This window comes from Dama dama, chromosome 15, assembly GCF_033118175.1.
Source record: "Dama dama isolate Ldn47 chromosome 15, ASM3311817v1, whole genome shotgun sequence".
Lineage (NCBI taxonomy): Eukaryota > Metazoa > Chordata > Mammalia > Artiodactyla > Cervidae > Dama > Dama dama.
This window is the reverse complement of record NC_083695.1, coordinates 88044479-88188657: the sequence shown is the minus strand read 5'-3', so window position 1 is coordinate 88188657 and position 144179 is coordinate 88044479. Positions and strand designations below refer to the sequence as shown.

The 144179-nt window shown below is 45.2% G+C and overlaps 3 protein-coding genes across 5 annotated transcripts in view; 1 reads left to right on the top strand and 2 right to left on the bottom strand.

Moving 5' to 3' along the window:
* C15H10orf88 (chromosome 15 C10orf88 homolog) overlaps positions 1-17770 on the bottom strand; it is a 20277-nt gene extending 2507 nt beyond the window's left edge. Inside the window, exons 1-5 of one of the 3 annotated variants that reach the window (XM_061162835.1) lie at positions 17453-17770; positions 16430-16633; positions 15563-15635; positions 13278-13484; positions 3717-4171 (exon numbers count right to left, since the gene is read on the bottom strand). In XM_061162835.1, the coding sequence (XP_061018818.1) occupies positions 3717-4171; positions 13278-13484; positions 15563-15635; positions 16430-16633; positions 17453-17616 (1103 nt within the window). In that variant the 5' untranslated portion in view covers positions 17617-17770. Of the gene's footprint in view, positions 1-3716; positions 4172-13277; positions 13485-15562; positions 15636-16429; positions 16634-17452 lie in introns of those variants that run through there. The other 2 variants (XM_061162837.1, XM_061162836.1) reach the window with 2 other exon arrangements.
* A 9282-nt stretch (positions 17771-27052) lies between these two features.
* FAM24B (family with sequence similarity 24 member B) lies at positions 27053-28466 on the top strand. Its single transcript, XM_061161352.1, has 2 exons — positions 27053-27144; positions 28382-28466. The coding sequence occupies exons 1-2, from the start codon at positions 27053-27055 to the stop codon at positions 28464-28466; spliced, it is 177 nt and encodes a 58-aa protein (XP_061017335.1).
* A 3893-nt stretch (positions 28467-32359) lies between these two features.
* On the bottom strand, positions 32360-106817 carry LOC133069908 (deleted in malignant brain tumors 1 protein-like). Its single transcript, XM_061161351.1, has 24 exons — positions 106748-106817; positions 105680-105997; positions 102694-102765; positions 101843-102157; positions 100115-100153; positions 97311-97458; positions 94314-94504; positions 93453-93482; positions 92629-92670; positions 91150-91552; positions 82746-82844; positions 79642-79859; positions 77490-77840; positions 70396-70755; positions 69592-69603; positions 64459-64770; positions 59969-60280; positions 56781-56922; positions 56622-56659; positions 41776-42081; positions 39540-39682; positions 36604-36971; positions 33115-33349; positions 32360-32386 (listed from the first exon to the last, which is right to left on the bottom strand). Exons 1-24 carry the CDS (start codon positions 106815-106817, stop codon positions 32360-32362), a joined length of 4551 nt encoding a protein of 1516 aa, XP_061017334.1.
* Positions 106818-144179: the final 37362 nt, after the last annotated feature.

The window sequence follows — 144179 nt, the reverse complement described above, 5'->3', positions numbered from 1 at the left end:
CCTCTCTGGTAAAATGTCTATGTCTTTTGCCCATGTGCTAGCTGGATTTTTTAACGTTGAGTTTTAAGAGTCCTTTCTATATTTTAGATGTAAGTCATTTATTGGACTTGTGATTTGCAACTTTTTTTTCCCAGTTAGGAATTTGTATTTTATTCCACTTCAGAGTCTTTTTTTTTTTAATTTTTTTAAAAAAGAATTTTATTTATTTTTGGTTGTGCTAGGTCTCTGTTGCTGCATGGGCTCTTCTCTCCAGTTGTGCCGAGTGGGAGCTACTCTCCAGTTGTGGTGCACAGGCCTCTCAGTGGGCCCCAGGGCACACGGGCTTCAGGAGTCGTGGCTCCCGAGCTCCAGGGCACAGACTCGATAGCTGTGGGGCACAGGCTCCGCTGCCCCACAGCCCGTGGGATCTTATCAGATCAGGGGCCAAAGCCTGTCTCCTGTACTGGCAGGTGGAGTTTTTACTACTGAGCCACTGGGAAGCCCCCAGAGTCTTTCACAGACACAATTTTGCATTTTCATGTGGTCCAATATATTTTCAATTATCCTGCTTTTTGTGTCATATCTAAGAAATCTTGTCTAGGTTCCCAAAGACAGTCTCCTATGGATTATTAGAAAACTTCCATGGCTTCATGTTTTACACTTACATCCCTGATCCATTTTGAGTGAAGTTTTATACAAGGTACAAGGTTTGGGTCATAGTTCACTTCTTGCTCCTTGGCTATCCATCTGCTCCAGCACCCCGAGTTATAAAGACTCTTCTTCCTTTATTGCACTGCTGTTGCGCCTCTGTCAAAACTCAGTGGAGCACACCTGTGTGGGTCTACCTCTGAACCCTCTACCGGCCTCCACTGAGCCCCGGTCTGCCCCTCCACCATCACTGCCCGGTCTTGACGCTCTCGCTGTAGAAGACTCAACACTGGAAGAGGGACTCCTCCCAGCTCATTCTTCTTTCTCAAGCTTGTCTTAGCTATTCTGCCTCTTGCTTTTCATATAATTTTTAAAATAATCCTGTCTATGTCTACAAAATATTGTGATGAAATTTTAATACGTATTGCATTAAACCTTCATATCAACGGGGAGAATTGACAACTTTACTATGTTAAAAACTGAATTTGTAATTTAACAGTCTCTGAGAAAGAAATATCCAGGCCCAGCTGGTTGCACTGAGGACTCCTATCAATACCAAACATCTTAAGAAGAGATAATGCCAGTTGTACACAATCTCTTTTAAGATGTGGAGCTCATTTTATGAGGCCAGTATTATCTTCATAGGAAAAACCAAAGACAGGACAAAAAAAATACAGACCAGTACCTCTAATAAATTAGATGCAAGAATACTCAACAAAATATTAGCAAATCAGATCCAATATTGTATAAAAATTACAGCCCACACTAAGTGGGATTTACTCTAGGTATAAAAGGTGGGTTCAGGTTTTGAAATTAATGTAATTAACGATCAGAACAGACTACAGAAGAAAATTCATGATCATATAAATGGCCATAGGAAGAATATCTGACAGACAACTATGCATGATGAAAGAAATTCTCTGATAATTAGGAAGTAAGGAAGTCAAAGTATTAAAGTAATTTAATACTTTTAAAGTATTAGGTTGGTGCACAAGTAATTGCAGTTTTGTGTTGTTGAAACCTGCTGTTTGATAATGGAATACATTCTTAAATGTGGTTGTTATACATCATTTTATGTGCATTCTTGCTTTATGATTTTTTTGCTAATGACATTACTTGTTGTGTATTTTATATTTATATTAGGTTGGGGAAATGATGTTAGACAAAAAGCAAATTCAAGCCATTTTCTTTACCATCTGAGCCACCAAGGAAGTCCTTTGAGTGATTTTTTTATTCGAGTTCAAAATGGGAAATAAAGCAGTAGAGACAACTCCCAACATCAACGACACAGTTGGTCCAGGAACTCCTAAGGAATATATGGTGCACTGGGGATTCAAGAAGTTTTGCAAGGGAAACAAGAGCCTTGAAGATGAAGAGCACAGTGGCCGGCCACGGAAGTTGACAATGACCAACTGAGAGCAATCATTGAAGCTGATCCTCATACAACTACACAAGAGAGTTGCCTAAGAACTCAACGTTGACCATTCTATGGTCATTTGAAGCAAACTGGAAAGGTGAGAAAGCTGAATAAGTGCTTGCCTTCTGAGCTGACCAAAAACAAAAAAAAATATCATTTTGAAGTATCATCTTCTCTTATTGTATGCAATGATAACATACCATTTCTCGATTGGATTGTGAAGCGTGATGAAAAGTGGATTTGATAAGACAACCAGTGATGATCAGCTCAGTGGCTGGATTGAGAAGAAGCACCAAATCACTTCCCAATGCCAAACTTGCACCAAAAAAAGGTCATGGTCATTCTTTGATGGTCTGCTGCCCATCTGATCCACTACAGCTTTCTGAATCCTAGCAAAACCATTACATCTGAGAAGTATGCTCAGCAAATCAATGAGATGCTCTGAAAACTGCAATGCCTGCAGCCAGTATGGGTCAACAGAAAGGGCCCAATTTTCCTCAACAATATCTGACTGCACGTCACACAACGAATGCTTCAAAAGCTGAATGAATTGGGCTACAAAGTTTTGCCTCATCTGCCATATTCACTTGACCTCTCGCCAACCAACTACCACTTCAAGCATCTCAATGGCTTTCCGCAGGGAAAATGTTTCCACAACCAGCAAGAGGCAGAAAATGCTTTCCAAGAGTTTGTCGGATCCAGAGGCACAGATTTTTACACTACAGGAATAAACAAACTTATTTCTCATTGGTAAAAATGTGTTGATTGTAAAGGTTCCTACTCTGACTAATAAAGATGTGCTTGAGCTTAGTTATAATTTAAAATTCACGGTCCAAAAACCACAACTAAGTTTGCACCAACCTAATATTAAAGTAATTTAAAGTATTAAAGACTAATGTTATCTTTCCTTGTCCTTCTCAAGTAAGAACCACTTTTTTGTTTCAATAACTTATTAAACTCCTCAAACTGAATGCTATTGGAACATTAAAAAAATTTCAACCAACAGAACTACCTCATTTTATATGTAATAAAATTATAAATCCAAAGATTGAAATAGTTAAGTCAAATAGTTAAGCCAGGACTATGATTAGAATCCTGAATTCCAGTGCAATATTTGGACACATTCCATTTATATAAAGGATGGGGAACATACTAAAAATAAATAGCTACCACTTAATCAAAGCAGGACTGGAAAAAATCGGAATTATGAAATCAGAGGATAAGAGGCTGTATACTATAAATAATTAAGAGCTGAAAACTGTTTGGATGACTCCAAAATTAGCCCAGGTCACACAGGATCTACAAGGAAAATCCATTGCAACGGCTCACTTCATACAATCGGGCAAACAGTGTACACATCATGGCTACCACAGCTCCTCCCCTTTCATACAGGTATCTCTCCACTCCGACCCTTGTCTGACGCTTATGCTCTTCCCACCAAACGCCTGAGAAGTGCTCGGCACCTCCAGTTTACACACTTCTTTCAAAGCAACACGTTCTACTCCGTAGACTATTTCTTTCCTCTACATGTGTCAGTGGTGAAATGTCAAAGCTCCTACGGTTCTCTCCAGAAACAATTTCAGGCAGAAGTTACTGAAACAAACCCCTCTCCTCCACCTGCCTCCTCATCCTCCCCCACACCCCACCCGACCACACGGGTCTAAACACTTACGTGACACCCCCAGTGCCTCCGCCGGGCTTCGGGATGCTGTCCTGCCACTTGATGCCGGGTCCCACCCGGAGATGGCTCACCTGACCACACAAATTCTGGAGAAGAGGCAGCAACTCCGAGTTAGGTATGTGTGAGCTGTCACTTGCTTTCTTTGATAATAAAGAAGATACTGCATTCTTCAGGTCATTCTCAAGAAGAGAACGGCTTTGTGGCACAATTTTACACTCTTGGAGGCTGCTCAGGCTTCCTCCACCAGCTGGCTGCAGACTTTTCTCAGTGTTAGCTTCTGAGTCTTCAGTCACGTTTCCAGATGTCAGCCCAGTTCTGAAAGGAAAAGGTGTGGAGGATGACTTGTCGAAGGCTCCCGGAGCAGATGAGGACTGCAGTCCCTGCACGTGCCTGTGTCCTGCGTTTCCCAGGATCGACTGGAGCTGCTCTCCGAGGGCAACACAATTCTAAGGAAGGCAGGCAAGGAAACAGCAGGAACATTAATGATAATGACAGCTAACTCTGGAGGCAAGGTGCCTTCTTCCCTCTGAGCCTCAGAACATTCACATGGAGTAGACTACAGCCACGGTCCCAGTACTGAGTTGAGGAGAAAAGACTAAAGCTAACCCGGCCAAGGTAACACAGCTGTCTGTGGCAGAACTAGGACTGGAGCCCCGGACACCCAACTCCAGTCAGGACTTTTAGTCATTCCAAATTCCAGTGTAGTTCTGCTAAGGAAAATCTGCAAATAAATATAAGCATACTTAGTAAAACTGCACAGGCATATTTTAGTGTTTCCACTACAAAGGCCTCCTTAATTTATGGTATTTTTGAGTGAGTCACAGTGATTGATAAATTTTCCTAGAATTAAAAATCATCTGCCCACTGTCAGAAATGTAGGCCACCCTAAAGAAATATAATTTGTTTTTACTGGAAGATAAGACTAGATAGTTACTTGCTTAAAGTTTGATGCTCTCCTTATATGCTTAAAGTTTGAATATTTTTGTGATATTTTCAATGATTAAAATTAGCTAGCTACCTTTGGGCCTTGTCTGCCATAATAATTTATAGGGTAATGTTTATGTTTTGTGGCCTCAACTCGACCAGCTAGGCTATATTCCTTCCTGAGAAGACTGGCTCACATCTGATAGGCGGTTACTCTGTCATCTATAGAGAGGTATGCTCTTGCTATGTTCTTCAATTTTTCCACAAGAGAAAAGCCAAACTACCTCCAGCCTAGCTAACTGTTACATTATATGGTGCCATCTTAAATTCTAAACCCAGATTTCTACTAGAGATACATAGGGAATATCATATCCCAATGATATTATTGTTCAATACCTTGTAAGAGAGACTGAGAAAAGTATTATCCAAGTTCAGGTGAAGGCAGTCCAGAATGATTCTTGGATTAAGTGAGCCCCAAACTTATTCATTCAACAAATATTTTCCAGAAATCTACTCTGTGTCAGGTCCTGTTTCAGGCTCCATAAATAAGCCAGTGAACAAGAAACTGTGGACAATACAATCTAGGGAGCAGGGAGAGATACACAACAAAGAAATCCTGTGGATGGAGACGGTGATAAACACTTTAGGGAAAATACAACAGGACATATGAATCATGAGAGCCAGGGAAGTTGGTGAGTGGGAGCAACAGAGCCCCCATGGGACTTCTACTGAACTGCCCACTGGAGAAACTCCCTTTATAACGAAATCTTACCTTCTTCTATTGAATGCAAGTTTTAAGTAAATATTAAATTATTCCTAAAAAATGATGATTGTATACAATTATATTTTTAAAATTTAAAAATTAGACCACTCTCCTTTGGTGAAAAGCAGCTTTACTCAAGGCAAAACTTGAGTAAAGGCAAAACTCAATTATTTTTGGTGGTTACATAATTTTGATACTGCAAGAAAACTTTATGACAGAAAATTGAAAATTCAAAATTCTACAAAATCGCAATTACATAAACGGTGGAATCAATATCAAAATTGTTCGTGACAATTAATTTGCCATAAGTTTTAATTAGAAAAATCTAAATGCAATTAAGGCATTTGCTATATGAGTTTTTCTTTTCTGATATGTCATAATTATAAGAAATTTACTCTTTACAAAAATTAGTCATATTCTTCTAGAGAAAAGCTCTTAAGATGATTATTTTTTACTTTGTATGAAATGTTGAGAAATTTCACAGGTTAGGTCTATATGACTGCAGTAAACGAACCAACTTCAGATGCTGGTGGCTATTCTACTTCTTTAGTTTGCCTTTATTCAATCCTTCATTTTCTTGAGCTGTCATACGTTGCCTTGCAAGGGACATCAAACCTTTTTTAAAGGAGGCAGAAAAATATGTATAAAATGATTCTTTAGGGCACATTACATATGTTATTAATATGTGGGAAAAAAACAGAGCAGGCTAAAAAACATGAAAGCATTTATGTAGAATTGTGTTCATATACTTGTATATGTATATTTAATTTCATATGTGTATATATACTCCAAGATGTCTGAAAAACTGTTTATCTCTGAACATCTTGTGGTGAAGCTTGTCCTTAATTTTTTTAATTATAAAGAATGTGTATAAGTATCACCTTGAAAAAGCAAGAAAAAAGATCTTTTTTAGTTTTTTAAGATGAAAAAGGTAAACAATAAAATCCTGAATAATTGAATATATTTTCTTTGAGAAAATATATTTTCTTACAGCTTTCACTCAGATAACTTTCTTTTTTTTTTTTTTTTTTTCAGATAACTTTAAATGACAACCATATACCAGGAATTTAGAGACAGAATTCCTACTCAATTATTCTAAACTGCTGAAGCAAAAGCAACGTCAGCACATTTGAACTTCAAACACAAGAAAATAAGAGATCACTTTAATAAAACTTTCGGCAAGGCACAGGTCAAACAGAGAGTCCAGTAAGCTGTTCCCAGGTCCTCCCTTTCCCCTCCAGCACAGGTCCTGCCCAATTCACACATGAAGGTTCTAAAGAGTGTGTGTCATTACACTCAATCCATCGGTTCTGATCATGAAACATTCCTACTTTATATTCAACAGATAGTTACAGAGCTCACGTGACCCTTTACATCTTATCTCCTAACCTGGTAGCTCACCCAGAAAAGAATCTGCACACAATGTGGGAGACCTGGGTTTGATCCCTAGGTGGGGAAGATCCCCAGAGAAGGGAATGGCAACCCACTCCAGTTTTCTTGCCTGGAGAATTCCATGGAGAGAGGAGCCTGGTGGGCTATAGTCCATGAGATCGCAAAGAGGTGGACGTGACTGAGCGACTAAACACTTTCAGCTTATCACTATTCAAACCAACTCCCTGAAGATCTCCAAGGAGTACCTGTTGATAATCTGAAGGGCATATATATTATGTACTTACCTGGAACCATAAACAAGACAGCCAGGTCCTATTTGCACAAAGTTTATGTATTAGTGAGATAAACAGAACACATGAACAAAAACAAAAATAGTCAAGAAAGCTCTGATGAAAATATGATAGAGATTAGGAGGAAGAGGCTAATTATTTTAAACAGGGTGGTTAGGGACGGTTTCACTCAAGATGGAACATTTAAGATAAGGCTGAAAGAACAAGAAAAGAGCAGACTTGCTAACATCAAGAAGAGGGGATTCTGGCCAAAGACAACAGTTAAGAGTGCAGAGGTCCTGAGGTGGGAGCACAGGTGGATATTTGGGGAACACACACCTCAGAATGTCTAGAGACGAGCAACTGAGGAAATGCGACAGGAGATGGTGTTGAGGTGGGAATGATGGCCCAGATCTGAGATGACAGGGTGAGGAATATGGATTGACTCTGGTGTGACGGGAAGCAGTTTGGGACATTACATAGGGGAAGTCGAGTCTGATGGACCCTCTGAGATCATTCTGGTTGCTCTGTAGAGAGGGAGCACTTGGACCAGGAGCACCCATTAGGAACCGCCTGAGCTATGCGGGCGAGATCACTGTACCAGAGTACGAAGAGGACGGACTCTGTGCTTTTGGGAAGCTCTCCTTTCTGAGGCTTCCAAGATCATCACCAGCTCTCCTGTTCTCCTATGTCTGCCCGTCCCTCCAATGATACTCCTACTAAATTAATGATGGCAAATCTCACAGAAGTTATATGACTTTTTAATTTGTATTTCTTGTTTTAAAGTTTCACAGCTAAAATTCAATACTTCCAAATTAAACTTCTTTTTCCCCAAGTCACTCCCTCCGTTGTGTTCCATGTGTATTATTAGTATCAGCATCTACAAATAGTTTCTCATTGGATTGTTTTTCTCCCATGAAACTCAGACTAAGTTATAGTCAAGTGCCACTAGTACCACTGTTGTAGCATCTCACAGCCCAGCACCAGGTTCCTCCTTCAAGTTTAGGTCCTCTTTAACCCTCATCTGGATGAGAAATAACATGTTTTCCATCTTGCAGCCTCACTTCCTGCTGACCCATCTTTACACATAATCAGTTCAGTTCAGTTCAGTCGTTCAGTCATGTCTGACTCTTTGTGACCCCATGGACCACAGCACGCCAGGCCTCCCTGTCCATCACCAACTCCTGGAGTTTACCCAAACTCATGTCCATCAAGTTGGTGATGCCATCCAACCATCTCCTCCTCTGTTGTCCCTTTCTCCTCCTGCCTTCAATCTTTCAAATGAGTCAGCTCTTTGCATCAGGTGGCCAAATATTGGAGTTACAGCTTTAAAATCAGTCCTTTCAATGGACACTCAGGACTGATCTCCTTTAGGATGGACTGGTTGGATCTCCTTGCAGCCCAAGGGATTCTCAAAAGTCTTCTCCAACACTACAGTTCAAAAGCATCAATTCTTCAGTGCTAAGCTTTCTTTATAATCCAACTTTCCAACCATACATGACTACTGGAAAAACCATAGCCTTAACTAGATGGACCTTTGTTGACAAAGTAATGTCTCTGCTTTTAATATGCTGTCTAAGTTGGTCATAACTTAGGAGTAAGCGTCTTTTAATTTCATGGCTGCAATCACTATCTGCAGTGATTTTGGATCCCCCCAAAATAAAGTCGGCCACTGTTTCCCCATTTATTTGCCATGAAGTGATGGGACCGGATGCCATGATCTTAGTTTTCTGAATGTTGAGCTTTATGCCAACTTTTTCATTCTCCTCTTTCACTTTCATATAGGCTCTTTAGTTCTTCACTTTCTGCCATAATGGTGCAGACCTGCATATCTGAGGTTATTGATATTTCTCCCAGCAATCTGGATTCCAGCTTGTGCTTCCTCCAGCCCAGTGATTCTCATGATGTACTCTGCATATAAGTTAAATAAGCAGGGTGACAATATACAGCCTTGACATACTCCTTGTCCTATTTGGAACCAGTCTGTTGGTCCATGTCCAGTTCTAACTGTTGCTTCCTGACCTGCATACAGGTTTCTCAAGAGGCAGGTCAGGTGGTCTGGTATTCCCATCTCTTTCAGAATTTTCCACAGTTTATTGTGATCCTCACAGACAAAGGCTTTGTGGCATAGTTAATAAAGCAGAAATAGATGTTTTTCTGGAACTCTCTTGCTTTTCTGATGATTCAGCGGATGTTGGCAATTTGATCTCTGGTTCCTCTGCCTTTTCTAAAACTAGCTTGAACATCTGGAAGTTCATGGTTCATGTATTGCTGAAGTCTGGCTTGGAGAATTTTGAGCATTACTTTACTAGCGTGTGAGATAAGTGCAATTGTGTGGTAATTTGAGCATTCTTTGGCATTGCCTTTCTTTGGGATTGGAATGAAAACTGACCTTTTCCAGTCCTGTGGCCACTGCTGAGTTTTCCAAATTTGCTGGCATATTGAGTGCAGCACTTTCATGGTATCTTTTAGGATTTGAAATAGCTCAGCTGGAATTCCATCACCTCCACCAGCTTTGTTCATAGTGACGCTTCCTAATGCCCACCTGACTTCACATTCCAGGATGTCTGGCTCTAGGTGAGTGACCACCGCATTGTGATTATCTGGGTCATGAAGATCTTTTTTGTACAGTTCTTCTGTGTATTCTTGCTTCCTCTTCTTAATATCTTCTGCTTCTGTTAGGTCCATACCATTTCTGTCCTTTATTGAGCCCAACTTTGCATGAAATGTTCCCTTGGTATCACTAGTTTTCTTGAAGAGATCTCTAGTCTTTCCCATTCTATTGTTTACCTCTATTTCTTTGCACTGATCACTGAGGAAGGCTTTCTTACCTCTCCTTGCTATTCACTGGAACTCTGCATTCAAATGGGTATATCTTTCCTTTTCTCCTTTGCCTTTTGTTTCTCTTTCTTTCCACAGCTATTTGTAAGGCCTCCTCAGACAGCCATTTTGGTTTTTGCATTTCTTTTTCTTAGAGATGGTCTTGATCCCTGTCTCCTGTACAATGTCACGAACTTCCGTCCATAGTTCATCAGGCACTCTATCAGCTCTAGTCCCTTAAATCTATTTCCCACTTCCACTGGATAATCTTAAGGGATTTGATTTAGGTCATACCTGAATAGTCTAGTGGTTTTCCCTACTTCCTTCAATTTAAGTCTGAATTTGGCAATAAGGAGTTTATCTGAGCCATAGTCAACTCCTGGTCTTGTTTTTGCTGACTGTATAGAGCTTCTCCATCTTTGGCTGCAAAAAATATAATCAATCTGATTTCAGTGTTGGCCATCTGGTGATGTCCATGTGTACAGCCTTCCCTGGTGTTGTTGGAAGAGGGTGTTTGCTACGACCAGTGCGTTCTCTTGGCAAAACCTGATTAGCCTTTGCCCCGTTTCATCCTGTACTCCAAGGCCAAATGTGCCTGTTACTCCAGGTGTTTCTTGAGTTCCTACCTTTGCATTCCAGTCCCCTATAATGAAAAGGACATCTTTTTTTGGGTGACAGTTCCAAAAGGACTTGTAGGTCTTCGTAGAACTGTTCAACTTCAGCTTCTTCAGTGTTACTGGTCAGGGCAGACTTGGATTTCTATGATATTTAATGCTTTGCCTTAGAAATGAACAGAGATCATTCTGTTGTTTTTGAGACTGCATCCAAGTACTGCATTTTGGAATCTCTTGTTGACTATGAGGGCTACTCCATTCCTTCTAAGGGATTCTTGCCCACAGTAGTAGATATAATGGTCATCTGAGTTAAGTTCACCTTAAGTTCGAGTCCATTTTAGTTTGCTAACTACTAAAATGTCGACGTTCACTCTTGCCATCTCCTGTTTGACCACTTCCAGTTTGCCTTGATTCATGGACCTAACATTCCAGGTTCCTATGCAGTATTGCTCTTTACAGCATCAGACCTTGCTTCTATCACCAGTCACATCCACAAGTGGGTGTAGTTTTTGCTTTGGCTCCATCTCTTCATTCTTTCTGGAGTTATTTCTCCACTGATATCCAGTAGTATATTGGGCACCTACCGACATGGGGAGTTCATCTTTCAGTGTCCTATCTTTTTACCTTTCTATACTGTTCATGGGGTTCTCAAGGCAAGAATACTGAAGTGGTTTGCCATTATCTTCTCCAATGGACCACATTTTGTCACATAAAGCTAAAAGACACCCACAAACTTTATAACAGCATTCAAAATCCTGTATGATCCAGCCCCAGTCCATCTGAAGTTTCTCCTATCACATCTTCACTCCACAGAAATGAACTTTTATTCCATTCTTAGCTACATCCTACTCCTTCCAACACTAAGATTTAATCTGAACTATTCTCTACCTCTTAAGCTCAGTTCAGTTCAGTCACTCAGTCATGTCTGACTCTTTGCAACCCCAGGAACCGCAGCACACCACGCTTCCCTGTCCATCACCAACTGCAGGAGTCCACCCAAACCCATGTCCATCGAGTGGGTGATGCCATCCAACCATCTCATCCTCTGTCATACCCTTCTCCTGCCCTCAATCTTTCCCAGCATCAGGGTCTTTTCCAATGAGTGAGCTCTTTGCATCAGGTGGCCAAAGTATTGGAGTTTCAGCTTCAACATCAGACCTTCCAATGAACACCCAGGACTAATCTCCTTTAGGATGGACTGGTTGGATCTCCTTGTAGTCCAAGGGTCTCTCAAGAGCCTTCTCCAACACCACAGTTCAAAAGCATCAATTCTTCTGCGCTCAGCTTTCTTTATAGTCCAACACTCACATCCATACACGACCACTGGAAAAACCATAGCCATGACTAGATGGACCTTTGCTGGCAAGTAATGTCTCTGCTTTTTAATATGCTGTCTAGGCTGGTCATGACTTTCCTTCCAAGGAGTAAGCGTCTTTTAATTTCATGGCTGCAATCACCATCCACAGTGATTTTGGAGCCCAGAAAAATAAAGTCTGACACTGTTTCCACTGTTTCCCCATCTATTTCCCATGAAGTGATGGGACCGGATGCCATGACCTTAGTTTTCTGAATGCTGAGCTTTATGCCAACTTTTTCATCTTTCACTTTCATCAAGAGACTCTTTAGTTCTTCTTCACTTTCTGCCATAAGGGTGCTCTCATCTGCATATCTGAGGTTATTGATATTTCTCCCAGCAATCTGGATTCCAGCTTGTGCTTCTTCCAGCCCAGCGTTTCTCATGATGTACTCTGCATATAAGTTAAATAAGCAGGGTGACAATATACAGCCTTGATGTACTCCTTTTCTTATTTGGAACCAGTCTGTTTTATCATGTCCAGTTCTAACTGTTGCTTCCTGACCTGCATACAGGTTTCTCAAGAGGCAGGTCAGGTGGTCTGGTATTCCCATCTGTTTCAGAATTTTCCACAGTTTATTGTGATCCACACAGTCAAAGGCTTTCGCATAGTCAATAAAGCAGAAATAGATGTTTTTCTGGAGCTCTCTTGCTTTTTTGATGATCCAGCAGATGTTGGCAATTTGATCTCTGGTTCCTCTGCCTTTTCTAAAACTAGCTTGAACATCTGGAAGTTCACGGTTCACATATTGCTGAAGTCTGGCTTGGAGAATCTTAAGCATTACTTTACTAGTGTGTGAGATGAGTGCAATTGTGCGGTAGTTTGAGCATTCTTTGGCATTGCCTTTCTTTGGGATTGGAATGAAAACTGACCTTTTCCAGTCCTGTGGCCACTGCTGAGTTTTCCAAATTTGCTGGCATATTGAGTGCAGGAGTTTCACAGCGTCATTTCTTAAGTTGTGTCCCTCCAAATTCACTTCCTTAATCCCACCCTTTCTCTTTAAAGGCCCAGATAAAATGCCACTTCCTTTATTAAGCCTTTCCTAGTCTTTCTCAACATTCCCCACTTACATGCCCTGAGTTCCCTACTAAGTCTATAGAAATTCTTAAAGACAGGCTGTAGGCTAATTCACCTTAGAACTTTCTAAAGTTATCAAAACAATGCATTATTCATCAATAAGGGTCTAAGTAAATGCTTGCTGAATGATTGAGCTAGAGAATTCACAGACAATTTTGAAGGCTGTAAAAACCATTTTTTTAACAAGATGCAATTTTTACATAAGTCAGCAAAGATAACAGGGAAATCAGTAATAATAAAAGCTAAAAGGAAAAAATTTATGTTACCACATGTTGCAATAAAGTGCTATCATTTAAAGAATTGTAACGGTTTCTGCAAAGAAATCCATTCCTACTCACCTGCTGCTGTAATCTCACCATATTCATCAACTGCTGAGCTCCAGGTGATAACTTTGACCCCATGGACTCCATGATAGTTTGGACCCTCTCCAGGTCTATCCTTGATCCTAGAGCAGGAGAGCCTGCTGAAGAATGTGTCGAGACTGGCCTCATGTGTACCACAACTTTACTGATGAACACACAGTTCTTTTCACCAAAGGAGAGCAGCTATTATAACACAAAAGTCCAGCAAAATTAATAGTAACAAAAACAACCATTATTTAAGGTCATTTCTTGTCAATATTGAAGTAAGACTGAAGCATTCAAAAGTCTAAAAATTAACCTCAAGTACATTTTAAAGTTTCTCTAGTCACAGAAAAAAGCTAAAAAGAACTACATCAACTTTAAAAAGTCTTTTTGCAACTAAAAGAATTAAGTGTAAATAATGTTTTACTTAGTAGTTTAAGGAATTAAAGATAAACTATTCCAATCTGAGTACTTAACATACTGAAACTTGCCATAATATTAGGTGATATTAAATAAGACTCACTAGAAGCCCATGCAAAGTGTTGGCTGATAGTTAATACAGTTCAGTATTTTAGAATTTAGAATAATTTCTAAAGGAATTCTAAGAGAATGTCCAGATGACTTAAGAGAGCTCAATGGTTTGCACATAGAAAAGATGAGTTCACAATGATTTTCTTATTTGTCAAGAGAGTAAATAAAGGTCAATCTTTGAGCCTAATTCTTCTAACTTCTCTCCCAGGAGCTTTTCCAATGCTTTATGCTGCCTCATTTTGTTCATGCTTCTAAATCAAGATGTTTCCTGTGTGCTGTAGGACTGCAAAGTAGCAGAGTGAAAAGCAAACAGGATTTAGAATCAGACAGACCTGATTTCAGTGAGGGCTGTGCCTAGGTGACCCTGGGTGGATGCCAAACTTGAGTTAGGGGTAAAATCAGTTCACATGGTTGTTATAAGGATTGTGCGTTAAAATGTCCAGTATATATCACTGAGTGAGTGCTCAAAGATACGCATCAGTAACTACCACTTAACTTTCATAAACTATTGAAGGTATTACTGGCCCAGAAGAGGCCTTCATACAAACCCAAAGATGTTCCTAAATGAAACTCTCTGCACTCCCTGGTACTTCCAAAGCACAGTTACAAACCCCATTCATCTTCAGAGACAAAAACCCATACATCACATAAAGACACAGGTGAATAGAGGTCCATGATCTAAAAACAGTGTGTCACCAAAGATGTGACTGTTATCAGCGAGTAAATACCTCATGAAATGTATACACTCACATTTCAACTTCCATATTACTCCTGCTCTGCTTTTTAATCCCCAAACTTTTCTCAGGAGTGAATGTGGTGCCTATTTTCCACACTGAATCAACCTATTATCTGTCTTGCCCACTATAATATTAGCAATGTGATGGCTTCATTCTAATTTATTTCATAATTGCTAATTCCTAAATGTCAAGCACCATAGCTGTTATTAATAGGCATTCCAATATATGTGGATGAATGAATCACCTTATTTAAACAACCTTAGAAGCTATTAGTATATACACCTAAACGTCTTTGCTCTTCTGTAATAATCAGCACAGAATTTTAGAGTTAAAAATAATCAATTCAATAATTCATTTTCTTCAGTTCTCTAATATTACCCATAAAGTAGGTCCAAACAAAATGAAGAAACTGGCTCAAGGTTACTCTGCTAGTCAGCAAAAGAGCCTACTTAATAGCCAGGGCTTATGGTTTCCAGCTCTATACCCTTTCCCTACACCCAATGACATCAGTAAACTTCACCTTAACAATACTGTTCATTCTGAAGACACCAGTCCAATTTTCTTTAACTTTGTGTTACCCTTGTCTGAAAGCTCTCTAACTGTATTTTATCTTTCTAAATATTTAGGGGCCCAAACTGCATGTGCTTTTTTTTTACACCTAAGTTTCATAAAAAGATAACAAACCTTTTAAACTTACATATTCAAGTAAATAAACTATAATTAGCTAAAATTTTTCTTTTTTTAATCATAGTTTTTGGAGGCTTAAAAGTAAAATACCACTGTATTATCAACAGTATATGTCATGACATTGCAATGTAATAAATGTTCAAATTTTAAAAGAAAAATGCATACTTTTTTAGAAAAGAATTTTTTTTTACAGTTTACTAAGTATTTCTGAACTAGAACTAGAGACCAAGTTGGACTAATTATTTTACCAAATCAACAGAAAGTAAGTGTATATATAATAGAAAAACAACTATAGTTTTCAAATTAAATTTAGAAATGACTTACCTTTATTTTACAAGCATGTGTGGGAGACTCCAATTTTAGATATTTTTTGTACAAAGTAATCTTTTCATGTTCACTAAAAATTTAAAAAAATTACAAAAAGTTTCATACATTATCATTTATAATAGTTACATTTAAAAATAAAGGTTTCCAGGACAATATTTAAATCCTGAAATTCAGTATTCCTGGTGGGACATAAACAGTTGCAATTTCCTGTGGAGTTGCACTGGATATAAAAACACTATCTGCCACTTGCTAGCTACATGAGAAAATTAAAATTATACCAACTGTATAATTATGTAGCACAGAGCACACCATAAAACTCAAGAATATATCCATTATATACAACATGCACAGTTCACATTTTGATTCATATTAAGGAATGATTAAGACAGAATCTTCATAAGAAATTGGGGGGGGGGCGAAGTATAATAAATGGGTTAAGTATGCTGGTATGGCAGTCTTGTTTATGCCCTATTTGTAAAGGGTTTCCTACAGAAAAATGTTCAAAGTTCCAGACTGACAAGACAAATTAATTTTTGGAAAACAGAGCCTTGTAAGTTAAAGAAAACAAATGTGAAACACTTAGCAGAGTTTCATTCTAATAAAACTCTTCCACTAACTAGCTATGATATTTTACCAACTTCTCTCTCTTCCATTCGCTCTCCAATTCCACATTTATAAAAACAACTAGGCTGCTCTAGACTGTCTTTAAGATCCCTAAAGGTCTAAACTTCTACCTCTGCTGGTATGTTTTTATCTTCTCTCTTCTAGTGTTTAGCATCAATGTCAGAGAATCAACAAATACTGCAAAAGCTCAAAAAAATAAAACACTTCAGAAGAACACTTCCACATGCAGAAGTCACACACCTGTTATCCAGACCATTACAAACATTCTTGCCCCTACTGGTTCCACAGTACTCCTCTCCTAAGTATACTTCCATATTTCTTGCTGAACTTAAAATGCCAATAGAAACGATTTCTTCACCTCCATGAGGGTCACATCTCAGGTAAAGGAAGCAGGGGTTTTCATCTTGGCCTTTCAGGTTCCTTTTCAAAATCACCAGATCCTGGCTGAAAAGAAAATGAAGAATATACCTATAGTTCTCTGAACATTGTCATTAACCAGTTAATGGGCCACAGGGTTGACATATTATCCAGTTCACTTACGTCTGCATTTGGAGTCCAAGTGCACTCCAAAACACTGACCAAATAAATGCTCAATACAGAAATTATGAGGAAATTATGCTTTAGACGCGAGGGTCTCCAGTATTTTCCCTTGACTTCTATCAACATTGTATGCGACTTCCTGTAATTGCCTGCCCAGTTAATGAAATAGCATGGGCGGCTAGCATGAAATTTAAAATAAGGGGGTGGGGGGGTGGGGGGGTGGCTAGAAGTGTGTGTGTGTGTGTGTGAGTGGGGGTGCAGAATGGAATAAAGGACCAAAGTGTGCCACTTTCGAAATCAAGTTTATGAAGATTTTCGACATTTGGATTTTTTTAAATGACTATTTTGGTAAGACAGGAGGTTTTTGTTTCAGAATAAGAGGCCGGTTCTGATCCCGACAAGGGGCCTCAGGAGCCAACGAGATGGACTCAAGGAAGGTGTGTGTGAAACGCTCTCTCCAGCTCACCTGCCCCCCCCCCCCCCCCCCCCGGTCCCAACATTCATAACCGAGTCCCCTCAGCTTTCCCGCGGACGACCCTCTGTCCTCCCGACACCCGGGCCCGGCCGTCTCGCCTTCGCCGCCCGCACAGCCCCGTCACCCGCTCGGCTCCCGCATTTCGGGGGCAAACCCTCTCTCCTCAGGGTCCCCGCCTCCCCTCGCGGCTCCTCAAGGAGCGCGGCTGTGTCCCCGAGCACAACCCAGTCCCCGCCGGCCCAGCGCACCCCGCGGCGGACGGCGCCAGCAGCTCCTCCCAGTCGGCGTCTCCGGCGCCGAGACCAGCCCGGGTGAGGCGGAGAGTCTGGGCCAAGGCTCCGCACGCGGCATCCCAGGAAGAGGCCAGGGTCGGGGGCCAGGTCAATGGCGCGTGTACAGTCTCGGTCTCCATTCGGCCACCTACGGACCAGGTCGGCTCCGGAACCTCTCTTTATAGCTCTTTAATTTTCGCCAGACCAAGGACGGTTAAGAGCAACTTCCGGCTCAGCCGGCGGCAAACCTGAGAGCCGTGGTTTCCCGGCGGCGTCGGGAAGAGACCAACTACTGTAAACACGCATGCGCGTGCCGGCCGGTTTAGTCGGCGGGGCTCCTAAGGCGCTGGGGAAAGAGCTGGAGAGCGGCGCATGCGCACTGGCAGCCTGGTACGACCCTGGGATTTGCGCAGGCGCGGTGCACAGCGCGCGGGAACGCAACGGTTTTTCAACGTTACTTCTAGAGCTGAAGCAGGTGGTGATGCTCCCGTTTTGCTGGGCTGACCGTGTTTGGTTGGCCCAATGAGGAGAGTCCATCGCAAGTTCGGTGTGGGGTCCGTTGCTCTCGAGATCTGAAGGACCTCTTCGACCCTGTGTGTTTCTAGAGTGGACGCCGATAGTTTTTGCTGATGGCGGTTGTGGTGCGGGGAGGGGGGCTGGGAACTGCGCGGGCGGGCCGTGGAGTCGCCTTCTCACTCCTCACCCAGCTCCCACACGCATTCTCCTCCGAGTGTATCAGGTGGGTGCCCGCAGTTCGGCTTTCGCCGAGGAGGTTTGGACGGCGTACCCCGCAGCTGTGGGGCCGGGCGAATTTCTAGGGAAGGTTTGGGGCCCTGGGACGTCATCCTTTCAGCTGATCCGGACCCCTCTCGTGTCCCCTGGGGCCCAAGACCGGGCCCCACGGGGTCGGATGGAAAGTGGAGAAAGACAAGGGCCCGAAGGGGCTTGCCCCACTGGTCTGCATTCCAGGCCCGGGAGGAGCGATTAGGAAGGCGGCCTTGGGTCTGTTGTGGAGCTGTAGAATCTGAGCTGGACCTGAAGGGCCTTTAAACTTTGGTCCGGAAAAATGGTATTGGATGGAACTTTCCAGATGCCTGGGGGATAGCTAAACCTATGATGCCTTTCTGCCTCTTTCTGTCAGCCCTACCTTGTGAAAGAAGTGGACCGTAGAGGTGACTCAGTGGTAAAGAATCCACCTACCAAGCGAGAGACTCAGGTTCATTCCTCGGTTGGGAAGATCCCCTGGAGAAGGAAATGGCAACCCATTCCTATATTCTTACCTGGAGGATCCCATGGACAGAGGATCCGGGCAGGCTATAGTCCATGTGGTCACATAGACTCGGATGGGACTTAGGGTCTAAATAGCAGTAGCAGCATGGTCTTAAAATAAACTCCACAAATCTAATTGTAAAAAATATATCGCAAGGGTGTTGAAGCAAAACATTGAAAGCTATGACATTGACACAAGAAGCATGTAACAGAGTTTGGAAGAAGAATGTCCTGAAAAATCTAGTATTTCCTACCTCTTTAGTTGTTAGATAATTTATGGAGCCTTAGAGAATAATATTGTGGCATTTCACCAATTACAGGTGAGCTCTTTTTTGCCACCCCTGCCACAGTTCGTTTGTGTGAAGAAATCTAACCTGGAAATGCTGGGAACAAATATCTTTATGGTTTTTATTTATTTCGCCTAGGAGGTTTTTTATTTTTTTTAGCATTTCAGTTGAAGTATATTTTTTTATTTCTTCACTTGCTTTAGAAAGTCATATTTACATTATTCTGATGTATTTTTCAGTAAATATGCAATTATGAAAAAAATTTCTTTGACTTGTATCCTTTTCTTGTGATGTACCTTTTATTTTTTTATTTTAAAAGTTTTTATATTATTCACCTTGAGACTTGGGACAGAAGTTAAGGGAGATGTAACAGTCTGATGAGAGGATACATCTGATGTTCCATCAGAGATTGACAAGCTTTCTGTAAAGAGCCACATGATAAATTTTTTTTGAACTGTGGTATAAGAGAAGAGTCTTGAGAGTCCCTTGAACTGCAAGGAGATCCAACCAGTCCATCCTAAAGGATATCAGTCCTGCATATTCATTGGAAGGACTGATGCTGAAGCTGAAACTCCAGTACTTTGGCAACCTAATGTGAAGAACTGACTCATTGGAAAAGACCCTGATGCTGGGAAAGATTGAAGGCAGGAGGAGAAGGGGACAACAGAGGATGAGATGCTTGGATGGCATCACCGACACTATGGGCATGAGTTTGAGTATGTTTTAGGAGTTGGTGATGGACAGGGAGGCCTGGTGTGCTGCAGTCCATGGGGTCGCAAAGAGTCAGACATGATTGAGCAATTGAACTGAACCAAACTGAATAAATTTTTAAACTTTTGTATGCTATTTTCTATTGACACTACTCGAGGCTGCTGTTTTACCTTGACAGCAAAAGTAGACAAGTTCTCAACAAATGAGTGTCACTGTGTTTCAGAATCTTTATGGAAACTCATTTTGAACTTTGTGCAGTTTTCCTGGGGTAAATGGGTATGTCTTGATTTATTTCTATGTCTGAATTTAGAGGCTCAGGTGGGGTAAATTGTTACTCGATTGATAAAATTCATGTTTGAGTCATTGTGACACGTGCTAGCACCTGATGGGTTCTAGACTCTTTCTGATACTTGGGGGATCCAGAGTTTGTTCCTCGTAAAATTCGCACCTTGAAAAAAAACACTTTTCAATGTACAGAGTCATCAAGTAACTCAGCAATCAAGTAACCACAGGAATAGAAGGAAACCAAGAGATAAAGCGGTCAGCTCTGTAAGGAAAGTCAACATAGCCTGTGTCCTTAGTCATGACTTAGCTCATTCAAGACTGTTCACCTCAGAATCATTGCTGCTTCAACAGGAAGGAGTAGGGAAAAAATCCTTGGAAAAAATAAAACATTTTTGAGTGAGAAGAAAGGAAACCCACAGTTAATTTAATTCAAAGTATTGGGTTCAGTGAGGGTGAGCATAATAGTTTCCTTTACTTAAATAAATGTTTAAAGTTAAAGCAGGAGCTAGAAAACCTTCAGTTCAGTTCTGTTCACTCAGTCTTGTCCGACTCGTTGCAACCCCATGAATTGCAGCTCGCCAGGCCTCCCTGTCCACCACCAACTCCCGGAGCTTACTCAAACTCGTGTCCATTGAGTCAGTGATGCCATCCAGCCATCTCATCCTCTGTCGTCCCCTTCTCCTCCTGCCCCCAATCCCTCCCAGCATCAGGGACTTTTCCAATGAGTCAACTCTTCCCATGAGGTGGCCAAAGTATTGGAGTTCCTTCAAATGAACAACAAGGACTAATCTCCTTTAGGATGGACTGGTTGGATCTCCTTGCAGTCCAAGGGACTCTTAAGGTAAATGAAATTCACATTTTCAGAGAGGTACAAGCAAAGGTCATGGAGGCAGAGGAAAAGGAGCAACCAACATGGGAGGCGGGGCGGATGGGAATCAGTGAAGATTTTACAGAGGAAATGGTGTTTTTGTGAAGCTTTGCAGAATTAGTATTTCACCAGATAGAGGAGAGACTAGTGAGCCATCTAGCCAAGGCTCAGGCATGAAGATACATTGGGTGTGGGGAAATACAGCGGGAAATGAGGCTGGAAAGATAAGTAGAGATGTGGACAGGCCCCATTTAGGGGCTTGACACACAGGAAGTGCCTGGGGTGCAGAATTTAAGACGTTCACTCAGGGTCAGACAAATGAAGGGTTGACATGGTGGCTTTCATCATTAAGTAGAGGGTGGATTTCAAAATCTCCCATGTTCTGGTAGGATGGAGTAGATGTACCTTTCCTTCAGTCAGTTCAGTCAGTCATGTCCGACTGCAACCCCATGGACTGCAGCACGCCAGGCTTCCCTGTCCATCACCAACTCCCAAAGCTTGCTCAAATTTATGCCCATCGAGTTGGTGATGCCATCCAACCATCTCATCCTCTGTTGTTCCCTTCTCCTGCCTTCAATCTTTCCCAGCATCAGGGTCTTTTCCAGTGAGTCAGCTCTTCACATCAGGTGACCAAAGTTTTGGAATTTCAGCTTCAACATCCGTCCTGCCAATGAATTTTCAGGACTGATTTCCTTTAGGATGGACTGGTTGGATCTCCTTGCAGTCCAAGGGACTCTCAAGAGTATTCTCCAACAGCTCAGTTCAAAAGCATCAATTCTTCTGTGCTCAGCTTTCTTTATAGTCCAACTCTCACATCCACACATGACTACTGGAAAAACTATAGCATTGACTAGATGGACCTTTGTTGGCAAACTAATGTCTCTGCTTTTTAATATGCTGTCTAGGTACCTTATGTTTTGTATTAACTGTGCAACTAAACCCTGAATGTGTAAAGCAAGACTCTGAAAGATGGAGAGAAGAAAACAGACTAGCTAGTAACATTTGAGATTCAAGGAAACCTGGTGGTACATCCCCTGGATTTTGTTTTTTCCTCACATTTCTAGACTTGGAGCTGAAGAAGCTGGCAACCTTCAAACACCACTGGGGGCAGACAAAAAAGCCCAACAAAAGCCTATGTTTCTATCCAAAGGAGTAGGAAACAAGCAGCCTAAAAAGACAGTATTCCAGCCAAATACCACAGAAAAAACTACGGCTCTACCCCTCCCCGTCTTCCCACAACTCCTCTCTCCCAGCAGAGACTGTGTGGAGAAACTGGACTTCCATTCCACCAGGCTGTAAAGAGATTTCCCAAGCCCCTCTCTCCACGTTAGTGCCAGAGAAGGCTGAGTAGAGCTGAGACTTTCATCCCTAGGTAGTCAGTAACACCTCTTCCTATTGTCTGTGGTATCAGTGGAGACCTTGGGAACTCTGGACTCTCACACTCACCTGGTGGATATGAAACACTATTCCACCTAACTGCTCAGGTGGTATCAGAGGTATCGGGTGGTATCAGAGGTAGAATCCTAGAGGAAATTCAGGATTTTTACTATCTCCCAGCAGTAACAGAGATACCTCCACAATGGTGTCATTGGAGACCAAAAACATGGGGGATTTTTTTTCAGTGTTCACCAAAAAAACCTAATTGATCTCCTAGAGGTAAAACTCATGAAAGAGTGCCCGCCTTCACTAAAACCAAAACTGAGACCCCAGGGGGAATTTTTTTTTTCCTTAAGCTAGTCCTTATTGACTCTCCAGCAATTCCTCAATTACTATTTAAGTGTTACTACCCGTTGCTGGTTCCAGCAGTGGCTTCTGCTCCTGGTATGCTGAATGCTATGATTCTCTGTATTCACCAGCCTCTTAGCTTTTTCTGGGAGTGAAGTGAGTGAATGTCGCTCAGTTGTGTCTGATTCTTTGTGACCCCATGGACTGAATTCTCCAAGCCAGAATACTGGAGTGGGTAGTCTTTCCCTTCTCCAGGGGATCTTCCCAACCCAGGGGTCAAACCCAGGTCTCCTGCATTGCAGGTGGATTCTTTACCAGCTGAACCACAAGGGAAGCCCTTGGGGAGGAGGGGTGGCTATTTTCCCTGTGACTTCAATTCTCTTGTTTACTTAAGAAGACTTGTTGGTTTTCAGTTTGTTCTGATTTTTTTCTTGTTTTGAGGATGACAATTCCAAAACTCTTTACATTTTGAGTGGAAATTGGAAGGTTCATTTTAGTTTATATTTTTTTTCTGCTCCTCAGGCTGAATAATCTCAATTGACCTATCTTCAAGTCTTTTAGTTCTTTCTTCTGCCTGCTCAAATCATTTGTTGAACCCCTCCAATGAATTTTCTTTTTTCCCCCTATTCTCATACTTTGCTTTAGTTCTTTAGAAGTGGTTTATTTTAGACATGTTTAAAATAGCTGATTTAAAGTCTTTGTCAATCAGAGCCAACACCTGGGCTTCTTCAGGGAAAGTTTTTATTGATTTCTTGCCTCCTCATTTTATGGGCCATACTTTCCTGTTTATTGGCATGTCTTACCTTTTATTGAAAATTGCACATTTAAAATAATATAGAGTTCCCTGATAGCCTAGTGTTTAGGATTGCAGGCTTTTACCACATGGCCTGGGTTCAGTCCCTGGTTAGGGAACTGAGATTCAACATGCCACATGCTGTGTCCCCCCTTCTCCCCCAAAAGCGAGATAAAATACTGTAATGCAACATGGCAACTCTGGGGATCAGGTTCTCCCCATTCTCCAAGTTTTGTTATTGTTGCCACTTATTATGCTTGTTTGCTTAGTGATTTTTCTAAACTAATTCTGTGTAAAGTCTGAATTCTTTGTTGTGTGTGGACACTGAAGTCTCTATTGATTAGCTTAATAGCTGACAGACAACAATCATTTGCCCCAAATATTATTCACTGCTCAGAGAGTGAGAACTTTTTGCCAGAAGTTCTGTGAGAAAACTTCTTGCACTGAATGGACTCCAAGTTGGGTCAGATACAGATAGCTTTGTAAGCGAGGTCTTTGAGAAAACCAGCAGATGAGTCAGGTAATGACCTCTTGGGAATGAGGCTTTGAAAGAGCTCTAGTTCTATTCTCCTCCATCTGGTTGGTGGCGTTGAATCTGGGCTATTGAAAATAAGGCTTCTAGACTTTTGGATAGCAGCCATCCTGACTGGCGTGTAATGGTACCTCAATGTGGTTTTGATTTGCATTTCTCTGATAATGAGTGATGTTGAGCATCTTTTCATGTGTTTGTTAGCCATCTGTATATCTTCTTTGGAGACATGCCTGTTTAGTTCTTTGGCCCATTTTTTGATTGGGTCATTTATTTTTCTGGAATTGAGCTGCAGGAGTTGCTTGTATATTTTTGAGATTAATCCTTTGTTGCTTCACTTGCTATTATTTTCTCCCATTCTGAGGGCTGTCTTTTCACCTTGCTTATAGTTTCCTTTGTTATGCAAAAGCTTTTAAGTTTAATTAGGTCCCATTTGTTTATTTTTGCTTTTATTTCCAATATTCTGGGAGGTGGGTCATAGAGGATCCTGCTGTGATTTATCTACAAGCAATAAATGCTGGTGAGGGTGTGGAGAAAAGGGAACCCTCTTAAACTGCTGGTGGGAATGCAAACTAGTACAGCCACTATGGAGAACAGTGTGGAGATTCCTTAAAAAACTGGAAATAGAACTGCCATATGACCCAGCAATCCCACTCCTGGGCATACACACCGAGGAAATCAGATCTGAAAGAGACACGTGCACCTCAATGTTCATCACAGCACTGTTTATAATTGCCAGGACACAGAAGCAACCTAGATGTCCATCAGCAGACGAATGGATAAGGAAGCTATGGTACATATACACAATGGAATATTACTTAGCCATTAAAAAGAATTCACTTGAATCAGTTCTAATGAGATGGATGAAACTGGAGCCCATTATACAGAGTGAAGTAAGCCAGAAAGATAAAGACCAATACAATATACTAATGCATATATATGGAATTTTAAAAGATGGTAATGATAACCCTATATGCAAAACAGAAAAAGAGACACAGATGTACAGAACAGACTTTGGGACTCTGTGGGAGAAGGCAAGGGTGGGATGTTCTGAGAGAATAGCATTGAAACAAGTATACTATCAAGGATGAAACAGACCACCAGCCCAGGTGGGATGCATGAGACAAGTGCTCAGGGCTGGTGCACTGGGAAGACCCAGAGGGATCGGGTAGAGAGGGAGGTGGGAGGGGGGGATTGGGATGGGGAACACATGTAAATCCATGGCTGATTCATGTCAATGTATGGCAAAAACCACTACAGTATTGTAAAGTAATTAGCCTTCAACTAATAAAAATAAATTAAAAAAAAAGAAGTCTTCATGGAGCTGGAGAATAAATGGTGAAACAGCCACAAGGCATGCTAGCATGCTGTTCATACTGAAATTCAGTTGTTCTTAAATATTCCCTGGGCTGCTGAAAGCTTATAGTTAGTATTCAGAGTCAGAAAAACCTGATTCTGACAGTTTTTGTTTTGTTTTGTTTGCCAGATTTTCATTGCTTTTATAGAGGAGAGAATTTTCAGAGATCTTATGCCACCATTTTTGGCAGGGTGATAACTCGCTGCTATTTGTAACCTCACCCAGGGATTGGCCAGAGCAGCAAGGACTAACCCTTTGTAGTTAAATTAATTCTTTCATTTAATGGAATCAGCTTTGCTGGTGTGAGTACGTTGAAATCATAGAACCCCGATTTAAAAGATATCCTGATATTCAAATTGCTTTTTGAAATCTTTTTGTCTTAACCATAAAGTATGATAATATTCTGAAGCCATTCAGTGAACTTACATCTGAATCCTATTAAGTGGCTACAAGTATACACTATTTCCTTGTGTTGCTAAAACAGAGTCTAAGCAGCCTTCTATAATTGTACCTTTACAAATATTGAGCATTTTTAGATATTAGCCTCCCCACATCACTGTCTTTTTATTATATTGAACCCCCAGATTTGCTTTTGATTAGCAGTCAAACCTTTAAAAAGTCCTCTGAGAGAAACAAAACCAGAAAATGTGAGATTGAAATGAAATGATTTAAAGTAGTATTTGGGCATTTACATGTCCACTGGTGCCACAATATATCTGAACATGGAATGGAATTCAGAACTCCATGAAAGAGAGCTGATGTCCAAAGAGTTGATGTCACACAGCATATGGCCTGATTGGCACAGAAGTTGGAGCTGGACAGTTGATTCTCCATTCTGCTCTGGTGGAGGCTGCACTTCTAAAAGCGAGCTCTTCAAACTTACATCTCAATTACTCCTAACAGGGACAGTTAGAATTTTCTTTCTCAAAGGTTTGAGAAATCCCTGATAAGATGTACTGTTCCCTCAAGTTTATTTTAATTGTAATTTTTTTTTACTGCCAGCCTTCATCCAGCTTTGACGACTTAGATTCTCGTAAGTGTGCTTTGGTGGTTGGGTGGTTTTGTTCTCTCTTCTGAGTCACTTTACCCCAGTTTAAGGGTATTAGATTAAATAAACTGCTTATTCCACATAACTTGGACTTCCTGGAAAGATTTAGGGTTTAGGAGAAAATTGGCAGTTGTCAGAGGGAGAATGGAAAAACTTCCTTTTCCTGAAACACATATCTCTTACAAAAGAGTTGAGTATATTCTTAGGACTATGAACATAACATTTTAACAAAGTTGTTCCCTTAATAATTGCTGTTGGAGATTTTTAAGCCTAATACAGCAGTGGTTTAATTCTGACTCTGAAAGTGAACAGAGGTGACTCTGAAAGTGAACCTGGAGGCCCAGATGTTTGGAAGTAAAACCATTTGCTCCAGTGTAGGCAGGTTTGTTATTTACAGCTGCACTTTACTGCATGTGAAAGAGAGAAAAAGATTCTTCCCACTGTCTTTCCTTCTTTCTCTCTGGACTTTGCGTTTGAGTCCCATCTCACTTAGAAATGAACATTTCCCCCATCTTTGGGCCCACTTATGGTCCTGGGCACCCCCCTAGGAAGACTCATTTGTGCTTTACAAGCATTGGATTCTTTCTTCTTCCACTGAAGGAAGCATATTGTGGTTGCTAAGTGACTGTGAGGAGGGAAGCCACGTTCACTGCTTGCCTGTACTTCTCTGCCTAGATAAAAACTCCAAAGTTAACGCGATAATTATGTTCTGCATTGGTGGCGCTATCCTGTTGGCCATGCTCGTTCTGATGGCCGTCGTCATCTGTCTTTACTACAAAGTAGCCAACGCACTGAAGTGAGTGATGTGGGTAAGAGGGGCTAACACCCCCTCGCATGGGATCCTGGGGCTCTGTGCTTGAGCAGGGTCATCCCCGGCCCTGTGGCCACACCCTGGGTGAGGTCAGGAACAGCCGGAGGGTTTGAGAGGGCCGAGGTGGGGAGGGTAGGATCTGGCTTTCTGCCCCTTCCGGTATGGGGCTGTGAGCTCACAAGGAGAATGTTCTCAGCCGCTGGGTCTGCGCTACTTTGCCGTCCCTTGGCCTCGCCAGGTTTACCCTCAGCGGGTGATCCCACAGGACTGCAGACTGAAGACAGTGTGACTGAGTCTGCCTGTGCTCGCTCGGAGGATGGGCTGAGCTGATGTTCCCCCCTCCTGAGTCGGGGCACTCTCAGCGGGTCCTTAGCTCAGGGCACAGTGGGATGGGCCTGTAGGACCCTGGGGAAGCTGAGCTGTGTGAAGATCCTGGGCTTTGCCTCACCAGGGAGTGTAAATCAGAAAAGGGAGTGTTAAATTTGGGGGAAAGGAGGCCTCAGATATGGGCGAGACTGGTTGTCAGAAGCAGTGGTGTTCCCACGCATTAACGTTCCAAGGAGACAGCATGTTTGTCGAACAGAGTCCTGCATCAAGCTTTGAATGACCTGGTTTTTATTTCCAGCTCCTCCTCTACTTGTATGTGTTTGATCAAGGCAGTGTGCTTCTCCATGTCTCAGATTCTTTATGTGATAAGTGGGGAGAATACCAAAAAAAAAAAAAAAAGCCAAAAAACAGCAGCAGTCGTGGTCCCATTCTAGGGAAGTTCAGTCTGTGAGCAGGAAGGTAACTCCAAGCACCCGAGGGTCCAGGGGTGGCTGACTTGGCACCCTCCCGGCTTGTGCTCTGCACTTGGCAGACTTGCAGTGATCACCTGGGTGACCCGTGCTTGCAACTCACTCTCCCTCATTTGCTGGAACCTGATCTTACATTTCTGGCACTCTTAGGAGAGGAAGGGATTGGACAGGAACTTGAGACGAGGGCAGAGTTGCTTTCATCTTGGGCTGGTGTCATGGGTTTGATTGGTTCCAGCCCCAAATTCTCCAGATCCCCCTGACAGTTGCAACAGGTGGACCAAGAAGAAAAATTCTAATCCTATACTCTGTGTATGTCTTTTCTAAAGCATGCCAAAGGTACCTGTTTGTTTGGCCTTAAAAAATAATCCAGCTGTGATCACCCCGGACAAGGTCAGTGCAGCCCTCACCACTGGGTCTTACCCCAGCCTCCAGTGCTGTGACGAATGTAACTTGTATCCCGGCTTCGATGCCCTGCCTCCGTGCTGCTGTAATGTAAACGAGGGTCTCTGACTTGGGTGGGTACAAATATCTTCATGAACAATATGTCTTTCTTAGTAGAGTCTTTTATTATTCAAGTCAAGTTTTATACTGTTTCCATTATATCATGTACTATATACCATATTTATGTGCTTTTGAATAAATGCAATATTGAAAATAACCCTCTCTGCCTCCAGTATTGTTGTTGTTGTTAGTTGTAAAAGTACTTAAATTTGTGTCTTACCTACTTTGGGACTTGGGGCAACTAGCTTATCATATTATATTGCAATATAAGGAGAGTTAAGAGTAATCTATATATACAACCCCAGGAAAAAAAAATAGACGTTAGAGTGTTTCCAGTGTCAGACTCTGCTATAAACTTCCCGTGCCCGAGCCCTTCTCCTTCTACTGGCTTCCTTCACTCTCACCCAGCTTGCTCTGCCATGGACATTGTTACATGGCCAGGAGGGAACCTCCATTCATCCCAGAGGGTATCAGCCAGGAGGGTTTTCTCTGGGTGGAGGGCACCTGATTTGTGTAACAATGGGGTTGAGCTCTGTGGTGTCAAAAGGACATTTAAAAAACCTGAGATGCCTCCTCCTGCTATCCTCCAAATCTTCAGAAGCCAATTTTCCTTCTTTTTGCATCACTGTTAACATTGATTTTTGCTGACTCGGCTGTTTCAGTATCTTTAACTGCAGACAGTATCTTTAACCTGCTGAGGGGTGAAGCCCAGATCCTTCTGGTCTCAGTAACACGCAGGAGGATGCACCCCTTTCATTCCTGCTTGGGCTGCTCCTTTCTGTCCTTGCTCTTTCCTCTGAAACCCCGTTCCAACCCCAGACTCTCCATTTGTAGCCAGAGTTTGTACTTTCCCTCATTAGCACAGTCTTTGCTTAGTTAGCATCCCGTGTTTTACTCAAGATAAGGAATTAACTAGTAACAAGTGGTTGGTTACCTACTAAAAAGGATGAAAGGATAACAGGAAATAATGAGAAACAACTACTACCTCTAGGCTCACAGGGAGAAAACGATGGTAGAACTAAGCATTTGGAAGAGGTCGCCTCCTGGCAGAGAGGCAGTCCTCTAGGCTGAGGGCTTGGCCGAGGAAGGTATATTCAGCACTTCAGAGGCAGCAGGGTGAGCTGCTCTCACACAGTAGCCCTTGGAGTGGCCGAGAAGCTCCCTGGAGGGTGACATGAGTGCCCCCAGCCTCAGTAAGGGTTTCGAGAGGCAAATTCAAGGCTGCACCTTCCTTGGAGCCTGCCCCAAACCTTCCCGCTGGAAATGATGAGCCCTTCTTGGGTGTCCCTGGAGCACTTCCTCTCCTGGCATCTACTACTTCCTGCCTCATCTTAGGAGTTCAAGTGCACTTGGATTTTCTCTTGTCACCAGCAGGCCCCTGAGCATCAGTGCAATTTTCCCCTGAGCTCCACTCAGTGGTCAGCACAGCGCCCAGCACCCAGGAGGCCCTGTGCAAGTGTGTTCCAAACGTGGGGAGTACACCCTACGTCCAGACATTGCAGGGTCCTTGAGGGAGGCAGGATGGAGTAAAGGGTTCTTTGAGATACCCCTCTGGTGGGCAGTAGGAACAGAATGTAACACAGAGGCTTTAGAACCAAGCAGACTTGGTTCAAAACCAACTGTGCCTTTCACAAGCTTGTGCCACTGGAGAAGTTGCTTCACCTCTCTGAGCCTCAGTTTCCTTAATGTAAAGTGGGAGGGAGGGCTGCCCAACTAGCAACCACTTTCCTGATGCCCAAAGCCTTCCTCTTTACTCCTATGTATGCGTATACATACTCATGTGCCAGGGGATACACCATGGAGATAAAGGCAAACAAGTCCTTAGGTGCCTGATTGGATTCCATGTCCAAATCAAAACAGATTCCCCCCATTTTCTTGTTAATAGTTTCATGTAGGTCTTCGAAATATTTCCCCCAGTGGCCATGTGGGTCAGTCTCCTCTGCATTCCTTCATAAATTTAAACTCAGCTACTGCCAAGATCTTTTCTAATGTGAAAAGAACTTAACTAGATTGGGAAAATCAAATGAAGTATTTACAAGCAGCACTTGAAAACTGGTTACTGGCCCATCAACCATTCTTCTATCAGGAACTGACTTAACACCTGCTGATGGCCATGCAAGAGGGGTATTCAGAGGTGTATCAGGTGGAATAGCGTAATACTATGAAACCTGTCAAATATTGTGACCCACTAGAGAGTGTAAAATCCCATCACCAGGAATTATTAAAAAAAAAAAAACTCCTTTGTAGTGGAGCGATTGAGCTATACAATGCACAATTAGCATATAATATATAATATCAATGTTATTTTTCTATAGTTTTAGCAGCCTCAAAGGAGTGTCTCAGACCTGCTGGGTGGAGCTGAAAGTCCAGGCTCCACCTGACTTGAGGGTGCAGGGGGATCCTCATTGCCCAGCTCTTTACTCTGCCTTCTCTGATAACACCCTGGGGAGGGGAGGGGAGGAGAGGGGAGAGGATAGGTAAGGGGCACTGAGAGCAGGTGGAAGTCCAGGCGCCCTGCTTCACCTTTGCTGGCTAGGCTAGGGGTGGGGCCACAGTTTTACCTGTGGAGCAAGTAAGTTATTGCCTCAGAGTTTTCTAGAATTGCCTGGCTGCCTCTTTGTTGGTCCTCTGGCTAGAGAGAGCAGGCTTCTCTCAGGCCATGTTGTGTGTACTAATTGGAGCTTCCAGTTTGTACCTTTCTTCTTGTTAAGTGCATTTTGATCCGTATGACATGAGATGCTGAACAGTAGTCATGGTTTTCAAACTTCATCATTCCTAAGAATCATCTGAGTGCTTTTGGAAAGAGCAGCTTCCTGGGTCCCATTCCCTGAACTATACCCAGAGTACCTGAACTGGAAGTTCATAGGACCCTTATTTATTTTTCTTTAAAAAATTTTTATTTCTGTATTTATTTGGCTGTGCCAGGTCTTAGCTGAGTATGCAAGAACTTTAGTTGCAGCATATGAACTCTTAGTTGTGGCATGTGGGATCTAGTTCCCTGATCAAGGATTGAACCCAGGGCCCCTGCCTTGGGAGTATGGAGTGTTAGCCACTGGACCACGAGGGAAGTCCTTTATTTATTTATTCTTGAAAATTCAGTGCATTAATTGTCAACACTGTTCACATTAGGGATTTGCTAATAAAAGCCATAAGATGCTAATTTTGGAAGCTCTTAGCCTTCTGCTTTCTCTGCAAGATTTAGACAGGTACCATTAATGGGCAGGCGAACTTTTAAAAGTGGAAACTCTAGCAGCTCTTGGTAACCTGGAAAAACTCTTTTTTTTTTTAAATTTGAAGCACTTGCACAAAATAGATGCCAGATGCTAAAATCATTGTTTCATGTGACTGAGGATGAAGTTACTTGTGAGAGATAATCAACTTTGGATATAAAAATGCTATCTTCATCAAACTGACAATTAATTACATATCAACTTCTACTATGTATCTGCACAGAATTTATTTTTACCAAGATGGTTTTCAGTGAAGGCCATGTTTGCAGTGAAACTGACATGTCTTGCTTTAGAGGCAATGTCCCTCCTCAGGTCACTTATCAGATTTTTATCTCTCAAGAATTTGGGGTTCACTTTCGGGCCCCATCAAACCCTGCCCTCCTCCCTGAGAGATTTGACAATAGTGTATTATCATCTTGTACATGCTATTTATTGATAAAGATGGGAACAATATCCCCTGGACTTGACAGCTGATGTGTTAAATACTGTTACTAAATATTTCTTGAAAAACAAAAGAAAAAAAAAGTCTGTTTCCTTAAAGACAACTTTGAGGGCACTGAACCTAGTGAAGAATTCTTTCAGTTCAGATATAATGAGAAATTAGATTATGTGGGTGCTGCCCTTCTTTTCAGGGAGGACATGGGACTATGCTAATCTTTCTTTGTCTGCCTTTCAGGTTTCCCGTGAGGCTTTGAAGATCTGGGAAACAGACGAAGCACGTGGTAGCTCACAGAGCAGTCCTGAGGGGTTCCTGTGATTGTTGCTCAGGCTCTCATTTGCAAGCTTAACCCAAACTCAACAAAGCCAAGGCCCAATTTGTTTTCTTTGAAACAGACAAATAAAGCTCATTTTGCGTAAACAACAATGAGTAAATGACATTCGATTCAACTGACCAATGACTATAGTTTAAAAAAAAAAAAAAGAGCAGTGATTTTCTGATAGACACTTAGTTTATTCTTCACAGGGCCCTTGGCAAGATCTGAAAATAAATTCTCACACCACCAGAGGGACAGAAACAAAAAGATCCACCTACTAGCATCTAAACATTAAGGAGCCAAAAATACCTTTGAAGTGCAGTGTGGCATCAAGAGATAACTTTTCTTTTGACATGTTGTACAGTTTAAGACAATGATCAAATTCTTGATAGTGAAGACTTATAGAATGCAAGATTCCTAGCTGCAAAGAGAGCAATTGCCTTAGAAATTTGGTAATCAGACAAGATTTACTTAGCAATCAGCCTCAAAGAGAACCTCTTTAGTTCTTTTACCTGTCTCTACGAGGACAACCTCAGATTTATCCAACATTACTTCACTGAGCAGAAATAGAATTTGCTTCCAATTTCTAGCATGTTGATGTGAAACTCGGAGAAATTACCCATGAGCCTTTCTCTGATCAGTTCCTTTGTGGATTTCCAGTGGTCCCACTACTTGGAAATGCTCAGTCTGCTCTCCTGTGGGCTTCCTGAGGCCTGTGCCCCTCTTACTCCGCCCTGCACAGCCCTGGGGGCAGCGGGAGGAATGGTCCCCCACTTCGCAGATGGTGATCTTACACTGCAGATAGATCACGTCATAGCTGGTGAGAATGCTGAAGATGTTGAACTTGAATCGGGCGACATTCTTTTGCCAGGAGTGCAGGTTGATATAAGTATTGTCTTTGATGCACCTGATGGGAAGAGAAACCTCAGGTCAAGAGGATTAACTTAAAGCATGCTGTTGTTTGTTGTTTGGTCGCTCAGTCATGTTGGACTCTTTTTGACCCCATGGACGGCAACCTGCCAGGCTCCTCTATCCATGCAATTTTTCAGGTGGGAATACTAGAGCAGGTTGCCATTTCCTACTCCAGGGGATCTTCCTGACCCAAAGATCAAACCTGCATCTCTTGTGTCTCCTGCATTAGCAGGTGGATTCTTTACCACTGTGCCACCTGGGAAGCCCCAATTTAAAGCATGGTGTGGATTAATTCTGGCTCAAATAATTGGGCTTGGACACAATCCTCTGAATTTCAACCAGAGTTCCTCCCACTACCCACTCTTTCTTTCTTTTATGAAAAAAATGAGATGGTTGGATGATGTCACTGACTCGATGGACATGAGTTTGAGCAAGCTCTGGGAGGTGGTGATGCACAGGGAAGCCTGGCGTGCTACACTCCATGGGGTGACAAAGAGTTGGACACGACTGAATGACTGAACTGAACTGAACTGATGAGAGGAAAAAAACCACCATTCCTAGCCAGAAAGAGAAAGGCACTGTAAAACATAATAAAAAAACAAAACAAAGTAAATGCTAGCCAGAACTATTACCTACTCTATTTTTTCAAAAGGGTAGATTAAAAGTGGTAGCTGTATTATTTGAGGGGCTTCCTTGGTAGCTCAGCTGGTAAAGAGTCCACCTGCAATGCAGGAGAGCCCAGTTAGATTCCTGGGTTGGGAAGATCCCCTGGAGAAGGGATAGGCTACCCACTCCAGTATTCTTGGGCTTCCCCGGTGGCTCAGATGGTAAAGAATCCTCCTGCAATGAGGGAGATCTTGGTTTGATCCCTGGGTTGGAAAGATCCTCTGAAGGAGGGCATGGTAACCCTCTCCAGTATTCCTGCCTGGAGAATCCCCATGGACAGGGGAGCCTGGCGGGCTATGGTCCATGGGTCACAAAGAGTCAGACACAACTGATCGACTAAGCACAGCACAGCACGTATTATTTGAAGGTGAACTTAATTTATTTTAAAATGTATTTTGTGTAAGTACTGAAAAACTAAAGAAAGAAGTAAATGATATATCAACAGAGGAGATAAAATGGAATAAAATTAAATGCTCAATTAAAACCTGCATATAAAATGCATTAAACCTGCATTAAAACCAGAGAAGGCAGCAAAAGGAGAATTGGGGGCAGAAACAAAGAACAAATGCAACAAATAGAAAACAGTTACTAGGATGGCAGATTTTAATCCAACTATGTCAACTATCACTTTAAATGTGACTGATTTAAATATACCAATTTGAAGACACAGACTGCCAGAGTAGATTAGAAAAACCAAGATCCAACTATATGCTGTCTATAAGAAACCCATTTTAAATATAAAGACAAAGATTAATTAAAAGTAAAGGGATAGAGAAAGATTTACCAAGCAAATACCAATCAAAAGAAAGCTGGATTAGCTATATTAATTTCAGCCAGAACAGACTTCAGAGCCAGCATTAGAGATGAAAAGGGGCGTTACACAATGATGAAGGGACCAAAAGAGGATGAGATGGTTGGATGGCATCACCGACACAATGGACATGAGTTTGAGCAAACTCAGGGAGAGGGTGAAGGACAGGGAAGCCTGGCGTGCCGTAGTCCATGGGGTCACAACGACTTGGACATGGCTTAGGAACTGAATGACAACAACAAGCTCCCACCTTAAGAAACTAGAGAAAGAAGAGCAAATTAAACCTGTTAATAAAATAAGCGGAAGTATGTCAGTTGTTAAATTCTGGCCTCTCTGATATATCACAGCCACTTGGCTTACAGGATCTTGGTTCCCTGACTAGGGATTGAACCTGGGCCATGGCTGTGAAAGCACTGAGTCGTAACCACTGGACCACTAGGGACCTCCCTCTCCTTGACAAATTTTGGAACAGGAGACCCGAAAAGGGATGAGCTTTCTCCTTCTGACCCAGTGCGGCTGAGGGCCACATCCACGCACCTCCCACACACGGCTCACTCTGCCTGTGGAAAGTGCTGCCTCTTGCCCTCCCCAATTTTTGGAAACAGGCATCATGATACCTCTCAGGGGCTTTAGGAAGCTCTCACCACTTTAGTGGCTCTCACCACTCCGGAGCTGCCATCAGAAAGTGAGTTTTGATGTCTTCACACGGGTTGCCAATTACCCATCTGTAAGCATTTTGCGCTGGTTGGGGGATAAGAGAGCTATAAAGGCAAACTTCTTGCCTGAGTTCCAATTTGACAAATGTTCTGTCTAACCAAGGGTGCCAAAATAAACCTCATCACTGTAAGAGGTTGGCCTGGGATAACCCAGCAGCCCATCAGTGCTAGCCAAATACCCTGAGGAATGGGGAAGACAATAGTTATAAAACTTGGAGAGAAGAGAGGCATGAGTCAGTAGAGCCTGAGACAGCATGGCCTCTGCCTAGGACTCTTTGGGGATTCAAGGGACGTTGTCTAGACTTCCTATAATTATCTTCCCTCAGCTGGGATCAGAGGGATGGTTAGGGTCTGGGCTCTGCCTCTGGGCAGGATGAAGACTCTGGGCGCAACTTTCTGATTTAGGACTGCCAGTTAAGAAGACAATGGTCAGACGTCCCTGGTTGTCCAGTGGTTAAGAATCTGCCTGCTAATGCAGGGGACATGGATTTGATCCCTGGTCCCAGAAGATTCCACGTGCCACAGGGCAACTAAGCCTGTGCATCACAACCACTGAAGCCCCCATGTGTTCGTGGGTCCACGCTCTGCAACAGAGAAGCCACCGCAGTGAGATGCCGCCCCCCCCCCCCCCCCCCCACCGCAATGACGAGCAGGCCCTGCTCACCATAACCAGAGCAAGCCCAGTGAGCAGCAGGGAAGACCCAGCACAGAAATAAACATCAATGAATACATTGTTGTTGTCTTGTCTCTAAGTTGTGTCCAACTCTTTGTGACCCCATGGACTGCAGCCTCACAGGTGCCTCTGTCCATGGAATTCTCCAGGCAAGAAGAATGGAGTGGGTTGCCATTTCCTTCTCCAGGGGATCTTCCCAACCCAGGGATCAAACCTGCATCTCCTGCATTGGCAGGCGGATTCTTTTACCACTGAGCCACCTGGGAAGCCCAGACAAATACACAAAATTATTACAAATAAAACAAAACAAAACAGATCCCCCAAAGGAATAACAGGTAAATAGTCAACCACATCAACCAGAGAGGGCCTTCAATTTTCCTTACCCTTGCTGGATCAAATCATACTTGACAGTTGTAAAATCACTGGGGTCTGGAGAAGCCACACAGGTATCCACAAAGACCCGCAGGCTGGGGTTGGGGCTGTGGAGCGTGGCCTGGAGGAAGACCTCTCTCCTCTGGCTGGCGACGTGTGGCCCCATGTTTTCTCCAGGCTGGGACAGGGGCCACTCGAGGAACGATATGGACACATCGTAGCCAGCATTCTCCCCAGGGACGACTTCCACTGCTGACGGGCCGTCCACCCTGCAGGTGAACTTGAGCCGAGGCACCCTGTGCCGCACGACGACTCGGCCGGGGTGGCCCCTGGTTCGGCCTCTGATGGAGTTGGAGTAGCTGAGGGAGCCGCGGCTTTCCTGGGAGGAGAGGGGACAGCTGGTGGCCTGTGCTCCCGGCTCCCTGGCCAGCGCTTTCTTCACGAATGGAGACTTCTGCTCTGTGCCTGCCACTCACAGAAGCCGGAGGGCATGAGGCCTCAGGCAGGACCTCTCTGGTACCCGAGGTCATGAGGGGTTGACCTTATGTCCCTGCTTCTGGGAGTTTAGGGTGCATGCAGGGAACCCCTAGTGTGTGAGTCTGGACTCCCTTCTGCCCTCTTGTGGGGGCGAGGCTTGGGGAATAGGAGACAGGGTGGGAGGTCCACACTAGCTGCTGAATTCCTCCACTGCTCCGCCCAACTCTTGACCCCAGACCAACCCTGGCTCCTTGTGAGCTGCGTGTCTGGCCCTACAGACCCTCGCTCTCAGCCTTGCTCCTTCATATCCAACACGACTTCGAGGGGCCAAGAAGGTGCTGGGGGCTGACAAGTAGGGGCCTCAGCAGCCTCCTTCCCATAGCCTGGTGCATCATGGAGACTCATCGTGGCCAGGGATGTTTGTTCAAGGGAGCCTCGGCCTGTGCGACTCAGATCCAGTAGCAGTCTGCCTTGAAACCCTCCAAGGAAAGCCCTGACAGCTTACAGCAGTGTTTCTCACTGGTCTGCCTTGTTTTCCTTTCTTTTTTTTTGCCCCTAAGAATCCTTATCTCTCTTCCCCTTTGAGGGGGATTTCACCCTTGTTGAGAACACACAGCTTAGAAGAAAAGCTGAACTCCAGGAATGCGTGGCCCCACCCAATTCCAACCAGACTTTGGGCTTCCTGTGGTTCATGGCCCTGAGTCTCTCCCTTGACCTCTTCAAGCTGGCTGCTGCCTCGGGGCCTCTGCACCTGTCTGCTGATCCCCGACGTGGAGCCCTCCTCCTATTCCTCTGTACCTGCTTTATGTCCTTTTTCAGGCCTCGGCTCTTTGACCACCCTGTTCAAACGTGGTCTTCCACCCAAAGCATTTTCTATCCTTTTCCTTGTTTGTTCAGTCAGTTCAGTCACTAAGTCGGGTCCGACTCTTTGCGACCCTATGAACCGCAGCACGCCAGGCCTCCCTGTCCATCACCAACTCCTGCAGTCCACCCAAACCCATGTCCATTGAGTCGGTGATGCCATCCAACCATCTCATCCTCTGTCATCCCCTTCTGCTCCTGCCCTCAATGTTTCCCAGCATCAGGGTCTTTTCAAATGAGTCAGTTCTTTGCATCAGGTGGCCAAAGTATTGGATTTTCAGCTTCAAAATCAGTCCTACCAGTGAACACCCAGGACTGATCTCCTTTAGGATGGACTGGTTGGACCTCCTTGCAGTCCAAGGGACTCTCAAGAGTCTTCTCCAACACGACGGTCTCCTTAATCCTTTTCATGACAAAGGACTCTCATCTGTGTGTTCATTCAGGACCTGTGTCTCCCTTCTCTCAAATGTAAGAGCCTTGGAGCTGTGGTTCTGTCAATCATATTGGCTGTTGGGTCCTCAGCACCTAGAAGGATGCTCATTCCCTGACTCTGAAATCTGACATGGGACCTTTTTATAGTGCTGCCTTTCCCCATAGGTGCTTGGGGACTTGCCACCACTGCAGGTGGTCCCTGATTTGCTATCTCCTCTGGCCCCAGAACTGTGGTCAGCACAGGAGGCTTGCAGGGGGAGCTGGGCCAGCCAGGGCCAGAGAGGATGGCTCAGGGTTCTCCCCAATGGACTGGAAATGTCCAGCGCCTGCTTTCCTCCCAGACACTGGGGAGCTTCCAGTAGACTGCTGGGGAAGAAAACCTCTGAGGTAAAAAATAGAATTTTTAGAACAAAGAGGATAAGAATGATCACAGTCTGCACAAATAGATGCAATGTGAAGTATGGAGTTAAAGGGGTTATTTAGCACCATGCAGACTGAATGCATTCAACCTCCAACAATGTCAAGTGTTTGGAGTGCTCTTTTTTTGGGGGCATGTGTCTATACAGGGATGTGAAAGAATACATGAATAGCATAGGGATCTTTCTCTGTAACTTGTTACATTATTAAATGTGCCTATGAACATGATTTTCTGGTTATACACTCTTCCTGTATCTTTGGTATACTTATTTCCTTGATTTCAATGATACTGGTTTGTGAAATAAGTAGGTGGTTAAGCAAAATGAAATAAACATATTCATTTGATTATACATAAATATCTTAATATTTGTTTCCTACATTAGGAAACCTGGTTAGAAACATGGCACTCAGCCTGCCTTCCCCAAGCCCAACACTATAGCTTGCACATGGTGGGTGGGTACTATTGTGAATAAAAAAGCATGTGGTAACAAAATGCTTTGGCTTTGCAGCTTAGAGAATAGCATCCATCTATCCATCCATCTGTCCATCCATCCATCCACCCATCAGCCCATCAGCACTCTATACTTATTACTATGTATTCCAAATTCCCAAAAGGAAGGGCAGTTTTAGACAAATTAATGAATTGCTCCAGGTCTTTCCTCTGTCCCTATTCAGGTTTTTAACAGGTGGTTGATTCTCTCAAGCCTCTCTTTTTGGCCTCCATCCACAGAAGGGTACCACCACCTTGTCAGTTTCATACCTGTCTGATGGTTCCACAGTGGCCATAGGGAATGTTGAAGATCAGGTAGCGCCCTGTGACTCGGGGGTGACACAGCTCATCATTTAAATGGATGTCCCAGGACGAGTAGCCCAGCCTCCGGAGGTAGCCTCGGTCAATGACAACTTGGAAAAGGTGAGGCCAGCAGGAGAGCTGGGCTGCAGAAGGGGAGGATGGGGAGAAAGTTACAAAGAGAACCTGGAGCACTGGACACAGAGTGCACTCAGGGGTGTGAGTTACGTTTACTTTATAAAAGTACCATGGACAGTGCCCTAGGTTGTGGCTGGTTTGGCTCTCATCACCCCCTACACTCAACTTGACTTTCACTGACTTTTTATTTCCTCTTCTTTCCAAAGGGGGTCCTACCCACAGAATGTGTCCCAGAGTCAGAGTCTCTTCTGAGGATTTAAAGGACAGTTCTTCTCATATGGTAAGGACATCCAAGCCTGAATGTGCATCTGGGCCTTTGTATGAGGGGTAAGTTAGAAAAGGGGAGTGGAAGCCAAGGTGGGGGGGGGGGGATGCAAAGGGCCTTCCTCCCCAGCCTTCTAAAGTCCAACAAGAGGATGGAGATACAAGAGATCTCAGGAGAGACACAGAAGCTGGTCCCTACACACAGCCTGTTCATTTTCCCCCAATGTCTCCCCTTTCCAGAGCCTCACACCCTAGGAGGGAAGAAGACTTTACCATTATCCTTGGGTACCACAGAGTCAGCTGCACCTGGTCGGGGGGTGGGGGGGAGGACAAAGAAAAGCAAATGTCAGCTGTGCAGAAGCACTGGGCGGGGACAACATAGCCAGCAGTAGACATGGGCCATAGGGAAGGGTGCTCACTGCATTCACCTATTAAAGCTGAAGCAATGGCCTGAAAGTACTCCAGGGCGATGCAAAGTAAAGGAGGGCCCAGGGCCTCCTGATGGAGCTGGAGGGAGGGGTTCTGACATGGATAAAGTAGTGTTGAGAATGGTGTCATCAACACCAAGATTTGTTGGAGAGAGAGACTAGTAAACACAGGGCTTTGCAGGTTTTAAACCTCATCGCGTGGCTGAACCCTGGCTGGCGTCCCTTCCCATGCACATGGCGTGCTTGGTAGTCCAGGCTGGGAAATGCATACTTCATGGCTTTCAAGCCCTCCCTTCCCAGAAGCAAGGCAAGACAGAAACCCAGGGCCAGGGCCCAAAAGGAAGGCTGGCCAGATTCCCTCAGCCCTTCAAACGCTCTCAGCCCCAGACAACTGGTCCTTTGGCTGCCAAACCTGATGAAAAAGAAACCCCTTGGTGTATAACCCAATAGGAGATAAATTACCATTTACAGGGGGCCCCCCAACAGCATGAGGAACGGCTGGAACTGTGAACAGACAGTAAAAGTGAGGATCTGGAGAAAAAGGACCCCACAGCCCTAGGGTGGCTCACACTACATGGCTTCCTGTGGGATTGACTCTCTCAAGGGGGCTCTGATAGCCTTTCTATCTGGGCTCCATTGCTATGCAGAATACGAGGAATTGCCACATAAAGGCAAAAGGGACAGCAAGGATGCCTTTGATTCACCTGCAAAAAAGTAGAATGGAAGAGCCAAAGTGAGCTAACCTTGTTCACCAAACCTTAGAGTTCCATCACACAAGTGAGATTTAGTGGATAAATTAAGGACAAATATAGGGGAGTATGACCCCAAACAGAAGGAGTTCCGCCCATGGAAGTCAAATGCCAAGACAGATGGCCGGTGACAAGAACTATTTGCCAAATCTTGGATGAAAGGGACCAAGGGGAACCCAGGACAGTGCGGGGTTCTGACTTCCAAGGGCTAGGTCAAAGTGGAGATGGGACTCCACCTAGGACTGTGCCCTTATCAGAGGTTGAAAAGGGGACAACAGACAAATTGTAGTCTGACTGAGAGCAGCAAGTTCTTTATTTTTAATCACTTTTTAAAGCTGTCACTTGTTTGGCTTCATAAAGTTTTAGCTATATTTCAGGACAAATATTGTGCTGAACTGGAATTAGAAAAACCTGGTTAACAAAGTGCCACCTCTGTCTGATTAAAAGATTTACCACCATGGCTATGTAATAAATACGCTCTTGTTATCCTAGAATCTGGGGCCCTGGCCGACCTGACATACCTCGGGCTGGTGAATTCTGACCTTAGGGATGTCTGGGGAGGAAAGAAAGGGTGAAGCCTTAGGAAGACCCCGGGGAAGGCCCGGCGTGGCAGGGGAGCCCGGGTACCTGCGCAGACCACGCTCGCGTCCTCCCGGTGTTGGCAGTCGTGGCGTGCCCAGCCCGCGTGGGCGCAGCGCCCCAGCGCATCCTCGGTGCCCGCACAGCGCACGTCGTCCAGCAGGATGGGCCCCGAGCCCGGGCCGAAGCGGCTGCGCCCCAGGGCGCCCAGCGCGCGCCCGCAGCCCAGGACGCGGCACACCACGCGGGCGTCCCTGATGTTCCAGTGGTCGTCGCACACCGTGCCCCACACACCCTCATGCCGGACCTCCACCCGGCCCTCGCAGCGGCTGCGCCCGCCCACCAGGCGGAGGTCTGCGGGGGGCAAGAGGCACTGCCCTAACTCATCACATCTGTCCAGTGGAGCTTCTTTGAATGAATAAAAGTCAACACTGTAAGAACTGTAAGAACTATTATGGATACAGAGTTTCAGTTATAAAATAATTCCTGGGGATGTGATGTACAGCATGGTGACTATAATAGTTAATAACACTGTATTATGTATCTGAAAGTTGCTAGGAAGGAACTTGCAAATTTTCATCTCGAGAAAAAAATTTTTGTCGCTATGTTTGGAGATGGATGCTAACTCAAATTACTGTGGTGATCATTCGCGGTACATACAAATATTAAATCATTATGTTGTACACCTGAAACTAATATGTTTATTGTTTATGTTAATATGTAAATTATGTTAATATGTTTATTGAGGTATCTATTATACCTCAATAAAAACCTCTATACTATGTAATGTAGTTATCCCATTCCTAGATATTTACTCAAGATAAAGAAAACACATGATCACAGAAAGATGTATAAATAGCAAACTCAGCAATATGCAAAACCTGGAAACAATCCAAATGTCCATCCACAGAGGAATGGACAAATAAATTGTGGTATGTATGTCCATAATAAATTGTGGTATGTCCCACACAATGCAACAATACTAAGCAGAAACAATACAAATGAAAAAAAGAACAAATCACCAACATATGGAATCACCTGGGGCAAATCTTAAAAACAATTTGTTGGGACCTCCCTGGTGGTCCAGTGGCTAAGACTCCGAGCTCCCAATGTAGGGAGCCTGGGTTTGATATCTGGTCAGGGAACTAGATACCGAACACCACAACGAAGACCCGTTGCAACCAAATAAATATTTCTTTAAAATTTGTTAAGCAAAGTTTAGAAGACACAAAAGCATATACGCTTTGATTTCACGTATATGAGATTCTAGAAAACCAAATCTAATTTACAGTGACAGAAAACAGATCAGTTGGTCTGGGGGAAGTGGAAAGAATTTACTGTATAGGGGCATCAGGGAACTTTCCGGGGGGATGGAAATACTCTAGATCTCTTTAATTTAATTAAAAAAATTTTTTTTGCCTCGTCCTGAGGCATGTGGGATCTTAGTTCCCTGATCAGGGATCGAAAGCACAGACTCTTAACCACCGGACCATCACTGAACACAACTGAGGGACACGACTGAGTGACTAAGTGCACATACACCCCACTGAAGTCCCAGAATGCTCTAGATCTTGATTGTGGTGGTGCTTACACGGCTGTATACATTAGACAAAACTCACAGATGTGTGCAATTTACTGTACATAATTATACCTCAAAAAAGGTGATGTAAAAAGTAAAACTAATTTAAAAAGAAAACCTATATTATGTTGGTGGTGCTACACCCACTAACGTGTATAAAATGATTTACCTTCATATAAATTAGTTGCTAGGGACTATTTTTCAATTTCCTGCTCTGCCCAGCACATAGAAGATGCTCAGTCAATGTTAATAAACACCTCTGGCATCTGCTTCTCTGTGACTGAAATACCCTGGTCCAGGATGGTTGCTCTCCTAATCTGATATGTTACTAAGGTACTGGAAGCAAGATAACAACTCTTCTTTGAACTATGAATAAAGGCAAACATCTGAGTGAGGCTGTGAGTGGTGAATCGGGGCTTCTAACCTACAAAATGTATGTGTGTGCACACATCTGTACCTGCACATACACACCTAAAAGCTATAAAGTTTTCTGTAAAGGGTAAGAAATTTCAATGAAAAAGAAATAACAGTATTAATAATGATATGATAGTTTTAGTGCTTAGAAATAAATAAAAATTACCAGGTAATGGGGTCATTTCCTCACCTACTGAAACTGTAAAAAAAGGAAAAAACAAGCTTAAAAATATGCATATCTTTGAAGTCACATATATATATTCAAAGATGAAAATGAGCCAAATGTTTTTTCTACGTTTAGACACTAATGCTTTTTTAAAAAGTTTTTAGTTTGGGAGCCAAAATACTGTTTATTAGGTTTTATTTATTTATTTATTTGTCCATTAAGTTGCGTCAAAATGTAACAAGTAGTGTTGTGTGGCTTTTTATTTTCCAAAAATCAAATTACTGATTTATTTTTAAAATTTTTTGGCCGTGCCGTGCAGCATGTGGGATCTTATTTCCCAAACCAGGAACTGAACCTGTGCTCCCTGCTTTGGAAGCATGGAGTCTTAACCGATAGTTATCAAATAATCTATTCAATGGTCAGAATAATTTTGTAAATGCACTGAAGTTTTGAAAGGAAGAATTCAAAAGCATTAGATTTTTACAAGGGCTGAAAATGAAGAAAATCAAGTGAGATTTCAGAAATATTTTTAGATAAGAGAAAGACCATATCTAAGAGATGCAATCCCATATGAAAATATTCAGAAGGAGGCAAGGTAGGAAGAGTAACAATGGGCTTTATGACAGCGTTTGGTTGTATAAACTGCTATAAAACTAAGGATTAATCTAGCAACAGGCATATGATCGTTACCAGGTGATGATGTCACTTCTGTTGAAATCAGATCTGTGGCTGCCAAAAAATTTTTTTCTAGTGAAAAGAAAGCATTAGCATTTGAATTCATTGAAATTTTATGCTGTAGACCACAAGGTTTTGAAAACAAGACTGTTTTAAGCTGTATATAATAGAATCCACTCTGCTTATTTATCTTGTGGACTTGTGCATGCAGGGGGTAAAACAGTGTATGTGAAGTTGGTCTTTAACAAGGTAGGTTAACAACCATTCCCATTATGAGCATCTACAATGTGTCTTATAATTTACGACTCTAATCCTTACCACAAACATGCCAGCTAAGTATTATCACTATTTTAGAGGTGAGGACATGGAGACTCAGCTTACACACGTCTGTGAGTGCGTGTGCATGATAAGTCACTTCAGTCATGTCCAACTCTTTGCAGCCCTATGGACTGTAGCCCGCCAGGCTCCTCTGTCCATAGAATTCTCCAGGCAAGAATACTGGAGTGGGTTGCCATGCCTTTCCTCCAGGGGGGGGTCTTCCCGACCCAGGGATCAAATTCACATCTCTTACATCTCCTGCATCGGCAGGCAGGTTCTTTACCACTAGCGCCACCTGGGAGGCCCTGTACATGTGCCTGGATCATCCACAATTCAAACCCATGAGACCCCAAAGCACACTCTTCTGACACCCCTTTGCCTCTCAGGGCATAAGATGTGGGAGTCGCATCCGCTCTGGCTCCACGAGGTGACTCAGGAATGGGGGTTGGGAGTGGCTTGGAGCCCCCCTAGCCTCTCCTGTCCCCTCTCCCCTCCTCTGTTAGGGAAACAGGAAGCCTCTCTTCTTGGCTGGATTCTTTCAGAAAGCCACTCACAGAGCTACTACAAAGAGCAGAGAGATACCTGGTGAAGAAGGGGCTTCGCTTGAAGTGGGAGTCATATCTGCAAATAAAGAAGGATCAAACTTGAGTATTAGTGAAAAGGAGATGGAATGATGTTTTCAAAAACAGTGTGGTTGAAAACAGAAGAAAGTGAAAGTGAAGTTGCTCAGTCATGTCCAACTCTGCGACCCCATGGACTATAGCCTCCCAGGTTCTTCCGTCCATGGGATTTTCCAGGCAAGAGTACTGAAGGGTGTTGCCATTTCCTTCTCCAGGAGGTCTTCCTGACCCAGGGATTGAACTCGGGTCTTCCACATTGTAGGCAGACACTTTACCGTCTGAGCCACCAGGGACGTGGTGAATGGGTAAAAGCGACACAATCACAGTCGTCCCCTAGTGGGTGCATCTGGGTGGAGGGGTCAAAGCATCACTTGAATCATAACATGACGACCCAGCAGGTGGAGGCGTGGACCCCCAGCCCTCAAGTCTCTTGGGCACATCCGATCAAGACCAGTGTGACAAGCAGAAGGTGTTCCCTTCTGTGGGGACCACTTCTGTGTCTGTGCGTGAACGAGAACATGAAGCTTAATTTCTGTGAAAAGGAGGCTAGGACTTCTGTTTACATTGGGGCTTATTCTGTAGACAAAATATTCTATGTATATGTTCACTTGTTAAACAGAAACAGGAGAGTTTGAACTTAGGAAATGTGACAGGTAGAAAACATTACCAGAGGGGGTGTCCACTTCTGCTGAGGCTGAGAACACATCTGTGCCTGAACAAAGGAAACAGGATACTTAGAAAGGAGACAAAAAGACACTTCATGTGTCTTTTCATTGGGGTTTACTTTGTGGTCATTAAGTGGGCTTGTTTTCTAAATAGGACCCGAGAAGTAAGAAGCTAGTCTGGTTCATTTAAACATCACAGTGAGAGAGCATTTACCAGATGGAGAGGTCATATCTGCTGAGGCTGAAGAGAGATCTGCAGAAAAAGAGATGAAGAAGCTTACATACCAGTGGAGAAGATTCCTGGGTTTCTGTTTTTACTGAGGCAGTGTTGGGTGCAAAATATCCATGCGACAGCCTAGTTTGATAAATGGAACTCCAAGAAGAGACACTTATGGGACACCAGACGGTGTTTTACCTGGTGTGGAGGTCACACTGGCTGACAACGAAGCTGCAGATGAACAAAGAGAAGGCAGCAATAAGACAGACTTACCAGCCATACGTGTTTCTATAAGATACAGAAGACGTAAAAATGGCCAACAAAGACCAGCATGACTGACTTGGCTTGTCTGCCTACTGTCTAGACAGGAGCTATAGCAGGGCATCTCCAAATGCTTTACTGCCCCCAGGCCACCCCTCTACTCCTTGGGCCTCCTCTTGGCCACCCTTCCCTTCCTCTCTTGAAGGCTACCTGTTCAGAGGGCAACAACCATTGGTCCAAGTTTCTCCATTGTACAGTGTTCATCTAACAAAATTCCATAAGTGATAGTGAACTCGCTCAGTCGTGTCCAACTCTTTGTGACCCCGTGGACTGTAGCCCACCAGGCTCCTCCGTCCATGGGACTCTCCAGGCAAGAATACTGGAGTGGGTTGCCATTTCCTTCTCCAGGGGATCTTCCTGACCCAGGGATTGAACCCAGGTCTCCTGCATTGCAGGCAGACGCTTTAACCTCTGAGCCACCAGGGAAGCCCTGCTTTTCCCTGCCTCCCCTTAAATGAGTGGGAGGCAGTGACCCAGGAAAGGGTGATCTCTGCAGACTGGAACTTTCCCTAGGTAGGCTGTCTCAAGATATAGACTGAGGGTGAGGAAGAGTATGAAAAGTCCATTTGTCTCATACTAAGAGATGCCCTGCATCTCTTAGGTATATCAGTAATAAAGGCCATATTTTGGTTCAGACTCTGATGCTTTATTTTATAATTGCTTTATTTCAACACCTGGAGTAGAGTAGAGCATCTTCTTTATTGTCCTCCACCCAAATAAATCTCTAACACTAATTGTCAAATTAAGTCCAAAGTCAGACAGGTGAAAACATGTGGGTTATTTTCAAATATCGTTTGATACTGATTTCTAACATAATTCCATAGTGATAAGAGAACAGACTCCGTATGAGTTCAATACCTTTAGACCATGACATTTTTGCACCTTGTTTCATGTTCCTGGATATGTTCTATATTTCCAAGCTCACAGTCTGTGGCAACTTGAATAGAATTTGTATTCTATTTGTGTGAAAATTGTACAAATTTAAATTATGCTGAACTGCTTCACCATGCTTTTCAGGTCTGCTATATCCTTCTAGTTTTCTGTATATTCATTCTATTAATTTGTGAGAGTTTGATATTCAAACTCCAACTAAAACTCTTAATTTATATACTTAAAAATAATTGTAATACATAGTAGAACTATATGTAACTTTGTCCTGGACTTTCCAAGTCTCCTGTAAATGTGTTATCATACTTTCGTAATTTAAAAAATAAGAAAGAGGAAAAAAAACAAAGTCACACAGTAACTCCTCAGATAACAGCATCACTCAAAGTCTAACATCCAAGAGGAGAGCTCTTTGTTACCCTGGTCAGCTCTGCATCCCTCACTACCTTGGCTCGTGGCCATCTTCACTGAATGCTGGTTGAACATTCAGAAGGATCAGTTAAAGCCATGGTCTGGCTCTCCACCAGTCTGACAACACCTACATGATGGCTGGTGTTCAGGAGAAGCTCCCTTCATGGACAGTTGACATTCGACCACCAGTCAGTCCAGCAAATGACTCATTGCTTGTGTTTGGCTGAATTGGCTGGACTAATTTTCCCCTTGGCCCATGCAGTTAGTATGGTCTTTTTTGAGTCAGGTCAGTATAAACATATTTTAAAACTTTCAAAGAATTTATCATGACATAAACAGTTATTTAACGAGCTCACTGGAAAATCAAATAATTTATAAGTGTGTAATTTATAAGACAATTTATAAGCAAATAATTTATAAGATGGACGAAGCCCAAAATAACATCAAAATTACCTGTCGAGGTGGTTACAGCAATACTCAGAGATGCTGGAGATAAGAAAAGACAATTGATCAAAACTTGCCAAATGGCAAGAAATAGTTGTACTGTTAACTTATTTTCTTCTCTCTGTCCCTGGAGCATAGAAACCATGCGTGCATGCATGTGTGCTCAGTCGTGTAACCTGCCAGGTCCTCAGTCCATGGAATTTTCCAGGCAAGAATACTGGAGTGGGTTGCCATTTCTTACTCCAGGGGATCTTCCCAACCCAGGGATCAAACCTGAGTTTCCTGCATTGCAGGTCAATTTTTTTTTTACCCACTGAGCCTTTGGGGAAGCCTACAGAAACCACAGACTTCATTTATTTAGTCAATAAGTCTTGATTCATTTATCTATTCTGGTAGGCACTGTGCTAAATGCTGGAGTGGGGCAATCAGCAAAATTAAGTATGGCTGCTGCTCCTGCTCTACAAAACTGCTCTTGTGACAAGTGCTATGAAGGAGAGCTGCGTGATGCTATGAGAACCTATGACAGGTGAGCTGACCTGGCCAGGGAGATACCCTCTCTGCCTTCCTGACCCCTCAAGTCCCCAGGCCTGGTGCAGGGTCTGGCCCAGACTAAGCACTCTGCTCAAAAGACAACAAGCTGACAATACACCTCCCCCAGAGCTGTCCTGGTCTTGGCCCTGGTGGCATGACAGAGGCAACCTTACTGTCTCATCCGTCTACATTTGCAGTGGGCAGAGGGCATTACCAGGTGAAGGAGTCACTTCTGCTGAGGTTGGAATGATGCCTGAATACAAAACACAAATAGGAAAGTTAGTCAGTGGATCAGAAAGTTCTTATTCTTTTTCTAATATACACAATTCTGCCTTTCCTATTATCTCATTAACCAGGCTTTGCTGTTGGAAAAATTTAAGTGTGAGAACTAATTGTTTCCCACCCTCTTGAATAAAAGTTTAAGTACCTAAATTAAAAACACACGAGTTGTGTTCCTGTACTACCATGTTTTTACACACACAACAGTCAACCAAAGTGGAAGTACATACTGCAGTCATTTCTCTGTTATCAGGCATTGACCTGAAGTTAAATGTTAATTGAATGTGTGTGTGAAGTCGCTCAGTAGTGTCCAACTCTTTTGACCCCGTGGACTGTAGCCTACCAGGCTCCTGCGTCCATTGGATTCTCCAGGCAAGAATACTGGAGTGGGTTACCATATGTTTATTAGGTGGTTTTAAATCTTTTCTCTTGGCAAAACTCTATTAGCCTTTGCCCTGATTCATTCTGTACTCCAAGGCCAAATTTGCCTGTTACTCCAGGTGTTTCCTGACTTCCTACTTTTGCATTCTCGTCCCCTATAATGAAAAAGACATCTTTTTTGGGTGTTAGTTCTAAAAGGTCTTGTAGGTCTTCATAGAACCATTCAACTTCAGCTTCTTCAGCGTTACTGGTTGGGGCATAGGCTTGGATTACCGTGATACTGAATGGTTTGCCTTGGAAACGAACAGAGATCATTCTGTCATTTTTGAGATTGCATCCAAGTACTGCATTTCAGACTCTTTTGTTGACCATGATGGCTACTCCATTTCTTCTAAGGGATTCTTGCCCACAGTAGTAGATATAATGGTCATCTGAGTTAAATTCACTTTATTGACTATGCCAAAGCCTTTGACTGTGTGGATCACAATAAACTGTGGAAAATTCTGAAAGAGATGGGAAAACCAAACCACCTGGCCTGCCTCTTGAGAAACCTGTATGCAGGTCAGGAAGCAACAGTTAGAACTGGACATGAACAACAGACTGGTTCCAAAGAGGAAAAGGAGTACGTCAAAGCTGTACATTGTCACCCTGCTTATTTAACTTATATGCAGAGTACATCATGAGAAACTCTGGGCTGGAAGAAGCACAAGCTGGAATCCAGATTGCCGGGAGAAATATCAATAACCTCAGATATGCAGATGACAGCACCCTTATGGCAGAAAGTGAAGAAGAACTAAAAAGCCTCTTGATGAAAGTGAAAGAGGAGAGAGAAAAAGATGGCTTAAAGCTCAGCATTCAGAAAACTAAGATCAGGGCATCTGGTCCCATCACTTCATGGCAAATAGATGGAGAAACAGTGGAAACAGTGTCAGACTTTATTTTGGGGGGCTCCAAAATCACTGTGGATGGTGATTGCAGCCATGAAATTAAAAGACAGTTACTCCTTGGAAGGAAAGTTATGACCAACCTAGACAGCATATTAAAAAGCAGAGACATTACTTTGCCAACAAAGGTCCATCCAGTCAAGGCTATGGTTTTTCCAGTGGTCATGGATGGATGTGAGAGTTGGACTGTGAAGAAAGCTGAGCGCCGAAGAATTGATGCTTTTGAACTGTGGTGTTGGAGAAGACTCTTGAGAGTCCCTTGGACTGCAAGGAGATCCAGCCAGTCCATCCTAAAGGAGATCAGTCCTGGGTGTTCATTGGAAGGACTGATGCTGAAGCTGAAACTCCAATACTTTGGCCACCTCATGCGTAGAGCTGACTCATTGGAAAAGACCCTGATGCTGGGAGGGATTGGGGGCAGGAGGAGAAGGGGATGACAGAGGATGAGATGACTGGATGGCATCACCAACTTGATCGATATGAGTTTGGGTAAACTCCAGGAGTTGGTGATGGACAGGGAGGCCTAGAGTGCTGCGATTCATGGGGTCACAAAGAGTTGGACATGACTGAGTGACTGAACTGAACTGAACTTAAATCTTTTCTATTCAATGATAATTGACCCCTATGGCCATTTTAGTACCAAAGTCAAATTGTCTGTTGTATTCTGTGTTAATTTTTTTCTATTTTTTGGTTTTCTAATTAAAGTTTATCTCTTATCCTATCTCTTCAAGATAAACTGTACATTTCTCTGTGTGTCTCTTAAATACAGATCTTCTGTTCATTAGAATATCGGAGCCTCTGGCAAAATGGCAAGAGGGATGTTGTGAGCAGATGCAAACTATTATATATGGGATGGACCAACAACAAGGTCCTACTGTATAGCACAGGGAACTATCCTGTGATAAACTATAATGGAAAAGAATATAAAAGGATGTTTATATGTACATAACTGAGTCACTAGCTGCACAGCAGAAATTAACACTGTAAATCAATTATCCTTCAATAAATATTTTTTGGATGGCAAAAATAAAAACCCCACATGAGCTGTTATAAATTAAAACTCTCCTGAAAGAAAATAAGTTTCCCTGTCCTCTTAAACAGAAGATACTTCGTCATATTTTAACTTGCATGATTCTGGCTCATTAAGAAGAAACCATTGCTGTTCAAGGTTGCATTAAGGAGGTGTCTCAAAGGATGCTGAGTTTAGTGGGTATTTTTGCTTCATATTGTGATATTTAGAAAGCCTGGTGACACTGGTTTTCTGAACCCTTCTGTGGCTGTCTTTTAGCATTTCCTGCCCTTACCACTGTGGCTCTTCTAGGAGGTCTTCCCCTCTCAGTCTCTGCACCCCCTCCCTAATCCGTTGTCTCTTATAATACACAGTCAGCAGGGAGATCAGAGAGCCAATTGTCAATGTGTGTGTAGGAAGTATGAAAAGTAGACTCTGGATCACTCCCACGTGTATACAAGTGCTTTACTTGAATGTTGGGACCTCAACTTCACTGTATATTTGTCAATTTCTGGATTCTAGTCTATTTTCCAAGGGATTAATTCAGCCAAGTGACCCCTGGGCCAGTACTCTTTAGGTAGAATTTCAACACATCAATATCTTTTAACGTTAGTAACAGGACAAATCAGCAGGAACTTGTTACCAGTTGTAAGGACCAAATCTGTGGCTGAAACTGAGGCAGGAACTGTCAAAACAAGCACAGTTTAAAGAAAACTGTAATTAAATGCTGTTCTTATCAATCATGTTCATCGGTAAAATTTTTAAAAAGAATTACCCTGCTTATAAACTATGCCCCAGTCTTGTTCATATTTGATTATGCTCTGTTCCTATTTGATTCTCCTGTTCTCCTTTTCATTAAGCTAAGGGAAATAAATAGTGGGGGAGATGGTACTTGGGTCTGGGACCCAGGAGATTTGGATTCTAGTCTCTTCTCTGTGTGTAAATAGGCAGGTGACTTTAGACAAGTTCCTTTGCATCTCCAAGCTTCAGAGGATGCATCTGAAAAAACGAGTCCATGTACTAGAAGCTTCTGCACCATCCTGTGAGAAAGGCAGACATTTAAAACCCCACCCCTCACTCTTGCTCAAGGAACTGAATCGAAATCTGCATATTAACAAGATCTCCAGGTGATTTATAGACACATTAAAATTTGAGAGGCACCAAGAATCCCAGTGGAGATGACTCCAGGTCCAGAAATAATTGGCACGGGCCAGCAGGAAATGAGACAGACAGCATGTGCCCATAAAGGGAAACCGTTTCCCGCTCCGCCCTGGACAATTGGTGCCCTGTGAAAATTCATGCTTGTATTTCCCAGCCTCTGGCTTCCCCATCAGAGCTTGATATCTGGACTTTTATATGAAATCTTCTACTTTTAAAATGTGGTATTAAAAAGAATGAAACTTCGCATAGGCAAAATTCTGTTGTCTGAAACAAAACCCATCCACAGGTCAAAACTGGTCTGAACAATCTCTAAGATTTCTTCTGACTCTTGTAAAGATATTACACTGTGATGATGCGATACTGAATTTGTCCTTGGCTAAGAGATGTGGTAGCTGATTCTCAAAGATCCAACAAGAAGACAAATCTATTCCATCATCTGATTTTCCATAAAACGTCCATTTCTACCAAGTTTGGTAGAGGGCTCCAAGACTTTAAAAATAGGAACCGTGAGCTACTTACATAACTGTTTACAGTTCAGAGAATATTTGAGTTGAATTGACTTGGGTTGAGATTGTATTTCTCCAACTTGCTTGGTTGTATAGTATATTGATCAACTCAGGTCCTAAGATGATCCCTAGTGTCCACAAGAGGGAAGTTTACAGAAGGACACATGAGTTGCTCACCTATAGAACCAGGCAGCTCCCAGGAGGTGACAGCACACACATCCCTCAGGGATGTGATACCAAGCTCCCATCACTGAGAGCTTGCCAGGGTGTATGCCACTTAATTGTCAGGACAAGAGCCACCCTCCCATTCTGCAGATGATGAAACAGAGGCTCTGAGAAGGAAGGGGGCTTGCCAGGTTGTCACCCAAAGGTTTAAAGCTGGAGCCAGAACATAATCCCAGGTTTGCTGGCGCCAAATTTTGTGATACTGCATTTCTACTCAAACCTGGAAGGTTTCAGCAGTCAAAGAAGTTTGAGAAACATTGGACTGAGCCAAGTTTAAAGAAGATCCCTTATGGTAGGGCTTGTCAGAACTTTAACAAGTTAATAGACTGAATCTTCAAGAGAAGGGTATTGTATTTCTCCAACTTATTACAGGCTTCCCTTGTGGCTCAGCTGGTAAAAAATCCACTTGCAATGTGGGAGCCCTGGGTTTGATCCCTGGGTCAGGAAGATCCCCTGAAGAAGGGAAAGGCTACCCACTCCAGTATTGTTGGGCTTCCCTTGTGGCTCAGCTGGTAAAGAATCTGCCTGCAATGCAGGAGACCTAGGTTCGATCCCTGGGTTGGGAAGATCTCCTAGAGAAGAGAAAGGCTACCCACTCCAGTATTTTGGCCTGGAGAATTGCATGGACTGTATAGTCCATGGGGTCACAAAGAGTCAGACACGACTGAGTGACTTTCACTTTCAACTTATTTAGCCATGCAAATGCTTTTTATTTTGACCATGCAGCATGTGGGATCTTAGTTCCCGGACTGGGGATCAAATCCTTGTCTACTGCAGCAGAAGCGCAGAGTCTTAACCACTGGACCACCAGGGAAGTCCCGTAAATGCTTTTTAAAAATCTGCCTATCATGGGATTGGTGTGCTATAATGTGAAACACACATGGGAGACGTGGGACTCTATTATTTCCTGAAAACCCAGATTAGAGGAATATTTTTGCCTGAGATGCCTGAAGTCCTATAACTGTTAAAAAAATTAACTCACTGAATTCCCAAATGTGTGAACATTGATGGGAGTATGAACAAAGCTCCTGATTTCTCTAATGTGGCACCAAGGACTGAGAAGCACATTGAACACACTGTCCTATGTACCAAAGGCCCATAATCCATCCAATTTACTACATTACTCAAGAAATATATGAGTATTTTATGTTAGTTTGATATGAGCTTGATGCTTATCTTCATATGAGGTATAAACTTTAACCCTAATCATATGCAAGGCAGCCTATACATATATAATTTATATCAAGCAAGCAAGAAAATAAAATTACCAGGTGAGGTGATTATTTCTGTGGCTGACACTGAAATGAAAAAAACAAACCAGAAACCAAAATAAGATAAAATCCAAACAAAAATCTCACCCACTTATAAGAAATTTAGAAGATACTGTTTTATAGGGTTAGCCACAAAATGCATTCGGGTTTTCCGGTTCCAGCTTATGGAAAACCCCAATGCACTTTATGGCCAACCCAATATTTTAAAGATTAGTACCTCATATATGCAAATTAGATACAAAATGACCCGAAATGTGATGTTAAAGATAAAGGCTGCTTGGATGAGATTGGAACAGAGACAGGGATGCATGAGGCAGGAAGTGGGAAGCAAACATTTATTGTTGTGGGAACAGTGTGACCTCCCTGGATGGATCAGAAAGCCTGTTTCCTGGATGCAGTAAAAAGAAAACATTTCCTAGAATTGCAAAGTACTAAGAACCTTCCTAGGCTTCCAGGGTGGCTAGGGGCAAAAGAATCCACCAACAAAGCAGGAGATGCAGGGGACACAGTTTTGATCCCTGGATCAGGAAGATCCCCTGGAGAAGGGGATGGCAACCCACTTCAGTATTCCTGCCTAGAGAATTCCATATACAGAGGAACCTGGTGGACTACAGTTCATGGGGTTTCAAAACAGTCGGACACGACTGAGGCAGCTGAGCACACACACAGGAGCCTTCCTCGTCCTGACTTGAGGTTTCTAACATTGGTTTCTCATCTTCATCCAACAAACTAGTTTATGACATAGTACTAAGTTGTCTAAATGTTAGGAGAAAGTGGTTCTGTAACACAATAAAGGGTGTTATGAGCCCCAATTCAGTGTTCATTTATTCTTGTTAATGATTTATCATGGCTGAAACAGACGCAATCTTGAAGGCTCACACTGGAATGTAAGCACCCTGAGGGCGGGATGGCTGTCTGCTGCTCTCATTATTATATTCACCTAGAATCGTGTCTGGTGAATATAAAGTGCTCAGTGCCTATGTGCTCAGTGGTGTCCAACTCTTTGTGACCCCATGGACTGTAGCCCCCCAGGCTCCTCTGTCCATGGAATTCTCCAGGCAAGAATACTGGAGTGGGTTGCCATTCACTTCTCCAGGGGATCTTCCCAACTCAGGGATCAAACCCACATCTCGTACATCTCCTGCATTGGCAGGCAGGTTCTTTACCACTAGCACCACCTGGGAAGCCCAAAGTGCTCAGTAAACATCTGTTAAATGAATGGATGGATGAACTAAATCCTATTCTTCTGATCTTTGCTCTATAAAAGTAAGAGAAGCTGGGCAGTGGGTAATTTCATTTCATCTGATTTCCTTTTCTATTTTACATTTCTGGCAATTTCGTATAGTGCATAATTGGGCTGAATTAGCAAAAGAAGAAAGGGAAACTATCTCAAATCACTGGGGCCAAAAGAAATAGCGTTGACACTTTCACAAGGGGCATAGGTGAGAGGACCCCAGTTTTGTTCATGGAAATTTCCCAACACAGCACTACTAAGTCAGCTTTAGCTCACAACAGATCATTTCAAGGCAAAGATAAGGAAGTACAGTGAACTACCCCAGTGGGTGGATTACAGAGGGGACCTGGCAATTCCTTGAAGATGGGAGAGACTGGACTCTAAAGTGAACTCAAGGGTGTTACCTCAAGCACTGGGTAGATCAACAAATGAAGAGAGACTAGGAATGACCCAGAGGTCCGCTGAAACAATGTTGAAAAGGGGCCTTGACCTTGTGTTTGGGGGACCCTGGTGGGACTCAAGATTCCTCCTAAGTCGTTTGCCTGCCTTGGAGCCCCAAACCATGTGGGGTCCGCCTGCTTGGCAGACGGGGCTCTGCTGCTTGGGGAGGAAGCTGGATCTCAGGGAAGGTCCGGTACCTGCGCAGATGGCCCCGGCGACCTCGTGGGGTCCACAGCTGTGGCCAGACAGGCCAAGGTGCTGGCACCAGCTCAGGTGGGCCTATCGCCCGCGCACTGCATGTGGTCCAGGGAGATGGGGCCAAAGCCATCGCCAAACAGACTGCTCCTCAGGGCTGCCAGCCCAGCTGCTGGCACAGCACCCGGGCAGCCAGCAGGTCCCAGGGGTCATCACACACTGTCTCCCAGGTGCCGTGGTGGTGGATCTCCACACAGCCCTCACACCTGCTCCTGCTGCCGGCCAGCCTCACCATGGGCAGATCTACAGGAGACCAGGGCCAGGCCAGCTTGAGAAGCTTCCCTCCCTTCTCAAATGAGAGGATGTTCCAGCTAGAGAATCCACCCCAGTTTGCGGGTATTTTGCATACATTCATGGGGAATGACATGCACAGAGGAAAGAAAAGGACTGCTTTTCTGTATCTGAAATTTAGCACAGACTCTACAAAGGTTTCCTCACTGGGCAGTCTTTATGGGAACATGAGTCACCTTGCTGGCTTTGTAGGAGATGTAGTATGCATATGCGTGCATGCTCAGATACATCCAACTCTTTGCTACCCCACCGACTGTAGCTCACCAGGCTCCTCTGTCCATGGATTTTCCAGTCAAGAACACTGGAGCGGGTTGCCAGTTCCTTCTCCCGGGGATCTTCCCGACCCAGGGATGGAATTAGCATCTCCTGAGTCTCCTGCACTACAGGCAGATTCTTTACCACTGAGTCATCAGGAAAGCAACTTTAAGGAGACACACACACCTAAAAACAACCTTTTGGGAATTTCCCTGGTGGTCCAGGGGCTAAGACTCTGTGCTCCCAATGCAGGGGATCGGGGTTCAATCCCTGATCTAGGAATTAGATGCCACAGCTAAGGCATGGCATGGCCAAATAAATAAATTATAAATAAATAAAAATAATCAGCCTTCATCCTCTCTGGGGTGTCATTTCTCATGTTGTTTCTCTCAAAATTAAACACAGTTCAGCTGAAGGTTTAGGATTCAGACTTTGCTTTTCTAGCCCTGATCTCTCAGAGTATATTGTGAAATTCTCAGGACACAGTTATTTTCACTTTTCTTGAATTTGAAAACTATATTCATTGGAGAATGATGGAGGAAGTCAGAGGTTAGGCGAATGAGTAGCAGAAGAGATGGTGTCATTGCTCAAGAAGGTAAAGGATTTGGCCAAGTGACAATGGGCCCTGAATTAAAAGCAGGTGAAGTCGATCCTCAGATTCTGAGCCCCAGAGTTTGGGGCTGGTTGGGGGGCTTCCCCTTTGAGAAGGCCCCACCAGAGCCCTGTGTGGGTCCGGGCCTTAAAAAGGCCTTTCCATGACTGAGGGCAGGTGGGTTATTTGTTCTTCCTGAAAAGGTCCCTACACCTTCCCTTAATGAGCAGATTTTATTCCATACAGGACTATGAGAATAATATTGACTACATTTCTCTTGGCCACTAGTGGCGGGACACCAGCCTTAGAAAAGCAGATACAAAATATAAGAATGGAAACGATACCTATTGGTTGGTAAACATGTGACTGTTCCCCAGGAGTTGAAGTAGCTATGGAGTAAAAAAGAAAAACTGTTCACCATGAGGACACTACAAACAAGCACAATGAAATTTCACATCCTTCTCAGTGAAGTGAAAGTCTTAGGCTCCTTGGGCCATGGGATCCTTCAGGCAAGACTACTGGAGTGGGGTGCCATTGCCTTCTCCGGCAATGCAGGAGACCCCGGGTTTATTCCTATGTCAGGAAGATCCTCTGGAGAAGGGATAGGCTACCCACTCCAGTGTTGTTGGGCTTTCCTGGTGGCTCAGCTGGTAAAGAACCCAACTGCAATGCGGGAGACCTGGGTTCGATCCTTGGGTCCAGATCTCCAGGGAAGATCTCCTGGAGAAAGGAAAGGCTACCTACTCCAGCATTCTGGCCTGGAGAAGTCCATGGACTCTATATAGTCCATGGGGTCGCAAAGAGTCAGATACGACTGAGTGACTTTCACATTCACTTTGGGATCATGCAGATATGGCCACCTAGGACAGGGGCATCTTGTTAGTGCCACAGAATTCCGGGGCAGCATCCCGGGCCCCAGGTAGGGGTGGTCCCAGGGGAGGAGCCACTTCTGCCCAGGCCCACCTGCCCCTAGACCTTCTTGTCTCTGGCCTCCCATGGCCTCTGCAGCATGAACCACCATTCTGGGTCAAGAACTAGTGTCTCAGAGTCTCACTGAAATGCAGCTCTCACATGCGGAAGCAATGACACATCAACATGCTAACACCCAGGACAGCCTCTCCTCTGGGTGCAAAGCAGGGCCCCCAACGGGACTGGGGAGCAGCTTCACAATCTGGGAGGGTGGAAAGGTCAGGAGCTCAGAGCATCAGTGGTTAAGGAAAGTTAAGACTGGGAAGGAAGACCCAGTCCCCAGTCTTCCAGCGTGGGGACTCTGCACCAGATGGCTAGTCACCAATCAGCAAGTAAAATGGATGTGAGATCACAAGTACCTGGATTCCCAGCAACTGCAGAATCTGCAGAGATAAAGGAAACAGGAGGATGGATTAATAGAAACCAGGGTGGTGGAGTGGTTCAAAGATCACGGTCTCAGTTTACATGCTGCTCAACAGGCCTGGTAAACAATCATCCTGAAGCATCCAGGGCTGCCTCCTCTGGATTTTCACAGCCAGCTGTGGGCTGTTTCACTTGGCTAAAATCTCTGAGCTAGTGATTCTGACAGAGTTTGCTTTGGCAACCAAAATACCACTGCCAACAATAAAATAAAGTTTTTGTACATTTGTGTTTTTTTGTGTGTGTTTAGTCACTAAGTCATGTCTGACTCTTTGCGACCCAATGAACCGTAGCCCGCCAGGCTCCTCTCCCCATGGGATTTCCCAGGCAAGAATACTGAAGTGGGTTGCTATTTCCTACTCCTGGGGGTCTTCTGGACCCAGGAATCGAACCCAGATCTCCTGCATTGACAGGAGGATTCTTTTTGTACATTGACAATGTGCCAAATGCTTGACTACATATGCTACATGGAATGTTTCACTTAATCCACCCATCAGCTTTGTGAGATAAGTACTATTAGTTTCTTTATTTTACAACTGGTTAATCTTTGCAGACACTCAAGCTGGATGGTGTCCTCCCATTATATTATATATTATTAGCTGTATATTAGACAGCTGGCATATCTTTCAGAGTTAGAATAGAAATCTGCCATCTGGAACATGGTGGAAGGTTGAAGGCAAGGAGGAATTCCAGACTCAATGTGCTAATTCCAGGCTTGGCCTGGGCAGCCCCGCGCCTGGCCCAGAAGACACCTGTGCTCACCTGAGCAGACAACGCCAGCGTCTTCATGGTGCCCACAGTTGTGGGTGAACCAGCCGCTGTGAGGGCACTGCGCCAGAGAGGACTCACTGCCCGTGCAGTTGACATCGTCCAAGAGAATGCTGCCCACCCCGGGGCTGAATCTGGCCCCTGAGAGGGCAAACACGGCCTGGCCACAGCCAAGCTGCCTGCAGACCACGTGGGCATCCTCGATGGACCAGCTGTCATCACATACGGTGCCCCACGTATTGGCATGGCAGACTTCCACTCGGCCCTCACACCGGCTTGCCCCATCGGCCAGCCGCAGGCCCAAACCTTGGTGGACAATCCAAACAATGACCTCCATCAAAGCTCATCCAGAGAGGCCACTGGAAGAGCCAGTATCTGTTGGAAATTGGGCACTGACCATGGATGATAACAAATCTACTCCCCGCCTTCATTTTATTTTAATTTCACCTTGGGTATAACTTTTTGTTTTTTCAGCATTACAGCTGGCTAACAAATGGTTTTGCTCCTTAGCCAGCTGCTCCAGAGCTCTGCCTCCCTGCATAGCTGCCCCTTCTTGCTGTGATGTCTTGGTTTCTGGCACTCACAGGGTTTGTTGGATTTTTTCATGAGAAGCTATCATGCACACACTAACTGGTGTGTGGACATGTGTGTGTGTGTGTGTAAGATTCTCTGAGTGCCTTGTACGTACTGATCAAGTGACAAGAACAATAATTTGCATCTGTGTTGTCCCCAGGATCAGGTGTCACCACATGCAAAGATGCTCTGGGAAGTATAAAGGGCAGTCATCACAGGCTGCTCCCCATGGTCAAAGGGCAGTGTTGCAAAAAAGAGTCGAGATTGGATATGCTCAGAACACAGCCAAGGGGAGCTCACAGCAGGACTGGGTGGAGATGTGGGGTCAGCCAGGTACTCCCATCCCAGCCTTTCTGGATGCTGGCTTTCATACTGGTTCCCACAAGCCATCCTTGCATCTCACAGCCTCTTTCCTCTCACTTTCCAATCACAGATTTGCTAAGTGAGCCTGGATTTCATCAGCCCTTCCTTCGACAGCAGCCATTTGTATGGCCTGAGGCTGCGGAGGAAGGTGCTTCCTGCAGGGACATCTCCTCCCATAGTAATGCAGGGGCATTTCTGACCTAAAACTCTATGAAAGGGAAGGCAGTTAAAGAAAGTGGAAAAGATTACCTGTTGATGTAGGCACCTCTGTTGGCACTGGAAAAGATGCTAACGACAGACAGAAAGTGAAAGAAAAAATTATACAACAACCTCATTAAGTGTCAAATGTATTTAACTCTCAGTCAAAGCTTGAGCAGGGAGGGCTCCCTGGCTTGTAGATTATCTAGTTTCTAGCTTGATTCCCTTCCCAAGTCCTTTCTCTGTGGGGAGTACACACCAACTGTTGTGTCTGGAAGGGTACAAGCCAACTCATACAAGCTCAAGAAAATAAAAGCATGGAGTCGGGGGGTTGATTGATGAAAAACAGTAGGGATGTTTTAAAGTCAACGAGCATCCTTTGGGGATCACGGCTGTTCAGTATAACCTACTCTAGTGCTCATTAAAGGCTAGGGTTCACTTCTCTTTTTTCTAACTCTTCTCAGCATATTTTATTTTATTCTTAAAGACTATGGAAAAGGAGCTGACCTAATTCAAAATGTGACAATGACTGGGCCAATCAGAGTCAGGGAAAGACTTAAGGAGTGGCGATTTTGGCTCCTTCATTTACAGTTCTGTCAAGCAGAAGGCAATATTCAGAGGCAATTCCCTGCAGGGTGAGGGAAGGTGCAGGGGGAGAGTGAGAAGACAGGAAGATGGAAGTGGGGGGTAAGAAGATAGCTGACATCTGACAAGTGAGCCCCACACTGCAAGCACCACCCCCCTACTCTGCAGAGAGAGATCTACTGAACCCCAGCCGGCTTTACGATACAAATACTAAGATCATCCTTCTCATCCTTAGAGGAGGAAACCAAGGCCCAGAGAGGCTCAGGGATTTGCTCAGTGTCCCACTGCTGGTGAAGGTGAAGCCAGGGCAGCAAGCCCAGGTCATCTGGTCCTTGAATCACGACCCTATCTCCCATGATGACTTCGCCAAGGCAAGTTACAGCCACTCAATTCAGAGCAAGGGCAATTACCTGAAGTTGGGTGGCCCACAGCTGCTGACGGTGTTGAGTAAGGCAGGGAGGCTACAAGAGACGTCAATCAAGAGACATGTAAATCAGATTATGTCCCTTGATTCTTCTTAAACCCAAGGGGGTAGATTGGCTTGTTTGAAGCAGTAAGGTATATCTCTGGTTTGGGGAAGAAACTGTAACCAATCTGGGCATCCGAGAATGGCCCTGAGTTGCCATGGCTACAATGTCCAGATGTCATCATACTTCATTTCTGTCCCCTTGCCGGAGACTGCAATGTCATTTTTGTGGATTCTGGTGGTGGGCGGGCGGGTAGCAAACAGAGGCCATAGGGCTGGTTGCCTTGTGTGAAGCGCCTGTCTTGCCAGTTGGTTTGGTTTTGTAATTCTTCCTGGGTGAGGGCTTGCCTCCCAGACTAAACATCAGTCTGCAAAGGGCAGAACTATGTTTGTCTCAAGGATATACACCATGTCTCAAGGACTTACACTGGCAAGGTCAGCACTGGGAAGGAGCAGATGGGCCCCAGAGTGGGTGGTGGAGCTGGGCCAGGCCCCTCTGCCCCATCCTCACCCCCCCGGGTGCCCAGGGCCCTTGCTCTCAACCTTCCTGCCCTGTAGGTCCCCAGACTTGTCCTCTGATGCTACAGCTCCTGCTTTGCTGAGAGCACTGATTCTTCTCTTCACTTCTCTCCTCTGCTCAGAACCTTGCAGGCTCTTCACCTCCTGCTTGTTCTTTCCTCCTGTCGCAGGCAGTTGCTGCCAGTCTAGTTGATGAACCAGTTTGCCTCTTGCCAGCCAAAGCCAAAAGGATGTAGGGATAAAGGGGGGCTTTTGACTCCAAATACTGAATTTATCTGCAGAGACTCAACTGGGATACAACTGAGAAGTAAGAATGCTGGGTGAAGAGCTGGGCTCCCAGCTATGTGACTTTCAGAGCATCCCTGGTTACCTGTGAAACTGGCAGGGGAGAGGATTTGAACTGAAGATACCATTTCCAAGGCATCACTCAGCACTGGTGGGATGCCAGATAATCTGAGGTTATATGACTTCTATTTTCAGAGCCATGCATTCATTGCATTAAAATATAAAAGTTTACATTTAGTTCTGTTCTGCTTAAGGACATTTTCAGATGTAGGGGTTGTGAATTGGTTAGATAGTTCACTATTTATTTTTAACCATTTTAACTTTGTTTCATTGCTGCTGTATTTATTCTTATGTATTTTCTATTCATGGCAAGTGATCCTGACCCTCCATATGGTGGTAATATAAATTTTCCTTGCAAAATGAATTCACTTAAGTGAAAAGAGAAGAGCTGATATAAAGGAAAGCATTAAGAAAACTCAACTGTGGGTACATCACATGAAATGCCAGGCTGGATGAATCACAAGCTGGAATCAAGACTGCTGGGAGAAATATTGACAACCTCAGATATGCAGATGACACCACTCTAATGGCAGAAAGTGAAGAGGAACTAAAGAGTCTCTTTATGAGGGTGAAGAGGAGAGTGAAAAAGCTGGTTTGAGGCTCAACATTCAAAAAACTAAGATCATGGCATCTGATCCCATCACCTTATGGCGAATAGAAGGGGAAAAAAATGGAAACAGTGGCAGATTTTCTTTTGGGGATTCCAAAATCACTGCAGACTGTAACTGTAGCCATGAAATTAAAAGACGCTTGCTCTTGGAAGAAAAGCTATGACAAACCTAGACAGCGTATTAAAAAACAGAGACATCACTTTCCCAAGATCTGTATAGTCAAAGTTCTGTTTTTTCTAGTAGTTATGTGCAGATGTGGTGAGAGTTGGACCATAAAGGCCGAGCACCAAGGAATTGATGCTTTTGAATTGTGGTGCTGGAGAAGACTCTTGTGAGTCCCTTGGACTGCAAGGAGACCAAACCAATCTATGTGAAAGGAAATCAATCATCAATATTCATTGGAAGGACTGATGCTGAAGTTGAAACTCCAATACTTTGGCTACCTGATGTAAAGAGCCGACTCACCAGAAAAGACCCCGATGCTGGGAAAGATTGAGGGCAAAAGGAGAAGGGGGCGGCAGAGGATAGGATGGTTAGGTACATCACCGACTCAATGGATATGAATTTGAGCAAACTGCAGGAGACAGTGGAGGACAGAGAAGCCTGTTGTGCTACAGTCCACGGGGTCGTAAAGAGTCGGACATGGCTTAGTGACTACACCAACCACTGAGGGTAGTAGGTGCGCATGACGGGGACCATGCAGGGCTGAAGCTTGGGAAACAGGGACCATCCAGGACTTCCTCACGGCTCTAAGTACACTTGGGTGAAGACTCATGGAGCAGGAATGTCACTTTGCCCACCCTGGGCCCCAGCATCAGGCCCACCTGAGCAGACGACGCCAGCATCCTCGTGGTGGCCACAGTTGTGGGAGAACCAGCCGCCGTGCAGACACTGCCACAGCCTGGCTTCAGTCCCCACACATTTCACGTCGTCCAGGGCGATGGGGCCCAGGCCTCGGCCGAATCTTGCCCTCCCGGGGGCTGACACTGCTCCGCCACAGCTCAGCTGCCGGCACACCACCTCGGCATCCTGCAGGTCCCAGCCGTCGTCACACACGGTCCCCCAGCTGCCGTTGAAGTGCAGCTCCACGCGGCCCTCGCAGGGCTGGCTTCCATTGGCCAGCCTGAGCACCGCGTCTAGGAAACAGACACGCCCAGGTCACTGCTCTGCCTTCGAGGAAGTTCTGTGTATCTCCTCTGAGCCGACACGCTTCCCAGGGCTCCCTTCTCATTCTGAGAAGGGACTGAGGTGGGTTAAAGAGCCTACAAAGGTACTTTGGGTTTCATCGTTCAGGTCAATGTGATTTGGGGTGGTGTATGCTTTATCAGGGCTTCCCATGTGGCTCAGTGGTGAGGAAATCCGCCTGTGAGGCAGGACACAGGTTGGATCCCTGGGTTGGGAAGATCTCCTCAAGGAGGAAACGGCAACCCACTCCAGTATTCTTGACAGAAATCCTATGGACAAAAGGAGCTTGGTGGGCTACAGTCTATGAGTTTGCAAAAGAGTTGGACACAACTTAATGACATAACAAAACAACAATAACATGCTTTTTAAAGCTCTTCCCCAGACAGGACTGTCTGCTCACAGAGACCAAAGGAGGTCCCCAAGCTCCCTGTGTGATGTGGGAAGCACCAAGCTTGGGGACCCTGGCTGTTGTTGCCCTAGTCAGGACCCACATTGTCTAGGCAGGCGTTCTGAGTGCCAAGACTTGGGGACAGCATAAGCCACGCACCCTCTCACCTGGGGTCACGTGCTCTATCGTCAGAAGATATATGTGGATGTGTGGTTTCATGGCAGTGCTGGGTGTTCAATCACTTTCTCTAGCCAGATCTGGAGGTTAACTAAAGCACTCGGGACCCCTTCCCCCAGTCACAGAGTTGGTTACCCGCCCTCCCTGTCATTACCAAGCAGGGCCAGGGGCTCAGATGATCCAAGAACCTACCAGTGTTGTTCTCGTCTTGCAGGAGAGCCTCGTAGGATGCAGAAAAGCCAACATTGGTGACAATGGCGTCGCTTTGGAAGACCACGGTCAGGCGATTTGCTGAGGAGGTAAATACTGGGGTTGTGCCAGAACAGAACCTCCCCAGCGAAAAAGATTTGCTTTGTGGGCCATCAAAGATTTCAATGAAGTCATACGGACAGCTGTAGAAGTTTTCCAATCTGTGAAATCATGACAGAGTTCAGATCTAGCCACTGACTTTCCCCTAGGAGGCACTGCCAAGATTGTTCTGGGAAGGGCTCTAGAAAAGCTGCCTGAAACCTACACCTCATCAAACAGGATGGAGGAAGCCATAATCCCATTGGTGCAGGCAGTGCATATCTTCCCAACTCTAAAAATATTCTAATTTTTTGAAGTTTTCATTCAATTGTTTTTTCTAAATATGCATTATAAGCATAAGAAATCTAATTTAAGTGGTATTGGTGGGCACATGGTTAAAAGCAACTTTTCTTCCAGTTCTGACTAGTCCCCTTCCCACAAGCAGCTACAATGAACAGTTCCTACTTGTTTCCTTCCAGAGATGGTTTATGCATAATATCAGTCCCTGTACTACTGGCCACGATCTTACAGATCATTCCATAGCAATACACCCTACGTGTGAGACAGCAATCAAAATTGCTAGGAGAAATATCAATAACCTGAGACTGGCAGATGACATCACCTTTATGGCAGAAAGCGAAGAGGAACTAAAGAGCCTCTTGATGAAAGTGAAAGAGAAGAGTGAAAAAGCTGGCTTTAAATCCGGTCCCATCATTTCGTGTCAAATAGATGGGGAAACAATGGAAACAGTGACAGACTTTTTCTTGGGCTCCAAAATCACTGCAGATGGTGACTGCAGCCATGAAATTAAAAGACACTTGCTCCTTGGAAGAAAAGCTATGACAAACCTAGACAGCATATTAAAAAGCAGAGACATTACTTTGCCAACAAAGGTTTGTCTAGTCAAAGCTATGGTTTTTCCACTAGTCATGAACAGATGTGAGGGTTGGACCACAAAGAAAGCTGAGCACTGAAGAATTGATGCTTTTTTACTGTGGTGTTGGAGAAGATTCTTGAGAGTCCCTTGGACTGCAAGGAGATCAAATCAGTCACTCCTAAAGGAAATCAACCCTGAATATACATTGGAAGGACTGAGGATGAAGCTGAAGCTCCAGTACTTTGGCTACCTGATGTGAAGAACTGGCTCATTGGAAAAGACCCTGATGCTGGGAAAGATTGAAGGAAGGAAGAGAAGGGGACGACAGAGGCTGAGATGGTTGGATGGCATCATTGACTCGATGGACATGAATCTGAGCAAGCTCCAGGAGTTGGTGATGGACAGGGAGGCCTGGCATGCTGCAGTCCATGGGGTTGCAAAGAGTTGGACATGACTGAGCCGAACTGTGTGACAGCAATAGATAGATGTACCAAAATCTATTTAACTGACCCCCTGGTGGGCAATAAGACTGCTTCCAACCTAGCACTACTGTAAGAATGCAGCCAATATTTTTTCTCAGTGCACATGAGATTTTATCTGTGGACCAACTTCCTGGAACTGGAATTGCTGGGTTAAAAGATCTATGTGTTTAAATATTGATCTGGGGACTTTCTTGGTGGTCTAGCGGTTAAGAATCCACCTGCCAACGCAGATCCCTGGTCTGGGAAGACCTCACAAACCGAGGGGCAACTTAACCCGTGCACCACAACTCCTTGAGCCCGCGTGCCCTAGAGCCTGTGCTCCACAACGGGAGAGGCCACCACTGGGAGAAGCCCGCAAGATGCGACCAAGAGTAGCCCCTACTTGCTGCAACTGGAGGAAAGCCCACACAGCAGCGAAGATCCAGCACTGCCAAAATGAATAAATAAATAAAATTAAAAAAAAATTTTTTTTTTGATCAGTATTACTGGATGGGTCTCCAAGGCCTTCCTTACCTTTGAGAACTAAATACGAAAGCTGGATTTTTTGGCGACGGTGGGGTGGGGGTAGTGGTGGTAGCAGGCAGTACAATCAAGTAAAGAGGAGAGTAAAAGCAGGAGCTATTTACTCACTTTATCACTTCGAAAGTAAGTTTGACACGCGCCCTGCTATCCACTTGTATGTCCCAGGCACACACCACATTTGTGGGGTATTTTTTAGGATACCAGGGGCTGGAGAAAGAGCCCGAGTTACTTGTCAGCAAACCACCACAATGGATATTTTCATCTGCAAGAAAGAGTGAAGAAACCCCATCAGAAGGAGGCACCGACCTCTGCTGATGTTTTTAGAGGAACCAAGAGGGGATGGGAACAGAATAAGGAGACTTGTTCTAGAGCTGCTTTTGCTTGTAACTATCAAAAAAAAAAAATCACTTTGAAGGCTCTTGGAGTTTCCCAAGTTGCTCTTTGTTAGATAAGATCATTACCTGTGTCCTCTCAAGCTTATAGTGTGTGTGTGTTTTCTTTGCCACATGTACCACATGTGGGATCTTAACTCCCCGACCAGGTATTGAACCCTGATTGGAAGTGCAGAGTCTTAACCACCGGACTACCAGGGACGTCCCAAGTTTGTAGTGTTTTGTGAGGAGAAATGATCAGGACATAAGGTTGAGAGGGCTTTACGAACCTGCACGCACTGACAGGTCTGAGCACGTGTTTTAATGAAAAGGGAGCAAAGACGATCCAAGCCAAGGGCTCCCTGCCCAGTGCAACGTGACCCTGTCCTCACAGAAACAGCTGTGTTAGGAGACCCTTTGTTGCATTCCAAACCCTAGCTGACGTCAAGACCGCAGTTACTAAAAGCATCCACTTTGTGGCTGAAATACTGGATTTGAAGTGGCTTTTCTAAAGGGTTCTCTGTGCCGGAGCTTCTCATATGTAAAAGGAAGCTACGGCATTCATCCGGTTGCTTCAAGCGCTGCAACTGAAAACAAAGCGCACGTAAAATCACGAAAAGCCTTTAAATCCAGCTGACGTACCTGGAGCGGAGCTGTCATCAGTCGAGCCTGTGAAAATACAGAGAAAAAAAATATACTGTACGCAAGGACTTTTATTCAGAAAACTCCTTTAGAGTACTCAAAAATAGCCATGTGCAGATCTGTGACGGCTCTGCGCGGTAGTGGAGATGCGCCGATGCTACGAGAGGCTGGGTGCCTGGACGACAAGTCTGCAGATAGTGTGGCTCGATACGACTTGCCGAGGCCTGACCCTGGGTCTCTGTTTCCTTGCTCTGCACGTAACTATTGCATGATCACCACTGCAGGCAGTTACCAACCCCACCCCGACCGTGACTCCACCCCACTGCGTGCGGACACTGATTCAGGAAATCCCACTGACCAGAGACTGCATTTCTGGTGGATTTGAATTCTCCTTCCCTTCTACCTCTTTCTCTCCTCACCCTCTGTGGCGCCTCCGGCCCCAAGCCCCACCATTTTGCCAATGCTAAAGGACTGCATAAGCGAAAGTGAAAGTGAAGTCGCTCTGTCGTCTCCGACTCTTTGCGACCCCATGGACTGTAGCCTACCAGGCTCCTCCGTCCATGGGATTTTTCAGGCAAGAATACTGGAGTGGGTTGCCATTTCCTTTTCCAGGAGATCTTCCCGACCCAGGGATTGAACCCGGGTCTTCTGCATTATAGGCAGACGCTTTACCGTCTGAACCACCAGGGAAAGACTAATGGACTGCATGGCTCTTGTTAATTAACAAGAAATAATTTAATCAGATGGTGTCCCAATTACAGGATTCAAAAGTAGCTAGGATTCACTCACACCAGGGACCTGGCAATGGGTTAAAATGTTTGGAAGTTGGTCCTACTTTGGGGTTGCCATCAATATCTACTCCAAGATAGAAGACAGAATAAGAGATGAATTGAGTGAGACAGTCACACAAAAGGAAATCAGGTTTTTTAAAATTAATTTAAAATTAAAATTTCTTTTATTTGCTTTTTTTTTTTTTTAGCAAACATTCTGTTCTGGGCAGCTAGGAGTGTAGCACTAAATCCCACTGCTAGGAAAGACTGAAGGCAAAAGGAGAAGAGGGCAGCCACAGAGGATGAGATGGTTAGACAGCATCACTGACTCAGTGGACACGTTGTTGTTCAGTCACTAGGCTGGGTTTGACTCTTCGACTCCATGGACTGCAGCATGCCAGGCTTCCCTGTCCTGGAGCTTACTCAAACTCATGTCCATTGAGTCAGTGATGCCACCCAGTCATCTCATCCTCTGTTGTCCCCTTCTTCCCCTGCCTCCATTCTTTCCCAGCACCAAGTGGTGATATAACCCTCTATTTAACCATTGGAGTTTTCTTTAAAACATATGAGTGATCTATGATGACTATTTATTTTTTTGTCACACAGCAGGTGGGATCTTAGTTCCCTAACTAGGGATCGAACCCACACCCCTGGCACTGGAAGCATGGAGCCTTAACCACTGGACCCCAAGGGAAGTCCCTCACCACAGCTTTTAGGGTGGGACTTTGAGCATTTTCAGGCTTCCCTTGTGGCTCAGCTGGTAAAGAATCTGCCTGCAGTGCGGGAGACCTGGGTTCAATCCCTGCATTGGGAAGATGCCCTGGAGAAGGGAAAGGCTACCCACTCCAGTATTCCGGCCTGGAGAATTCCATGGACTGTATAGTCCAAGGAGTCACAAAGAGTTAGACACAACTGAGTGACTTTCACTTCACTTGAGCATTTTACAAACACAACAATTTAAGAGAAAGCAAACTACCTCTTCAGCAAATTGACTTAAAAAGACGGCTTGGAGCCCATGTCTCCAATTACTCCCAAGTCACCCCCCTTCCCAGAGGCTGCTGGGGTGAGATGCCCCCAGCAAGGTGTGCCGTGTCCCCGGGGGCTCACCTGAGCAGACGACACCCGCGTCCTCGTGGTGCCCGCAGTTGTGGGAGAACCAGCCGCTGTGTGGGCACTGCCACACCCTGGCCTCACTCCCCGCGCACTGCACGTTGTCCAGGATGATGGGGCCGGTGCCTCCACCGAAGTGGCTCTGCTTCGGGGCCGACAAGGCCTCGCCGCAGCCGAGCTGCCGGCACACGACCCTGGCGTCCGTCAGGTCCCAGCTGTCGTCACACACGGTTCCCCAGGTGCCGTTGTAGGAGACCTCCACCCGGCCCTCACATCTGTGACTGCCATCCCCCAGCCTCAGGGACTCACCTGGGGACGGGAAAGCAAAGTCTCCTGAGCTGCGGGGCTGTGCCCCATCTCTCTGGAATCTTCTGCCCAGGAGAGGATCTCTGACATTCTCCTATAGGCACCTTTCTGCATATTCAGCTGCTGGACTCTAGACACCCTATGTCCTGATATGCCAGGAATTGTTCAGTCACTAAGTTGCCTCCAACTCTGTGACCTCATGGACTGCAGCATGCCAGGCTCCTCTACTATCTTGCAGAGTTTGCTCAGATTCGTGTCCATTGAGTTGGTGATGCTATCTAACTATCTCATCCTCTGCCACTCCCTTCTCCTTTTGCCTTCAATCTTTCCCAGCATCAGGATCTTTCCCAATCAGTTGGCTTTTCGCATCAGGTGGCCAAAGTATTGGAGCTTCCACTTCTGCATCAGTCCTTCCGGTGAATTTTCAGGACTGATCTCCTTTAGGATGGACTGGTTGGATCTCCTTGCTGTCCAAGGGACTTTCAAGCATCTTCTCCAGCACCACAATTCAAAAGCACCAACTCCTGTGCACTCAGCCTTCAACCAACTCTCACATCCGAACATGAATACTGGAAAAACCATTGCTTTGTCTCTATGGATGGACCTTTGTTGGCAAAGTAATGTCTCTGCTTCTTAATAGGCTGTCTAGGTTTGTCATAGCTTCCTGGTTTATGACTGGGGTAGATCAATTAGTGCCTGTTGAATCTGCCTGCAATGCGGGAGACCTGGGTTGGATCCCTGGGTGGGGAAGATCCCCTGGGGAAGGAAATGGCAACCCACTCCGATATTCTTGCCTGGAGAATCCCATGGACAGAGGAGCCTGGTGGGCTACAGTCCATGGGGTCACAAAAAGTCAGACACGACTGAGTGACTAAGACTACTACTGCAATTATTTCGGAGTCCCTTTTGTATTCTCCAAAGTCCCCTGACTGAGGGATAAGTTGCACAGTCACCTTAAGTATTATCAACTGACAGCTCTGTAATGTTCTTCCTATCTTGTATGGGAAGTATTCTGGATGGTTTCTGCATTGAACTCATCTGGAAGCAGGTGGGCTGACAGCTGTAGTTTGGGATGGTTTTGTTCTAGAAGGATCTGCTCTACTGAGCTTCTGCTTCCTTTGGAGAAGGAGGAGACTGTTGTCATGGGCCCTCCCTCAACACAACGGGCATGGCAAGACGTGAGACTCAGCTCTCTATTTCTTTAGGGGGACGTCTTGGTGGAGGAAGACGACAGTGAGGGGCAGGGCAGGGGCAGGGGTGGGCTGGGGGCTGTCAGCGTCAGAGTGATGTCACTCAGATGTCAGTAACGTGGGCGGGACCCACAGGTCAGATTTACAAAAGCATCTCCTCTCTTAAAGGAAAAGGGTGCACATTACACCTGACATCCCTCTGAAGTCTGTGTTAGGATACCCACCGCTCTCCCTTTCGTCCTGCCGGATGGCGCTGTACAGGGCGTAGAACCCCGTGTTGGTGATCCTGGCGTTGCTCCTGAACACCGCGGTCAGGATGTTTGAAGAAGAGTGGAATGTGAGTTCAGTTCCAGCACAAAATCTGCCCAAGGAGAGCGAGGCAACCTGCTGTCCATCGAACACTTCGATGAAGTCGTAAGGGCACCCGTAGACGTCCTCTAATCTGAGGAGGTGAAGGCAGAGTTAAGCTCCCTAAGGCAATCTGCCGCAATGTTATGCATAAAGTCAAATATTGCTTCACACCCAGCCAGGAACTGCAGTCACCCCTGCATCTCCTTCCAGCCACACATCTCTCTCATGGACTTGACCCCTCTGATGCTGCCTGGGTCTACCCTTTTGTCCCGCTCCCTGTTGGGACTGGTCCAGTTCAGTCAGCCTCTTGTCTGTCCTGGTCTATTTCAGCTCCCCCCATCAAGGGGATGAACTGATGAATGAATAAACTGAGGCTATTTAATATGCAAAAGAAAAGTTTTAGTAGGGACAGGAGAGAAATTCTCGGAGGGAAGAGGAAGATGATCTGTTGTGTATAGCACCAGGCAGAAGAATAATGGTCAGAAAGATAATGACGATGAATAGACTGGGGTTCAGCCAGAGGAAGAGGCTGTGTCCTCATGTGGGGTCCTCATGTGTGGGTCACCCCAGCTGAGACTCCCTCCATGATGGCGTCAGGGATGCTCATGGGGTCTTCTCCAACTGCACAGGAAGTTGAGCTCAGTGATTAAAACTCCTTAAGTGATACTGGAGCCTATTATACAGAGTGAAGTAAGTCAGAAAGAAAAACACCAATACAGTATATTAACGCATATATATGGAATTTAGAAAGATGGTAACAACAATTGGACTATAAAGAAAGCTGAGCACTGAAGAATTGATGCTTTTGAACTGTGGTGTTGGAGAAGACTATTGAGAGTCCCTTGGACTGCAAGGAGATCCAACCAGTCCATCCTAAAGGAAATCAGTCCTGAATGTTCATTGGAAGGACTGATGCTGAAGCTGAAACTCCAATACTCTGGTCACCTGTTGTGAAGAACTGACTCATTGGAAAAGACCCTGATGCTGGGAAAGATTGAAGGTGGGAGGAGAAGGGGATGACAGAGGATGAGATGGTTTGATGGCATCACCAACTCAGTGGACACGAGTTTGATTAAACTCCAGGAGTTGGTGATGGACAGGGAGGCCTGGCATGCTGCAGTCCATGGGGTCAAAAAGAGTCGGACACGACTGAGTGACTGAACTGAACTGAATGATGACCTTTTGTGAGACAGCAAAAGAGACACAGATATAAAGAATAGACTTTTGGACTCTGTGGGAGAAGGTGACGGTGGGATGATTTGAGAGAATAGCACTGAAAGATGTATATTATCATATGTGAAATAGATTACCAGTCCAAGTTCGATGCATAAAACAGGGCACTCAAAGCTGGTGCACTGGGACAACCCAGAAGGATGGGATGGGGAAGGAGGTGGGAGGGGGTTCGGGATGGGGGACCCACGTACACCTGAGGCTGATTCTTAATGTATGGCAAAAACCACCACAATATTGTAAAGTAATTAGCCTCCAATTAAAATAAATAAATAAATTTTAAAAATAAATAAAATGCAATCTGAAAAAAATAAATAAATTTTTTAAAAAACTCCTTAAGCTCAGATGACCAGACCAATTTTCACCTAATATGTGAAAGGATTTGTCAGGTGGTGCTGTAGGCAGAAGGTTTGTGTCCCCTCAAAATTGATCTGTTGAAACTTAACCCTCAATAGTAACAGTCTTAGGAGGTGGGGCCTTTGAGAAGTGACTAGGTTGTTAGGGCAGAGCCCTCAAGACAGGATTAGTGCCCCTAGAAAGAGGCTGAGAAAGCTCCTGGTCCCCTCCCTCACGTGAGGTCATAGTGAAAAACAGCCATCTGTGAGCCTGGGAGCAGGTCCTCACTAGACACTGAATCAGCTGGTATACGTATCTTGGAGTTGCCAGTCTGCAGAACTGTCAGAAATAAACTTCCATTGTTATTAAGACACCAAGTCTATTATATTTTTGTTCGTCACTTCATGTCATCTAGTTACTCAATGGTGTCCAACTTATGCAACTTCGTGGTCTTCCAGGCTCCTCTGTCCATGGAATTCTCCAGGCAAGAATACTAGAGTGGGTAGCCTTTCCCTTCTCCAGGGGATCTTCCTGACCTAGGAATTGAACTCGGGTCTCCCACATTGCAGGCAGATTCTTTACCATCTGAGCACCAGGGAAGCCCAAAAGATAGTCGGGTCCCACAGAGATTTGAACTTGGATCACTGGATTCAAAGTCCAGAGTGCTAACCATTACACCATGGGGCCACTACAGGAAATAAACTTCTGCTGTTTATTAAGATGCCTAGTTTACTAAATTTTTGTTATAGCAGCTAATGACTCAGGCACTTGGAAAGGCAACCTCATGGGGAAAGCATGGATTCAAATCCAATCTGGCCCTTGAAGCAGAAAAAGACACAACTGCTTACTTCAGGCTGGGGATCGTCAGTTCTACGCGGAACTTCTCGGCCAGGTGGATCACCCAGACACACTCCACGTCAGTGGGGTAGTTGGTTGGGTACCGGGGACTGGAGAAGGATCCGGACAGACTTGAAATGACGCCCCCACAGGAGCTACTTCCTCCTGTGAAAACGGGATGAAGAGACCCGTGGCTGGAGTCTTCAGACAGGTACCTTACCTTTTCCCAGGTATAGACTCCTGAGTCACACCAAGCTCAAGAGTGAATCACAGAGTGGGAAGGGATCATGCTAGTATAGACATAGCTGTGGCTTGGCTGGAGTGTGGTCGTACCCTCAAGGAGGGGGTGAGGGTGGCAGAAAGATGTGTGATGGGTAGGAAGGACCCTGAGATTGTAGGTGAGGCTGGAAATGGATTGGATATATATATGGCAGCTGTGGGGTGTCAAGGACACATCATTGATCCTGTCCCAGCTTCCTGTCATGCAAATCAGCTCAACTGAGATGTCGACAATCCCTCCATCCCTCACTTCCTCTCCCTCATGCAGCCAGGGCAGCGGATGTCTATTCTACTCTTAGGAATTATCACCACAATTCTAAATCATAAAAGTAGAAGAAATGGTTGGATGGCATCACTGACTCAATGAACATGAGTTTGAGCAAACTCCAGGAGATAGTGAAAAACAGGGAAGCCTGGCATGCTGTAGTACATTGGATCGAAAAGAGTTGGACATGACTTAGCAACTGAACAACAACAATCATCATTCTATCCTTTACGGGTTATACTTTCAATGCAAGAAGAGTTACCTGGTGGGACAGGCGCTTGGGGAACAGCAGCTGCAAAAATCAAAACCAAAGAAAATCAGGAAAGAGCTTCGTCCGATGACATCACCTTCTACTTAAGTGCAAATGAATGAAGCTGCTACTAGTATTAATACATGGTATGGACACACTCATTCCTCTTTGCTCCCCAACCTGAGATGTAGCTTCTCCCCTTCTTTCGGTGATTTACCATGAAATTACAGACAACGCAGTCATGTGATTTATTTTCTCTTCTGCGCTGGGTCCACCAACTCAAGGGCTGTCCTGAGAGTGACCAGTCATGAGGCATCACCCACTGTCATAGCACCAGGCTCGTGAGCATGCTGCTGTCCCTGTAGACATTTATCAGGTGCCAAAATGCCGAGGGACCAAACCTGGGAAGCTGAGAGCCGTGGTGAGGAAAGGCAGGTTGGACAAGGAGTCCAAGGAAGTAAGATGGGCCCCTTCCACGGGCCCACCTCTGCAACCCACCCCAGAAGGGTGGCTTACCAGGGATGGTGACTTGCACCTGGGATGCCCTCGGGACCTGGACTGGAGGAAAAGAGGTCCCCACCAAGTGTCCTTCCACGTGCACCTTAGTGGTGCCAGCCCAGGATTGGGGCAGCTTCTGGCCACCTTGCCTGGCCCCCAAACACTGTGAGGTGCAGCCCTGACCTTCCCCAACCCAGGCTCTCACGGAGGGCAGAGGGTGCCCGCAGTCGCTGGGTAAGGCTGGGAGGAGGCTGGATGGGGCCCAGGGTGCCAGTGATCAGGGAAGCTGGCAGCTAAGAACTTGTTCTGCAGAGGCTGCTGGGTGCCAGATGCTCTGATACAGCTGCAGTCTCCAGTGTGGGGCGGTGCGGATCACATGGACTTTGAGTAGGTTACCTGAAGAAGGTGTACCTTCCTCTATCCCTGTTATGTTGGCTAAGCCAGGAGGCTCCCAGAGGAGCCCAGCTGTTTTTGCTTCTCGTCCCCAATCTGCTCTTGACCCACTGGCAGAGTTCGACATTCAGTGCATCTTTGTTTACTTGCACACTTTCATTCTCTAACTCATATTCTTGAGAGGTAGACCTTCCCACCTCCTCCCCTCCAGATCAACCCTCTGCTTGGCCACTGCGATGGACCATCTCTTTCAGTCCGTCCTGCCCCTCCCTGATCCACTGTCCAGAGAGAGTGTCGGATGCTATTTCATTTGGGCTACATGACTCTCAGCTTCTCGTCCAAGCCGCTGGCTCTCAGCCTTGGCCACACACTGGAATTACACAGGAAGTTTTAAATATCATTGATGACTGGGTGTGACCCAGAGGTTCTGATGTGACTGGTCTGGCGTGCAGCTTGAGTATCATAAAATTTTAAAGCTCCCTGGGTGATTCCAGTGTCTAGGTCACTGTCCACCTGTGTCTGGATGCTGAAAGAGGTTGTGCATGTTACTTGCTCAGTTGTGTCTGATTCTTTGTGGCCTCAAGGACTGTAGCACCCCAGGCTCCTCTCTCCAGGCAAGAATACTGGAGTGGGTTGCTATTCCCTTCTCCAGGGGATCTTCCAGATCCAGGGATTGAACCTGGATCTCCCTGAAAGAGGTTAGATTTCTTATCTACTTTGCAGAGATATTGGAAATGTAGGGTTAGACATACCTGGGGGTGCAGGTGTCACGTCTGGAGCCCAGTCCCCTGCATCTGCATGCATTAAAAAAAGATAGTTAAATTATATCAGGACAAGTGGTGGTTTCCCAGTGTGGGCAGGTCCCAAGCAGGCAGGCTTCCTGTTACACAAGCAAGAAAGGGCATGTTTAGTAAACAGCTCCAGACCTGAGAGGAGCTGCAGAAAACACGACCTGACAATTATGTGGCCCTGGATGTGTGTTCCCAAGAGAGCCCAGCTCTCAGCATTCTCTGTTAGCCTGGCTGAAGGGACACCTTCTGCCAGGGCACCAGCCCTGCTCTGGACACACCTTCCACCATCCCATAGCTGCTGAAAGATCAGAAAAAACCTGCCCCTGGAGGAAAGGGAGAGGTATCTGAGCAGACGACACCAGCATCCTCATGGTGACCACAGTTGTGGTCTGACCAGCCGGAACTGGGGCACTGGCCAAGGTGGCTCTCGTTCCCCAAACACTGGAAACTGTCCAGGAGGATGTCTCCAGAGCCCGGGCCGAAGTGGGCCTTTCCCGGGGCAGCGATGGCCCAACCACACCCCAGCTGCCAGCATATGACCCTGGCTTCTTTCAGGTCCTGTAGGTCGTCACACACGGTGCCCCAGGCTCCCTGGTGCAGGATTTCCACGCATCCAGAGCACCGCCCAGAACTGCCCACCAGCCGCAGCTCTGGCTCATCTTCTAAACCTTTGAGTTTAGGTAGTTTTAAATAGGAAGGATTTCTAGCTCCTATATTTGCAGCTAAGTCAAATAAATGCAAGAATGAAGCCTTATTAAGGCTGTCTTGAGTCTGTAATACATGAGACAGAGGTGGGTTTAGATTCCAGCTCTCCTGCTCCCTTGTGTAACCTTTGATAAATTATCTCCCTGGGCCTCAGTTTCCTCATCTGTAAAATGGGGTGCCAAGTCAACAACAGCATGTACATGAAGCACAGCCCTCAGCCCCAATACACCTTGGGTCCTGCAGATCTTGCCATGTGGTTCTCTGGGTCACAAAGCTGGGTTCCTGGGGCAATGGGTTCCTGGCTGCTTCTCTGGGCATGTCCTGGACAAGTGTTTGGATAAGTGTAGATTTAATCCCCTGAAGGCACCTGGCCACAAGGGTGTCTATGACTCCATAAAGCCCAAAGGGACCTGCTGTTTTTGGGCTGACAGGCTACGGCCAGCTGGAATCACCTGCAGTCCCCTGGAGACACCTGGGGACATTCTTCCCTTACTGTGCTCACAGGCTCTGCCTTCTTTCAGTTTCTTGGACATGTCCAACTCTTTCCTCCCTGAGAGCCCATGCATTGCTCTTCTCTCTGCCTGGAATGCCCCTGTATGATCACTCCTCACATATGGCCTCCTTAGCAAGGCCAGCCATCCCCTTTCAATCCACAGCAGCAGCTCCTCCATCCCATGTGACTCTGTGTTCCCAACCTTGTCACCACCCTCACATCATCTTATTTATCTGCTTGTTTGTTGTGTCTTGATCCTCCCCCACTCACCCATACTCACCCTACCGTAAACTGCAGGGGGAGGGCTCTGTACTGTTGGCTGCATCCCCAGAACTTCTACCCAGGGCTGGCACATAGAAGGACCTTAGTGAATATTATTGGATGAATAAATGATGATCCTGAGTCAATGAATGGCCTGGACTTCAACTCCTGGACTTTACTTAGCCTCCCCAGGGCAAGATCTCACACATGCCTTTGGAAAGTCAAATATTTAAGGAATTCCCTCATTCAGAAACACCCTTCCCCCCACCAGCCTCAAAATACTAACTGGAAGTTTCTACCTGAATTCCTAGTGACCTGAGTTACTGTGGCCCCACAACTGGCAGGTAAGTATATTTTTTTGGTGCAAACTGGACCTGGCTCTGGAATGATGAGCCATAGGGTCTCTCCATTAAGGAGTCCCCAAGCCTCTTATGTGGTGAGTCTAGGGTTCAAAGGAGGCAAAGTGAGCCAGCTGGTGGAGGGAGGAGAATTCTTGAAAGTCTGACTTTTACCTTTCAGCACGCTGGACAGTACCAGGTCCCGCGGAAGGCTATGACGAGGCAGCCATGAAGAGCTGCCTGCCCATTCACATACAGGCTGCACATGTGTTCAGTAGCTCAGTCGTGGCTGACTCTTTGCGACCCCATGGCCTGTAGCCCTCCAGGCTCCTCTGTCCATGGAATTTTCCAGGCAAGAATATTGGAGTGGTTTGCCATTTCCTCCTCCAGGGAATCTTCCCGACTCAGGGATGGAATCTGCATCTCCTGCATTGGCAGGTAGGTTCTTTACCACTAGCGCCACCTGGGAAGCCCATCACTGCTTTATTTCAATTGCCCACGAGGCCCTCTTAGTGGAAAAAGCTAGCAGTGATACAGCAGGGTCTTTCTGGCTAATTGTAGGGGAGCTTTTAGAACTGAAGCCATGCTTCTGCCAATAGGAGGATCCCTTAAATTAGAAAACTATTCTGTTGTTTTTTTTTCAAGGCCAAAAGCCTACCTGAAGCTTCCTACCTGACTCTCTTCTGCCCTGGGGAATCGCATTGAACAGAGCATAAAAGCCAGTGTTGGTGATCATGGAATCACTTCGGAACACCACAGTCAGGATGTCAGAGGAGGAGAAAAACATCACAGCTGCTGAGGCACAGAACTTCCCCATGGAGAGAGAGGTGATCCTGGGGCCATCGAAGATTTCGACTGAGTCATACGGGCATCCAAGGATATCTTCCAGTCTAGGGGAATCATAGCAGAGGCTTAGCAGCTGGTTAGGGCTTCCTAGATTTTTTTTTTTAATTGCTTACTTAGGCTTATTTTTATTTATTTGTTTTTTGGTTGGGCTATGTGACATGCTGGATCTCAGTTCCCCCAATCAGGGATCAAATCTGTGCCCCCTGCCATGGAAGCAGATTCTTAACCACTGGACCACCAGGGAAGTCCCAGGGCTTCCTAGATCTTAAAGCTTGAAAATTATGACATGCACAGAATTAACTATTTGGATTATACTTTGAATTGCATAGTAACACATAAAATATCAATTAACCTTTTCAGATGCCTTATTAGCAAAACTCCTTTTATCTCTTTCTGAAGAATGTGTGAGGTCTATGGCCACAGCTCAGTAATAGAAACTCAGAAATCATACTGATTTTAGCCAATCACAACTCATGCAAAACCTCGGGAGAGGCAAATGTACACTGCACACAAAATCTTAACAATAAAGTCACCCCAACTGATCAACATGTAACTGACATCAAAACCCATTCCTACCTCTGTATTTCACAACATTCTTCATACCCAAATTCTTGGGGAGAAAAAGCTTGATTTTGAAATAAAAACAATGTCAGCATGCGGAACAGTATTTGCACTTTGGTAATTATTCACAGGGATGTGTATGAGGGCTGATTGGTTGTTGTTGTCGTTTTTGGCCACGCCACATGGCATGTGGGATCTTATAGTTCCCCAGCCAGGGATCGAACCTGGGCCCCCTGCACTGGGAGCAATGAGTCTTAACCAAGTCCCCAGGGCTGATTTTGAAGAAGAAATGGATAACTGATAACATGATAGGTTTTAGAGGTGTGGGTTCAAGGTACTCACCTCATTGTGGGCTGTGTCCTTAGGGTGTCAATTGACAAAGATAATACTCTTCTAGAATATTCTTTGGGATAGGGTGTGTCTGACTCCACGGGCCGAGAACGATGCAGTGATGCTAAGGGGGGATTTTCATGTCATGTTATTGCTGTGTTTGTTGCAGGTGTGTGTCATAGTCAACAAGGAGAAGGGCTTTGTACAAACTCTCCTTACAGCACTGTACACATCCAATGGACCTAGAAGGTTGGCCTTTGGTGAGTAACCTCTCTGAGTCTCAGCTTCTTAGTCTTTAACTGGGTGATAAGGACATCTTTATTAGGGCTATAGTGACACTGTAATGTGACAAAGTGCCGGGAGCCGTTATGGGGGGTCCCGCCCGTGACGAGGTCATGAAGAAAATACCAGGCAGGCAAGGCCATCTGGGATCCCATCCATGATGAGGTCATGAGGAAAAAACCTGACAGGCAAGGCCGTCTAAGATAAGGGACCCTCCAGGTTGGCCTCGGCCTCTACCCCACCCTGTATCCTCCCCCCTTTTCTGTTGTTGTTCTTGTTTGCCCTGCTGCGGATTCTTGTGTTGCCTGCCGAGAGCTCTCCTGCTCCTCTTTCACTGAATAAAGACCAACTTAAAACCCTAATTAATAAATCTCCTGGACGCTGGTACCCTATGAAGGGGCCAGGGATGAAGGAAATGCTTTAATTCAAACCCTTTGGCTGGCATTCTGGCTTGTGTGATAAATGTGTGCTCTCATTGCACAACACGCTCATGATTGTTCTAAACATCCTAAGCACAGAACGCTAAAAGAAACTATTAAGCATAGGCCCCTCCGCGGGGTGAGAAAAGCTCCACAAATATGATAGCCACAGATGTGCCTGGCGACTTCTTGCAGGTAGTTAACTTTTAAGACTAAGAGCCTGTTTTGTCCTATATCTGCTGTTTTTGCAGTCCTTCGCATTTCTGTTCTGTAAAAATGTAATCCTATCTAGTTCCCATAGAGATGATGCCTATTAGAAAGAAAATAGATTAATTATAAGAAAAACAGGGTCAGCTACTGAAGTTGCTTAAGTCACACCAGGTGCAAGCCATAAAATGTTAGCAGGCCTGAAGGCCAAATGATAAGAAAGACTCCTGTGAATGAAAGTATGTGGGTGACATCCTGTTTCTGTTGAAGGTCAAGTTGCTGTAATGTTTTGAGATGCCCTGTGTGTAAGCAGTATGCACTTCCCCCAAAGATGTTGTTAAGGGTATAAAGGGGCCGTGCAAAAATAAACTCCAGACTCAGCCCCGGGCTTTGTCTCACTGTCTCTTTCTCATTCGCCGACGCTGTTCATCCTGAGGGTTCCCCTGGATCCTGCTGGGGCTGGACCCCGGCAACAAAGCATACGGAACACAAAGCGCAGAGCCTGAGCACACTAAAAGTGTCTGTTTTTATTTTATGAACTGATAAGAAAAGAATGACTACCATGATGTAATGACTACCGTCTCATTTCATTTTAAGGTAACATATAGAGGATGCAGGGCTCATGGCTGGAGTAGTCGCCTAATGCATGTGTAGGTAAAGCCTCTTACTGCTTGCTTAAAACTCAGATTAAAGAAAAAGAAAGTCTAAGAGGATGAATATTGGTACCCAGTGTACAATGAGGGCAAAGCTGAAAAAGACAATTTTTTTAAATAAATAAAAAAAGAACCCTCATAGTAATGTTAAGTCAAATACGTGAATTAAACCATTTACTGAATTTTTCAAGGCAATATTCTTATTTAGGTAGACTCTTCTTTTAAAGGGGGCTTCCCAGGTGGTGCCAGCGATAAAGAACCTGCCTGCCAATGCTGGAGACCTAAGAGACAAGGGTTTGATCCCTGGGTTGAGAAGATCCCCTGGAGGAGGGAATGGCAACCCATTCCACTATCCTTGCCTGGAGAATCCCATGGACAAAGAAGCCTGGTGGGCTATAGTCCATGTGGTCACAAAGAGTCGGATGCAACTGAAGTGATGAAGCATGCACACACTTCTTTTAAAGAGTTGTTTTCTTACTTCAGAGTTGGAATCATGAGTTCTATGCGGAACTTCTTATCCACGTGGATCTCCCACACACACTGGATGTCTGTTGGGTAGTTTTCTGGATACAGCGGACTGGAAAATGAGCCAGAGAGACTAGAAATGACCCCTCCACAAGAGCTCCTTTCTCCTGAAACAGCAGGAAAAAAGATGTCAGGATATGTCTCCATGGCGTCACTTATGTCTTCCCACTAAGGACCTGGGGGAGTCAGGCTGAATTGACAGATCTGTAGCCTAAGCATCTTCCGGGAAGGAGAGCCTATTCAGTCTAATTGGGATGGGGAGAAGGAAATGGCAACCCACTCCAGTGTTCTTGCCTGGAGAATCCCAGGGACAGAAGGGCCTGGTGGGCTGCCGTCTATGGGGTCGCACAGAGTCGGACTGAAGCGACTTAGCAGCAGCAGCAGCAGAACGCACTGATATAAGAGCTCCCTGCCCTCCTCCCTCTGTCGTCCAATGGGGAAAATATTATCTCTGTCCTGTTGACTGTTTCTAAAGTGGAAGGTCTCATTTGCTGGGAGACAGGTGGAGCTGATTGGCTTGAGGGTTTGGGAAAGAGAGGCAGAGACAGAGATGGAGCTGTACGTGGTGGGGAAGGGGTGACTTTGAGGAGCTGAGGGTCTGAGGAACTGAAGACAAAGGGGGTGGTGTGGACTGTTCTGGGAGGGTGTGACCGGGACCTCCCTTTTACTACTTTTTCACCACTTTTTCTGGGTAGGTTGTCTTTCCTTCAGCTCCATATCCATTGAGACTGGAGCTTACAGGTTTTGGACTTTTAAGAATTAAACAAGTGAAATCTAACTCTTCCATTCTGCTTGTCATATTAATATAACTATATTATTTCATATAATAAATTTATACACACACATAAACATAAATCTGAAACAGCACACCACACAAAAAAAGCAGAAAACTTAGAATCATCAAATTATTTTAGAGGAAATCTGAAAGCATAACATTTTATTGACCTTGTACCCAAATTATGAAGATGCTGAACTTTCTTCTTTCTCCCCTGAACACCTTGTAATCCTCCCAGAATCTCACAGATTCCTGGTCTTTCCTACGATGGAGAGTGGGAAGTGGTGAGGGACACAGCCAGCCCAGGGAGCTAGTATGGACTGCTGTTTGTAGGTTATAAACGTCAGACTGACGCTGAAACCCCTGGGACTGGGTTTCCCGAAGCCTCTACACACTACTTTGCCAACAAAGGTCCGTCTAGTCAAGGCTATGATTTTTCCAGTGGTCATGTATGGATGTGAGAGTTGGACCATAAAGAAAGCTGAGAGCAGAAGAATTGATGCTTTTGAACTGTGGTGTTGGAGAAGACTCTTGAGAGTCCCTTGGACTGCAAGGAGATCCAACCAGTCCATCCTAAAGGAAATCAGTCCTGACTATTCATTGGAAGGACTGACGCTGAAGCTGAAACTAATACTTTGGCCACCTGATGCGAAGAGCTGACTCGTTTGAAAAGACACTGATGCTGGGAAAGATTGAGGGCAGGAGGAGAAGGAGACGTCAGAGGATGAGATGGTTGGATCGCATCACTGACTCAATGGACATGAGTTCGAGTAAACTCCGGGAGTTGGTGATGGACAGGGAAGCCTGGTGTGCTGCAGTCCATGGGGTTGCAAAGAGTCGGAGGCGACTGAGCGACTGAACTGAACTGAACTGAACTACACATGGCAGGCGGTGATGGGCTGGTACCTGTTGTGGGTTCCTATTACAGGACTGTGCCCATAGGACGCAGGCTGAGAATGGGCAGATGGACTGAGCCACATTTTCTTCGAGTTCCTTGTCACCCTCCCGCCTATTCTGATCTGGGCAGATCCACACGCCCCTTCCCAGCTGCTGCTTTAGTTAAAGAGGCAGCATTTCCAGGCATCAGCGGTACTAACGCCACGCCCCTCAGCGCGGTGGGGGCGGGGCGTGTGAGGACAGAGGGGGTCCTGGGCTGAGTCCTGGCCGCCCCACCTTCTCCTGGGAGGGGCTGCGATGGGTGTAGCTTGGGCAGCAGAAGCAGCCCCTCACCCACACTAAGCCAGCCTTTGTGCCCCGTCCTGGGCACACCGTCTAGCATTTCCTCTGGTGGTTCTTTTGGAATAGAGTTACCATGTCAGTTTAAAACAAGCGGCTACCTGTTACATGATCCTGAGACGCTGTGGAAAGACCTAGAAGGGATAAAAAAAGGGAGATAATGCTGACATCAGGAGAATTAGTCTCATCTACAAGTTAGCAAAATGTAACGGGTTTCCTCAGAAATGTCCATGTACATAGGGCAAATGGAGAAGAGTGTGCAGGTGCTGACCGAATGTTCTCTACGGTCCTGGGGCAGGCTAAAGAAGGCGACAGGTTCTGGTCAAGGGGTGGGTCTGGTCCCCTCCCTGGAGCCTGGGTGGGCTCTGTGGAAGCTCAGGCCAGCAGAGTATGGCAGACGCTGTGCCATAAGAAAGACTGGCAGCTTCCACTTCCTGTCTCTGGGTGCTCATGGCACCCTGAGCCACCCCGAGCCACTCTGTAAGAAGTCTGATTCCCCTGCTAGAGAGGCCCTGTAAAGAGGCCCTGAGACCACCTGGAGAAGAAGCAGGGCCTTGGCTGAGCCCCCCTGGGGTCAGTTCAGGACCCCAGGCGTGAGAGTGCGTCTGTCCTGGACTCTCCAGAGCAGCCACGGGGTGACCCTGCTCTACGCTATGTGGAGCAGAAGACTCTCCCAGCCAAGCCCTGCTCCAGTTCCTGACCCACCAAACCATGGCCTCTAATTCAGTAGTTGTTGCTTTAAACCACTGCATTTTAGAGCAGGAGAGGAGCAGGATGGCTCCTTTCATGCAATATGGTGGTGATGGTTTAGATGCTAAGTCGTGTCTGACTCTTGCAAGCCCATGGACCATAGTCCACCAGGCTCTTCTATCCATGGGATCTTCCAGGCAAGAATACTGGAGTGGGTTGCCATTTCCTACTCCAGGGGATCTTCCTGACCCAGGGATTGAACCCAAGTCTTCTGTATTGCAAGTGGATTCTTTACCACTGAGCCATCATTCATGCAATATGGTCTTCCCCATTTCCCCATCATCCATGTAATTTTCAGTTTAGTTGAATTATATAAATGGGAAAACTACAGATGAGACGTTATTTGAATACCCACTGCCCTTGACCCCAGCGCTGGCCCTTTAACTTTAGATGACCTTTCTCCTCTCACTCACAATCCCAACACACAAAGCTGGTCTCCCCCAGGAATACACAGAACACATTCAGGTCTTCTTCAGGCAGATGACCAAGTCAGATGCTCCTGCTAATGACTTGTGCCCTGTGGTGTTGTCTGAGGGTGTGTGCGGACAGGATTCAAAGGGTGAGAGATGGGGCTTAAAATTCCAGTTTTACTACTTTCTATCTGAGTTATCCTGGGTAGGTTTCTTGATCTCCCTAATCCTTAATTGTAGGGACTAAATAAGCGAATATATTCAGAAACCCTAGCATCAGGCCTGCTGCTATGTAGATGCTTAGGAATGTCTGTTGCAATGAAACAAAACACCTTTCCATTACCTTCAGCATCATTTCAAAATCATCACATCATGTGGTGTCTGACTTTTCTAATCTTCGGGTTTTATTATAGAAGAATATCATTCAATCATTAACTTAAAAACTCTTTGAAAACAAGCAAAAGATTCCCAAGAGTATGTACTTTGGGGTCAGACTGATTAGTATCAAAGCTTAGTCCCTACATTAACTTGTTGAGTGATCCTAGGAAAGTTACTTAACCTCTCTGCATCTCAAATTACTCTTTCTGTGAAAGAATATTTAAAATGCCTTTTTCCAGGTTTCCCTGGTGGTTCAGATGGTTAAGAATCCTCCTGAAATACAGGAGACCTGGGTTCAGTCGCTGGGTCAGGAAGATCCTCTGGAGAAGGGAATGCCTACACATTCCAGTATTCTTGCCTGGAGAATTCCATGGACAGAGGAGCCTGGTGGGCTACAGTCCGGGGCTGCAAAGAGTCAGACATGACTGAGAGATTAACAGTTTCACTTCCTGAAGATTAAAGTAGTAGCCTGAGCTAAACAGCTCCCCTTTTTTGTGTTAGTTTTTGCTTGGTCTTTGTGTAGTTGGGGCCAATGAACAGATGTGGTATATTAGATTGGTGGTCAAGAGGCTTGACACCTGTGGTTTAAGTCCACTGGCTACCCCTGGGTACATTACTAATTTCTGTATCTCAGTTTACCTATCTGTAAAATGGGAATAATCACATAACTTACTTTAAGAGGTTACTGTGCAGATTAAGTAAGTTACATAGGTATAAGGCCCCAAAACAGTGCCGGAAAGCATTTATAAGTATTCGATATTATTATTATTATTATTATAAAGTTGCCTGAACAAGAAAAAATATGGACATACCTGGAGGTGTGGGAGGAGGCAGGTCTTTTGAATCTGAATGCACAAAGAAAGACAACAGGTCACTCTCTTTAGTGAATCCAAAGTTTGGGGGAGGTAGGGTAACAAGGGGGCAGGTGGGGATGAAGTGGGGAGGACCATGGTCTTTTTGGGCCCAGTACTCAGAATGCTGCTCCTGGGTCACTCCAGTCCTCCAGCAGGGTCCTTGGCCTTGGAGGGTGGGGCAGAGCCTCTAGGTCAACTCTGCCCCCCGCTCGCCAGGGCTGGATTACTCGTGGCCCCTCTTCTGCAGGATCACCTGGATCATCTGTTAAAATGCAGATTCCAGCGTCCCTTCCCAAACCTAGTTGATCACCATCTCTGGGGGTGGGGTGGGGTCCAGGATTCAGCAAGGCGAGGCTGTGGGGGAGCCAGTTCACACTAACATCAAGGCCTCCCATGTGCAACCGGGGGCTGCCTGTGGCAGGGCGTGTGCCTGGGCCCAGTGCCTGGCATACAGTGGACACCATGCCTGAGTGCAGTGCCTGGCACACAGTGGGCACTCATGGATTGGCTGACAACAGAATGAGCAGATGGATGGATGGATGGATGGTTGAAAAATTCCACCTGGGATGCATAGTTTCACAACGTCTTCAACCACAACATCTGAAATTGTAGCCCGAGAGAGGGGAGGCTACCTGAGCAGATGACCCCGGCATCCTCGTGGTGGCCACAGACAGAGAGGGGCCTGTGAGTCCCCAGGAGACCCCCGGAGGTCCGCCGGCCGCAGGCCTTGGAGGCCAGTGGGACGATGCGGGCGTGCAGGGACGTGCCCTGTCTTGACCCCTGGGGCCTGTCTCATGTGTGTCTGAGTTGCGTGCAGACTGCGGGGCCTTCATCAGTGTAATGTCATTGCAACAGTGTTCGAAGTGAAACTGACTGCCTTTCCTTTACGCTCTGATGATACGGCTGTAAATCAAAGAGGCATGGCTCCTGTCTCGGGGAGCCTGCAGTCTATTTGTTAGTCAAACACAGACTCGAGTGTAATGCTTTCTCACATCAGTACAAGGCCGTGGAAAGACGAGGGTGCGCTCAAGAGAGTGATGGGGAGTGGCTGCAAGACTCCTCTTAAAACACTGAGAAAGAGCCGGTCAAGGACAGAGTCAGGGAAATGCCTTTGAGTAAGGGAAAAAGTTTTTGCAAAAGGCCCTTGAATTGCCATGTCACGCCTGCACATATGTGTCTCTAACACACACACAGAGACATCATCACCTGTGACAATATAAAAAGGAGTAATTCCAAATAACACTTTTAAATGGCATCTTAAAGCCATGAAAATATCAGCAGCTTAGACAAAGAATGAACTGAGTCCAGCAATAAATCACAAACAGCTGATATTCAAGTCCCATCAAAAAAAAGGCGTGACCTACCTGAGCTGTTAGATGAGTCTCCCGCATCTGTTTATGTAGAGAAAAAATATGTCAGTCTTTTTCTGAAATCCTGACTTTTATAACCAACAGCAAAGATTCTCCTTACATCCTTATAAATGATTATTCATCTGATATGGGAAAAATGAGTCCCTGTAAAGACCATAGCACTTGAAGAAATGGATTCAGCTATAGACCTAGGAAGTGTCTTGCTGGTGGTTGGCTGGCTACTGTGCTTTGAGAAAATGGTCAGATGGATGGGCACATTTGGGATGATATGACCTAGACTCCTGATTTTGTAGCAGATGAATTTCACATTGGGGGCATCTCATGGTAGCTCAGATGGTAAAGAATCTGCCTGCAATTCAGGAGACATGGGTTCAATTCATGGGTCGGGAAGATGCCCTGGAGAAGGGAATGGCTATCCACTCCAGTATTCTTGCATGGAGAATCCCATGGACAGAGAAGCCTGGCGAGCTATAGTCCATGGGCTCGCAAAGAGCCGGACACGACTGAGCGACTAACACTCCACACTTCAGATTTGTACAGTCATTCTCCAGAACATTGAAACTTAGGAATAAAAAACACCCCACGAGGCTGTAACTGGGTTGGACGTTCCACAGATAATAAGACACCTCCAAGTAAGCAGATGGGTGAGTGAATGCTACAGCAAACAAGACAGTGTTTTAAAAGATGCGCCTTCTGGGACTTCCCTGGTGGTCCAGTGGCTAAGACTCCACACTCCCAGTGCAAGGGCTCAGGTTCAATCCTTAGTCAGGGAACTAGATCCCACATACTGCAACTGAATTTGCATGCCATGTCTAAAGATCCAGTACACTCCAAGGTAGACTTCAGACCCCTAGTGCCACAACTAAGACCTGGAACATCCAAATAAATAAAAATAAATTAATTTTAAAAAGACGTGCCCCCAGTTAAACCACCTGATGCAAAGAGCTGACTCATTGGAAAAGACCCCGATGCTGGGAAAGACCAAAGGCAAAAAGAGAAGAGGGCGGCAGAGGATGAGATGGTTAGATAGTACTACTGACTCAGTGGACATGAATTTGGGAGATAGTGAAGAACAGGGAAGCCTGGCGTGCTGCAGTCCATGGGGTTGCAAGGAATCGTACACGACTTAGTGATGGAACAACAACCGGTTAAAAGTCCCAGGCGCCAGCTCCATCTCATATGGCATGTCTGTGAACAAGCGGTCTTTCAAGTTCTAGCTACCAAATCTCTCGAATCACTCCGGGTATTACAGCTGCTAGTTTATAGAGATATCTCGCTACTGGAGAGGGCTATTACTAGACCTCCAGAGGTGATTAACACACTTCTAACTGTTCACATCTAAATATATATATATATTTGACATAGACCGTTTTTAAAGCCTTTATTGAATTTGTTACAATATTGCTTCTGTTTTATGTTTTGGTTTTTTGGCCACAAGGCATGTGGGATCGGAACTCCCCCATTGGGGACTGAACCCTCACCCTTTGCACTGGAAGGTGAAGTCTTAACCACTAGACCACTGTGGAAGTCTATCCCAAAGTACTTTGAAAAGCTGTCGCAAGGCAATTAAAATCAGCCATTCTAGTTTACTGATTCGCTGGTGTTAGACGACTGAGTGAGGAAAACGGTAGTAAAAACTGCCAAAAATGCAGCCCTTTGTCAGGTACTGATACCCTGCAGGTGCTATCCAAAAGACAGCGTGAAGGAGTCCTTTCAGCAATCCTGCCAGAACGCAAGCAGTCTCCTCATTTTACAGATGAGGAAACTGAGGCTCCAAGAGCTTCAGAGTTGATCAAATGCTGTCTGAGTGTCATCACCAGCTCCGAGATCCAGACTCAAGTTTGCCCAGCTCTGCAATCTTCCTTAGATTTACTATATTGGCTGCCCCTTTAAACAAAGACCTTTAGAAATACTCCTTAAAAATCCCCATAATTAATCATGCTTTTTTCATATATCTGTATGCAGTAAGGCACACATTCCTTTGGTAATTCTTACTCTCAAATTAGAAAATTTTAATATTTTATTCTGGGAATCAGTTAAAATCTTATCTGTTCAACCAATTCAGAAGGGATAAGTGAAGTGAAGTGAAAGTCGTTTAGTTGTGTCCAACTCTTGGCAACCCCATGGACTATACAGTCCATGGAATTCTCCAGGCCAGAATACTGGAGTGAGTAGCTGTTCCCTTCTCCAGGGGATCTTCCCAACCCAGGGATCGAACCCAGGTCTCCCGCATTGCAGGCGGATTCTTTACCAACTGAGCCACCAGGGAAGCCCTAAAGAGATAAAGCAAACATCAAATGCTACGTGTTTGAGGATCCTGTCTTCACCCCTAGTGGCGGCGATTTAGTCTTGAAGTCCTGTCCAACTCTTGCAACCCCATGGACTGTGGCCTCCAGGTCCGTGGGATTTCCCAGGCAGGAATACTGGAGTGGGTTGCTAGTTCCTTCTCCAGGAGACCTTCCTGACCCAGGGATTGAACCTGCAACTCCTGCTTGGCAGGCAGGTTCTTTATTGCAGAGCCACCAGGAAAGCCTGTCTTCGTCCCTGGCTGACTCTGAATTCCAGCAGGGTGGTCCTGAGGCACTTGGGTGGTGACCGGCGGGAGGAGGAGAGGCTACCTGAGCAGATGACCCCGGCGTCCTCGTGGTGGCCGCAGTTGTGCTCCGACCAGCCCGAGTGCGCGCACTGGCCCAGGTAGCGCTCCGCCCCGGCGCACTGCAGGTTGTCCAGGAAGATGTCTCCAGAGCCCGGGCCGAAGTGGGCCTTCCCGAGGGCGGACACGGCCTGACCGCACCCCAGCTGCCGGCACACGACCTTGGCTTCGTTCAGGTCCCACAGGTCGTCGCACACGGTGCCCCAGGCCCCCCGGTGCAGGACCTCCACGCGTCCTGAGCACCGACCTGAGCTGCCCACCAGCCGCAGCTCCGGCCAGTCCCCTGCAGACAGAGAGCGGGTGACTGTCATGTAGCCTCCTGGGCGCGTGCTCACTCCCCTGGGGCCAGCTGAGCTCCTCACCCCACACTGCTGCTCGGGATGGAGAACTCAGTAAAGGGTCAGTCAACTAGTCACAAAAGTAAAAAACAAAACTCTCACTAAAGTCACACAAAAGTCGCTAAAACTGTCAAAACAACATTTAGCCTAAAACATGCATTAAATTAACATCTACTGGGCCAGAGCTATATGCGAATCTGTGTTGGCTAAATGCAGAAAAACAGAGTATCACAGAAAACCACAGTGATTTTGAGTGTGTGTACGTGTTTGTGTGTCCACCTTCGACTTCATAGTAACTCTGGAAGATAAGCCAGCTTTATCTCTGAGGACACTGATAGCTGGAGAAGCAAAGTGTATGTGTGTGTGCTAAGTCTCTTCAGTCGTGTTCAGCTCTTTGTGACATCATGGACTACAGCCTGTCCGGCTTCTCTGTCCGTGAGATTTTCCAGAAGACTGGAGTGGGTTGCCGTTTCCTTCTCCAGGGGATCCTCCCGATCCCGAGATCAAACCTGCATCTCCTACGGCTCCTGCATTGCAGGCAGATTCTTTACTGGTCAGCCACTGGGGATGCCCAGAGAAGCAAAGTGACTTACCCTAAATCCCATGTCTGGTCAGTAGCTGATTTCAACTCATTTCTCCTGCTTCTCAAATTCACTATTTTTCTTCTCTCTGCTATTCCAGCTCACTGCCGCTGGAATGCCTCTGGCACTCCACTCACTTGGAACAAGTCTATTAGTGATGCAGGTGTGAGGTTAACCATGAGCAGGACAGGCCGTAAAAAGAAAAGGCAGAAGCCCACTAGAGGGTGCTTATAAGTTGCTCAGGCTTTGATGACTCTGAAAGGTGTTGAAAAAATGAATTCTGCTTGTTCTAGGATGCTAGAGCCAAAAGATCCCAAGAGCTCTGAATGGCCCTGAAAAGTCTGCACAGGGTCAGCGGGCCCGTTGCAAATAGACGAACCACTTGCAGTCAGTCCAGCTTCTGCCTACGAGGCAGTTACAGATGCAGACATAAACACAGGCACTCAGAGGCAAGGACAGTGGATGAGGAATGTGTGTGTTCCATGGCTTACCTGGTCTTGCTTTTACCACTTTGGGTGTTGCTATTGGGATTGCTGTGGATACAAGAAGACACCCTTGAGTAAAACGGGAGGATGCAGACAAGTCTGAGTTCAGCCTCCACTAAATGCCACAATTCTGGCTAATTCACTTTTCCTATCGTCCTTATACTCTATGACCTCTGAAGTCAAATTCTCCTTACAGGCGAGTCTCGATATTGGCCAGGGCTGTGAGATCCAACAGAAATAATATCCCCTCCTCTGCCCAGCCATGGAAATTTGGCATTTACATTGTGCCGTTTCGTGTTAAAATACATTCGCCGTCAGTGCCCTTCTGGGGAAAACAGCTCTTTCTTCTGCAAGCTTCTGCTTTTGGCTTTTGCTATTAACTCTCCCTGCATGCGGAGTGTCTGATTAGATGCCCTTCATTGTCTTTGATAAAAACAAGGAATTAAGGAAATCAAATGGATACAGTACCCAATGGTTCATGTGTGTAATTTAGTTCTACTACATTCTTCATACTTGTGTAACTTGTGTAGACAGAATCTCTCAAATAATGTGGGTTTGCAAAGGAAATTAGGAAACATACATAAGAGAGGTCAGACTATGACAGTAAAAACACCAGGAGCAGGGACAGGGGAATAAATATGAACGTGGAATTAAGATTAAGTAATGTCAGTAAAGGACTTCCCTGGTGGCTCAGACGGTAAAGCGTCCGCCTGCAATGCGGGAGACCCGGGTTTGATCCCTGAGTCTGGAAGATGCCCTGGAGAAGGCAGTGGCAACCCACTCCAGTACTCTTGCCTGGAAAAGTCCATGGACTATAAAAGGTGACTCACTGATTAGATGTGGGGTCTGGGAAACAGCATCTGCAAATACAAGAGAATCATCATCAGTAACTGTTCAATGCCAATCTCAGTGACTTCCCCCGGCCCACTTTGTGACACAGAGTGCCTCCTTTGCGTTTAACAGCATGTTCCCCGAGCTCGCTCAGTGAGTTCCTCCGGCACTTGCTGAGATTACAGACTAATGAGCAGCTTCCTGGACACGGAGGATGCTAGAACTCTTCACCAGTTCAGATTCTTTCCTCTTCGTGGTAAATAGCACAGGACCCATCACTGCATGTCCTCAGGACACCTCCTCTGTCCATGGGATTCTTCAGGCAAGAACACTGCAGTGAGTTGCCATGCCCTTCTCCAGGGGATCTTTCCCACCCAGGGATCGAACTCTCATCTCTTACGTCTTCTGAACTGGCAGGCGGGTTCTTTACCGCTAACGCCACTGTGTTTTATTTGTCCTCAAATTGTGTCACATGTGTTTGTCTTGAATTCCTTCTAGATTGTACATGAGACTCCCTTAGGCTGGGATCACACCTTCTGTAGATACCCACCTAGTACTCAGAGTAATTTCAGCAGTGGCTTCCTAGCTGGCTGCCTGCCATCAGATGGTTACATGAGAAAGAACAGCCTGTGATGAGGCTGCCAGGTACTGAGCATTTATCACGGGCCTCACTGTGCAGACGGCTCTGCTTGCATCTTTTCCAGGAACACGCACAGCAAACCTAGGAAGTAAGGCTCTCTTCTCCCCATTACATAGGGACAGGACCGGGGCGTGGAGAGGCTGAGTCTCTCACCTGAAATCCCAGAGTCCCCAGGCAGACAGCCCAGCTCCAGATCGCTTGCCTAACCACCCTTTCTTACCTTTGGCTTCGGAGTAATAATACGCGACGAAGTTCTTCCCTATGTTGTTGTAGCTTCGGTAGTACACGAGCGTCAGCGAGCTGGAGGACGACGAGTAGGTGAGATAGGTACCAGAGCAGGTCTTCCCCAGGGACTTTGCTGAGGATGGAGGGCCGTCCAGGACTTCAAAATACTCATTGGTGCAGTCCAGGCTGGGGAAGCAAGCACCGGGGGAGCCTCAGTCTCCCCCCACCTTGGTGGATCTCAGAGTCTGCTGTGAGGCAGACTGTTCTGCTGCTATCAAGAGGCTGGGGCAAGATCAAAAGGCTGTCATCATTCAAACATTGTGTGTGTGTGTGTGTGTGTGTGTGTGTGTGTGTGTGAGTCCCTCAGTCATGTCTAACTCTCTGCCACCCCATGGACTCTAGCCGGCCAGGCTTCTCTGTCCATGGAATTCTCCAGGCAAGAATACTGGAGTGGGTAGCCATTCCCTTCTCCAGGGGCTCTTCCGACCCAGGGATTGAACCCAGGTCTCCTGCATTGCAGGCAGATTCTTTACCATCTGAGCCAGCAGGGTGGGCCCAAACATAGTAGATTGCCTTTACCCCATTTTTTTCTGAGAGCCATTGCCTTTGGGGATGGGATTTTAACTAGAAGAGGGAAGAAAAGCCTGGTGCAGTATGTGTAACCCTGATGAGCCTTGAGCACCCTGAGGCCACAGGTACCTTGAAACCTGGGCCCAGGGGCAGGGTCAGCCAACGGGCAGCCACTAGGATGTGGCTTCAGGGTCCAAACAGCCTCCGTCCAGGCTTTCAGCAGCCGACCTGCCCGAGAGGGAGGTGCACTACCAAATCAGCTCAGCCGGCTTTGTGGAAGTCATCTGACTGTGTTGTTCTTTATTGTGAAGTTCTGTACAGAACACGGGACTCAGAGAACCATTTGCACATCTCAGCCTGATGAGATGTCTGTTCCAAGTCAGATTTTGATGAAGCAAAAGTCAAGAGCAATAAATAATTTGTTTCTGAAGGTTAGTTTCTGTAAGACATTCACCTATGAATGATAGCAACCTTGACAGTTTACAATATTAAAATTTAAACTTTCCTGTTTTATTAGGTCTGAGGGTTCCATGGAATCTGCATCTTTAGCCAGCAAGCTGAAATACATACATACATACTATCAAGCTCTGTCTCTCACACCCCATCACATACACCCCCCCCCATACAAAGCATACAAGTGAATTTTATTTTAGCTACAAATTCATGGGCACAAAAATCAATCATATTTCTAACAAACATGTAGAAACCAAAATTATAAAACAGTATTATTTACAATCACTCCAAAAGAGAAAAGGAAAAAGAAACACCAACACACACATCTAACAACACATATATAAGACCTGTTTGCTAAAAATGACAGCTAATCCAAAATTAATGGATATCACCTGATGCAAAGAGCCAACACATTAGAAAAGACCCTGATTCTGGGAAAGATTGAAGGCAGGAGGAGAAGGGGACGACAGAGGATGAGATGGTTGCATGGCCTCACTGACTCAGTGGACATGAGTTTGAGCAAGCTCCAGGAGTTGGTGATGGACAGGGAAGCCTGGCATGCTGCAGTCCGTGGGGTTGCAAAGAGACAGACATGATTGAACAAAAACAACAAAAATACAAAAAATAACAGCAAATGCTGGCTTGGATATGGAGAAATTAGATCTGTCATGTAGTGTTGGAAGGAATGCAAAATGGCAGTCACTCTGGAAAACAGTTCGACATGTTCTTTAAAAGCTAAAAATGTACATACTACACAACCTAGCAATTGATTCTCAATCATCAATCTCAGAGAAATGAAAACTTAAGTTCATGCAAAAACCTGCATATGAATGCTCATAGAAGCTTTATATATAACAGAGGGGCTGGGAACAGCCCGAATGTCCTTCACCGGAAGAAATAGTTGTACAAACGCTGGTTTCCACACAATGGAAACCTTCTCAGCAATGACAAGGAACAAACTCTTGATACAGACAACAGCCTGGATGGAGCGCAAGGGCCTTACGCTGAGTGAGAAAAGTGAATCTCAAAAGAATATATACGGCATGACTCCATAGATTGAATGGTCTCAAAACATACATACAGCTGGAAAATAGTTTAGTGGCTGCTAGGGACAGGGGCTGGGGTGGCTGTAAAAATGAAGGATAAAGTAGTTACCCCTTTGTGGTCGGGGAACACACACTCTGCTTCTAGATCCAGGGTCCCCGATCTCTGGGACCTAATGCTTAATAATCTGACGTGGAGTCAATACAATAGTAAAAATAAAGTGCACAACAAACATAATGCACGTGAATCATCCTGAAACCATCCCCACGCCATCTGTGGAAAAATTGTCTTCTATAAAACTGGTCCCTCATGCTCCAAACGTTGGGGATCGCTGTTCTAGATTGTAGTGGTGGTTTCATGGACCTATGGATGTGTGTGTGCATGTTAAGTCGCTTTAGTTGTGTCTGACTCTTTGCGATCCTATGGAATGTAGCCCACCAGGCTCCTCTATCCATGGGATTCTCCAGGCAAAAACACATCCTCCAGGGGATCTTCCCGACTTAGGGGTTGAACCCACGTCTCCTACAGCTCCTGCACTGCCAGAAGATTCTTTACTGCTAAGCCACTGGGGAAACCCAGTGAACCTATACATGGGATAAAATTGCACAGAACTACACACACACATAAGTGCAAGAGAAAGATGGTGAAAACTGAGGAAGTCTATATTCCAGCTAACAGCATTATACTAATGTCAGATTTGTGTTTTTGACACTGTTCTACAGTTATATAAGATGTCACCAATGGAGAAAGAAGAGTGAAGGGGACATGGGACTTTGTTATTTTTTTAGCTTCTTATATGTCTGTAGTTAGTTCAAAATAGAAACTTAAAAAGAAAGACTCTTTTAATTACAAGAATAAACCAAAGGAGTAAATACCTGGAATCTTAAACCACACAGTGCACTTAAGGAAAGTCCTTCCGACTTACTTAAGATATGGAAACGCCAGTCGTATGTGATCAGATGCGTTAGCTCTGATTTCCCACACACATGTTATGTTGTCATGCATTTTGTTCCGAGGGGGATTCCTGATAGCTCCAGATGAGTTAGTAATGATTCTGCCACACTGAAATTTTCCTAAAAGCAGAGAGATACTTCAGAATTTCAGTTTTTTTCATTGCTCAGTTCACTATAGTTGACTTTTTTTTTCTTTTATTTTTTTTTTTTTTCTCCTTGAAAGGTTTCATGGGTCATTGCTTTGTTAGGTACATCGTAGGATGTAGCAGAGGTATAAACTAGTCAAAAAATTCTTGTAAACTTAGAAAATTAAGACATGACATTGGGTCTGAAGTTTGCAGTATCTCTTGATCTCAAGAGAATTTTGCCGCTGACTAGTGCTTTCTGCATAGGGCAGTTATCCAGAATCAGCCTGAACCTTTCCCTTGGTTACTGCCCAATGCTGGTGAAACGGAGCAGGACTCTATGGTCCTCGCCTGCCCATCCCCCATGTCCTCCACCTGCCTTTTGTCTGCGGAAAAACTTTAGCTAAGGACTAAGTTTAATCAGAGAAGGGAGAACATGCAGAAACAAAGGAGAATAGTCAAAGGAGACCAAATAATAAGAAGGTAGTCATGAAGCAAAGTCAAGGACCTTTAGTTCCTCCTCAAGGGCTGTAGATGATATTCTGAACCCTATTCTGTGAGCTGTCTTATAGATACTGAAACACCCATCAGGTGGAGAAGTTAACTATATAATGAGCAGAGTGTACCCACGACAGAAGCTGCCGCAGTTCTGAGAATTGGCCTCAGAAGAAATGGAAACAAACTGACCCTGAAACTGAAAATTAACTGGACCTAATTAATGTCTAGTCCATCTACTCAAGGCTATGGTGTTTCCAGTGGTCATGTATGGATGTGAGAGTTGGACTACAGAGAAAGCTGAATGCCAAAGAATTGATGCTTTTGAACTGTGGTGTTGGAGAAGACTCTTGAGAGTCCATTGGACTGCAAGGAGATCCAACCAGTCCATCCTAAAGGAGATCAGTCCTGAGTGTTCATTGGAAGGACTGATGTTGAAGCTGAAATTCCAATACTTTGGCCACCTGATGTGAAGAACTGACTCATTGGAAAAGACCTTGATGCTGGGAAAGATTGAAGGTGGGAGGAGAAGGGGATGACAGAGGATGAGATGGTTCAATGGCATCACCGACTTAATGGACATGAGTTTGAGTAAACTCCAGGAGTTGGTGATGGACAGGGAGGCCTGGTGTACTGCAGTCCATGGGATCACAAAGAGTTGGTCACAATTAAGCAACTGAACTGAACTGAATCAATCTGTAACTGTATCAAGATGACACTTGTCAGAGCTGACTGTTGTTTCTGCATGTAGCCCCCTCCTTCAGCCTATAAAAGCTCTTGCCCCCTGAGTGTTGGGGAAAGGGGAGTCAGCCTTTGGACAGGCGCCATTCCCCCAGCCCCTGATTGCCAGCATCCAAAATAAGGCAAACTTTCCTTTCCACCAACTTTGTCTCTTTCTTGGCTTTTGATCAGTGAGCAGCCAGATTCCAGTTTTGGTTACACTGGGTCCTATATCCTAAAGCTTCGATTTTTTATCACGTCATCAGTAGTAATGAATAAACTACTTTATTTTCACAATTAAGGTCAAGCTCATGTGAAGCTTCTATATATGAAGATGGCTGTGTTCTACCCACTAGCACTTGTAATTTATTAAAAGTAGACCACTGAAAATCCACCAAGTGGAAAGAAGTTGCCCTGAGTAATCCACCCTCTTCAACTCTGATTTGTCCTGTGTCCATCTGTCCACCCACTGTCCATTTGATTCTCCACCTGCTTGTCGGTTTGTTTATCCATCTGTCCAATATTTAGTTCAAAATGAAAGGTGACGGCTGCAGCAACAGCTTTCGCCATCAGATTACCTGGTTGTGTAAGAAGTGGACCTACACACAGCTGGCTCCAGTCACTGAGCTAGAGCTGTTCCCTAGAAGGACCAGCTAGGCCCTCCAGGCATTATGTTACTCTAGCCCTTCAACTCTCCCCACTCCAGTACTCTTGCCTGGAAAATCCCATGGACAGAGGAGCCTGGTGGGCTGCAGTCCATGGGGTCTCGATGAGTCGGACATGACTGAGCGACTTCACTTCCACTTTTCACTTTCATGCACTGGAGAAGGAAATGGCAACCCACTCCAGTGTTCTTGCCTGGAGAATCCCAGGGACGGGGGAGCCTGGCGGGCTGCCGTCTATGGGGTCGCACAGAGTCGGACACGACTGAAGCGACTTAGCAGCAGCAGCAGCAGCCCTTCAACTCCAAGTGGTGCTAAGAAAAGTTTAGTGGAGCTTCTGAAAGCCCAGGATCCTAGCCAAAGCAGAGAAACCATAAAAGGAAGATGAAAAAGGAAGGACAGAGAAGGACACAGAAAGTCAGAGAAGGAGAGAGGGCAGAGAAGATGCCCACTGTGGTGAAAGGCCTCTGAAATGGTGCCCTGGGGCAGTGCCCTGGCAATGTGGCAGTGCTAATGGCCACACATCTGTCTTGCACACGTGGTGTCCGTGCTGGGAGACCAGGAAGGCTGACCGCACTTGATCATTTGGATTACCTTCTTGGACTAATAGAAATGGAACTGGCACCTTCATTATCGGACAAGTCACTCAGAATGTAGGCTCAGAAGAGTGACCTAGACAGGGCAGTAGTATTTTGCTCAATTTCCTAGAAAAATCACTTTAGGGCCTGAGCTAGATGATGATGATCAGGGCAACCAAGGACAGCCTGGTCTCACCTGCAGCCTTCGTCTCCGCCATGACATCCAAAGGGGGACCTGTCAAACACAAAGGACACAGGATTGTCGGCTGGCATTGAGGGCGACACACTCACACAAGGAGCCTCCAAGGAGCTGGTGAGAGATACGTCATCAGGGCCCCTCCCAAAACTCCTCAGCCCGCCTCTGGGGGTGAAGCAGAGCATGCAGGGGGCGGTCACGTGCAGGAGGGAAGAAGCACTGATCCGGATCTTTCGGACTTTGATGCACTCATTCTCTTGTCATGTTATCCTAGCCCTTTATCTCCAAGAGGCGCTAAGAAAAGTTTAATGGAGCTTCTGAAAGTCCAAGATATCAGCAAGAGGAGAGGAACAAAACAAAAACAAACAAACAAAAAAAAGGAAGATGAAAAAGAAAGGACAGAGAAGGATACAGAGAATCAGAGAATGTAAATGAGATATTTTAAAATTTGGGAATTTAAGAAAATGAAAGATGTGACATTCTCGCTCCTGTAGTCAATTTCTGCGACCCCAGTGTGGGGAGTTATGAGGCTTCAATGCAAGTACAGGAGGAGGCACTGACTGACTGCTTCCTTTGACCTGTGCTGCTCAGAGATGATAGGTCAGGGCCTAAGGTCACAGTGGCTCCTTCCTGTCCCCAACATCTCTCCAGCCAGCAACACCTGGCCCAGAGCTTCCTGTTGGAGACTCGGTCCGGGGACCAATCCATTCCTACCTCCTAAAGGCTGACAGCCCAGGAGGGGATGTGACTGCAGCTTTATCAGACCTTGTCCACTCAGCTCTGGTCATGACTCACCCTTTGGCCAGGAGCTGGCCAAGGGCAAGGCATCAAGGGACCGGGGGTTTGATAAAGGAAACGGGGCACAGGTGTGGAAAACTCCAGGTACTGACACTGAGAGCAAGTGGGAAAACCAACAGCAAGGAAGCAGCATGGGGCCAGAATGCCCAGGACCAGAGAGAGGCCAGGAGAGAGTAGGAATTAAACTGAGCTTTGACTTTGGCCAGGTCTGGCCCATCAGCCTTCTGCTGCCCATGGGCAGAAAGTGTCCGTAACTGCCTCTCCCATCTCAACCACTCCCCACCTGCTTCTCATTGCCAGCCCCGCACAACCCCAAAGTGCTGTGCAGAAGTTTAGGAAATTTTAAATCTGCTTCCCGAGTGTGAAATGCACAATGAACTGAAGAGGTAGGAGGTGAGGTGGGAACAAATGACTTCCAAGGGCTCTTCCTCTCTCCCAGGGGGCAGTCAGCGACTCCACATCTCTAAGCTGCTCTCTGGACTTGGAGGACAGAACCCATTCAATTTCCTGCAGAATTCCCCCCCACCAGGTTTTGACAAACCACACACGTGAACAACCCCTTCCCCACCTGGTAGCAAGGCCACTGAGTATTCAGCATCTGTAAGTGGGAGAGATGAAAACATCTGCTGTCAGTGAAAAACATCCTGCGTTCTTTCCTTTTCTCAAAATTTTGGCTGCACTGGTTCCTTGTTGCAGGCTCTCTAATTGCAGTGCTCAGGCTTAGTTGCTCTGCGGCCTGTGGGATCTTAGTTCCCCAACCTGGGATCGAACCCAAGTTCCCCACACTGGAAGGAGCATTTTTAACCACTGCACCGCCAAGGAAGCTCCTGTCCTACTTTACTTTCAATTGTGATTTTTGACACCGTCCCTAGGAAAGGACTTTTTCGAAAGGGCCCAGCTGGGTTCTGCCTGGGAAGGGAGTGGGGTTACCTGAACAGACCACGCCAGCATCCTCCCCGTGCCCACAGTTGTGGGCAAACCAGCCAGCATGGGAGCATGCGTCCAGGTGCTCTTCCTGCCCCTTGCACTGCACGTTGTCCAGGAGGATCTTTCCAGAACCTTCCCCAAAGTAGGCCTCGCCTGGGGCCTCCACGGCCCAGCCGCAGCCCAGCTGTCGGCAGACAATGTTTGCTTCCGGCAGGTCCCAGAGGTCGTCACACACTGTCCCCCAGGCGCCCTGGTAGAAAACCTCCACGCGGCCCGCACAGCTCCCGTGGTCGCCTGCCAGCCGCAGGGGGGCCCAGCCTCCTGGGGGAGGAAAGGGGTCTCAGGGTGCTGGCCGCGCCCTCTGCCTGTTGAGGACTGGACTGCCCTCTGCCACCCTGGCTTTCCTTTCTTTCCGTGGCTTTGTACCCACACACTTCACGCTGCCACGAGGGTCCCATGCCAACGTGCGGCTCTAAGGCATCTGATGGTATCCATCTTTAAAGGCCCAACACAGAATCCTAACTTGTACTTGCAGGAAGTGGACCCCTACCAGATGAAAACTGCTGACTGCAAGCATGTAGACTTCAAACCAATTGAAACCAGAATGTTGATGAAGCTCAAAATTTCACTTTGATGCCAACCAGTCTGAGAACTGATGCCAAGCTATTCACATGCGGCTTAAGACTGCTCACCTTCTAGCCTTGCTCTCTGCCTCTGCAGTGTAACCCTCTCACTCTTCCCAGGAGGCTGAGTCTATTTGCCTAGTCCTTGACCCCCGGGGCCTGTGGCCTGACTTTGCTTGGGTCAATAGCCTGTGGCAGAGGTAATGGTTCAGAGCTATAAGGCCTCATGACAAGCTCCAGGGGAGCTCGGAGGAGATGTAGGGATAAGCCTGGGTGGCCTGGTGGGTGATGAAAGGCGTGTGGCTGTGTCACTTCTGTCCCTTCCAAAGGAACGGCCTTACCTGGAGGTGCCGAAGCAGGTGGGTTTTGGGCCACTGATGTTGCTGGTGACGTGGAAAGTAGGTCCTCATGGGCTGTTGATGGGGGAAAACGGAAGGAGTGACGAGAGGGAAGAATCAGAACATCGCAAGAAGGTGAACAGCTACTCCAAGGGGCAGCTGCCTCCCATCAGGATTCAGCAGGGATAAGGACGACACTGCTAAGGCCAGTGACCTCCCGTCTCTGAGATCCCCATTTAGGATGGAACATGGCGCTACTGCCTGTTGACAAGCTGACACGGGCCACACGGCCACTTTGCAAAAGCAAAGACAGTTAGCCCCAAGTGGCCTGCGGCATGCGAGCTGTCAGGGGGCTATCACCTCTCTCTTGGTTACCCTAGCCCCAGGGGCGTAGTGACTTCACCTAAACAAAGCAAGGAGGGTCACACAGCAAATCCTTCGGGGAGGGGGCAGGGAGGAGGGTAGCAGGTCTGAAATGCTCGAGGGAACCTCTGGGGCTGAGGGAACTGTTGTGTATCTTGACCGCAGTGGTGATCACACAACCGTGTACAATCACCAAAGTTCATCTAACTGGATCTTAACATGGGTGAACCTTATGGCACATAAATCAAACCTTAATAAAAGGTAAGTTGATGAATGATAGATGGATTGATAAATTTATCATAGAATCCAGGTAGGAGTTAACCGTTAAATCCCTCAAACTTTTCTGTATATCTGAAATTTTTCATAACAAAATGTTAGAGGGAAGGTATCTCTCAATTTCTATTGTAAGACCTGCATCTCTGTTTTTCAACAACCATCTTTCACTTTCCCAGGGGTGTACACTTAATTCAGCTCACCTATGTGGCTACTTCTTCCTTCCTTGTTAGTCTCAGAACATCAAAAGCATAGAATTTTAGGGAGCATGGCATCCAGTGTGCCTGTTCTAATGACATGGAGACTGAAAAGTTAGTTAAGTTGCTCAGTCATGTCCGACTCTTTGCGACCACATGGACTGTAGCCTGCCAGGCTCCTCAATCCACGGGATTTTCCAGGCAAGGATACTGGAGTCAGTTGCCATTTCTTCCTCCAGGGGATCTTCCTGACCCAGGGACCGAACCCAGGTCTTCTGCACTGCAGGCAGATTCTTTACCGTCTGAGCCACCAGGGAAGCCCATGGTTATTCAGCTGAAGAGAAACCAGTCGGGATCAGATTCCAACAGCTCAGGGCCTTCCAATCCCCACATGCACTCCTTTAGGTGGGCACATGACCACAGAAAGGGGCCATGGCTGTGTGAGTGCCTGCCAGGTGCCAAGAATCTTTAGGTATCGTCTAATATATGACCTTGGGCTTCGCTGGTGGCTCAGTGATAAAGAATCCCTCTGTCACTGCAGAAGACACAGGTTTGATCTCCGGTTTGGTAGATCCACTGGAGTAGGAAACGGCAACCCACTCCAGTATTCTCCCCTGGGAAATCTTATGGATAGAGGAGCCTGGTGGGCTACAGTTCATGGGGTCGCGAAGAGTCAAATGCGACTGAGCAACTGAGCACATAAAATTCATGACCTTACTAGATTCTCTGTATCATTCCCACTTTAATGAAGAGGAATGGAGATGAGCTGGGAGGGAGAGATGACATCACTTGGCTCTGGTCGTCTAACTGAGGGGGTCATATGTCAGGCTTCTCTCCCATTAGGGAGTAAACCCCATGAAAGAAAGGTCCAGGGCTTTGACCACTGCATGGCCCCCATGCTTCACTGGCACAGAGTCTGGCACATGGCTGAATGAACAGACGAGTGAAAGAAAGAAGCTGTGACTCAAACCAGGATCTGACTCTAAGCCTCATGGCCTTCTCACATCATGCAGAGTTTAGTAGAAGACGTAACAAGGGCCCTACCTGTAGGCGGAGCAGCTGTGGAATCAGCACCTGTAACGTGGAGAGAGACGGTACATGTTACCACATCTTAATGGGAGAATGTTTACTGTGAACATCCTACAGGTAGAGAGGGGTGGGAGGCAGAGAGGCAGAGACTCTGCCCGTGAGGAGCCTGGCATTTCCTGGGGATTTGGGACACAGGACCAGGCAGCAAACCTGGGCTGACCCAGGACATCTTCAGGGTCCACTGCTCCCTGGGGGCCTCAAGAGTTGGCAAGGGTGGCTCCAGGTGGGCATGTGCAGCCTGAGAGCTCATCATTTGCAGGGACATTATTCAAGTCACCAGTGGGGCAGAATCAGGAAAGACGGGGAGGGTAGCAGGGGCAGAGAGTCAGCCAGAGGGACACATAGTTCTGGGGAGGTCACCAGGCCCAGATGTGGAAGGCCTGGCATACCAGCTGACAACTTGGCCTATCACCCTGAGGTCACAGGCGCAAACATTTCTGAGGACCCACAGGGGACTTGAGTGGTGGGAGCCATGTGCACGGGAAAGCTGTTCGGTGTCCAGAAGAGCAGGGCTTTCTCAGTTCCAGTCAGTTAATGTAACGAAAGAATTTGCTGCTTTGAACCTGCTGCACTTCGACTTTTATTTTCGCCACAAAATGTAAGAATTTGAATTTTTATGCCCGACACTCTGATTTGGCTGGATTCAGGTTCAGCTTAGAATTTTCAAACCTAACCAGCCACTTTGGAGCTGGGATCCAGCCTGTAAGTCATACTCAGCAATCGCTGCAGCTAAGGGGGTGGTCGGGTGGCTGAACAACCTGGGAAGGAGCCAGGCTACTGCCTGGTCCACTGACATTCTGCGACTGGGCTGTGGGGGGTGTGTGTGTGTGACTGGGGTGTGTGTGTGTGTGTGTGTGTGTGTCACTGGGGTGTGTGTGTGTGTGTGTGTGTGTGTAGGGGTGAGTAGGGAGGCCACAGGAGCAGCCCTCCAGGCAGGGACTGACAGTGGCCGCTCACCTGTGCAGACGACGCTGGCGTCCTCCAGGTGCCCGCAGTTGTGCCCGGCCTCGCCCCTGTGCACACACTGCCCCAGGTGGCTCTCGCTGCCCACACACTGCATGTTGTCCAGCGCGATCTTCCCAGAACCTGCCCCAAAGTGGGCCCCCGGGGGGGCCGCCACCGCCTGGCCACACTCCAGCTGGCGGCACACGACAGCGGCCTCGGCCAGGTCCCAGAGGTCATCACACACGGTCCCCCACGTGTCCTGGACCAGGACTTCCACGCGGCCTGAGCATCTCCCCGGGCCGCCCACCAGCCTCACGGCCATCCAGGCCCCTGGGGAGGAACAAGGAGGAGAGGCACTTGGGGTCTGCCCTCCCATCTCCGGAAGGCTCCCTTTATCCTTTTAATCTCCAGGTGGTTACATCCCTATTTTACAGTCATGCAAGATCACGCAGTCCTCGGCCACCCAGATAGCAAGAAGAGCCAGGATAATCTTCAATTTCAAGTCCCCTCAGGAAGACTTTATCCCCCTTTCCAAAAGCTCTCTTTAAGAAACTGCCTGAATTCCTAGATTCTCCCAACAAGAGCCTGTGTTATTCCCCCTACCATGGACAGCGATAGAAATAAGCGATTTCAGTGTATCTAATGAAACAAGAAACCAGACTGTCTGTAGGCTGAATACAGCGAAAGAGACTCCTGGCCACGCAGAACTACTTCAGTCTTGGAGCTGCTTGGCCCCTCTGCCCCCTAAGTCTTTGTTAATGGCTTTACTCTGTCCAGGGCACTGAGGACAGGAACTCATGCCTGTTGTTCGGGAGTTTAGTGCCAGAGCCTCAGACAGTCACTAACTTAACCGCTTCTCTCTGACGCCCTACAACAACCCCACAGGGTAAGGGGTGGGTTCCCATTTTACAGATGAAGAAACTGAAACTCAGAGAGGTGAAGAAAATTGCTCTGAATCCCATAGCCTGTCAGCGGGCTGTCCCCACCTTTAACCGTGCCTGCGGTCTCCCTCCAGCTGGGAGGAATGCCTCTCCCACATGACCCATGAGCCCTTGATTTCTCAGGAATTGCTTCCTGTACCTGTGGGTGTCAAGGCCTCGGTGTCAAGCCTGTGTGAAGGCGCCAAGGAGCTGTCAGCTGGAAGGGCCATCGAAGCTAGGTCGCCATCTGTCAGCATAGTGAAAAGAATAAAGTAGACACATTCCCGGGAGGACTCACGATAAGACCTTTCTGAAGTATTTTTTGGTCTTTAAAGGAAAGTTTTTTGTTTGTTTTTTAATTTTTTTTTTTTTTTTTGCCACGCCATGTAGCATGTGGGATCTTAGTTCCCTAATCAGGGATTGAACCCCTAATCACGGATTGAACCCCATATCCCCTGGAGTGGGAGCACAGAGTCTTAACCACTGGAGCACCAGGGAAGTCACCCTTCTGAAGTTTTTTCTTTTCTTTTGGTTCATCTAAGTTAGTCACCATCATCATCAAACAAGATTGTTTAATTTTTTTATTCATCTCTTCTATATTCATGGCAAACTTAACCTTAAATCTTTGGCTCAGTAGAAATAAATCTTTAAAAAAACAGGTGATGAGTTTATGAACATCATTTTTAAGAAAACTAAAGGAAATGAAGGCAGCTTCTACAATTACACTGTATGCCATCATTTATTTTAAAATATTTTATACAAAGAGAGAGAGAGAGCCTGCATTTCAAAGGCTTGTAGCTCAGTTGGAAGCTAGAATAAGTGTCTAAGTAATTGTAATATGAAGTGGATTATGAGCAATGCCAACAGAAAAGACACAAGTACAGAGGATGTGTGTCCTTGTGGAGGCCAGAGGAAGCTACCTGGAGAAAAGGAGCCCAACCACGGTAGGACTTTAACAGGTAGAGGGGGAGGGGGGACCTTGCTTCAGGCCGCACAGGTATTAGAGGACAGCGACTTCAAATTCACATATTTAGGGAGATGAGGGTCTATGCTATTTTAATTTGATTAAAATATTCTGGCAGCATATGCATTAATCCCAAATATCTGGACTTCACATGTTCTTTACTGTATTAGGCAGAAAACTTCCAAATAGATGGTACATGAAGACAAAGGGATTTGGGTCAAGTGTATTTCATAGGCATGGCAGCCCATGACTTCTTGTGGGAATTTTATAGGGTTGGATGGCTCCTAGATATCCTGTTGGCTTCCATGATGGCTCAGTGGTAAAGAATCCGCCTGCCAAGCAGGAGACCTGGGTTCGAGCCCTGGGTCGGGAAGATCCCCTGGAAGAAGAAATGGCAACCTACTCCAGTATTCTTTTGCCTGGAGAATTCCATGGACAGAGGAGCCTGGAGGGCTACAGTCCATGGGGAAGCAAAAGAGTTGGATATAACTGAGAGACTGAACAACAGACATTCTGTAGTGAAGAAACCTGTTTAGTTTGTTTAATGCAATGTTGCCTAAATTCATGAGACCACGGAATGTGTGTGTGCGTGCACCTGTGTGATTCACCTTAACGTCTTGTTGAGCTAGTGGTTCTGGGAGCACAATCTCAGAAACATCTTTATTTGACTACCTCAAAGATCCAGGTAAGGGCTGGAGCCTCCTAGCAATGTTTGTTATTACATTTACATTTTTGTTCTTATTTTCAGAAATGTGAAGTAACTTGTAAACTTGAATATACAGAATATAAAGTTGTGTTGCAAACTCGAGTTATAGTTTGTATACCTGTTGGTGTTTGCTCTTCTCCAGAGGTGATGGGGGCAATTGTTACTTCAGCAGCTGCAGTAAAAAGAAAACATCAACTAGAGGTGAACACACAAGACACATGAAGAGAACCAGAAGGAAAGCTGAATGAAAGGAGAGCTGTCTCACCCCCCCAAACCATGTCTAGCATCTCTTTGTGAAACATAAGAAGCCAGTTCTCAAGGGCTTAGTGAATGTCCAGCTTAAAGACATGTTTGCTCTAATCTGAGATCTAACTCTTATTTAGCACACGCTTAGGTACAAATGAACACCAGTTTCCTTATCTATAAAACTGGAAATCAGATCTGATAACAGATAGGAGTGGGGTTTATGAACTAAGAAGTGAATATATTTTAAAAATTTATCATAATTTTCCCAATTCAATAAATACTTGGTTATTTGGGGGAAAATTAACTCATTAGCCACATAAATAAATATGGAAAGAGAAAAAATTTTAAATGCCATTTATAATAGCACCCAAAACCAAGGGATTCTTATGGATAAGTCTGTTAAGTATGTGCAAAATTTGTACATGGAAAAATGCAAACTTCTGATGAGATAAAGACTTAAGTAAATGAAGAAACACAGTGTATAGTTGGCTCTGAAGACTCAATATAGTTAAGATGCCAACTTCCTCCAACTTTATATGTAGAGTCAATCCTAACTAAAAATTCTAGCAGACATTTTTTTGTGTAAATTGGTAAGTTGATTTTAAAATACTATATTTGTGAAAGGCAAAAAACCTAGGTTAGCCAAAATAATTTTGAAAGAGAAGAAGAAAGAACAATGTTGGCGTACTCACACTACCCGATTTCAAGACTTACTCTAAAAAAATACTTACTCAAAAACTACAGTAATCAAGACGCTGTGTGTTACAGGTGTACCAACAGTCACATAAATCAGTAGAAGGGTTTAGAAATAGACCATGTATTAATGGTTATTTTATTTTTGACAAAAGTGCCAAAGTATTTCAGCAGAGTTAGGAGAGTCTTTTCAACAAATGGCACTGGAATGATTAGACATCTCTATAAAAAAAACCCTTTGAGTTATAATTTAAACTGTATTAAAAAATGGACAAAAATGGATCATAGAGTTAAATAAAAAACCTAAAACTATGGAACTTCTAGATGAAAAGAGAAAATTTGTGAGACTTTTGGTTAAGTGAAGATTCCTTAGATAAAACACAAAAGTATAATTCATTAAAGAAAAATATTTGATAACTGGACTTCATTAAAATTTAAATTTTATGCTCTTCAAAAAACACCAATAAGAAACTGAAAAGATGTCATAGACTGAGAAAAAAATATTTGCAAAACACATATCTGAAAAGATACTTGTTTCCAGAATGTATAATGACCTCTCTTAGAACACAATAAGATTAACAATCTGATTTAAAATAAAAAGAATAAAATAAAAGAAAGAAAGCTTTCAGCAGACACTTCACCGAAGAAGAGATGCAAATAAGCACATGCAAAAGCTAGGATCATTCGTCATAGGGAAAGGCAAATTAAAACCACAAAGAGATATCACTATCTCATTATAGTAGAGACTATAATGGCCAAAGAAAACCCAGAAAATCCAAAGTATTCCCAAGGACATGGAGCAACTGTCACTCTCAAGTGTTGCTGGTGGGAAAGAAAAATGGTACACTTGACTTGCATGTGAATGCTTTAGCAACTTAATTAATAATAATAAAAAACTGGAAATAAATTCAATATCCATCAAGTGGTAAACAGTGAAATAAATTTTGGTATATTCATGCAGTGGAATAGTACTCAGCAGTAAAAAAGAATGGATATCTGATACATGGAAATCTACTGATGAATCTCAAAAGTATTATGCTAAGTAAGGAAGCCCAACACAAAATGTGGCACATTGTCTTAATTCAATACATAATTTTCTGGGAATGGCAGGCCCATGGGCACAGAAATCATATCTGTGGTTGCCAGAATCTGGGGGTCAGGAGAGGGGACTGACTGCCAGGGGTATAAGAGAATCCTTTAAAGTAATGGAATGTTTTGTATCTTAATGGTGGTAATGGTTACATAGCTGTAACGATTTTTCAAAATTCTCTGTACTGTGACAGTTATTACTGTAGGTAACTTTTATCTTAATAAGCCTAACTTGAAATCAGTCCTGAATATTTATTGGAAGGACTGATGCTGAAGCTGAAGCTCCAATACTTTGGCTACCTGATGTGAAGAACTGACTCATCTGAAAAGACCCTGACACTGGGAAAGACTGAAGGCAGGAGGAGAAGTGGACGACAGAGGATGAGATGTTGGATGATATCACCGACTTGATGGACATGAGTTTGAGCAAGCTTTGGGAGTTGGTGATGGACAGGGCAGCCTAGCCTGCTGCAGTCCATGGGGTTGCAAACAACTGGATGTGACTGAGTGACTGAACTGAACTGAATTCTGACCGCAGGCCAACTATAGAATGTTGGGAGCCTGTGGGCAGGGAAGCCAATTAGGATTCTGAGCTCATCCAGGCAGGAAGAGGTGATGAGTATCTGGATGAGGACAGTGGCTGATGGATGAAGAGGAGGTCATGAATGCAACCTCAGGATCCTAGCTAAAAATGAAGAATGATTCATCCATAGGGATGTTTATTTGCATAGCACTAGGCAATGGCACCCCACTCCAGTACTCTTGCCTGGAAAATCCCATGGACGGAGGAGCCTGGTAGGCTACAGTCTGTGGGGTCGTGAAGAGTCGGCCGCGACTGAGCGACTTCACTTTCACTTTTCACTTTCATGCACTGGAGAAGGAAATGGCAGCCCACTCCAGTACTCTTGCCTGGAGAATCCCAGGGATGGGAGCCTGGTGGGCTGCCGTCTATGGGGTCACACAGAGTTGGACGCGACTGATGTGACTTAGCAGCAGCAGCAGCAGCAGCATATATTCAAATATTTTGCAGATATCTTAATAATTTACTTAAAAATTCTTGTTTGGATGCTTAGTGTTGGCTACGCACATTAGTCATAGACTAGTCATTAGTCACAAGTGTGCAAAGTCACTTCAGTCATGTCCAACTCTTTGTGACCCTATGGACTGTAGCCCGCCAGGCTTCTCAATGGGATTCTCCAGGCAAGAATACTGGAGTGAGTTGCCATGCCCTCCTCTGGGGGATCATCCCGATTCAGGGGTCAAACCCACGTCTCTTGCATTGGCGGGCAGGTTCTTTACCACTATCGCCACCTGGGAAGCCCGGTGTTGACTATACACAACCATAAAAGCACATAAACTAAAAACAATCAGGGAAGCGACTCACAAATAAAAAGTTCGACTTACCAGACAGACTAGTTTTTGCTGATGATGGTGGTGATGGTGGTGTTGGTAACGATGATGCTGATCCTGACGGCACTGACAACAATGGTGGTGCTGATGGTGACAGTGGTGATGACGGTGACGAGGATGACGACGGTGACGAGGATGACAATGGTGATGGTGACAGTGGTGATGAGGATGACAGCGGTGATGAGGGTGACAGTGGTGATGAGGATGACAATGGTGACGAGGATGACAACAGTGATGAGGATGACAGTGGTGATGAGGATGACAATGGTGATGGTGGCAGTGGTGAGGATGGTGACAGTGGTGGAGATGATGGCGATGATGACAATGGCAAAGGTGATGATGATGACAATGAGGATGATGAAGATGATAATTCTGCTTCTAATTATTAGGATAAGAAAGATTCCTTGTTTTCAGACAGTGGTTCTCAAAGCATGGTCCCCAGACCATCAGCATAACCATCCTGAACTTGTTGGAAACGCCAATTCTTACACCCCTCCCTGCTGAATCAGAAACTCTGGGGGTGTGGCCCAGCAATCTGTGTCTTAACAAACCCTCTGGGCGGTTCTGATGCACATTAAAGTTAAAACAAAACAAAACAAAAAACTGCTGCTTCAGGACAGAAAGAAGTGATGGAAATGGCCCCATGGTTTTTTCCCAGTGGCCAAAGTACTCTAAAATCACATAAATGTAAATTTTTAACATTTTTAACAAAGTTTCTTTGCCTATTAGGGAGGATCAGACTCCAGGGGGATAAATTTCTGATCTAATCACTCTGGAAAATAGATGGTAATTTTCTTTAAAAAAAAGAGATTTGTGATGATTAGTGGGCATAGTCATAGAAAACTACTACATCCTAAAATCAATGACCATTTTAAAGTATTAATACTTTTTAAAAAGATTTTTTTTGATGTGGACCATTTTAAAAGTCTTTATTATTTCTGTTTTATGATTTTTTGGGGGGGGGAGACTGTGAGGCACATGAGATATTAGCTCACTGACCAGGGATCAACTCTGCACTCCCTGAATTGGAAGATGGTCTTTGCCGGGAGCCAGCACACGAGATCCTACCCATGACAAGGTCATAAGGGAGAAAACCTGATGGGCAAGGCGGATCAGGTTTTCAGGGGTTTTCGAAAAGGCCAGCTCACGAGATCCCACCCATGACAAGGTCACGAGGAGAAAGCCTGACAGGCAAGGCAGATCAGGTTTTCAGGGATTTCGAAAAGCTGCCCCCGGCTCTCACCTTAAAGATGATATCTGTCTTTCTGATGCCTGCCTCAATGGACTACTCCCTAATTTCTCTGACACAGGCAGGAAGGCCTTCCCTGATCTCTTCCCAAATAAGAATCAATTTAGAACTTTAATCAATAAGTTTACCAGGTGGTGGTATTTTATGAGATTATTCAGGGTGAAAGGAGTGTTTTAATTCAAACTCCTTTGCTGGTAGTTTGTTAGCCAAATGCATTTATGCGCTTGGTACTAATATGCGTGATTGCTTATAATATCCTAATCATAAAATAGCATAAAGAACCTGATTGTATAAAAGCCCTAATAGATATAGAGCCCTTTTAAGGGGTAAAGGAGTCCTATTAGAAAACATAAGAAAAATTATTCGATAGGTGGTTATTGGGTTGTGAATTGCTTGCTGTGTTTTTGCTTGCTGTATTTTTGCCTTTAATGTGCTAAGGTTGTGTTATAGAAACCATTGTTAATATAGTTTAAGATCTAAAGAAATAAGAACTTAGCCCTAGTGTGGTAACAACGAGATGGTTGTTAATTGTCAGCCAGGAGTGCTAGGCAGAAGCTGCCTCACCAAAGTCGCAGAGTCAGTATGGGGTAAACTTCTTAGATAAACACAACTGACAACTTTTGCAGAAGAATTAATTTTTGTATTAACAAAAATATACTTCTACTCTGTACTATTGCCCTATGAGACTGCTACCTTTCAGTTAAGGTCACCATAGAAACAGAAAATAGGTTTACATTCACCTGACCTGCAAAAATGTTAATAGGCCCCAAGGCCAGAAGATAATGTACAAGACCCTCATAAACAAAGAAGTATGCAGAAAACACCCTGGTTTCATGAAGGACAAGCTGACTTAATGTTAAACTATCTTCCCCTTAGAAATGTACTAACTTAGGGTATAAAAGCTGTGGTAAAAAATAAAGCATTAAAAAAAATAATAATAAATAAATAAAGCATTGCCAGACTCTGCCAGACTCTGCCAGCTGCACCCCCGTCTGGTCATTCTCTCTCTCTCTCTCTTTCTCTCTCTCTCTCCCTCGAAGAGTGGGCCCTATCAAGGTTAGTTACACGTGTCTTCTAACTCTTGCCGACGCTGTTCATCCTGAGGGTACCCCCTGGATCCTGCCGAGGCTGGACCCCGGCAGTCTTAACCACTGGAACACTGGGGAAGTCCCAATGACCGTTAATTTATACTCCTTCAGTAGCCCCAGACCCCGGCAATGGCCTGCTAACCTAGTTCTGATGGGGGAAGATTACTGCCCCGGGTGACAGGGTAGTTGGCTAGTTTCTAACGCCCTTTTTTGCTGGTGTTCCATTTCAGTGTTGAGCAGTCCACCAAGCCACCCCTAAAGAGTGCTTGGGATCTGCCCTCTAGCCGCTGCCCAGAAGAGGGGCCAAGCAGCCCAGGATGAGGCAGTTTCCTAGAGGAGAGCATGAGCACAGGAGAGCCCGGTCAGCACCGCACATCCGTGAGTTCCGTCTGTATGGCATACTGAATTAGGCACTGGGAAACCTTTCAGGCTTCAACAGATAAGGACCAAGCAAACCAGCCTCCATTAACTGCTTTAAAGCCTGATTTAGCACGGTCATTTTCATCCCATTTCTATCTCACAGGGTAAATATTAGCCAGATAGAATTAGGAGTCAAACCAGCCAATCCTAAAGGAAATCAACCTTGAGTATTCATTGGAAGGACTGATGTTGAAGCTCCAGGAAGGTTCTGACCTGACGGGCTTGGCCAAGGAAAACTGGCTCTGCGACTTGCTGCTGGCGAGTCAACCACAGGTTGAACTAGAACAGGGAAACAATGATTAGGACCGAAGCGTCTCTTTCTGAGACCAGACACAAGAGCACTTCAGACAAGGACTCCACCAGCAGCTGGTGACTAGCCGCCAGCTATGCCACAGCACTACCAGAACCTCTGGGCCAGCCACGTGTCAAAACAAACGACCCGTTTCTAATGAGGCTGGAGTTACCTTCAGGCTGATGTTAGAAAGCTCGTAAACGTGTTCTGCTGCCCCCAAAGCCTTGTCCCCTTTCTGCATAAGGATGCTCAGCAGTAGTAAAATAATCATGGAAGAATCGGGCAAAAGTTCTAAGAATCATAGTATCCATACAGATTTGATTGTCGACCCCTCGGAGGACACTGTGTAATCTGATGACATGACCATCCATGTACCACCCATCTGCGCGGTAAGGCTGTGTATCTATAGATCCAGTGATGAAATCATTGTTCTACCTGGTATGACAGTTGGTAACTCTTCATTATCTGCTGAGATGAAAAAATAAAAATATTTGTTGGAATTTGGCTTCATTAGTCTGTTAACACGTGAAATCCTAGAACTTCTTTCTGAGGAGGGATGTGAATGCCAACAGGGGGCTACCAGCATTTTCCAGAGTGATGGTCAGGTCTCTTGAGCAGAGGGACTTGCCGCTACTACACACTGTCTAGCAGGACTATTCTTTTTTTTTTTTTTTCATTTATTTTTATTAGTTGGAGGCTAATTACTTTACAATACTGTAGTGGTTTTTGTCATACATTGACATGAATCAGCCATGGATTTACATGTATTCCCCATCCCGATCCCCTCTCCCACCTCCCTCTCCACCGGATCCCTCTGGGTCTTCCCAGTGCACCAGGCCCGAGCACTTGTCTCATGCATCCCACCTGGGCTGGTGATCTGTTTCACCCTAGATAATATACATGTTTCAATGCTGTTCTCTCGAAACATCCCACCCTCGCCTTCTCCCACAGAGTCCAAAAGTCTGTTCTGTACATCTGTGTCTCTTTTTCTGTTTTACATATAGGGTTATCTTCCTAAATTCCATATATATGTGTTAGCATACTGTATTGGTCTTTATCTTTCTGGCTTACTTCACTCTGGATAATGGGCTCCAGTTTCATCCATCTCATTAGAACTGATTCAAATGAATTCTTTTTAATGGCTGAGTAATATTCCATGGTGTATAAGTACCACAGCTTCCTTATCCATTCGTAGCAGGACTATTCTTAACTAAGACCAGAGCTATCCCAGCAGGGTCAGACAGCCCATCCACACATGGAGGGCTTATGTTCTCAGTCGATGAATCATGTCTGACTCTTTGCAACCCCATAGACTGTAGCCTGCCAGGCTCCTCCATCCGTGGAATTTTTCAGGCAAGAATACTGGAGAGGGTTGCCATTTCCTACTCCAGAGGATCTTCCTGACCCAAGGATCCAACCTGCATGTCTTGTGTCTCCTGAACTGGCAGGTGGATTCTTTCCCACTGTGCCACCTGGGAAACCCATGCAGGTCTTATACATTCACTTACGGATCCAATAAACTTTCCCTGGGTGCCTCTAACGTGCCAAGCACTGAGACAAGTGCTGCAGATACAGTGATGAGAAAGGCAGATAAAACCTTTGTTCTCTGGAGCTTAAAGTCTGGTTCTGAAGGTGACACTGGGCACCACATTGACCACAGAGCCCTTGGCTGTCAGTGAATTCTCCCCCAGCCTGACATGCAACTCATCCTGCCTCTGGGCTTAAAATGCTGGAAGTGGCATGTAACAATACACCACACCCATCTTCATCGCTTTAACTCACAGTTCATTGACGTACCTGAGGATACAGCTGGGTGGTTCATGTCTTCCGGGACGGCAGAAGTTGAGAGAGCTTCTGGGAAAGCAACAATATAAGAGAAATGACTCCTGACGTTTAATACCAAACAGAAAGACAAGGGGGCTTCCCTGGTGATTCAGATGGTGAAGAGTCCGCCTGCAGTGCGGGTTCGATCCCTGGGTTGGGAAGATCCCCTGGAGGAGGGCATGGCAACCCACTCCAGTATTCTTGCCTGGGAAATCCCACGGACAGAGGAACCTGGAAGGCTACAGTCCACGGGGTCACAAAGAGTGACGAAGCATAGCACAGAAAGAGGAGGACTTTATTCACCTGCTTCACATTTCCAGAGGAAGAATTCAATTAGCTGTGGACAAGCTCATTCAATACAGAACATTTAAAAAGGAACCATCAGTCTTGAAAACATTGTGCTAGACACCAAAGGCCACATGTTGTATGATTTCATTTATAGGAATTAATCAGATGAAGTACCTCCATAGATATAGAAAGCAAGTTGGTGACGGCCAAGTGCTGGGGGGAGGACTTGTGATGACAAAACGGCTGAGGCCATTAGCAAAGAGCAGACCTGCGGCACTCTCTTGACCCAGCTGAGTGCCACGGGGCAGAATTCCCTCTTCTAGAGGGGCAATATCACACTGGACACACCTCAAAGCACAGAAGGCCAGGCTCACGGGGCCTGACTGTGCACTAGGCTCTTACACGAACTCACTGACTTAACACTCACAACCGCTCCTTGAAACACACAGTTGTCACCCCATGTTTCAGAACAGAAACTGAAGCACCAAGAGGGAGAGAAACCCGGTGAGGGTCACACAGCTGGGAGGCAGGAGAGGGGGCTCCAAACCCAGAGACCAGCAGCTGGCACTGAGCACCATCCTGCCAAGAGCCTGGGACATGCGCCTCTGATTTCAGAAGAATCCTGAGCCACTTAGACAGGAGATCGAAGAACTGACTGGGTCCACGCTTTCTTTTGCAAACATTTGGAAGTGAATGCACATTTGTAAACCAGGATGGGTGGAGCAGTATTCACTATTCAAGCATTTGTTCATTTAATGAGCACTGAAAGCCTACCAAACAGCAGGCACTATTCTTGAGACCGCGCGCATGCATGCGTGTGTGTGTGTGTGTGTGTGTGTGTGTGTGTGTGTGTGTGTGTGTGTGTTTGGCTGGAGCCAATGTCAAAGATGAGAAAGATACAGATTCTGCTCCCAGAAGCTGATGACATCATTGAAGAGACATATGGACACACAACTGTACAGGAAAGGAATAGAGCTAAAAGTGAGAACAGAGAACTGTGGGTCCAGAAGAGGGATAGCAGCTGCCAGCCTGGAGTGGGGGACTGGACAAGTGCTCTGGAGTTTGTGGCTGGTGTTTTAATGGGTGCCCTGGAGGCAAAGAATGAGTAAGTGCAAGAGGAAGAACATAAATGCAAGGCTGACTCAGAGCTGAGCTGTCTCTTTACTCTTGCTGTTTAATCACTCAGTCATGTCTGAATCTTTGTGACCCCATGGACTGCAGCATGCCAGCCTTCTCTATTCTTCACCATCTCCTGAAGCTTGCTCAAACTCATGTCCATTGTGTTGATAATGCCATCCAACCATCTCATCCTCTGTCATCCCCTTCTCTTCCTGCCCTCAATCTTCCCCAGCATCAGGGTTTTTTCCAATGAGTTGGCTCTTTGCATCAGGTGGCCAAAGTATTGGAGCTTCAGCTTCAGCATCAGTCCTTCTAGTGAATATTCAGGGTTGATTTCCTTTAGGATTGACTTGTTTGATTGGCCTTGCTGTCCAAGGGACTCATAAGAGTCTTCTCCAGCACCACAGTTTGAAAGCATCAGTTCTTGGGTATTCAGCCTTCTTTATGGTCCAACTCTCAAATCCATACATGACTACTGCAAAAACCATAACTTTGACTATACAGACCTTTGTCAGCAAAGTGATGTCTCTGCTTTTTAATATGCTGTCTAGGTTTGTCATAGTTTTTCTTCCAAGAAGCAAGCATCTCTTAATTTCATGGCCGCAGTCACCTTCTGCAGTGATTTTGGAGCTCAAGAAAATAAAATCTGCCACTGTCTCCACTTTTCCTCAATCTATTTGCCATGAAGTGATTGGACTGGATGCTGGTCCCCTCTCATTACTCTTCACTTTCCTTGTCTCAGAATCTCTGAATAGGCCTCATGCCTAGTCAGTGTTTTTAGCAGTTAATAGGATGTGAATGTGGTTTAGAGAGGAAAAATAGTTCAGAGGTTAATCTCTAAGCTCTGAAGTCAGATTGTCTGTGCTGTCATTCCACTGCCTTTGGAGATAATATTTAACCTATTTGAGTATGACTTTCCCTGTTGAGAGAATGGAGATTATAGAAGTTGTCTTATTTGACTGTCAGGAGGATCAGATAAGAAAATCCCCATGGGGCAGTCAACTCGGGGACTGACATGGAGGAAGGAAGTGCTGTCCACCAGATGCAGAGCATGAGTCACCTGGGCAATTTAAAATGTTCTGGCAGACAGATTTTAAAAAGAGGAACAGGTGAAGTTAATTTCAGTAATGTACCTTATTTAATCCAATACGTCCAAATTATGATCATTTCAACATGCCATCCATATAAGAAAGCTGATGAAGCAGTATTACATTCTTCCTAGGGTACCAAAGATCCAGGGTGTATCTGACATGCACAGCAGGTTTCAGCCCCACAGAGCCACATGGAACGAAGATACGAGGGCTCATTGAAGATCCCATCAGTATCTTCAGGACGTGAATCATTTGATGGTGTAACTGACATGGCAGCCTCACAGATGATGGAGGAAGGAAGAGGGCATGGTCTCGCACGATGCGAAGATAAAATGACCTGCATGGTGACTGCACACACCACAACCAGGGAGACACATCCCCTCTTCAGGTGATTCAGGGAAACAATGAGACCTTTCCAGGTTGGTCACTTTTTATTTTGTAAATTTTAAAGATATGAGGTGACTCTTTAGGAACCTCCCTTTCTCATTCATTGACACAAAGACCCTCCCTCCCCCCTCAGCATACACACAATCCTGTCTTTTCCTCCCACTCTTTACAGAGTGACAGAGATGCTAGACCACCTCTCAGCCACTGGTCCTCAGTCTAATGAGATTCAACCAGTCGCTCTCTCTCTCTCTGTCTCATGCTTGATGTCCAAGCTCAGGTGCTCGGTATTTTTTTTTTTTTTTTTACAAGAATGACAAGTTTTGGGTCTTAATATTCTCCCCATTGCTGGCTTTGAAGATGGGCAGGAGGCCATGAGCCAAAGAATGCAGGCAGCCTCTAGAAACTGGAAAACGCAAAGAAATGGATCTCCACTTCTAGAGCCTCTGGAATGAACACTGCCTGGCGTAGCCCTGGGTTTTAACTCAGTAAGACCTAATTTTGACTTTTGACCCCCAGAACTATAAGATAGTAAATGTGTTGTTTAAGCCACTAAGTTTATGCCAATCTTTTAAAGCAGAGATTGGAAACTCATATAATAAACAAATATTACATGTGACCAAATGATGCTTCCTCCAAAGAAAACCTGAAAAGTATCATTTAAGGGATTTTGAACACTCTCAGAGAAGTTGCCAAGATGCGGATTAAAAATAATTATAAAATTGCCATGTTCAAAATAGTTTCTAGTATTTGTTTAAAACAATGACATTGTTATCTCATTTTTTTTTTAGACTCAGCTGGGGCAACACTCTGAAAATCACCCCACACAGGCTACATTACAAAGGGCAGGTTATAATGAATTGGGCTTCCCTGGCAGTTCCACTGGTAAAGAATTCACCTGCAGTGCGGGAGACACTGGTTCGATTCCTGGGTTGAGAAGATCCCCTGGAGAAGGGATAGGCCACCCACTCCAGCATTCTTGGGCTTTCCTGGTGGTTCATTGGGTAAAGAATCTGCCTGAAATGTGGAAGACCTGGGTTTGATCCCTGGGTTGGGAAGATTCCCTGGCAGAAAGCATGGCAACCCACTCCAGTATTCTGGTCTGGAGAATCCCCAAGGACAGAGGATCATGGCAGGCTGCAGTGCATGGGGTCTCAAAGATTTGGACATGCCTGGGCGACTAAGCACACATAATGAATCACTCAGCAAAATAACTCAACAGCAACTCTTTCATTTATCTTTCTCCTGTATTTTGACAAGCAATCAGAAATGTCCCAGGAAAGAGCACAAAAATGTTCTCTTACCTGACGGTACAGTTTCTGAATTTCCATCATCTATTGGGTACAAATAAATGGAAATATTTAATATTCAACTAAATCAAATAACTTCTACCTCATCTACTTAATCATTTTTAACCAATCTATAATGTGACAGGTCAAAAATACCAAATATGAAACATGGTGAACTCCTGCTGAAATACAGCCCCCTGGACATAATAGACTCTCAGAAATATTTGCTGATTTGATTGATTTGAAGAGATTCTAAAGGTAGTAGCTTCAACCTGTGATATTGGCTCCAAAGAATGCTCACCCCCTGAGAGCGGGCTAGTTATCATGAATGAACTAGAGAATTAAATAATAACTCTGCACGCCAAGACCTAGAACAATGCCCCAAGTGTCACTGACACTCAATAAAGTTTGCTCTTATCATTCCATGTACATGAGCTCATTTAACCCAAATGGAGCACAGTGAAGCAGATGTTTCAGTTTCCTTTATTAAAAAAAAAAGAGAGAGATGTTTTAATCCCCTTAAAAAGTGGCTTGCCCAAGGCTACACTAAATAAATGGCAGTGAAAGTGTTAGTTGCTCAGTGGTGTCTGATTCTTTTGCAGCCCCATGAACTGTATGTAGCACACTAGGCTCCTCTGTCCATGGGATTCTCCAGGCAAGAATACTGGAATGTGTAGCCATTCCCTTCTCCAGGGGATCTTCCCGACCCAGGTATTGAACCTGGGACTCCTGCATTGCAGGAAGATTCTTTACCATTTGAGCCACCAGGGAAGCCCAAAAATGCAGAGTGGGACTCAAACATGGAGCTTCTACTGCTAAACCCATGGTCTTTCCCTCAACTCAGAGCTCAGCTGGGTAATACACGCCTGTCTTCAACATGTTCCCACTGAGTTTACCAGCTGCACAATGCAAGACTCAGCAGTTTCCTAGTCCATCAATAAATGGATGATTCATGTACAACATATGTAGTATGTTCTCCCTCCCCAGTTTGGCTCATCAGTTCCAACCAAAAAAACTTTCAGTTTTAAGTCAAAAAGAAAATTTGCATCAAATAAGGACTAATATTGCAAATTCAACATGAAAAGACTTTCTACCTTGTGGCAATGGCAGTGACTCACCAGCAATCTTTTCAGGGAGAGGAGTCAAGACTTCAGCGGCTGTTAAGATGTGAAATATTCATTCTGAACCACATAGTGGAAAGAACATAGGTTGAACAGCTGCATAAGCTACACAAAGATTTACCAAGACTTTCCCTTAATATGGTGGCAGCAATAAGGCTTTTAGTAGCAACTCCATTGGCAAAAAGAAAATATCAATACTAGCTGATAACTTAAAACCCTCATGATTGAAAAGAAAATGAAGCTAACTATTATGGAGGGAAGAAAGCAGCCCGATAGCACTTTCAACTTACTTGATGCAAATTTTCCTTTTGACTTAAAAGTTGAGGGATTTTTTTGGTTGGAACTGATGAGCCAAACTGGGGAGGGAGAAGTGAAGTGAAGTGAAAGTCGCTCAGTCATGTCTGACCCTTTGTGACCCCATGGACTATACAGTCCACGGAATTCTCCAGGCCAGAATACTGGAGTGGGTAGCCTTTCCCTTCTCCAGGGGATCTTCCCAACCCAGGGATCGAACCCAGGTCTCCCGAATTGCAGACAGATTCTTTACCAGCTGAGCATACTACATATTTTGTACATGAAAACTTACTGGTGGGATCATCTTAATGGCCCAGAAACGAGCAAATGGCAAATAATGATAGTAAAAAATGGCAATCTGGTCCATCCCCTGTTTATTCTACCTTTTCCTTTATGATCTATCTATTACTTTCCTGGGTGGCTCATCGAATGAAAAATGTCAAGTCAATAAAACAAAAACATGCATTTACCCCATGCTGGCTTTAAATTTTTCAGTCTCTGTTAATATGTGGAGAAAGAAAAGATCGCTTTTAGGAAAAGGGATATTGTTTCTAGAGAGGCTTCAATTCAAAGTGAATTTTAAAATGAAAGAATGTGACTCCCAGAAATAAAAATGTTGATGCTCCGTGCCTTAGTTCAGATGACTTTAATTAACCATCAGATACATGGACACCTAATAGCCCAGTGTGTCTAGGAACACATCCTACACAATTGTGGCTGTGCTAGTCCTCCCAGAGACTCTGCAATATCTCCAAATAGGAAGCAAATAGTTCCTGATACACACGAAACAGGGGGAACACAGTAGCTCTACAGAATTGTCTGCTTTTACGGCATCCTAAACCAAAAACCCAACTAATAGAACAAAACAAAGGCAAATCAAAGGGAAAAGAATGAAACAAAAAATATATGATAAAAAACCAAAACACACACATGCACATACACACTTCCACCAATATTTGAGCTGTCGGAATAGACTTTAAAAACTTTTTAATTGTCGTGGATACAGTCATTCCGGTTGAATACAACTGGGATTTTTAGCAAATAACCAAGTTATTTGCTCTAGATCCACTAGATGATTTCCTTCGTTTCCCAGTTGGTACACACCTGTATGACTTCAGGGTTGGTTGTATACGTATCAGTCACATGTTTGGTGGAAATTCATTTGTCTAGACCAGTGGTTCTCAATCAGAGGCAATCCCCCCTACCCAAACCCCAGCAGACACTGGATAATGTCTAAAGACATTCTTAGTTGCCACAGTTTGGGTGGTGATCCTTCAGTGGGTAGTCGTCAGGGATACTGTTAAACGGCCTACAATGCACAGGGCAGCCCCCATCACAGAGAATTACAGGGCCCCAAACATCCATAGTGCTGAGGCTGAGAAACCCTGGGCTGAAACAATCAAGACAATTACTAACTGGTCAAAGACTTGTGATTAGCAATACATGGCCTGGACTGACAGTCAATAGGACAAAACTCAGTGCTATTCTAATTTCTCAGCTCCTGGCTTCCCCACCTTCATTTGATTGCATACTTTTTAGTGGGAAAAGCTTTATCTTTTAGTCCCCTACAGTGCCCTGTGGAAATACAAGCATTCAGTGAGTGATTAATGTCACTGCTGACTTCCGGTGTTTTTTCACAGTCACTTTGGAATCCAGTCCTTGTAATGGGAACCCCAGTCCCTTCCATTATATTTCTCTGTTTAAAATCCACTTCAACATCTATTTGCTAGAAAATTCCTGCACTCAAGTTGAATGCCTCAACTGACAACTGTCTCTTGACTCTGGGCTCATATAAAGGGTCGTAGATGGTCTACACACATGCTTTTACGGCATTCTAAACCAAAAACCCAACTAATAGAATAAAACAAAGGCAAATCAAAGGGGGAAAAAATATATGATAAAAACCCAAAACACACACACATGCAGAAACACATGCACATACACACTCCCACCAATACTGCACACAAGTGCAAGCTCTGCTGATGGATTAGTGGAGATGCTGTCTGGATGATGGGATGTGCATCCTTGGAGGGAGAGGTGACTGCTACCTGGGCAGACGACACTGGCGTCTTCTCCAGGACCGCAGATGTGGATGTACCAGTCGGCATGGGGACACTGTCCCAGAAAACTCTCTCTTCCCATACAGTCCACATCATCCAGCAGAAACTGGCCTTCTCCTTCCCCAAAGTGGGCCTTCACTGGGGCTGCCAGGGCAGGCCTTCAGCTCAGTTGCTGGCACACCACCTTGGCTTCATGCATGTCCCAGGGGTCCTCACAGACCCTGCCCCACTGGCCATGGTAGAAAACCTCCCCACCTCCAGAACATCTGCCTGACCCATTCACTAGCTGCATTTGCAGCAAGTCTTCCAAAAAAAAAAATTGCATGTTAGGAGAAGGGATACTTTCTGCATTAACCCATTTGTTGAGCTGTTCGACAAAGATTTACGGAACACATGCTGGGTCCCAGCAATGTGGCTACTGTGGTTCACAGACCAGCCCTGGTTTTTCCTGGCCCAAAGTTTAGAGTCTAGTTTGAGGAGACTAGAGGAGGCAGCCCCATTAATCCAACATTAAGTTTAAACTTACAGTTCTGCAAGGTGCTAAGAAGCAAACATCAAGGCTATGGTTTTTCCAAAAGTCATATATGGATGTGAGAGTTGGACTATAAGGGAAGCTGAGCACCGAAGAATTGATGCTTTTGAGCTGTGGTCTTGGAGAAGACTCTTGAGAGTCCCTTGGACTGCAAGGAGATCCAACCAGTCCATCCTAAAGGAAATCAGTCCTGAATGTTCATTGGAAGGACTGATGTTGAAGCTGAAACTCCAATATTTTGGCCACCTGATACGAAGAGCTGACTCATTTGAAAAGACCCTGATGCTGGGAAAGATTGAAGGCAAGAGAAAAAGGGGACAACAGAGGATGAGATGGCTGGATGGCATCACCGACTCAGTGGACATGAGTTTGGGTAAACTCTGGGAGTTGGTGATGGACAGGGAGGCCTGGCGTGCTGCAGTCCATGGGATCACAAAGAGCTGGGCACGACTGAGTCACTGAACTGAACTGAAGAAGCAAACGTGGAGATGTTCATAATGTTTTGAGAACATAAGGGGGTGGGGGTTCCAGGATATCATTTCTAAGAAGGGATGATGGGCCTGAGGCTTGGAGCAAGAGAAGGATGGAGTTAAGTAGACAAAGAAGGATGGAATAGAGGCAGAGCCTTCCCTGACATATTGAGAAAAGGCAGAGGTTATGAGTGATGAGAATGCATAGAAATCCCCAGATGAAATCATTCTGTTTGGTAGTATTTGTAAAGTTGGAGCCTACTCACCATTTAAAAGCACACAACTCACCAAACCACATCAAATGAGGAGTTACAAAACCTTGACTCACCCCAGGGAAATGGTGTCAGCATCTCAGCATCTAAGAGCAAAGAGGAAGAAATGAGGTATCATTGCTGTCGTTGCAAAATAGCCCACCCAAGTTTCTTGGTGAGCACTGCACGTATGTGATGATAGCCCCGTGGAGTAGAAGTTAAGCTAAAGGCATGATTCCAGGAGTATATCTGGTAGGTTCTTTCTAGAAACTGATAGTATTGGGTTGGCCAAAAAGTTCATTGGGTTTTCACATAAGATTTTATGAGGACCCACAAAGCCACAGGCATTACTGGGGCAGCTGAAGTTAGGATTTTTGTTAGTCTGATTTTAGTTTAATTATATATTTGAAAGATAATGGATTAAATCATAACCATATTCTCTCTCCATAATTTTCTAAAATGCATCTAGGCAACAAGAACAAAACAGTTAGGGGAGAGAATGTTTTATGCGTGGTTCGGGGCCAGGAACCGACTGCTTCTTTTCTTTCCCTTACTTAGTCCTTTCGGTGAAATTCACTATTTGTTTTCTGCCCCTCCCCCACCTCCTGCAGTGGGTTATGTTGGCAAATAACATCAGAGGATGGGGTGCTTGAGGGTGCTCTGTTAAAGATATACTAGGGTATGTTTCTTACCAAAAGCTCCTGAAGTTTCATATTCATCATCTGTAAGGAAGAAAAGAAAGCTGATTGTAACTTGAGTCTAACAGAGACGATTAAGATTCTGGAATGTCCTGCACTTGCTGGATGGTTCAGCCATCATCCCACTGTTAAGATTCCAGTGAAGCAGTTCTGCCTGGAATTAGTCTTTTATACAGTTTCTCCAAAAAGGAATATTGGAAGGAAATGCTTTCTGACTATTTCAACAGTTGCTGAAATACAAACATCTTAATCCAAACTTCATGAAAAAAAGAAAGTGAAAGTCATTCAGTTGTGTCTGACTCTTTGCAAACCATGGACTGTATAGTCCATGGAATTCTCCAGGCCAGAATACTGGAGTGGGTAGCCTTTCCCTTCTCCAGGGTACCTTCCCAACCCAGGGATTGAACTGGAGTCTCCCAAACCAGGTCTCCCGTATTGCAGGCGGATTCTTTACCAGCTGAGCCACAAGGGAAACCTAAGAACACTGGAGTGGGTAGCCTATCCCTTCTCCAGCAAATCTTCCCAAACCAGGAATCAAACCGGGGTCTCCTCCATTGCAGGCAGACTCTTACCAACTGAACTATCAGGGAAGCCCCAAACTTCATACTCAGGAATAACACAACACATTTAACTAGGACTAGTTTTTCTGTTTCTCAACCTGAGATTGGGGTTGGAGACACCTGCAGGCTAAACCGGAGAAGGCAATGGCACCCCACTCCAGTACTCTTACCTGGAAAATCCCATGGACAGAGAAGCCTGGTAGGCTGCAGCCCATAGGGTCTCAAAGAGTCAGACATGACTGAGTGACTTCACTTTCACTTTTCACTTTCATGCATTGGAGAAGGAAATGGCAACCCACTCCAGTGTTCTTGCCTGGAGAATCCCAGGGACGGGGGAGCCTGGTGGGCTGCTGTCTATGGGGTCGCACAGAGACTGTGTCAGACAAGACTGAAGTGACTTAGCAGCAGCAGCAACAGCAGGCTAAAGAGGTGCATCTTCCCCAGGGACCAATGTTACTAAATGGGGAATATTCAAAACACTATTTTCATACCACAATAAATGCGGTTTTGTTATGACTGGGAAGTAAAACTCCAGGTGACTTTTTTTTTTTTTTAATTTTTTTTAAATTTATTTGCCTGCACCAGGTTCCTTGTCTTCGTTGCAGCACGTGGGATCTTGAGTGGGGCATGCAGACTGTTAGTTGGGACATGTGGAATCTAGTTCCCTGGCCAGGGATCGAACCTGCATGCCCTGCATTGGGAGCAAGAGGTTTTAGCCACTGGACCACCAGGGAAGACCCCCCAGGTGACTTTTTAAGATAAAAGGATCTCAAAGAGAGTCTCTGCTCTGGGCAGGCAACTCTGGGTCACGCTTTTGGGAGAATTTGTTTGAGAAACACAGGAACTGGTTACTCCATTCACACTGGTCCCCTCACCCACCCAGTCAATCACTCATTTCTCCAATTAACATACACTGACCTTCTTTTAACATCCCTGGAGGGAAGAGCACTTCAGGAAATGGAAGAGGGTGGAGTGAGTTGCAAAGACAGGGGAAGGTGGGTCTGGAGGCTCTGGTTTTAATAAATGAGGGCAGCTGGGGAGCTGGCCAGGCTGTGGGGCGTGTCACTGTGTGTATGTTTGGTGGGGGGCGAGGGGAGGTTGGGGTCACGTGATGTAGGGGAGAAGGGTGAGGTCAGCAGCAGAGCAACAAAGACAACTCTACACATTTGCCAATTCTGTTTAGGCTCTGGGCAATTTTTTCCAGAATGCAGGTGGTGAAGGGGACTTAATACCTGATGTGGAGTCCAGGGGCCTGAATATTTGCCACGTGACTTTCGTTGAGGTATATGACCTTGACTTAACCTTGCCCCTGAACCTCAGCTTCCTTATTTGTAAAACAGAGATCATGTTTTACATGATGGGCTAAAACTAGCCTATCTGAGTTGGTAAGGATGGAGAGGGATCGTGGCTGGAAGGTGTCTAGAAATGCCTAGAAGGTGTCTAGAAAATGGGGAGGAGTTAACGAGTCTTGTCCGGATTGACCGCTTGAGGCAGGCTCTCAGGCAAAACCGTTCAAGAGATTCAAAGCACCTGGACTTGGAATACGGGGCAGGCTAAGATTACAATAAAGATCCAGTAAGTCTGTCAACAAATCATACTAGAAAGAAATTAGATTATTCCTCTCCCTAGAAAAATGACAGAGGAAACTTAATCAACTTTAATCCCTAAAGGGGAGAATCGGAGGAAATTATTGGGAAAATAACTGAGGCTGACACTTGAGGACGGAGCTGTAAATAAGTCTGCTTCGTTAGTAAAACAATTATTAATTATTAACCATCAATGAATATCAATTAATAAGTCCTTATTAAAATGAACAAATTAAATGGCGCATGCCTGGTTCTAAAGCAAGGTTTCTTAACTTCAGCATTAACGACGCTTTGTTCTGGAACATTCTCTGGGGGGCGGGGAATGGGAGCTGTTCCGAGCACAGCAGGATGTTGAGCAACATCCCTGGCCCCCACCCATAAGATGTTACAGTGCCCCCTTGTGACAATCGAAAATGTCTCCAGACATTGCAAATATCCCCTGGGGGACAAAATCACCCCTGGTTGAGAATAACTGTTCAAAATCCTACCTGAAAAGTGGTTTTCAATTCCCCCGAAGCAAGCGGCCTCAATGACTCGCTAACTGGGCTGCTCTCAGCACCTCTCTGTATGCAGCACTACCTGCCCCCCCGCCCCCCACCGCCCCTCAGCAACCTAGGCTCTTGGCCTCGAGGACACGCTGTAGAATAGACTAGACTAGTAGACTCCTCTTATCACCGGGCCAAGGCCCCTGGAGCACCCAGACACGGCAAAGGCGATTCTGCCCATACAGGAAAGGTCTTGGGAGTGTCTGGCATGGTCTGACCATGAAGTGGGTGCCAGGGGTCCAGGAGTGTGGAGAGACCAGAACTGCCTTTGCCCTGGGCAAGGAGGCGGGGGTGGTGAGACGGTTGGGAATGACGGATTAACGGACCAGAATCCTCCTCCATCCCCTTACCCTACTCTCAGAGCCACCTTCAGCGGGAAGGGTTCTTGAAGGGCAGTTCTGGTCTCAGTCATCACCAAGAGAAGTGAGCCCACTCCTTTGTGACAGAGCTGGCACATGGAATAGTCTAGAGGTCAGTTCCACAGGAGACAGACACCGTGTCCACTGCTGGGTTGCCCACCAAGCACCCATGAATGGGTGCTTGGCTCTTGATGATGGCTCTTGAAATTCTTAATAATTTTTGAAAAAGGAGACCCACATAATCATTTTGCACTAGGATCTGCAATTACTGCGACTAGACTAAGTCTTTTCACTTCAAACCTAGTATTCTTTCCTAGAATGATTACCTTTGGCTTCTCAAACAGACACAGGAAGGTTGGGGTTAGAGTTAAAGTGTCTAACTGAAGCTCCAATACTTTGGCCACCTGCTGCGAAGAGCCGACTCGCCAGAAAACACCCAAATGCTGGGAAAGATTAAAGGCAGGAGGAGAAGGGGGGACAGGATAAGATGGCTGGATGGCATCACCAATTCAATGGACACGAGTTTGAGCAAACTCTGGGAGATAGTGAAGGATGAAATAGTTGGATGGCGTCACCAGTTCAATGGACCTGAGTCTGAGCAAACTCCAGGAGAGGTGGTGAGAGACAGGGAAGGGAGTCTGACCTGCGGCAGTCCATGGGGTCACTAAGGGTCGGACACGACTGGGCGACTGAACGACGACAAGGTGAGTCAAGGAGAGTCAAGGAGAGACTGAGGAAACGACTGGAAAAAATGAAACATCAACTCTCAGGAAAGAGAGAGACATTTACCGGAGCAGGTGACGCCGGCGTCTTCCCTGTGCACACAGTTGTGGATGAGCCAGCCGGCGTGGGAGTACTGCGCAGGGACCACTCCACCCTAGAACACCGCACCTGGTCCAGAAGAACGGGGCCGGTGCCCCGGCCGAAGCGGGCCCCTCCGGGCCGAGACGGCCGCCCTGCAGCCCAGCGCCGGCACACCACCTGCGCGTCACTCTCCTCCCACAGGTAGGCACACACCATGTACCCCCACGCCTTCAAACTACACCTCGACGCGGCCAGAGCACCTTCCATTACCTTCCACGAGCTGCGCAGCAAGCCAGTCTTTGCGAGAAAGGCAGCCCCCAGGCCCCGCCAAAGCGTTGGTGACCGGAGTCAGCATCTCCCTCACCCCCGTCATCACCAGGCAGAAACTACTGTTCATCAGGTGCCATCCGGGTTCCCGGCACAGGGCTAAGCCCTCCTCAGCGGACATCTCAGGACTCCCTGATCTCGGATTACTGTCCCCATTTCACCAGGGAGGAGGAAACAGGGACAGAACAGGAACTTTAGCACATCCTGATAGCTCCCGAGGGTCCTCGATCAGGTTGCTATAGGGTCCTCAGCTATGGCTGGGGTCATCCACCTGACCTCGGCAGGCCTCGTGGGGAACATCCGGCTTTACTTTGTTCTTTTCAAAAGCACTTCCCGTTGGATCCTCGCATCCCACTGGCAAGAATATCTACATCTAAGAAGACAGAAGCTCTAAGCTCAGGGCTCCTTACTATTTTAGCTTAAGAAATATTTCTTGATTCTAGGATGCTTGGCACTGACTCATCGCCAGCGTGGAGCCGAGGGTACCAGGGGAAAAAAAAAAAAAAAGCACTTGCACAATAGACGCACGCGCTGTGCTTTACTCCGGGGCGCTGTGCCCTGCCCTGCCCCGCCCCAGGCTGTGCCTCTTCGGGAGAGGGTGGGACCCTCTCGTATCAGCTTGCTCCCGCCCTTCACCTCTCCCCAGTACTTTGTTGGGACCACCTCGCTGGCGCCTCCACCTCCCCAGGAGTAGGTAGGGAGGGGCCTCAGAGCGCCCAGCGGACTCTGGGTTTGCTTCTCATCTCGGTAGCTGTGCAGCATATGTGGGCAGAGTGGACCACTCTGCTTGTCTGCAAACGTGGTTGCTGGTAACAGTATCTGCCTCTAAGAAGTGAATGGACCAAGTATCCATAAAGGTCCAGGTACTGATAGCCACTTGAGGAGCTGCAAGTTTTCTGATCTCTTTACCCAGGAATGATTAGAGAGGCGACTAGACTGATAAAAGTTCCCAGGGCCGGCTGCTGACCGAGGGCCCTCCGCAGGTTGGACTCCCCAGCGGTACAGAGCAGCGCTTCTCCAAGTGTGGTCCTCACCCAGCCCCCATCATTCCAATCTCTGGGGAACCGGACCCCTGGAGCACACTCCAAGACTGAACTGGGGTCTGTGATTTTGCATGTTCAACAAGCTCTTGGGGGGCAACTATGCTATATCCCGATATGTAAGAGCACCTGAAACAGAGTGCTCTTTACCGTGCGTCTTTACTGTGTAAGAAACAAGAAATGAGATAAAGATCTGAGGACATTCGTAGCTTGTTAAGCAGAAGTAAAAATGGAGTGTCTTTATTTCCAGGGGCGAGGAGCCTGCCCTGCACGGTGGGGACTACCCATCCCCAGGGGGTCTTCCCCCGCTTCTTGGCATTGAGTCAATTCCTAGGCAGGTTGAAAAGAAGTCCAGGGGTCCCCAAGAGAGAGGGGTTTGGAATTTTCAAGGAGGAGGAAAGGACAAACTTTTTTTTCCCCTTCTATATTCTTTAGGGTTCTGTAACAATAATCCTGCTTAAGGAGAGTTTCAGGAAAAAAAAAAAAAAAAAAAACCTTCTGGCTAATCCTGTAATCTTAAAATGTAAATTATGGGAGTGGGTCTAGTAAGGTCTTTACAATCTCCTGACATTCTTTTGATTCATTGTAATAGCTAATTAAAAGGTATATAACTCCATTGCTAACACTAGCAAAGGGGGCACTCTTTCTGCCCCCTTCTGATGCCTATGTCAGACACTTTCTCTCTTTTATACTTTAATAAAACTCTATTACACAAATGCTCTGAGTGATCAAGCCTTATCTCTGGCCCCAGATTGAATTCTTCTCCTCCGGAGGCCAAGAATCTTGGCATCTTTCATGGTTCGGCAACAACCTTTCAGCATCCTCTGCCCTGCAGGGCCAAGCTGTTTCCTCCCTCGTTCCTGTCCACCCAGGCCACCACCCGGCTCTGACTCACCGTCTCTCTGCTCTGCAGGTGTGCCTGGCATGGAGCTTCTCTTAGACAGTCTCTTCCACAGCTTCTCTCTGGGTCCTCTGCCATCCCCCTTGGAATAAACTGAGATGCATGAACCATGTTAGAACTGGAGTATTCAGAACAGGGAGAGAGAAATAACCTCCCAGCAGAGATCATGGTCTGGCATTGGACAGCAGCTTCCTGGCCCCACTCCAATCCCACTGACTCACAAGCTCAGCAGAGTGGGACCTGGGAATCTGAATTTTTATCAATCCAAGTGATTCTGTTGTTCAGCCAAGTTGGAAAATGACTTTCTTACCTTGCAGGGTATAGCTGGTCTTATAACTATTACTTTTCATCAAATAAGTGATGGTTATAAGCTATTTTCATCAGCTATTCCAACTTTTTGTCAACCAGTATATTTTATTACATGTCTTTAGCTATTCTGTAGTTAATCTGGAGGCATTCTCTTTAATTAAACTTTACATGTAAATTCAATCATGCTTCTTAGTTTTAATTGGATGTTTTCTAATATCTCCTGTATATGCCTTTTTTACAATTGTTTCTCCCTTTTTTGCTTTTTATTTATTTTTCTATTTTCATCTTCAACATAGATTTTTCTGTTGGTTGGATTTTTAATTAACATTAATTAATTTTACATTTTGCATTTGTCTTTTAAAGGTAGCTTTGGTAAAGGATGAACTATTTAGCTGCTGCTCCCTGGTAGCTCAGATGGTAAAGCATCTGCCTACAATGCGGGAGACCTGGATTTGATCCTTGGGTCGGGAAGTTCCCCTGGAGAGAGATATGGCAACCCACTGCAGTATTCTTGCTTGGAAAATTCCATGGACTGAGGATCCTGGTAGGCTACAGTCCACGGGGTTGCAAAGAGTCAGACATGACTGAGCAACTTCACTCACTCACTCACTCACTCACTCAACAAAAAGAAAGCAGTCTTTTTTTTCCCCCTGGTTCCTAACTCTTTCTGGTTAGGTACAATAACTTTGGTCTAACCATTGTTTTGACCAAACAAATAAGATATATCTTCCAAAGTGGTCCCTTTGATAGATTTTTGCACCTTGAGCATCTCTGTCAGCTGCCACATCTTTCAACCATGTTCTGTAGACACACCCAAGGACAAAGGCTGTGATGCTGTCAGGTCTGAGTGGATTCACAGCTGTCCATTTAAACTAGACAAGTCTAAGATTCTATGGCCATACAGACGTACAGAGCCTGGTTCCCGTGGCTGGAAAAAGATCTATATTCATTCACTATATAGGTTGAGCACTAGACCAGACAGGATGTAACCCAGTGACTAGATATGTGGTCTAGGCTGGAAGACCAAAGAAAGGTCTCCCCATGGGGTGGAGAGACTTCTGGAAGTCAACTAAGTTGGTGTTGTTAATAATAGTTAACCCTTATTCAGCACCTACTATGGGCTTGCCATGGGGCTGAGCAATTGCCATGTCTTATTGAGAACGACTCTATTGTTTTTATTCCTACTGAAGAGATTAGAAAGTCGATGCAAAAAGAAGTCAAGTAATGTTCCCAGACCCCACAGCTAATAAGAGGCAATGCCAGGATTTGAGTTCCAGAATCTGGATATTTAGCCACTAAGTTCCCCAGCCTTTCATGCCCCCAGGCACTCCCGCTTCTTTCCTTTGACTCTTCTTTCCCTCCCACACCTCCCATCTCCTACCATCAGGCCAGGTCTTTCTCCCAATTACCCTTTCTCTGGTATGATTTTCCCTTATGTCTGTACAAAACTATCACTTTCCAAAGCACTTTCTCCACCCATTGTCTCATTTTATCAAAGAAGCCCTGTGATTGTGCTGGTAAAGCCCAGCCAGGTGACTTGGATTACAGATAGTCATTCAAAAAAAAAAAGAAGAAGAAAAGAAAGTGGACATTCTATTCCTGCCATTCAAACCCATGCCTGACACTTCTATTTAGGGTTTTTAAAAATAATTTGTGTGTGAACCACCATAATCTGTTTTTAAGAAACCAGTTTCCCTCATTCAGTCTCTCCTCACTCTGGTCCATACTGTGTTTACTCATCTGAAGAGTCTCTCTGGTGTCACCCCTCAGCCTACTATGGATCTTCATCATCTGCTTGATAAAACCCAAAGTTCTTAGCCTCAATTTCAGACTCCTCCATGATCAGATTCACATCTTACTTTCCAGTTTCTCACCTACTGACACAGTGTTCTCCTTCCCTCAGAAAGAAGCTCCTTCTTCCCACCTCCATATGACTTTTCCTGACTTATCAAAATTCTCTGCAATGTCTTAATCCCCTCATATCAACACAGTATCCTAAGCAAGACCAATCTCAAATCAGAAATTCTTATAAAGTATTTCCTAGTTCCCTCAACTGGAAACCTAACTTCCCAAAGTACTTATGCTTAGTTCATTCAAGCTTAACATCACTGAGTACTTTCTCTGTGCCAAGCCCTGGGGATCCAACAACAGATGATAGTGTCTCAATAACTCATTGGCTGGCAACCAACTTGGGGCTACCTGTGTTCGTGTCTTATCCCCCCCAGCAGATTGGTGGGCCTGGATGGAAGGGACCATTCTCCCTGCACAGTGTCTGGAACCTGCTGGGCACTCCCAAATTGACTAGTAAATGAATTAATGGGGTGGGATGTCAAGCAGGCCTTGCAGAATGGTTTGGTTAAATTTAGAGGAAGTGGATAAATTGGTATGAGCCTTTTTTAATAGAGGAATCAAAAGGGAACCATCTGAACTAGAACAGTGGCTGTGTTGGATAAAGAGTGGGCACAAGGATGGACAAATAGGAGGCTTTCACTTTTTAGGATTTTGAATGCACAGAAAAGAAGTCCAGACTTTTCAAGTGTCAGTGGAGGCAACATTTTGGGTTCTTGATCAGAGAAAGGACATGACATAGCCCAGTGCAGGGGTAGCTAGAGGTGAGTGAGAGGCAAAGGTAGGGAGAAATCTGGGGTGCAGATGATGCTAGTGTCTAGCTGGGGTGCTAGCCAGGAAACATTGAAGGCTTGGGCTGTGTGTGATGGCAGCTCAAGGTGTATTGAGGAGAGCAAACAAAATGTAAGACAATGTTTCTTAAATTAATCCTCCAGCTGTCTTTATCAGAATTACCTATGAAACTGTTTAAAATATTGATTCCTAGGCCTTTTCCTAGACCTACTGACCTGTGCGATTATGGCTCATATTTAAACAAACTTCTCAGGTGATAATTATACACTTGAAAATCTGTGGCTTGGTTATCCATGAAAGATAGGAATTGGAAAAGAATGACAACAGAGGTTGATGATGATTGCAATATTTTGAGGCAATCAGGTATCTGAGAGAACAACAATTAGCCCTTTTTTAATAAGGGCTGAGTGAAAGAAAATATTTTGAATTGGGGAATACATATTAGATGTTCTTCCCAATATCTCAATGTTTTGCTTCCAAAAAAGAAAAAAATCAGGGACTTCCCTTGGTCTCACAGTAGCTGAGACTCTGCACTCCCATTGCAGGGGGCCCAGGTTTGATCTCGGGTTGAGAAACTAGATCCCACGTGCTGCAACTTAAAAGATTCTCCATGCCGCAAGTAAGACCTGGCACAACCAAATAAATAAATAAATAAGAGAAAAAATGAAAAAATCAGCTAACACTGATTGAACACCTACATTCATTTATTCAAAGGTTAGCATTGCGTACCAGCTCTGTGCCAAGGACTATTAGAGGCTTTTAGTATTTATCATGGAAATAATAAAGAAGGAAATGGCAACCTACTCCAGTATTCTTGCCTGGAGAATCCCAGGGACAGAGGAGCCTGGTGGGCCAGGGGGTCTGTGGGGTCTATGGGGTCACACAGAATTGGACATGACTGAAGTGACTTAGCAGCAGCAGCAGTATTTATCATTGAACATTGCAGACCAAGACCCCGCCCTTGTGGGGCTTACATTCTAGAGGAGGAGGACAGTCAATGAACACAACAGAAGATAAGCAAGTGAATTATAGCATTTAAAAAGTGGCTGAGGAAATAAGAGTGGAAATTAAAGGTTAGGATGATCAAAGGATGGTCAGAGTAGGTCTTGTAAGAAATTAACATTTGAGAAAAACTTGCAGGCGGTAAGGAGTAAGACTTGCTGATATGTGGGGAAGACTGCCAGACAGAGGGAGTGTCCAGGGCAAAGCCCCCCACCCTGGCCTGCCCACCATGTTCCCGGGGGGCAATGGAAGGACTGAGGATCCTGAACAGAGAAGCATGAGAAGGAATGGAAAGAGGTGGGGATGGTAACCAGGGAGCAGGCCTTCGAGGGCTTTGTTGGCCTCTGACCTCTACCCTGAGTGAGACGAGGAAGCTTTGCAGGGCTTGGAGCAGGAGATTGACATGATCTGACTTGAGTTTCAGAGGATCACTCTGGCTGCTGTGTTGGGAACTGACTTGGGAGAACAGGGTGGAAGCCAGGAGACCAGTCACAGTGACTGGAGGAATCAAGGCAGAGGAGGGGGGGGCCCCGTCTAAGGTGGGACAGTAAGTCAAGGTGGGATGGTAAGAAGTGACTAGATTCTGGCAGAGCCAACACGGTTTCCTGGAGGATTGGGTGAAGGCTGTGGGAGAAAGCAGAGTCAAGGACCACTCAGGGAATTTGCTCTAAGTGAGAGGGTGGAGCACACCACCATCTTTGATGAGCTGGCCGCAGGGTTGAGAGTTGTCCATGATTTACTTTTTTATTCTTTTGGCTACACTGTGCAGCTTGCAAGATCTAGGTTCTTGGACCAGGGATTGAATCCAGGCTACCCCAGTGAAGGCCTGGAATCCTAACCACTAGATCCACCAGAGAACCTTTTCAGAAACTCCGTGAACTGGGTGCTCTTTCTCTTCTCATTTTATCAATGGGGAAGTTGAAGCTGTGAAAGGTTAAGTGACCACACTACTCCTTACTAGTGGAACCAAATTCTAAATGTGGATTATGTGGTATTCTAGCCTGAAGAGGAAGGAGGTTTCATTTTTTGGTTTTTTCTTCCTTTCCTAGCCCCTGTAGCCTGCTCTGGACTAAATTTTGTTTACATTTTGTTTCTATTCACTCTTCTAAAATCCTGCTCTTCCAGGTTTGAGCATCTGCAGTTATGTAAACAGTCTGTGAAATTTGAGTCTACATCTTCACTACCAGGGAAAGATAAGTGGTCTTGGAATGTCCTTAGACAGGATCATAAATCACTATGCATGTGAAGGAAGGGCGTGATTAGCAACTAAACCATTAAGGGATTTGATGTTTAAGTAGGCTGAGAATCAAAACTTTCCAAACTCCATTTGCAAGGTGGTTTTAGGGACTATTTTGTTAAAATATTTAACTTGGATCGTGTTGATCAGGTGAAGTCAACACAGGGAACAATCACATTTTCAGAAGTAGCCCTGCTTTCTCTGGCAGTCAACAGTTTGTCCTTTGTCCTCACCTTTTCCGCATGAATCACCCCTAATACCAACCGAACTCCAGTGGCTTGCAGGTCCCCAAATCCCTCCTGATACCCAGGAGGACTGCACTGAACTGCGGTTGTGTTTCTGGGTGGTTGTTCCCAGAGGCTTTCACTGGCCCCATTGTCTGCCAGCCTCTTATGCAGTCCACACGAGGAGCCTGGTAAAGCCTGTAGGACCGTATCAGACCACTAATCCACGTGCTCCTGGAGGCTCAGGAGCACCTCCCTACAAACTGTAGGGTGAGGTGCTCATCCTGGGGGAGAGGATAAGCCCAGGTAAAAGGCTTGGAGGAGGGAGCACAGATAAAGGAGGAGCCAGAGAGTCTGGGAGAAGGTGGCCCTGATGTAAAGGATACTGGCAAGTTGTGTCTATAAGATCCACTGAGCCTCTCAAATATCCTTAGATTTAAAGCAACACAGGGGCAACAACCCCATAATCTTACTGTCTTTATTTTGAGAAGATCCAGTAAGGGGGTATTAGTAGAGCTTATAGAAATGATTTGCAAGCATTCCTGCTCGTGTTGGTTCATTCATTTGTTCAAACTGTTTATGGAGAGCCTGCTATTGTGTCAGTAACTGTGTTAAGAAATGGGTCCATAAATGTGACAATGTGTACCCTCAGTGTGACAAATAACGCTGACTTTGGGGGTGAGTTTTCAAATTTCAAGGAAAGCAAGATAATGCAGAAGGAGACAAGAGTTGAATATTGTTGTAACTAGGTTATCACATGGACTGTAGCCCACCAGGCTCCTCTGTCCATGGAATTTTCCTGGCAAGAATACTGGAGTGGGTTGCCTTCTCTAAGGGATCTTCCCAACCCAGAATTCAAACCCAGATCTCTTACACTGCAGGTAGATACTTTACCATCTGAGCTGCCAAAGAAGCCAGGTTATCACAATGCCCAATTCAATGTAACAAATAGCCCTCCTTTGGCTGATTTTTTCCATAAATATTTGGTTTTTCAATGTGATGGGAGATGGGGGATGGGGTTAGAATTGAGGCTGACCTTTATTCCCAGGAACTCATTCTCTGCTTTTCTCAACACATTATTAAGTAGTTATTGAGATGTAGTCTTAAGAAAATCACTGGATTTTAAGATGGCATTTTTTACCAGTTCCCAGAAATTATTAAACTTGCTTATCCCAGACTGGGGGTTGTCTCTCCACTTTCCCCCTGCCCCCTTCATGTCCATCCTAAATCCTTTGGGCATCTGATTCCAGGCACATTAAATCATAGTGCACTTCTGCTTCCAAAGAGTAGCAATATACTTCAAGTCAGGCCCTGGGTGCAGAGCTCATTGAGCCTCCTTCCAGACTGGTCCAGGGGTCACTTTCAGTCCTGCCTGTAACTGTATTCTCAAAGCCCGTACTTTGTTACTTTCAGCACCATTAAAGTCAGCATCATCTTCACCACAATTGTAGCAAATAAGAATTGAATTTTCTCAGAAATTTCCAAATATGTTATGTTTCAGAAAGCCCCATTTTCCCACCTACATTGGGTTTAGTTCATGAATCTCCAGAGCACTTACCTGCTTAGTACTGATGTGCTAGAAGAAAAGAACTCTTTTGGTGCTATGCATATTGACAATATTAAATCAGTTAATTAAACTGAAACCTACACTGAAATACTGAAAGACGAAAATTCTTGGTTTCTTAGGGAATGGAAATATCATGGTAAAATGTTATAATCTAAATCTCATAATCTATATAGTCATCTTTCATCAGTTTACAATCCACAACTTAGAATTTACAGCCTCTATACTAACACTTAATCTTGAATGAGCATTTTCTGTATCTGAGGCACTCTTTCAAGTAACTTACAAACATTATTTTTTTAAATCTCCCCAACAATTAGGGAGTGAGTGAGTGAAAATTGCTCAGTCGTGTCTGACTCTTTGCAACCCCATGGACTATAGGGTCTACTCCAGGCCAGAATACTGGAGTGGGTAGCCTTTCACTTCTCCAGGGGATCTTCCGAACCCAGGAATTGAACCCAGGTTTCCCACATTGTAGGCAGATTCTTTACCAGCTGAACCACAAGGGAAGCCCACAACACAACAATACAATGAATACTGAATCTCCCCAACAATACAATGAATTATCCCCTTTTTGCGGGAGAACAAATAGCATGGAGCGGTGAAAAAACTCTAAGTTCAGATGGCCAGGAGTACAGAATTACGCAGACCCTTCTGGCTTTAAATAAGCCCAGACTCATATCTCCTCAGACATATACATGAGAAATAAGGCCCAGAACCCCAAAGGATTAAAAAACTCACTTAATTTCTTAACACACTAGTGTGTTTTAATAAATAATGTTTTAGTGTCTGATATAAACATATCTGTACAATTACTTGAAGAATAAAAAAAGAGTATAAACTTTACAATCAAACATTATTCTGTGGTTGGGGTTATGTTTTTCTTTAAAGTTAATGAAAATTATATTCAAGCTATTAGCTGGTCAGTAGTATTTCCAAATTTCCATTTGTTAGTATAAATGGGAAAGCTAAGTAGTAAAGGACTTTAATATTTCTCCCTGGAGCCATAAAATAATGATTGAAATTATATAGATAATTGAAATATTTGAAATAATTGAAATAATATAGATATTTTAAACTACTTTAATTCTAAAGTAAATTATAATTTCTTGAAAAGGGCTAGATGTGGAATACAGATTAAGACTAAGAAAGTAAAATTGATTTGGAAAGGTACAGGTTTTCAGATTAGAGAACTTCACGAGTCTAGTAGTCCAGATAATTTCATGCCATGTCCAATACTTCAGGCTAAGATATTATTTTACTTTATATTGTTAACTCCATTCAGCAACAGTAAAGAATTCATGGCAATAATCAATAATTCAGTACCTCTAGCGCTAAATAGGGCTTCCCTGGTGGCTCAGTGGTAAAAAAATATGTCTGCCAAGTAGGAGCCCGGGGTTCAATCCCTTGGTTGGGAACATCCCCTGGAAAAGGAGATGGTAACCTCCTCCAGTATTCTTGCCTGGGAAATCCAACGGACAGAGGAGCCTGGAAGGCTATAGTCCATGGTGTTGCAAAAAGGTTGGACATGACATAGTGACTAAACAACAACAACAACAAAGCAGTAAATATCAATACAGAAGCCAAAGAACATTTTCAAAACTCCTATTTAATTATCCTGCAGACAAGTACTCCTCCTTCATCTATTTCTCCCCAAATCCTAAAAACAGAGCCGTGGACTTAAAGAACGAAAAATTGGCCAGTGCCTTGTCCACGGGAGAAAAAAAAAAAATCTTAGAGAAAAGATTTGATGCAACTTCCCTTAATCAATCATGATTATACATTTGGTTATTATTCCAGCAACATCTCAATGGTGGTTGGATTGGGTTAAACAGTAAAGTTCTATTTGTCTGGATTTAATGCTAAGCTTTCTTCTAGTGTGCTGGTGAACTATGTGCAAATAACCATCCTTTCCCTTTCAAGCTTGGAACAAGACAGGAGCAAAACAGCCTGGGGGCATCAGCTCTGGTACCTGCTTCTTGTAGCATAATAGTCTGGAAGAGCAGCAGCCAGAGGAGGAGGACTGGGCGGCCCATGTTGGGAAGGCTTCCAGCTCCGGGGAAACATGGAGTTTCTGCTTTATATGTTCTCAAGTCTCCTCTGAGGGTGGTGGCGGGGCGGGCATTGCAATCTGATGCTCTTTTCAGGCTTGGATTGGCCGGCTTTTTGTTGTGGTGTTTGGTGTGTATCTGCTATGGGGAAAGGGTGATTCTATTACTAGAGGCATCTCATGGAACCATTAGGAGGTGAAATCAGAGAGAAGAAAAAAAGACAAATTGTGTCCTGATGTCTGGCTATGCAGGTGGACCTTCTAGCCCCTAATCAGGAGAGAGAGAGAGCACTGGGAGCCCTATATGTCAATGAAGACATCGTTTCTTCTGCAGGTGATAGTTCCTAGTAGAAGAAGCTGCTGACATCTGCTCATCTTTCAATGCCCACATCTACCCCTCCTACTTTTTTGAGTTTTCTCTTCTCAACTGCTTCCCTTGTAGCTCAGCTGGTAAAGAATCTGCCTGCAATGTGGGAGACCTGGGTTTGATCCCTGGGTTGGGAAGATCCTCCTGAGAAGGGAAAGGCTACCCATTCAAGTATTCTGGCCTGGAGAATTCCATGGATTGTATAATCCATGGGGTCGCAAAGAATCAGACACGACTGAGCGACTTTCACTTCCCTTCTCAATTGCATTCTCAAATTCCCTCAACGCCCACTTGTCCACTCTTATGTCACTCAAAACATTTCGCATTGTACTTGCTAGTGTTTTCGTCTTATTTTCCCCGTTAGTTTGTAAACTCTCTGAGGACAAGACTTCTCTTTTTATTATTTATATCCTTCTTATAATATCGCTGACTTTGTTGCCTAGCGTGATGCCTTAAACCGAAATACTTGCTGAACTTTTAAGTAGTCACTGACATCCAATGCTCTTCAAATTATTGCTTCCTTAATGGGCATTTTCTCTCTGCTTAGATCATCGACTGATAGTAAATTATCTCATAATCTCAATGAATTCTCTCTTCTGAGCCTTGGGATACAACAGTCTTCTTCATCTTATATTGTGTTTATTTATTGAGTTTTGGTTGTGCTGGGTCTTCATTGCTGTGTGCAGGCTTTCTCTAGTTGGGGCAAGCAGGGGCTACTCTCTGTTGCAGAGCATGGGCCCTAAGGCACGTGGGCTCAGTAGGGGCAATGCACAGGCTTAGTCGCCCCGTGGTATGTGGAGTCTTCCCAGACCAGGGATCAAACCCACGTCCCCTGCATTGGTAAGTGGATTCTTATCCCCTGTGTCACCAGGGATGTCCCATCACAGTCTTCGGGCAGAGAACATACCTTCTGGAGCAGGTGTCTAGCTCTAGGAAATGGAAGGAAGTGTTTTACCAACCAAATACTCCAATATAATATTACTCATCAAGATGATTCCTCAAGCTGGGTGAATCCAATGTATTATTTATTTATTTTGTTCATGTCACCTATTTCCAGAAAAAAAAAGAAACTTAAGGCTGATATAAAAATGCACACAAATTTCAAAAAATATGAAAACGAAGAAGAAAACTAAATGAAGAATCTGGAGTAAAGCAAAAATAAGACTAGGAAAAATAACCTGAAGCCAAGAGAAGACGTGGAAAGCACCAAAATTGACTAAAACAATAAATTTGAAAAGGACATTTGCTACATAAATAAAGTAAAGAGCCGGGTAACCCCTTATGTTTCCTAGTATATACTGATCATGCTGAGTGTTTCACACTCATTATTTAATTCTTTTAAGAGTACTGTAAGAACAAGTATTCTTCTCTCCATTTTACAGTTGGGAAAACTAAGGCAAGGAGAGATGGATTCTCATGCCTGAGGTCAGCTGGTGAGGGAAGGAAACTGTCGGATGAGGACTTAGGTCAGCCAGTTCTCGTGTCCTCTGTCTTTGTGTCCTGAAAAGGCCATGTGAGACTGGGTGGGCATTCTCTCTCTCCACAATGTGTTAGAATTTTATTATAACTTATGAGATTAGCTTTAATTTCAAAACTCTAGGTAGACATGATGGTTGTGTATATGGTGATCATGGTTACATGGCTCTACCAACCCAGCCACTTACCACACCGTCTGGCGCAGCATGGGGCCTGCCTGGCCTGTGGATAGATGTAAACCCTGTATCCTTGGCCACCTGTATAAAGAGATTGCATTATATGTATTAAAAAACTTAATTTTGGCTGCACTGCACAGGGCATGTGGGATCTTAGTTTCTTGACCAAGGATGGAACCTATGCCGCCTGCGGTGGAAGTTTGGAGTCTTAACCACTGGGATGCCTGGGAAGTTCCCACTTATTAATTTTTTTAAATAAAGTTTTTAATTGCCTAGTGATAAAAAGATGAACTTCATATAGCTACTTCATTTGACTGTCATATAAGTCACCAAACAACTAATGTTATGAACATGCAATGTGGATCTGTTAGATATTTTAGACTTCTATTACTTGAGAGATCTTTGAAATAAAATGGGATGTCTCTTGCCCAGAGCTTGTGTTTTCCTGACCAAGAGGCAAAGGCACATGAAGGGAAGTTGACCTAAAAACCACTTTCATTGGTCCTTCTAAAAGTCGTTTTTTATAAATAAATAGTGATCTCGGATGCCAATTCTAAAAAATCTCACATCTCTAACCCTACTTCTACGTGACAAGAAATTAATCAGATGGAATTATAATGGTGGTGAACAGACATTACAGAACTGACTGCATCCGAAATACGAGGCTCAAAGAGTATGATCCCAGTTCAAAGTGGGAGAAACTGGCTTGCTCTTTTCTTTTTTTAAACTCATTTTTGAACAAAAAGCTTTCTTTCTTTGAACAAGAAAAATCTAATGCAAGCTTTAGGTCCTAGAGAGAGCTATATTTCAGGCAATTACATTCAAGGTTTTCCTCAAAGATATATAC

Excerpts from the sequence above, each read along its gene's own strand:
- FAM24B (XM_061161352.1), top strand. The coding sequence starts at position 27,053 with ATGTTCTGCATTGGTGGCGCTATCCTGTTGGCCATGCTCGTTCTGATG. Across the intron at positions 27,145-28,381 it reads AAAGTAGCCAACGCACTGAA|CCTCCAGTGCTGTGACGAAT; the intron begins GTGAGTGATGTG and ends GTCTTACCCCAG.
- LOC133069908 (XM_061161351.1), bottom strand. The coding sequence starts at position 106,817 with ATGGCCCTTCCAGCTGACAGCTCCTTGGCGCCTTCACACAGGCTTGAC. Across the intron at positions 93,483-94,313 it reads TTATTACTCCGAAGCCAAAG|ATGCTGTTTCCCAGACCCCA; the intron begins GTAAGAAAGGGT and ends TTGTATTTGCAG. Across the intron at positions 32,387-33,114 it reads AGCAGACTGAGCATTTCCAA|ATCTTCAAAGCCTCACGGGA; the intron begins GTAGTGGGACCA and ends TCTGTTTCCCAG.